This window comes from Phyllostomus discolor, chromosome 7 (genome assembly GCF_004126475.2).
Source record: "Phyllostomus discolor isolate MPI-MPIP mPhyDis1 chromosome 7, mPhyDis1.pri.v3, whole genome shotgun sequence".
In the NCBI taxonomy this organism is placed as follows: Eukaryota; Metazoa; Chordata; class Mammalia; order Chiroptera; family Phyllostomidae; genus Phyllostomus; species Phyllostomus discolor.
The window spans coordinates 83,059,592-83,203,770 of NC_040909.2; the positions used below are offsets into that span (position 1 = coordinate 83,059,592).

The 144,179-nt window shown below is 34.8% G+C and overlaps 1 non-coding gene across 1 annotated transcript; it reads left to right on the forward strand.

The window, feature by feature from the left end:
* The first annotated feature begins 50,329 nt into the window (after positions 1–50,329).
* Positions 50,330–50,541, forward strand: LOC114502235. Its single transcript, XR_003685070.1, has one exon. It is a non-coding gene; the product is annotated as a small nucleolar RNA U3 (small nucleolar RNA).
* The last annotated feature ends 93,638 nt before the right edge of the window (positions 50,542–144,179 follow it).

Sequence of the window (144,179 nt, forward strand, 5' to 3'; positions counted from 1 at the left end):
AAGAGAAACATAAGGGATTGCGAGATAAAAATAATAAGAATTGAAAAATAAAATGTCACATAAAACACAAGATAAAATCAATCAACCAACAACAGCCACAAAAACAAAACAAAACCAAACAAAACCGAACAAAATTTAAAAAATGGTAAAAAATAAAAAACCTCTTTTTGGTTTCTAACTGGCCAGACCAGTTTTTCTGATCTTGGTGGCCTCAGCTGGCTGAGGGACTTTTGAAATGCTTCTCTCTTTCCCAGCCAGATCTCAGCAAGTCTGTCAGGTACCCTGGGTGCTCCCGAACACACTGGCTCTCTGGATCTCACTTCCACGTTCTTCCGGACTCTGGGGTCCTGCAGGGTTCTAGCTCTATGATCTCAGGAGGCACCCGAGACATTTTGGGATTCACTGCGCCCTCCCTGGGAATCATAAAAGGGCATGCCCCTCCCCCAAGCTTTTGAGATTGGGGTCTAGGATCGCCCTAAGTGCCTGGCTGTGACCCTTCTGGGTTCAGAGCGCTCGAGAGTCAGTCTTCCCGATGGTGCGTGAGCTGAGCCCTTTCCAGCTCTGTGTTCCCCACCGAACTAAACTCCTACCAGGTGTGGGTGCCTTTCCCAGCTCCCCTGGTAGGGCTGGCTGGAAATTTCTGAGCCACTACTGTAGGAACGCACCAAGTGCCACATCCCTCCTGGGATGGCAGTGCAAGATTCAGGCTTCCCTATGGGGCCAGAGCCGAGCACAGCCTGGCTCTGTGCTCTCCACTGATCTGCACTTCCACCGGGCTAGGGGTGCAGGTGCTCTTCCAAGCTGCCCCTGGTCCTGTGGGCTAGAGGCCCTCACTTCTCCCAGGTCTCTGGGCAGGTGTTCATAGTCCCTGGGTGATTTTTCCCAGTCCAACTGGTCAATTTGTTCGTTCTAGCAACACATTCTCCCCTGGAGTTGCTCACCCCCCCCGTATTCGGGGGAGGGAGCAGAGACTCTCCTCTCCTGGGAGCCCTGAGGCAGACCCGGGAGCACCAGGCCTGGGGTCTGCACACCCCTAGACCCCGCACTGATCCCTGGGCCCCTTTTGTTCTGAAGCAGTCTCCTTACTGCCTGGTTTTTCAGTGAGTGCAATAATTTCTGATGCCCTGTTTTCAAAAGTGATTCAGTAACCTAGTCCACTTGCTCTGTTTCTCCACCAATTTGTGAGTTTCCCCCCTCTTCACAGAAGCCGAGAAAAATGCTGCCTAGAGTAAAGCCGCCATCTTCTGTCCCGCTAGTACCATTTGTAATTTTAAAAATTAATAGACTACTTCTTAGAGTAGTCTTATGTTACAGAAAAATAAAAAAGAAAATACAGAGGGTTTCCATATGCTACATCTCCTCACCAACCCACTATTACCCATAATTAAAATTTTGTATTGATGTGGTGCATTTGTTACAACTGATGATGTTTACACATTGTTTTTAAGTAAAGAGTTTATATTAGGGTACACTCAATGATGTTCAGGTCTATAGATGCTGACAAATGCATAATGTCATATATCCATTATTAGAGTATCACATACAATAGCTTTGTGCCCGAACAGTAACCTGTGACCCACCTAGACTCCCCCAACTCCCTGCTTAGTCCCAAACTCTGGAAAATCCTAATCTTTTTGATAGCTCCATAGTTTTGTCTTATACAGAATGTCATATATTTGGAATCAAACAGAATGTAGCATTTTTAGATTGCTTTCTTTCATTTAGCAATATGCATATGTTTCCTCCATGTCTTTTTGTAGTGTGATAACTAATTTATTTTTAGTACTGAATAATATTCCACTGTATGGATGTATGATAGTTTATATATATATCATCTATTCTAGTACATCTTAGTTGCTTCCAAGTTTGGCAACTATGAATAAGCTGCTATGAACATTCTTGTCTAAGTTTATTGTTTATGTGTGTGAAATATGTGTTTTCAACTGATTTGGGTAAATACTTAGGAACACATTGCTGGGTCACTTGATAAGTCTATGTTTACTTGTATAAAAAGCTGCCAAACTATCACAAAACCAGCATTAAATCATATAGTAATAAAAATATTTGTTTAAAATATATTAATTCCATAATCAATTTAAACTGAATCTATAAATTTATTTGAACATGAGGCCATAAGAAGTCACTATGCTGGGAAAAAATTAGATATATGGGAACATAAAATGTGTTTTGAGACACATTTTACTTTTGATAAGTTGCATTCTGTTTAGATAAATAATATGTAAATAAATACACTCCTGTTTAAGTAATACATTGGTTAATATCTGTAAATTAAAAATATCTGTAAAAATAAAAGATATATAAGGTATCAAGGCAAAAACTGTCACATAAACCATAAAGAAAGTAATATTTTGGCTTTCAAACAAGGAAAAGATTGAGAACATTGAAATACATATCACTGACATCAATGAGCTTTAAAATAACAGACTGAGTTATTTTATTCCCTCATGTCTAAATATTTGCATTTCTTTTTTCCCCATTAAATAAATTAATATAATCTATAATTTGCACTGATGATTATTCATGATGTGACTTTAAGTCTACCTTTTAATCACCATCTTCCACTATAGTCATCCTATTTCCTGCCTCTTCTACAAATTACCCAAACAACTGAATTTTAATCTGAAAATGTTATATTGCTTCACATTCCAGTAGCTGCTGTGAGGCTGACATAAACTCAAGCTGCCAACAATCATATTTAACAATTTGCTTGAGAATAAAGTCAACCACCATCCTCACCAAAAATAGAATCAAATTAATTAAAAGGTGGAGCTAGAAATGGAGAGAGAAAATTTTATTAATATCATTTATTTATTAATTTATTTATTTTTTAAATTTTATTCACTTTCCTCACTTCCCCTCAGCCCCACCCTCTCCTATCCCCAAGCCAATCCCCATATCGTTGTTGGTATCCGATGATTGTGCATAAATGCTCTTTGGTAAATCCCTTCACCATCTTTCACCTCATCCCAACCCTCTTTTCTAGCAGCTATCAGTCTGTTTTATGTATCCAAACTTCTGCTACTATTTCATTCATTGGTTTACTGTGCTTATTAGATTCCACATATAGGTGAGATCATGTGGTATTTTTCTTTCACTGATTAGTTTAGTTCACTTAGCATAATTTTCTCCAGGTCCATCCATGCTATTGTGAAATGTAAAAGTTTCTTTTTTACTGTTGCATAGCATTCCATTGTGTAAATGTACCCCAGCTTTTTTATCCATTCATCTAATGGGTACTTAGGCTGTTCCCTAAAATAGGCTGTTTGACTATTGTAAATAGTACTGCTATAAACATAGAGATGCATATATCTTTTTATATTGGTATTTTGAGGTTCTTGGGGTATAATCCCAGAAGTGGAATCACTGGGTCAAAAGGGAGTTCCATTTTTTAATTTATTTTTATTTTTTAAAGATTTTGTTTATTTATTTTTAGAGAGGGGATGGGAGGGAGAAAGAGAGAGAGAGAAACATCAATGTGTGGTTGCCTCTCATGTGGCCCCCAATGGGGATGTGGCCCGCAACCCAGGCATGTGCCCCGACTGGGAATCAAACCTACGATGCTTTGGTTTGCAGCCCGTGCTCAGTACACTGAGCTACATGCCAGCCAGGGCTTGGGAGTTCTGTTTTTTTTTAAAGATTTTATTTATTTATTTTTAGAGAGAGGGGAAGGGAGGGAGAAATAGTGGGAGAGAAACATCAATGTATGGTTGCCTCTCACATGGCCCACCACTGGGAGACCTGGACTGCAACCTAGATATGTACCCTGACTGGGAATTGAACCAGCAACCCTTTGGTTCACAATCCATGCTCAATCCACTGAGCTACACCAGCCAGGGTCCGTTTTGAATTTTTAAAGGATACTCCATATTGTTTTCCATAGTGGCTGCACCAGTGGTTATATTCCCACCAAGAGTACATTAGGGTTCTCCTTTTTCTGCAAACTCACCAACACTTGTTGTTGACTTATTGATAGTAGCCATTCTGACAGGTATAAGATGATATCTCATTGAGGTTTTAGTTTGCATTTCCCTGATGATTAGCAATTTCTGTCTGATCTCTCAGCTGTGACAGGAGCCACACACAGGGTATTTACCCTGCCACTTATAAAACCCCATCATTGGATGGTACCAAGCAGCTTCTGTACTCCTTTGCTTCAGAACTTCATATCACCTAATATTCCATTGATCAAATCGGTTGTCAGAAGTGCAGCTGAAAATCCGGGTTAGGGGCAGGAGCAACTGGACTCAGCTTCCATCTACTTGGCCACCATCCTCAGTCCAAAAATCATTTAAACAATCGAATTTAGTAGTGCCTAAATCCATCACTTAATCTATTTAGATTTCCATTTTTTTAAAGAAAATTTTAAAAGAGGCAAATATTTACTTAGTTCACCTCTTAAAATCAAGAGCCTGCTATTCAAAATCCATCTTCTCATCTGAATTACTTTTGTCCAAATCATTCTAAATACTTGAAAGACTAAAAGGTGTTAGAACATTCATATTTGCAAATTATTATACTTCTTTTACATTTTAATTCAATTTTTAAATATTTACCAATTAAATTTTAATTCATTTTTACATATGCTATTTTTTGTGCTTTTAGATAGGAGAATAAGCACAACAATATTTTGTGTTTAGATAAGAAGCTCATGGTGTTCATATTCATCAATTTCCATAGTATTTCTATAGAAATCTTGAAAAGGCTAAAAGTGAGTACTGTATATTATGTGAAGATCTAATCAAATGATGAAACCCCAAACTTTCAGCTCATTAGTCAGTCTTCTCAACTATATAGCAAAATGTACCCCTTGGATAAAACGTAAGGCACACAGAAAGATAAGGTTCTCCTTTTTGTCCCTGCCCACTTCATTTCTGATGCCTAGCTATTGCACAAGCATCTGGTGCGTGAAGGTAGAGTTCCCGTTTCAAAACCATGAACAGAGATGTCCATGTATTCAAGACAGTAGCAGCACATATAACAAGATTCTGGGTCTTTGATTACACCACTGAGTCATTAAACCAACCCTGGAACACCCTGTTGTAGACCTTTTATTTATTGAGATAATAAATGGTGTTTGTCTTGCAGCCAAACCCACCTTAACTAATACAATGCCCATTAATATCTGACCTCTCCATCCTAACATTACACTTTCCTACTATATTCTCCCATACAGATACTAACCAGGTCCAACCTTGCTTAGCTTCCGAGATGAGACAAGATCAGGAGCATTCAGGGTAGTATGGACATAGACTGCACTCTCAAACTATATTCTAACCACACTCTCCCTATCACCCAAATTATCCTTTACCACAACAGAATTCCACTTCCAGCTGAGGACCTAGTTTAAATGTCACTTTTTTTTTGAAGCCTTCCCAAATATGGAGTTAAATGCTCTCTCTCTTGAGTTTCCATACAACTTTAAGAATATTATAGCCCTGTCTTGGTTGGTATGGCTTAGTGGATTGAGTGTCAGCCTGTGAACCAAAAGGTTACCGGTTTGATTCCCAGTCCAGGCACATACTGGGTCACAGGCCAGGTCCTCGGTTGGGGGCATGTGGGAGGCGACCAATTGGTGTATTATTCACATATCAATATTTCTCTCCCTCTCTTTCTCTCTCCTTTCCCCCTTTCTAAAAATAAGAAATCTTTCCTGGATGGTGTGGTTCAGTGGATTGAGTGCTAGACTGAGAATCAAAGTGTTGCTGGTTTGATTCCCAGACATGGCACATGCCTGGGTTGCACACCAGGTCCCCAGTAGGGGGCATGCAAGAGGCAATGGCACATTGAAGTTTCCCTTTCTTTCTCCTTCCCTTCCCCTCTCTCTAAAAATAAATAAATGAGATATTTAAAAATAAAAATAAATGTAATCTTTTTAAAAAAGAATATTATAGCCCTTATCAAAATAAATCGCAAACGTCATTACAGATTAGTGACAACATAATGGCTATATCTCCGAGTTATTGATTTTTGTATTTTCTCCAAGCCTTACTAACAGAATTGAGAATATAATGAATATTTAATAAATGCATATTGGCTAAATTAAGTTTAAGTAGATAAAAATTATAGTAATTTAAAAGTCTGAGTTTCCTTGAAATTTATGCTTTAAAAAGGAAGGAAAAACACCTATCAAAATAGTTTTTAATAGCATTTTAACAATTAAAAGTACCTGTGTTGAATTGGAACCTGTGATCCAATTAACTTTCTCAGGGGAAGGTGAGGATGAATATTATAATTAGAATTAATCAAATACAGGACATCATCCCAACTTTGAGGTAATACAGTGTAGACATTTTGTAAGTAGAACTTATACAAATACCAAAAAGTTTCAATTAAAGAGTCAGTGATGAGTGTGCTTTCATTTTTTCTTAGATTAATGCTGAAAAATCTTTAAAATGTATAAGTTTTGTGGATATACAGTACCCAAGATGAAATGTGTGTTGAGGGAAGAGAGCATGAGTTGGCAAGCATCCTGGAAGAACTTGAATTTAGGCATCATTCAGAAGAATGAATATTTTCTCCACAATGTAGGAAAAGGAGTGTGAAGGTCTCTTTAATACACTTACAAAGAGAGCTTATTTTGCAAACATAGTAAAAATCATGTTTTACTGCCCTGTAGAACATTTGGTGGGTTGGTGGGAGGTGTCCTGTCTTTCAGAAAAATTCAGCAAAGCTACATCTACATTTACATTTGAACTGTTTAAATAAAGTGTACACAAAGCAAATTAATAGTGTAAATGAAAACAAGAAAAGGGAGATTTTCCAACCTAGATAAAAATCAATTGGCTAACATACAGAGGGCCCATAGGCATATGAAAGGATTCTCAACATCACTAGGCATCAGAGAGATGCAAATTAAAACCATAGTGGGATACCACTTCACACCCGTCAGAATGGCCAACATTAACAAATCAACAAACAACAAGTACTGATGAGGATGTGAAGAAAAGGAAACCCTAGTACACTTTTGGTGGGAATGCAGAGTGGTGCAGCCACTGTGGAAAACAGTATGAATGGAATTTCCTCAAAAAACTATAAATGGAACTACCTTTTCATCCAGCGATTCCACTGCTGGGATTATATCCTAAGAATCCAGCAACATTACTAATTCAAAAGAACCTATGCATCTGGATATTCATAGCAGCATTATTTACAATAGCCAAGTGGTGGAAACAGCCTAAGTGCCCATCAGGAAATGAGTGGATTAAAAACCTGTGGTACATTTACACAAAGGAATACTTTGCAGCAGAAAGAAAGAAGGAACTCTTACACTTTACTACACTATGGACTGAACTGGAGAGTATTATGCTAAGTGAAATAAGCCAGGTGGTGATGGAGAAATTCCTATGATCTCACCTATAAGTGGAACCTAATGAACAAAATGAACAAATGAGCAAAATAGAACCAGAGGCTTGTAAACAAGCAACAGACTGATAGGAACTAGAGGGGAGATGGGGGGTGGATAAGAAGAAAAGAAGGGGAAGGGGAAGGGCCTAGTTAAAGAACAAGTGACCCATGAACACGGACAACAGGGTGGGGATTTACTGTGAGGAGGGGGTGGATGGGACAGAGGAGAACAACAGGGAAGAATTGGGACAATTGTAATAGAACAACAATGAAAAAATCAATTGTTTATTTATACATGACCTATCTGTGTACTGCAGGAGACAATGTATTTAGATAAAATTACCTTACCTGCTATGAATTTTCATATGCATGTTAGTCATCAAGTGACTTTAAAACTTTTGTAAAATAGACTTTCATTAACTGACAAATTAATTCAAAATAAGGTATTGTTATGAAATGTTGCAATGAAGAGGACTGTACAAGTAAACTCTATGGTATTCTTTTAGAAGAGAAACCAAAGATGGAAAATAAGACACAAAAACAATAAAAAAGAAACTAAATATGCCAGTTGTACTAATGAGCACCTGGTTTACACAGCATATTTTAATTATGAGAAAATGTGGTATAAAAATAGATCCCAGCTACTAATCTGTTTGTCATATATTTGTTGCAAAATTCTCCCATGAAATGTTAGCAAATGAAAAAGTAATGGCAAATGGCTATAAATGATGCAATTATATGATATTTTTATTACTACCATATTTTTATAAAATATCCACTAAAGAGTTTCTATCTAGTTTTGAAATGAATTAATATTCTCATACAAATTTTGAGGGAGTTGTAATATATGTAAGAATAAATTCAATTATAATTAAGAACAATTATGAAGCTGATAAAGAAGCTGTTAGAGACCAGTTTTGAAAATTGTACAGATATGTGCTATGTGGAGCTCTCAAAAGAATGATTTTTTCTCTTTCTTTTCTTTCTTTCTTTCTTTCTTTCTTTCTTTCTTTCTTTCTTTCTTTCTTTCTTTCTTTTTTTTCTTTTTTTATTGTTGTTTAATTACAGTTGTCCCACATTTTTCCCATTGCTCTTCCTTGCCCTTCCCCCCATCACTCATCTCCCAGAGTCAATCCCCACCCTGCTGCTATAACCATGGGTCCTCTAAACATGTTCCTTGACCTGCCCCTTCCCTTTCTTTGAATCATTATTCCTCTCCCTCCTCCACTGTGGTCACTGTCAGTTTGTTATTTATTTCCATGTCTCTGGTTCTATATTCCTCACTTGTTTGTTTTTTTGAATAGGTTCTACTTATAGGTGAGATTATATGGTATTTGTCTTTCACCACTTGGCTTATTTCATTTAGCATAATACCCTCCAGTTCCATCTCTGCAGATGTGAAGGGTAGGAGTTTCTTCTTTCATTCTACTGCATAGTATTCCATCCTGTAGATATACCACAGGTTTTTGATCCACTCATTTACTAATAGGCACTTAGGCTGTTTCCACCACTTAACTATTGTAAATTGTGCTGCTATGAACATTGGGGTGTGTGGGTTCTTTTGAATTGATGTCTCAGGATTGTTATAAAAATCCATAAATTGTCATTTATGGATTTATGAATTTTTGAAATATTTGTTCTATGTCTGTGAAATGTCATTGGTATTTTGATAGAGATTACATTGAATGCATAGATTGCTTTGGGTAGAATGGACATTTTAATAATATTAGTTAATTCTTTCACTCCATTAACATAGTATATGCTTCCATTTATTTCTGTCTTCCTTAACTTCAGTATTCAGTCTTCTGCAGTTCTCCAAGTACAGGTATTTTACTTCCTTGGTTAAGTTTATTTCTTGGTATTTTATTTTTCTTTTTGCTATTGTAAACGGGAAATTTTGCCTAATTTATTTTTCTTATATTGTTAGTGTACAAAAATCTTTCAATTTATGAATATTGACTTTGTATCCCTCTATTTTGTCAAATTCACTTCTTAGATCAAATAGGCTTTTTTGGTGGAATTTATGCAGTTCTCAACACTATCATGTCATCTGCAAACAAGGACAGTTTTGCTTACTCCTTTCCCATTTGGATGTCATTTATTTCTTTTCCTTGTCTGACCGCTACGACTTGAAAGTCCTATATTACATTGAATGGAAGCTGTGAAACCAGACACCCTTGTCTTGCTCTTGATCTTAGGGGAAAAGTTTTAATTTTTCTCAGTTTAGAATGATGTGTACTGTAGGTTTCTCATAAGTAGCCTTTATTTTGTTGAGATAGGCTCTCTCTACTCCCACTTTACTGAATTTTTTTACCATAAATGAGTGCTGTACCTTATCAAATGTTTTTTTCTGCATCTATTGATATGATCATCTGGTTTATTGTCTTTCACATTGTTTATGTGATAGATTATATTTATTGACTTGTGAATATTGTACCATCCTTGCATCCCTGGGATGAATCCCACTTGATCATGGTATATGTTCTTTTTAATGTATTACTGGATCTAATTTGCAATATTGTGTTGAGATTTTAGCAGCTAAGCTCATCAGTGATATTGGACTATAGTTTTCTTTCTTTGTTGTATCTTCATCTGGTTTTGGAATTAGAATAATGCTGGTTTCATAAAAACAATTTGAGAGAGTCTCCTCTTATTAGATTTGTTGGAATAGTGTGAGAAGGATCAGGGTTAGCTGTTCCCCTAAGTTTGGTATACTTCTCCTCTGAAGCCATCCAGTCCAAGGCCTTTGTGTGCTGGGAGATTTTTTATTAATACTTCAATTTCCCTAGCTTTTATGGGTTTATTCAGACTTTCTTCTTGTTGACTCATTTTTTGAGGATTATCTGTCTCTAGGAACTTATCCATTTCATCCAGGTTGTCAAATGTTTTGGCATGTAGTTGTTCATAGTAATTTCTTACATATATTTTATATTTCTGTGGTATCAGTTGTAACGTCTGCTCTTTCATTTCTTATTTTAATTATATGGGTCTTCTCTCTTTTTTTCTGGGTGAGTCTGGTTAAAGGCTTCTTGATTTTGTTTATCTTTTCAAAGAACCAGCTCCTGGATATATTGTTCTTTTGAATTGTTCTTTTAGTTTCTATGTCATTTAATTCTCTCTGACCTTGATTATTTCCTTTCTTCTATTTGCTCTGGGATTTGTTTTTATTTTTCCTCTAGTTCTTGTATATGTAGGGTGAAGTTGTTTATTTGAAATGTTCCTATCTTTTTTAGGTAGGACTGTATCACTATGAACTTCCTCTCAGAACTGTCTTCCCTGTGTACCATAGGTTTTAGGCTGTTGTCTGTTCATTTTCATTTGTTTTCAGAAACTTTTCAATTTCTTCCTTACTTTCATTGTTTAATAACATGTTATTCAGTCTCTATGGATTAGTTTGTTTCCTTGAGGTTGCTTTCTAGTTTCTAAGCATTGTACTCCAAGAAAATTTTTTGAAATCATTTCAATTTCCTTGACTTTGTTGAGGCTGTGCTTTATCATGTAGTCTGTCATTGAAAATGTTCCATGTGAATTTGAAAAGAATGCATAGTTTGCTTCTTTTGTATGAAAGTTTCTGTTTTTATCAGTTAGGTCCATTTGATCTAGAGTGCTGCTCAGTGCCACAATATCTGTGTTGATTTTTTTTGAAAATTTGTCCATTGTTGACAGAGAGTTGTTAAAATCCCCTACTACAAGTATCTTGCTCTCTATATCTTACTTGAAGTCTTCCAAGATTTTTCTTATGCATTTGGGTGCTCCTAGATTGGGTGAGTATAGGTTGACAATGTTCATATCTTCTTGATGGATTCTATCCTTAAGTATTTTGAAGCGACCTCCTCTGTCTCTTTTTATGGACTTTGTTTGAAATCTATTCGTCTGACGTAAGTATTGCTGCCCTGGCTATTTTTGTCCTGCTCATTTGCTTGTATTATTTTTTCCAATGCTTCACTTTCAGTCTGTCTAGGCCTTTTGTTCTGAGGTGGATCTATTGTAGACAGCATATATGTGGGTCATGTTTTCTTATCCATTGTCTACCCTATGTCATCTACCCTATGTCTTGTGATTGAGGCCTCTAATCCATTTACATTTATGGTTATTATTGATAAATACTTATTCATTGCCATTTTCCCTTTGTAGCTGTGTTCTTCTCTCACTCTTTTCCTTCATGTTCTTAAAGCAATCATTTTAGCATGTGTTAGAATGCTGGTTTTGTGGAGCTGTACTCTTTCAGCCTTCTTTTGTCTGAGAGTTTCTTTATTTCACCCTCCATTTTAAATAAGAGTCTGGATGGGTAGAGTAGTCTTAGTGCAGGCCTTGGTTTTTCATTACTTGGAATATTTTTTGCCATTCCCTTCTGGCTTGTAGTGTTTCTATTGAGAAATCAACTGCTAGTCTTGTCATAGCTCCCTTCTATGTTACTACCTGCTTCTTCCTTGCTGCATTTAACATTCTCTGTCTGTTTTCAACACCTGGCACTTTAATTATGATGTGTCTTGGAGTAGACCTCTTTGGGTTCATTTTGTTTAGGAACCTCTGTACTTTCTGAACTTTCATAACTTTTCCCCTTGCCAAGTTAGGCAATTTTTCTGTTAGTATTTTTAAATAGCTTTTCTATCACTTGCTTCTATTCTTCTCCTTATGGTATTCCTATGATGCAAATAGTGTTATGTTTTATGTTGCCTTGAAGTTCCCTTAAACTAATCTTATGCTTTTTTAGTCTTTTATTTTTTTTCATTTTGTTGCTTTGTCTGGATATTTCTTTATACCTTGTCTCACAGCTTGCTGATCCAATCCTGTGCTTTCTCCAGCCTGCTTGGAATTCCTTCTAGTATATATATATATATATATATATATATATATATATATACACACATATTTCAGATATTGTATTTTTTCATTTTTTCCTGGCTGTTGTTTATAGTTTCTAATTTATTTTTCATGCTGTTGTAGTTCCCCTCATTTCCTTGTATCTGTCACTGATTTCCTTGAGCATCCTTACAAGCACTTTTTTAAAAATTCTATGTCTGATAGATTACTTGCCTCAGTTTCATTTAGCTCTTTTTTTTTCTGGATATTCCTCCATTCCTTTCAATTTGGAAGCTCTTTCTTTGTCTCCCCACTTTAGATGACTCTTTTTCTGTGTTTCTGCATCACAGGATGCTCTGCTTTGTCTACCTGTCTTCATGGGGTGAACTGCTCTGGTAGCAGTTCTGTGTGACTCAGTGGTGCAGTCTCTTTGATCTCCTCATCTGTATACCTTAGGGTTGCCCTTTCTTTCACTTGTGTGGGCTCTCTTGTTTTACTTGGGTTTGCTTGTTGGTTGTTCATTCATTAATGGGTTCTTCCCTCCAACTGGTTTACTAATAGTCACTACTCCTACTATGTCTTGTATGCTGTTTTACAGGTACTGGTTAACGAACCAACATTATGGGAAATCCAAACACATGCCAGAAAAAAAAATCTACCACTTCAGCAATATCACCAGCCATTGAGCAAAGATTAATAAAGGTAGTGAGAGACAGAAAATATCATAAGATAGGAAAAAGGAAATATGAAATTACTAAAAGAGGAGAAAATGAGTTTGAGTGGAAAGAAGGAGAAGAAATAATAAGAGTAGGGGATGGAAATGAGGCAAAGAAAGTGAAAGAATAAAACTTAAATTGTATGTAAAACTCGATAGGGCAACAATGGAGTAAGAAAAGAGAAGAGTATACTTTGAAGTTTGAAGTATAATTAAAAAGTTTTTGAACAAACAGGAACAAAATTGCAACAACAACAACAAAAAAAAACCCAACCACACAGCAGAACAATAGCAATGACAGCTTAGTGAAGATTGATAAAGGTGGAAAGGGAATAAGAATATTGTGCAAAAAAGAAAAATGAACGAGTTGTCTACAGTAAAGAAAATTGGTTTTGAGAGAATGGGTGAGGAAAACTAATAAGTGTAAGGAGTAGAGCCCAGGCTAAAAAGGGGGAAAAAGAAAAAATAAAATAAAATTCCTAACTCAACTGATCAAGGGTGGGGAAAGGCAAAATAGAGTGAGACAGAGGGAGAGTATCTTATGAGATTTAAAGTACAAATAAATAGTGAACAAATAGGAGTTCCATTGGAGAAGAACAGCAATAACCATGATATCCCCTCTCAAATAGCCACACTTTAATAGAGGTGGAAAGGAACTAAGACTATTATAAGAGGGGAAAAAGAATGTGAGCTGATTTAAGGAAGGAAGATTGCTTTTGTGAAGATAGATGGAGGAGAAATAGTAAGAATAAGGAATAGGAACATGGGGTATTGTGGGAGAAAATGAAATTTACAACAACTATGAGAAAGGTCAGGAAGATGGTTAAATGAAATAAGTCCAGGGAAGGGTGCTATGTGGGATTTGAAATAACAGCAATATGAAACAATATATAATCTGAGTAAAAAGAATAAAAAATAAAAGACCAAAGGTAGTGAGTTAGTTGGGATATGGTTGAAGTGACGGTAGAAATATTAAAATGATATATGAAAACAAAAACAATACAAAATTAAAAACAAGGCAAGTTCTGAGTAAGAGTGAGGTGAAATTCATCTCAGCTGTTGGTTTTCGCCTTCTGACTTCTCTCTGTATCATCTCTGTTTTTTTTTTTTTTAATCAGCTCAAGGTCCAAGGTCATTCAGCTTTTGGCAACACCACCAGTAACTCCTTCTCCTGGCTCTAGAGGGAGCTTCTATCACAATTGAGAGGGTGAAGCCTCTGTGTCTCCCTTGGGAGGCACAGTTCAGTCTTGTGGGAAAATTGTGGGTGTGTTCTCCTTTCCCCTATACCTCCCATCTTAGTTTCTCCAAGTGTATTTCCAATAATGTATAGTTTCTGATTAAATAGCTGTCAATTTCATGAGGTGGGGGGACAATTTGTGTAAGAATGTCAGCTCTCTCCTCCTTGGTATAGACTGAAACCCTGTGTGTGAGCCAAGGCTGGGTGGCACTCTGAATACCCCTTGCTACACACATTCTGAGCTTCCTGCCCTGATAGACTCAGTTCAATAGAGCTTTAGGACTCAGTGTACTTTGTCTTCCTGTGAGGAGTTCAAAATGGGTCCCTTTAGGCATTCATCTTGTTGTCTTAGTCTTTTGGAAATGCCCCCTGCAAACTGTTAAGCCTGTCCAGCCAGTTTTGCAGATCTTCCCCACTCCTGCAGTAGATGGGCTCAATCTTCCTTTCCTGGAGGTTCTGCCAAGGAAGGGGGCCCAGTCTGGCCTCAACTAATCTCAGCTGCACAGTTCCCAGACTACTGGCCTAATGGCACACTGAAGCCCACACTCTCCACTCTGCACCGCTGTACCAGACGTGGGCTGGGAACTACCTCATTTTGAACCACTTTGTTCAGTCTGCTCAGGTGTACTGAGTGGGAACAAACCATGCCCATAATTCTCCTGCCTTGTTGGCAGGGCAGCAGCACATGTGGAGTCCCTGCCTAGCATGCCTCAGCTCCACTTTTTAAAAAGTATCTCTGGGTGCTCCCACTACAGTGCTTGGTTTTCCACACACTCTGCCTCTCCAATTAGCCAGAGTCTACCTCAGCCATGACCAGTCATGGTCCTCTTCCCCAAGGTCCAGGTGCAGGTACTCTCCTCGTCAGCATCCACAGTTGCTGCTAAGGTGTGTGTAGCCTGCTTCTCCCCTGTAGAATTTTTGTATCTCAATCGCTCCCTGCCAGGTCTGGGGATACCCATCCCTGGGAGGTGATGGACTGCTAGGTTGCTACCTGTGACAGGACTCTACACAGATACTGGTGTGCAGCAGCCATGGCTGCTGCCACCATGCCTGGGGACTTTCCTGTCTACCTATAAAACTTCCTTACAACCTGTTTTGAAGTGTCCTCTGTACTCTTTGGTTTCCAAACCTCATATCAGCTAAAATTCTGTTGACCATTCACTTTGTTTTCCAGAAGAGCAGTTAAGTGTCCGAGTTGGGTGCAAGATCAAGTGAGCTCAGCCCCCACCTACTTGACTGCCATCTTCTAAACCTGAATTTTCTAAACTGAAAATAACTTTAAAGTAACTATTACAAATATAAAAATCACTTTCTGTTTTCTCACAAAGCCCCAATAATATTGGTTTGTTTGTACAATTTCCATCATACTATATTAAGAATTAAATAATGTAAAATATTGAACAAGATAAAAGATATTTGAAAGAAGCATGTCAGAAGAGGCACTACATTTGCTTACATTAAGGTGACTGGCATGTCTAATAATAAGGAAGAAATTAAGAAAAAAATGAGACAATTTAGACTAGCAGATAACATTTTAAAAAGTCTGTAAGTTCCATAATGCATGTAGAAATGCAACCTGTCTTGATAAAATAGAAAAGCCTGTCAGCAACTACAAAAAAAAAATAGTAGGCAACTTTTGGTGGGTTAGAGGAAAGCTATTTGAATAAATAGATGTAGAGAAGTAAAGAGCTTGTCCTAGAAAGGTCCAAATTGTAATACAGAAAACAATTTGAGCATAGAAGGTTTAGCAGCAATATGTAATGAAGACCATGATTTCTATGACAATAACAGATAATTGAGTGAAGGAACACGAAAAGTGATCTGATGTCCAGATGAGTATGTTGAGGGGTGGGATGGGAGGTCACATGGGGAGACCTGTGATGTATGCAGATGTAAATACAAGGGAAAGGGAGCTTTGACTTTATTTTTGCCAGTCTCCCAGTGACTAGTCACTGATTTGTGTTCACTTTTAATTCCATATCCCTTGGTTTCCTCACATTGCATTGTCATTCCTCACTATATCTTTGAAAAAATGTTCCTTTTATGAAAACACTAATTGTTAGCCAGCTCTTGAATCTGCTGTAGATGGAATACTTTAGGAAAATAAACACAGAAGAAATACATTATTTAAATCTTATGAAATACAATTAAATTTAAGTAGGGAAAAGAAAAAAAATATTGAGATGAATTAAAAATTTCATTTGAAAGCCTTACTTTGCATTAGCATACAGAATGGTTTATTGTTATTAATATTTGCTTAATAAAGCTGATATATTTTTAGTGTCATTAAACATTTGAGTTTCCTTTTCCACAGAAAACACAGAATTTTATAATTGGAAAAGAATATTCAGCACACTACAGCAGCACAAGAGTACCTGATCTCATGGTAGCTGGTGCTCTGATTTCTCTGGGTAGATTTTTTGTGTGATTTTCCTTGCAATTAGGCTGCCTGTGATATTTAGAATTCTAGTGCAATTCAGTTCCTTTCTTTCACCCAGACTAGGAAAGACCATTTAACTCATAGTTTTGATGAGTGTAGCTTTAATTGAAGTTTAAGTAACATCGGTGGCTCTGGTTGTTTTTTACTCTCAGGGATTCCAATTCATTTTCAAGATCATATCTTGGGTTCTGAGACACAACTTGGGTTAACAAGGATGGTTTCACTATTTGAAAGAAGGAATTTCAAGTGTCATTTCTGCCAGTTTTATTTTCACTGCATGTGTCTGTGCTGTTTATTTGTGTATGATTTGCAGCATTTTTTAAATTCATTATTTTGTTTCATTTACCTCTCCTGATTTCCTAAAGGATGGGTTGAAGACTAATTTTTATGTCTTAATGCCTAAACATTTTATCTCAAATTAAAAAATTACATTTGTTTATAAGTTTTTGTGTGTGCATATGTTTTCATTTTTCCCGGGTATGTACATGGAAGTGAAATTTCTGGGTCATATGGTAAGTCTATTTAAAACAATTTCCAAAGCAGCAGCACCATTTTACATTGCTACAAGCAATGTATGAGGATTCCATTGTTTTAGCACTCTCCACCACAGATGTGTTTTAAACTTATGTGATCTGCTGACAGACACCAGAGAAAAGGGTGGAAACATCTGAGCAAGGGAACAGTTATAAGAGGATGAGATAAACTGAGATTACAAAGGAAAAGATCAAAGGTAGGACTCATCCTTGAACAGGAGTAAGAACAGGACTAAAACTAAGAAATAAGTTTGCTATGTAAAATGAATTTAGGAATATGACACTGGAAACATCATTCAGAATTGGGATAGACTTGTGTATTGGAGGTTATATTAGGGAAATATTTTGCAATCTGGCAGACTGATAGACTAAATATAGCATGGTTCTTAAGGCTGAAGTACAGAGCAAGGAAATGGGTTGGGCTGTGACAATGAAGAAGCCCTAAAAAATTCCAGGGATGTCATATTGTTAGACAAACAAATCAAACTACAATCAATTAGGAATTAAGAGCAAAATTATAAATATGACTCTGGAAACAGAGAACCATACTCAAGAACACAAATTCAAGGCAAGAGCAAGAACTCCTACCATACACTGTAAATAACACACACATATATTTGAAGTCTGTCCAGAAAGTATCCAATCATGTAATACAAAAAATAGAGACATTTGTTGCAGAAGATATAACAAACATCATACATAGGACAATGATGCATCTCCTTCAAAGTATGCACTGTGGGAACTCACAGAGTTCTAGTCGCCAAGAACTGCCTCATCATATTTTCCTGAATCTCACTGATCGTCAGAAATCTCTTCCTTTAAAATGTGATTTTAGGTTGGGAAAAGCCAGAAGTTGGAGGTCACCAGATCTGGGCTACAGTGGGGCAGAGGAACCTGGGTAATTTGCTGTTTTGCCAAAAAAACTCTGCATATTTTGTGAGTGGGCTCATAGTTGTGATGAGGTTGCCAATCACCAGTTCCCATAGCTGTGGGATTCTGAATCATCTGAATAGTTTCATGAAGGAATGTTCAAACTTAACATAAAATTTGATGCAGATTCATTGTCATACTTGCTCAGTCATTTTGAATGTGAGGGCTACACAGTACACATACTCAGCAGTGTCTACCACTCACTAGAGCAATGAAGTCATAATTGTTCATGCATGCACATTCCATTCCATTCCATTCTCCTTGGTTGCCAGGTTACATCAATACTGCTAGACTTTTTCTGGACAGACGATATATATATATATACACACACATATACACACGTATATATACATACCTATATATATATATATATAAATTACACAAACAAATATATGTATATAATACATAAACATATATAATGTAAATATATAAATGTATAATATACTTTATGCACTCATATTTTTTCCTTTTATTTGAGAACTATGGAAGATCTTTCTTTTTGTTTTTGGTCTTTATTTATTTTCTATTGTTGTTCAAGTACAGTTTTTTTCACTTTTTCACCTCACCACCACCATTCTGGACCACACATCACTGCCTTCCACCCTTGATCTTACCCACTTTGGCTTTATCCATGTGTCCCTTGTATATGTTAGTTGATGACCCTTCCCTTATTTTCTCCCATTATCTGCCCCCCTCCCCTCATGTTGCTGTCATATTGTCCTTTATTTCAAGTCTCTGGTTATTTTTTACTTGGTGTTTGTCTTGTAGATTAGGCTCCACTTATAGGTGGGATCATATGGTATTTATCTTTCACCTCCTGGCTTATTTCACTTAGCATAATGCTCTCCAGTTCCATCCATGTTGTCATGAAGGGTAGGAGTTCCTTCTTTCTTTCTGCTGCATAGTATTCCATTGTGTAAATGTACCATGGTTTCTTGATCTGCTCACTACCTGATTGGTTGCTTCCAACACTTGGCTATTGTAAATTGTGCTGCTATGAACATTGGGGTGCATAGGTTCCATTGAATTGTTTTTTTTAGGATTCTTAGGGTATAATCCCAACAATGGTATTGATGGGTCAAAAGGCAGTTCCATTTTTAGATTTCTCAGGAAATTCCATACTGTTTTCCACAGTGGTTGCACCAGTTTGCATTCCCACCAACAGTGCACTACAGTACCCTTTCATCCACAACCTCTCCAGCACTTTTCTTTGTTGATGTATTTATGATGGCTATTCTCACTGGTGTGAAGTGCTATTTTTTGTGGTTTTAATTTGCATTTCTCTGATGACTAGAAATGCTGAGCATCTTTTCATATGTTTCTGGACACTCTGTATGTCCTCCTTGGAGAAGTGTCTGTTCAGGTCTTTTGCCCATTTTTTAATTGGATTGTTTGTCTTCCTAAAATGGAGTCTTGTGAGTTCTTTATATATTTTGTAGATCAAACCCTTATCCAAAGTATCATTGGCAAATATATTTTCCCATGTGGTTGGTGCCCTTTTCATTCCACTTATGTTTTCTTTAGCTGTGTAGAAGCATTTTATTTTGATGAATTTCTATTTGTTTATTTTTTCATTTATGTCTCTTGCTCTAGGGAATATATTGGTGAATTTCTTTTCATTTATGTCTCTTGCTCTAGGGAATATATTCTAGGGAATATATTGGTATGGAGTGTCTGAGATTTTCCGGTCTATGTTCTCTAGGACTTTTATGGTATCAAACTTATATTTAAATCTTTTATCCACTTTGCATTTATTTTTGTGTATGGTGGAATTTGGTGGTTGAGTTTCATTTTTGTGCATGTAGCTGTCCAGCTCTCCCAACACCATTTGTTGAAGCCGCTATTTTTACTCCATTTCATGCTTCTGCCCCCTTTATTGAATATTAATTGACCATAGAGACTTAGGTTTATTTCTGGGCTCTCTAATCTGTTCCATCAGTCTATCTGTTCCTACACCAGTATCGGTATGATCTGATTACAGTGGCCTGATACAGTATGATATCAGGTATTTGGATCCCTTCTACTTTGTTCTTCTTTCTCAAAATTTCTTCAGCTACTCAGCGTTATTTATTATTCCATATATATTTTTGAAATGTTTGTTTTATGTCTGCGGAATATGTCATTGGTACTTAATAGTGATTGCATTGAATCTATATATTGCTTTGGTTAGTCTGGACATTTTGATGATGCTGATTCTTCCAATCCATAAACACGGTATATACTTCCATTTATTTTATGTGTGTCTTCCTTAATTTCTTTCTTCAGAATAGTTTAATTTTCTGAGTACAGGTCTTTTACCTCCTTGGTTAGGTTTATTCTAGATATTCTATTTTTTGTTGTTGCTATACCAGATGGGATCTTTTTCCTGATTTCTGTTTCTGATATTTCATTGTTGATGTACAAAAATGTCTTTGATTTCTGGATAGTGAATTTGTATCCCACTGTCTTTCCATATTCACTTATTAAGTCCATCATAAACAAATAAAAAAAACAAGTGTTAGACAGGATGTAGAGGAAAGGGAACCCTAGTGCACTGTTGGTTGGAATACAGACTGGTGCAGCCACTATGGAAAACAGTATGGAATTCCCCCAGAAAACTAAAACTGGAACTCCTTTTTGATCCAGCAATTCCACTGCTGGGATTATGCCCTAACAACCCTGAAACACTAATTCAAAAGACACTATGCACTCCAATGTTTATAGCAGCAATGTTCTTGGCAATTTACAATAGCCAAGTGCTGGAAGTGCCATCAGTAAATGAATGGATCAAAAAACTATGGTACATTTACATGATGAAATACTATACAGCAGAAGGAAAGTAGTAGCTCCTACCCTTTGCTACAGCATGGATGCATCTGGAGAGCATTATCCTAAGTGAAATAAAGCAGGTAGTGAAAGACAAATACCATATGATCTTACTTATTAGTGGAAACTAATCAACACAACAAACAAGCAAACAAAATATAACCAGAGACATTGACATCAATGACATTGAGACTAATCAGAGGGGAGTGATAATAGGGGGAAAAGGGAGAAGGTTTTCCATGAATATGTACAAAAGACACATGGACAAAACCAAAGAGGTGTAGGATCAAGGGCAGGGAGTGGGGATGGCTGGGGTGGGGGGAAATAGTGGGGGTAAAATGGAGACAAGTGTACTTGTCTAACAATTAAATAAAAAAAAGAAAAATTTTAAAGATGGAACCCCACTTCTTCTGAACTAATGCTGGAATAAGTAATAAATGCTATTCTCTATTCCTACTTATACCAATTTTCACAACATTTTCTTAGAATTTTCCCTGACACAGAAACACAGATGAACCATAAAACCTTAGATATTCTCTTTTTCAGTCTTCCAGCAAGTCCATTTGTCTTTATGTATTTGTGTATATGTTATTCATGTATGCATTAATGTAGTGGTTCAGTTATTTATTTGTACTTCCACCCTATTCTAGAATGGATGAATGGTGATTTGTGAGAATACAGATAATATGTTAAAATTATAGAAGTTAGTAATAGCAGTGAAAGATTAAATAAAAACATATGAAACATAAAAATTCCTTTGATTTCTGAATATTGACTTTGAACCTTGCTATTTTGTCAAATTCGCTTATTAGGTCAAGTAGGTTTTTGTGGAGCCTATAGGGTTTTCTATGTACACTGTCATATCATCTGCAAACGATGACATTTTTATTTCTTCCTTTCCAATTTGGTTCCTTTTATGTCTCTTTCTTGTCTGACTGATGTGGCTAGGACTTCTAATACTATGTTTCATAGAAATGGTGAAATTGGATATCATTGTCTTGTTCCTAATCTTAGTGGGAAAGCTTTTAGTTTTTGCCCATTGAGTATGATGTTGGCTGTGGGTCTCACATATGGCCTTTATTATGTTGAAGAATGCTTACTCTATTCCCACTTTGCTGAGTGATTTTATCATAAATGGGTGCTGTACCTTATCAAATGCTTTTTCCACATCTATTGATATTATCATGTGATTTTTATCTTTCATTTTGTTTATGTGATTTATTACATTTATTGATTTGAGAATATTGTACCATTCTTGCACCCTTGGGATGAATCCCAGTTGATCCTGGTGTATGATCATTTTAATGTCTTGCTGGGTGCAGTTTGCCAATATTTTTGTTGAGGATTTTAGCATTTATGTTCATCAGCAATATTGGTATGAAGTTTTCTTTCTTGGGAGTCTTCTGTATTCTCAGATTTTTTGTAATAATCAGAGAAAATAGCAGCTCTCTCTTCCTTAAGAGTTTTGTAAAATTCCCCTGTGAAACCATCCAATACAGGGCTTCAGTGTGCCAGGAGTTTTTTAATTACTGCTTTGATTTCATCAGCTGTTATTGGTCTGTTCAGATTCTCTACTTCTATTCCATTTTTGGGAGTTTATATTTTTCTAGAAATTTGTCCATTTCACCCTGGTTTTCAAATTTCTTTGCATATAGTTTTTTTTGTGACAATTTCTTAAAATATTTTTTGTCTCTGTGGTATTAATTGTAATTTCTCCTCCAAATGGCAAGTGTCTCTTGATAAGCCAAATGTTTCATGGCTGCTAGCCAATAACAAATATGCATTTTTCTTTAAGTAAAATATGTGAGTATCAAGTTGATTGTCATTTTAAGGTGAGTGTTGACAATAATAAAGGTATAGAAGAAACCTTGTTGAAATTCTACAGAAAACAATTCATCATATCCGATCATTTTTGCATGTAGTGGTATTTTTTTTAAATTGAGTCAATGTCACAAATGAATAGAAATGAATATTTTTTTAAGAAAATATATGTCTGTTTATATTTTTTCTTGTTTGGAAATGACTTGTCTAATTTAGCAGAAAAAAATAGTGTCATATTTTCTCCTGACTTTAATAATTTTTTTAATAAGTACAAGCTATTACTATAAATAAATTCCATTGATGTAAGATTTAGGGGTTTTGTCCTGAGAAAAAAAAGAGACTGGAAAATGGTCACAGGCACATTGCAAAATGATTTGGCTTTCTGCAACATTGCCTTGAAGGTGTGCCCACTTGGTTCAGCAATTTTACTCCTATTTAAAACACACCCAAAATATTGCTGTACATACATGCAAGCAAACATGGTCAAAAATACTCATAACAGCGTTACTTTTAATATCAAGAGACTAGAATGGGCTTAAAACTTCAACAATCAAATGGATGAGTAATTTTATATTTAGAATACAGAATACTGAAAAGCTGGTTTAAAATGGTGAATTACAGTTGCAGGAATGAATCTCAAAAACATAATGTCACATGATTATAGTAAGCTGAAGAGCTTACAAGCTATAATTCTTGTCATTCATTCATTCACCATGTACATTCCCATAACTTATTTATTTGACAACTAGAAATTTGTACTTTTTGACCCCTTCACCCATTTTTCCCACTTCCTGCTCCTTGTTCTTGGCAACACCAATTTGTTCTTTACATCTATAAATTCATTTCTCCCACATATAAGTGAGGTCATATGGCATTTTTCTTTCTCTGTCTGACATTCCACTTAATATAATACCCTCTAGGTCCATCCATGTTGTCACAAATGGTAATTTTCTCTGTTTTTAAATTTCTGAATATTATGATTTTATTTTAGAAATGATTTCACAAAATCAGAAGCAGGCAAAATAAAATGATATACACAATTTAATGTAATGTGTGTGTATGTGTGTGTATGTGGTAAATGATAAAGACAGGGGAATGATTAATCAAAATTCCAGGATAGTGTTTTGTTTAGGGGAAGGTTATAAGTTAAAAGAGATTGATTGTAGAAAGGCACAGAAGAAACTTCAAAGTATTAAAAATTATTGAAATATTTTAAAGTTGTGATATAGGCATAGTGATGTTTATTATATTTATAATAATACATGTGTATTTTTAGTAATATAGTAAAATTAATCTTGATACATGCTAAGTTTATTTGAAATAGTTTTCAGAAAGGAATAAATATGTGGCCTTTTATGCTGTTTAGGTAATATATTCATCTTGAGGTCAAAATAAACATTTTATGCAACAGGTTTTAAGGAATGCTGATTTCTTCTGTGCACAATGTAAATACAAAATTATCGACTGTAATTGGTCTTTGTAATTCAACACTTTCTAACATATATTTTAACAATACCTAGAAGATTTCCTGCAAGTGAGACCTTTTGCATTATTCAAGAGTTTTTCATTGCAAATGACAGAAAATCTGTTGAATTTAAGCAAAAATGAAAAAAATATATAGGCTAACATAATTTTGCTAAAAGAAGAATAGAAATGCCAAACATGCTTTAAAATTTACAATACATTGAAACTCTGCATTTCTGCCTCCTTACTAACTGGCTTCTGAAATGAGTAGGCTGGACCATTATTGTGGTTTAGGGCTCATGATTCCCCAGCTTTAGCACACCTCAGCCTGCAATAGACCTTCCTAATACCTTCCACATTTCAGTCATTTAATTTCTTTGTGAAACAAATAATGCATTCTGAATGCTAAACATGCATGAAACATTTGGAAAACATTATAAAACTTTCTAGGAAGTTTACTAAAAGGAGAAATAAAATGTGTACATTGATACCTATGAAATAAAGAAAGTGTTTGTGTATGAGTAGTAGTGACATCATACAGCATAGAAATATGCACCTTACATAGTCTGGATCAGATACTTAGGTTAATGATAAAGGGTATAAAACAAACAAGCAAACAGAAAACAAATAATCCATTATTGTGCATACAAAATAGTAAAGTAGCCATTAAACATTTCTTAAAAAGCTTCCTTCAAGCAGAACTACAATTAAAACAATGGTAATACAGTCTAAAAACTTATACATTTACACATTCTTATAACTAATTTATACTACAGCTCTATAAATCAGTTGTTAACAAATGACTCATGAGTTAAACTCGTCACTTTGCTTTTACATATGATATTTAATATTAGAATAGTCCCATCCAAATTAAAATAATACCTACTCTATTCATTCTATTTCATTTTTTAAATTTTTATTTTTTCTTTATTTTTATTGTTGACACTATTACAGAAGTCCCCATTTCCCCCCCATTTGCCAACCTCTACCCAACATCTGCTCTTCCTTCCTTCTGTCCATCACCACTGTTGTCTGTGTCTATGACTTATGCACATATATCTTTTGGTTAATCCCTTCACCTTCTTTCCTTAGCTCTCACCTCCTCCCTTCTCTCTGACCACAGTCAGTTGGTTCCATATGTTCATGCATCTGCCTCTATTTTGTTCATCAGTTTACTTTGTTCATTAGATTCCACATATAAGTGGGATCATAAGGTATTTGTCTTTCACTGAATGGCTTATTTCACTTAGCATAATAATCTTCACTTCCATACATGCTATCATGAAGGGTAGGAGCTCCTTCTTTTTTTTTTATGGCCAGTGTGTTTCACAGGCCAGTATTTCATTGTGTAAATGCACCACAGTTTTTTTTTTTATCCATTCATCTACCTATAGGCACTTGAGCTGTTTCTAGATCTTGTCTGTTGTAAACAATGTGGCCACAAACATAAGGGCACATACATTCTTTTGAACTGATGTTTCAGTATTCTTAGAATATATTCCCAGGTGTGAGATTGCTGGGGTAAAAGGCAGTTACATTTTTAATTTTTTGAGGAAACTCCATACTATTTTCCACTGTGGCTGCACCAGTCACATTCCCAACAGCAATGCACTAGGGTTACATTTTCTCCACATCCTTGCCAGAATTCATTGGTTGTTGATTAATTCATGTTAGTCATTCTGGCAAGTGTGAGGTAATACGTCGTTGTGGTTTTAATTTGCATTTATGTGATGATTAGTGATGTTGAACTTTTTTTCATATGTCCACATCTTTATGATCAATTAATATTTGACAAAAGAGGAAAAAGCATACCATGGAGTAAAGATAGTTTTTTCACTAGTTGGTGTTGAAAAATCGGGCAGTTACATGCAAAACAAAAAGAAACTATAACACCAATTTATACCATATACAAGAATAACTCAAAATGGATAAAATACAAATGTAAGCCACAAAACTATAAAAATCCTGAAAGAAAACATAGACAGTAAAATCTTAGACATCGCTTGTAACAAAACTTTTTACTGATATGTCTCCTAGGACAAGGAAAATAAATAAACAAACTTAAACAAATGGGACTACATCAAACTAAAAAGCTTCTGAACATCAAAAGAAACCATCAACAAAGTGAAAAGGCAACCCACTGTCTGGGAGAACATATTTGCCAATGATCCATCAGGTAAGGGGTTAATTTCCAAAATACATACAATGCTTATACAATGCCGCAGCAAGAAGACAAATAATCCAATTTAAAAATAAGTGAAGGACCTGAATAAACACTTCTCCAGAGATGGCATATGGTTGGCTAATAGACAGATTTCATGTGTTTTTAAAAATATCTTTAAAAAATGTATGTACCATCCTTCCCAATTCCTCATCCCAATAGTTTTAATCTTTGCCCTGATATTCTTCTACGTATCTGGAGTGGTAAATGATATCTCAGGTAACATCCATTTTAGACACAGCTTCTGTTGATCTTTTAGGAAAAGCTGAAACTCACACAGTTCATCATTTCAACCCAACACTTATCTGTTGATTACCACTATATTTATACTGTATAATAATTTTAAGTCTTTATCCCACATATTTACATAGAAAATATCCAGCTTTTATTCTTACCCTTTTATCTCCATTTCTCTTGCCCCCAGCTTTCAAATCTCTTTAATTCATCCACTGTAGTTGTCTACTTTTTCTGTACTCATTCAAGGCTGAAATAATCCCACCTATACCAACACCATTTTTAACTCTGCCCCAACCCTCAGCTTTTTGTCCATCCAGCTTGTTCCTTAGTTTATGTTTCCAGTAGATATTTTATTTTATTCCTTGTGTCAGTGTTATGTCACAAAAGTATGTGCTTCATCAGAGAAACAGCTTCTCTTAGAAATTACCCACTTTATCAGGCCAGAGATTATTTAGAGTTAAGTATTATTTGGGTTATTTTCAGTCTAAATGGTATTTCTCAACCTGTGAAATACAAAAAAAAAAAATCCTTGATGTCAATCAGGATCAGGTCTGTATTCCTTGCAGAGCATCCCCTTTGTACACTCAGGTACTATGGATGTAGGACCCAAAGGCATGATAGTACAACAGACATACTGTTACTGTTGGTAATAAGTTAATTATTGAGAAAAGGAAAGAGAGCAAAGGCAGTTAGATATTGAGGTTGATAAAATCGGAAGCACAAGCCTGTTTACTTCACCAAGAAGACAGAGCTATTCACACTCCAAGGGATTATAGCATTGCTCTGACAAGAGGATTAACACTCTTCCCTTCCTCCTCCAGTATTTCCAGTATTGGGGCAGGGACTGGTGCTTCACAGAAGGTGCTGGACCTTAAAGGCCTTTCAGTCTAACTAGGGGGTGTAAACTCATCCAAAACCCACAAGCCTGGGAAGTTCCTTTCTCGCCTGATGACCCATACTTCCACAGTTAACTCTACTGTTCTTTCCATGGCCACGTGGTTGATGGCCCATGGCTGTATAGTCTCCACATGCAGGCTCCAGGGGGTAGTATGAATATCATACAACCTCCTGGTAGTGTGAGAAGGAATGGATTGCAGGTGGAAACACATGCTAAGCCAGTCAAATGTTAGACTGGACTATAATATGCATCAGAAACTGGGAACATTGGCTTTTGTCCCTACAGAAGACAATATTGGATTTTTCCCATGGCAACACAAATGGATATGGGATATTGGGAAGTCAGGAAGGGAACTCCTTAATTTTATATCATCAATAAACCATACCACAGAACCTCATCTTCCAGTATGAGTCTCAGGAAATTCTTTTCTTCTAGACCAGGCGTGTCAGATGTATTTTCATCAGGAGCCACATCAGCCTTGTGGTTGCCTTCAAAGGGCTGAATGTAATTTTAGGACTGTATAAATGTAACTACTCCTTAACTAAGGGAAAGAAAGTTCATTGCTGCTGCTGGGTAGAAACAAGGTGCCAGGCCACATAAAACAAGGTGGAGGGCTAGATTTAGCCTGTGGGCCTTGTGTTTGCCATCTGTGTTCTAAACATTGCAAAAACTTGTTTTCCACCAACAATAATACTTTGTAAATGGCAATGCTCCTGAATGTCAGTAGTATCTACATTTCATTATCTGACCAGAAATGCAGAACCCCTAGAGTCCTTACCACTGGGAAAGTCACCAAATCATGTTAGGTGTTTGCAGCAAGTTCAAAACAGAAAAAGGGAGAGAAGACAGTGTGTTCTCCTGATGTGGCTGAGTCACTGTGTTAGTTTAATTGGGTCTTGATGGCAGAGACAAGGATATAGTTTAAAAAGCAAGATATTGCTGCATAATACTCCTTGTTGATGCTGACTTTTTCCTAGGAAGTTCTTGTAGAGGATGTCCTGACTGAACCCACTAGGTTTACTCCAGAATCAAGTACTGACATATTAAAACCTTAATTTACTAATGTGCTTGAGACTAATCATATTCTTTTTAAAATATATTTTATTGATTATGCTATTACAATTGTCCCATTTCCCCCTTCATTCTCCTCCACCCTGCACACTCCCTCTTACCCACATTCTCCCCGCTTTAGTTCATGTCTATGCATCATAAGTTCTTTAGCTTCTATATGTCCCATACTATTCGTGCTGTCCCTCTGTCTATATTCTATTAAAATTTTTTCAAATACATTTAAAATACTTGTTTTCTTTGTCCATTATTCATGGCTAAGATGAGAAATTTGCTTTGGGAGAGAAAGAAGTCAGCAGGCAAGTAATGTCCAACAGATAGGGGACTCAAGACTTGGAAAATTTTAGCTTAAGGTAAAAAGCTGTAAGTCTAGCAAGTAATGTGTATGTTAAGCTTTTGTTTCAGAAACTACAGATAAGGCCCATGCTGGCTCCCGAGAAAAGCAGCCAACCTCCTGGGGCACTGGCTAGAGATTACCACCTTGGGACTTGTTGGAGGCACCCGGGCCTTTTGTGTGACCACCCCTGCCCCTTGGGAAGAGCTAACTGCCAAGAACAGAAAGGCTGCAGCTTCACTCACTTAATCCTCCCTGAATTTCAAAGCCCTCACCACACCTTGCTTGTCCTCCCCCACCCCCTTTATAAAAGAGCTGGCCAGGAAAGAGAAGGCAAGATGGTTTGTTAGGGTATGAACCCTCCATCTTCTCAGATCACTGGCCATCTGAATAAAGAGCCCGTAAAAGATTCAATTGCTGTCATTGCTTATTGGATTTGGTAGTGACAGGCAGCCTGAACGCTGGTGTCTTTTCTGGTTACACAACCAAACAGATTCTGAGAATGTTAGGATATAAGAGAGGAAGTTTTACCAAGTGGACAGAAGTTCTTTAATTTTGTACTAGAAACATTAATGTTATTGGTAAAAAGCAGAGCATTCCTAATTATAACCTAACATTTCATAGACCTAGGACAACACTTACCATCAAGGAGCTCACAGAGAACTTTAAAATTGTCCTTGAAAAACTATATACCTTACAAATACATTCAAAGTCATATATTAACATGGAACCTGTTAAAATGAAAATATAGTTCCATATGATACTAGCAACTAAAGAGAAAATTCTCTGTGAGCTGGAGGAAAATCAGGCACTATGCGAGAAAACAGTATTTTCATATTAAATTTTTGAGTATTTTTTATGATCACTTTCCTGTCATTGATATTATCATAAAAATTATATGAATGAAATATTTACTTATACTGATATAAATTGACATTTTCTTTATCCATTATTTTTCACAAACAATCAGTAACAAAGGTATATTTCTTCTTCTATGATTTAATGGCCTCTTTTGGAGTAAACATTTCCTTCCACTGCTTTATTTATCTACATCTTGTTACTCTTTCAATACTAAAGAAAGCAAAAATGTAGAATATAATTAAATGATGCAGGAGATAAATGATCAATGAAAAATAAATTATGAATTACAAATAAAATGAATTATAAAGTAATAAGTGCTTAAAAACAAGTTAATCACACATTAAAACAGATTTTGAAAAAGATTTTATGTATTCATTTTTAGATAGAAGGGAAGAGAAGGAGGAAGAGAGGGAGAGAAATATAAGTGTGTGGTTGCCTCTCTAGTGCTCTATACTAGGGACCACAACCCAGGCATGTGCCCTGACTGGGAATCAAACTAGTGACCCTTTGGTTCACAGTCTGTACTCAATCCACTGAGCTACACCAACCAGTGCTAAAACAGATTTTTTAAAAGTCACAAAATGAATCAGCAAATACTTAAGTCATTTAAAAAATAATTATTTCATTTATCACAAGTCAATTATTCATAATGAACTTACACTAAATATAAGCTAATAGAATAGTTGCTAAACTACAACTCCACAGTCAACATCACACTTCATTTCTTAAAGAGAAAGAAACATATTTAATATTTTTATCACAATAAATCCAGTGCCCAAGAATAGTTCTATATTTATAGAAGAATAACGTTTGAGTTACAGAAATAATGACTTTAAGGCCAGAAAATTTACAAAAATAATAATGTTGGGAGGAAAGTGAACAGATGCGGTTACCTAGGTTAAGTTCTCATAAACTGTTGCAAATACTCTTTACACAATATGCAAGCTGATAAATCAAAAATCAAAATATTATTTGAAGCCACATGGAAGTAAAATCAATTGTTAAAAATTAAAAATTGTGTGAGGACAGAATTTGGGTAGAGCAAGATGGCAGAAGGAAAACACTACCAATTTTAAATCAATTTTATTATTTTGATCCTATGCATGTCCTTGTTAAGATACAATTTAAAATAAGTTAAACAGCAACAAAATATTGACACATGTTCTGTTATACTCATAAATAGATTTAAAGGCAATGCTAACATTCTAGTAGAGTTTTGCTCTTTGGAAGATAAGGCATCACAGTTTACTACATGTGAACATTTTCAAGCTACCAAAGATGACTAGGATCTTCTGTAAACGATATTATGGCCAAGTAGAAAGGACATCCACTGGCCAGTTTAACAATAATAATAATAATAAACACATGTAAATCAATAAATACATAAGAGGTAATGCAACAACGTATTAGTCACTTTCGTGTGATGATGTTGGACCACCTCATTATCTTAAAAATTGGTAAATATACAAAAATAATCAAGCATTTATCCTGTATTTAATAGCTTATTATAATATAGTGAACATGTTCACTGGGAAAAGCTCTTACTGATAGACAATTAGAAGCTAATAAAGAAATTTTCAAGATTTTATATCTCATGGCACACAAAGTAATTACTAAAGTTCTGTGGCACACTAAAAATATATTATATTTTTTGCCAATCTGACAAAAATAGGTATAATTTTGATTCATTTTCACACTGAATAGCTGTTGCTGTGTTTACTGTTGTCATTTTTTCATTGGACAATCTAAGGGAAGGGGGTCAGTGCCCCTGCTTATAGAGTCAGGTATTTCATGTTTTAAATTCTTTTTCCACACGTGATAAAATAGTATATCTTACCCTTGTAGCCTTTATTTGAACAGTTAGATCTAAGCAATCTAGAATCATTAGGTAAAAATCCAAAGAAAATTTTGCAATGAGAGGATAAAAATATCATTCTTATCCTCTCATTGCACATACTATTCTAAACATACTACTCTAAACCTATTATTCTAGAAATTGTGTATCTTGGTGGAATGCTATGGTAATTACCAAATTCTACATATAAAGTGTACTAGTTAAAAAATAGAACTCAAATACTCATCTAGGTTCTAAAAGTAACTACTGGTTCTCAGGAGCTATGAGGGCTAAACAGCACTAGGGACCAAATTAGCAAATTCTAAACACTGGGAAATTCTGTAGGATACTGAACTTAGTTATTCAACACAAGCTATGAGTAAAGACTAGAAGAGGAATGACCTATAAAAATAAAAGATGATTAAAGAGCATAGAAACCAAATGCAATGATTTGAACATTGTATGTATGTTTATGAGTTAGAGAATGAAACATGATTTTTAATATTAAGGAGTTTTTATTAATAGTACCATGAATATTGTCAATATATTAAAATAAAAATACTTCTATTTTAAAATAATAAAATATTCACAGAATAATGATATTGGGGTTCACTCCAAGATAATCCATTGGTTTGAATGATTATCACTCCAAGATAATCATCCATAATTCTTTTATTTCAAACATTCAACTTTATTTTTATTAATTCATAATGAAATTATAACCTTGTTAAATATTATAACCTGATTTTTTAAATTAAGGAGTATCACAAACATTTTCTAAGCGATTTCAATTTATAAAAAGCATAATTGTTTTTAAAAAGTGAGTCATAAAGTGAACCTAATAAAGATACACTAGATAAGTACCAGAGATATAAAAGAGTTCTAAATTAAACTACATAAAAATAATTCAATATAAATTTTAAAATAATTTAGAATTTTAATTGTCACAGAAAAATCATTATATCCAATTTAAAGAGCTCATATAAAGCAAAACTGACTTTTCAGGACTTTATAATTTCCTTATATTTGGTGGTACCAATTGTATTTGGTTTCTTTATCTTTATACAACAATGAGAGTGAATTCCTTCATTTATTAAAGAATATTCTTTTGAAATTAAGGAATGGAACTTTTGATGTTTTATTAGCAATTATCATATAAATAACAAAAATAGAAGAAAAATCAAGACTCTAATATTATTACATGCTGAGCACACATTATAGTTAAAAGAAGATTTTCTTTAAAATTTCTGGAAAATTGTAATTGCCATTCCTTAGACTTAATGTTTTCTTTCTTAAAGTTGAATATGAATAGAAAATGCTGATTATATTTTGTACAAATTTCAAACTATGACTCCAGTGATTCAAGCCAGCACATTAGAAGAACAAACTGTAAGACAAATGATAGGCCAACAATAAATACATATTGCTACTGGAAATTGTAGCAATTCCTGATAGAAGGAGGTGCTGTTTCTATTGATTTTTTTTAATGCAGAAGTAATTAAAATTCAAATAGACAAACCCAGACAGGTTATCTGCTTTTGCCAGGCTTTACTCACTCTCAGCAATAACAATGCACTGTGATCAATGTCTGTTCTATGATCTTTTCTTTTCTCTTTAGTTCATCCAAGAGAAACTATTCTTGTGAGTTTAAAAACCTGGTCTGCTTTGTGTCAATTATAGAAATGTAGCTCAAGATGGAAACTTATGATTAATTAAGAAATGATCATTAGGTTTCCAAAGAATGGTAGCACTGTGAAAATTAACTAGCAAGAAAATTTATTGAGCTCCATAGAAATACAATTATTCCAGTGAGTTTCAATTGGTTAACAAGAGTAATGATTTTTTTTGAAATAGACAATTTCTAAGAAGTGACACTGAAAGGTTCTGTATAGATTTTTTAAAATAACTTAATTCCCACGACATGCCTCCTTTATGAAATATTATAGATTTAGAAAGTTATTTCTAATTTTTCTCTATGAATGGGAAAAATGGCATTTATGGAGAGTGTGAGGGTTTGTGAGTGCAAGACACCTGAAAAGGAATTTTGACTTTGTCCCTTTATAAACTGCCATCTTATGGCAAACCTCTTAGAACCTTGGAGTCTCCACTATCAAATGTTTTTGTTTGTTTGCTTGCTTGCTTGCTTATTTGTCATGTACTATTTTTTTTCTAATCCTTTTCGGTGGTTCTTTCCTTGGTGTGGGGTACTTTCATTATAGGCACAAGCTGACTAGGACTCTGCTAAATATTTCAGGGGCAGCCACTGCCTAGCTCATGATTTCGGTGTGCATTTTCCTCCTCTCCAGGAATCTGTCCTGTGGACTCAGTCCTTGTTTTCTGTTTGATTTTTTAATAATAACTATCCTAATGGATATGATGTGCTATATATCATTGTGGATTTGATTTGGATTTCCCTAATGATTACGGATATTGAGCATCTTTTTTTGTGTTTGTTAGTTATTTGTATATCTTTGGAGAAAAGTCTATTCTAATCTTTTAGCCAGTTTAAAATCTGTTCATTTTATATTTTTTGTTATTGAGTTTAGAATATCTACATATAGCCCTGGCTGGCATAGCTCAGTGGATTGAGCACGGGCTGGGAACCAAAGTGTCCCAGGTTCGATTCTCAGCCAGGGTACATGCCTGGGTTGCAGGCCATAACCCCCAGAAACCACACATTGATCTCTCTCTCTCTCTCTCTCTCTCTTTCTCCCTCTCCTTCCCTTCCCTCTCTAAAAATAAATAAATAAAATCTTAAAAGAATATCTACATATATTCTGGAGAATAACCCTTTATAATTTGCAAATTATCTTATAATTTGAGAAAATGTTTACAAATTATTTTCTCCCATTCCATAGGCTGCCTGTTCACTCTGTTGATTTTGTCCTTTGAGGCACAGAAGTTTATATTTTTATGAAATTCCACTTATTCTTTTTAAAATTTATTTATTTTTTATTTTTTCAATTTAGTCTTTATTTTATTTTTTCTATTACCATTATGTCCTTTATACTGCCCCTTCAATCACTACACTATTGTCCATGTCCATGAGTTCTTTTTACTTTTTGTTCAATGCCTCTACCCCTAACCTCCCCAACCCCTTAACTGTCATCCTGTTCTCTATCTATGAATCTGTCCCCATTTTCTTTTTTATTTCATTCTGTTCATCAGACTCCACATATGAATGAAGTCATATAGTATTTTTCTTTTTCTGGATGGTTTATTTCACTTAGGTCAGGATAATGTTCTCCAGGTCCATCTATAGTATACTGTCTCAAAGGGTAAAATTTTCTTTTTTTAATGGTTGATTATTTGTTTTTGTTGCCTTTTTTTTTAGTTATATATAAGAAATCATTGTCAAATTGAGTGTCATGAGGCTTTAAACATGTTTTCTTCAGATGGTTTTCTCATTTTAATTCTTATATTTCCAAGTTAATTTATGATGATATGAGTTTTGTAGATTGTATAAGGTAAGAATCTGACTTTATGTTTTTATATGTGGAATAGGAGTTGTTTGAAGAGAGTGCATAGATATAAAACATTGTCAATATGTCTCAGTTGTCTTCTGATATTTATTATTGCCAAACAATAACAATCAATAAACAATTATTATTATTTGTGGAAGACATGTTTTTAGAATTTTCTAAATTTACCTTTGACTGAGTTCTTATGGGACAAAGAGGGGTCTTTTCTTCCCCTTACTAAGGTAATAAAGGTATCCAGATCAGAAAAAAAAGTAGTCGTCCTGGCTGGTTGGCTCAGTAGATTAAACTCCTGCCTGTGAACCAAACGACTGGCGGTTCAGTTCCTGGCCAGGTGATGTTTCTCTCCCTCTCTTTCTCCTTCTCTTTGCCTCACCTCTAAAAATGAGTAAATAAAATATTTTTTAAAAGAAGAAATACAAGTATTTCCATCTGAAGGTGACATTATCTTGTATATAGGGAAATCTATGAATTCACAAAAATAGAAAAAGTAGATATTCTTATGGATAGAAACTATATTAGTGCTTTCCAGGGACTGAAGTGAGCAGGATATTGGGAGTGTATGTTAACTGATATGGAGTTTCTTTGGGGAATGATGAAAATGTTCTGGAATTAAATGGTGTTGATGGTTACACAACTCTATGAATATATTAAAGCCCACTGAATTTTATACTGTGCAAAGATGACTTTTATATGTTGATTATGTCTCAGCAAAGCCATTAAAAATATACAAGGTCATTGTTAGTTAAAAAAAATAGTTGTGATTATGACCTAAATCTAAAATCATGTTATTCTTGTCACAGAGGATTGGTTATAAGGAAGGTGCTATGCTCAACAATGAGATACACTGAGCCTGAGATTTAGAATGATTAAAAAATATGAGCACATTTAAAGAGAAGAGCCAGAAGATGGGTGAAGAATGAGATCTGCCCGCCCTCATAAAAGTTGTCAAACCTCCTTAAGTACCTTATACAGAACAAAATAATAAGAGAATAGAATCTGTGTTTGTATCAGGCAATATGTTTTTACACACAGCTCTCAGTGTTTCTGAATTTATTATAACAAGCAATACTGGAAAAGTTTTATTCTCAGGACTTTCAATCATCAGTGCCAATTCTCTGACAAAATTAAATTTGATTCAGTTTCCTATTATTCTGCATTTCATAGAAATGTTCTACTTAATTTTTATTTATATTATTCATCCACTCTACATTTGCTCATGGATACATACCCTGTGCCAGATGTTATTCTTGGCCTTAGGTAAAATGAAATATTTTACTTTTACTTTCTTTTTTCTAAAAATGTTTTTAGAAGATAGTTCCTACTTATAAGTTTTTCTTATAATTAATGGTATTAGAGTTGTCTTCCTGTTGTTGGAAATATTTACACATTCTTGAAGTGTTTTGTACATCCATGAACACATTGAGGAAGCATATAGCAACACACACACAAAAAGATAGACCTATCAAAGACATTTCATTGTTATTTTGAATGTTTTAACTATAAATGAGCAAAATAAGTATATATGCCTACATTTGTGTAAACACACACAAACACACAAGTGCACACATGTGGGTATAACCAAGCTAAAGTCAATTATAAAATATTTATGTCATCCCACTTAGTTATCAAATCTAGCACTAGTCTTTAGCTGATTAATTATTCAGGATGGAAGCCATACTCTTCTGTATTCTTCATTACTCAATATTAATTCAGCTTCATTTCCTTTTAAGGTTCACTGCAATTAATGATGCAGTACACTTAGTATAGCAAAAGAATTCTAATTCTCTGTAAATTCAAGTTTGTTACCTGTGAATTAGCTCTCTTTTGGTAACTAGTCAGGCTTTAAACATGCTTGGTTTTGTTGGATGATATGAAGGTCGAAAGGAGAGGTCACACTTTTTAAATGAATTAGAAATATATTTTCTAGATAGTTTAATCTCATCATTAGACTTTCAAGTGCTTTAAGAGAAGCCTTTAAATATGTATGTCAGTTCTCAATTATCTACATTAGTGGAGAGAAGCAGCAGTGTGTATAATGCAAAATGAATGAAAATATACACATATTTGACTTAGAGGACAACTGTGTCATATGCTCAGAGAATAAATAAAACTCAAAATAAGCAATGAGATTGAGTTGGGTTCTTCCCAAAGAGCTGTTTTTGCCATTGCATCATCCTTGATTCTGCTAAATGTCTCACCATGTTCTCTTTTCAATCACAATGCTAAAAATTATCATCCTTCTAATTTCAATAATGGTGGGAGAACAACCAAAAAGTACATAGCCTATGTACAAAAGTGTATAGCTTTAATGTTTTTTTTTTTTATCTAATGGCTTCTGCCTCTTTGAGTAGTTAAGAGAGAGTATAATACTGTATTCTAAAAAGACTTTTATTACATTTGCAGAATACAAGGAGTAAAGACCCTCAAATGCTCAAAATAGATAAAGGTGCAGGAATTTAAAAATGTGTCATTTTACTTGTCATAATGGTCTCTAACAATTAATTAGTTCCAAAACACCAATTCAGACACCCACTATGTACAAGATAATGTGTTAGAGACTGGGATTCTATAGTGAGTTTAATGTGAACCAAGAAATACCCAGTATAAAAATAATCAAGAATTTTGTAATATATTACTCCTTTTTAACAGGGAAATGTTGAGAGTTATGGAAAAAGTCAAAAGTGCTTATGTAGTATAAATAGAAGAGAGACCACTGAGGATTAAAACTATCTTTTCGCTGCAAAAAAAAAAATGTTTTATTTATAATGTAAAGTTCTGAATAGGTTCCAGAATCTTGTGAATTACAGAGTGTTAGAGAAATTGATTAAAAGTGATCGCTGGGCTCTAAAACAGTGGTACTGAAAAAAACTTCCATAGGAGAAACAGGAAACTTTAGTCAAGCAATTCTGATGTCTTATTTATTTGGTTTCACTTGAGGGGAAAAAATCAAATAGTTTAGTTTTAAATGTAATTTTTTTCTCCCAATATCTCTTTAAATGTTTTTCTTTTGTCTTTTATTAAAACATTTATTTTATTGTTAAATTTGCCAGTAAGAAAAAACATAAAGAATCAACAGAAAAATAGGAAATTGACCTTAAAAGTTTATGAAGACAGTGCAAAAATGAGACTAGGAATGTGGGCTCCAGAGCTAAGGTGTCTGACCTCAAATCTCTATTCAAGGAGGTAACCTTGTGTAATTCACTTATGTCAGTTTCCCAGTAAGTGAATTGCCTATGATAGTGCTGACTACCTCACAGCATTGTTATGAGAATTGAGATCAGTTATGCAAAATTTATAGCTTCTAACAAATAGCAAGAACCCCCAAAAGGTATGCTGCACCTTTATTATTAGGCAAACAATTGGAACAGGAACAGAACCAGAGAAATAGAAATCATACGGAGACTTTCAGTGGGAAGGGGGAGGGGGATCATAGGGGAGGAGATAGAGGGTATAAGAAGCATAATTGGTAGGCATAAAATAGATGGAAAGAGGTTAAGAATGGAATAGGAAACAGAAAAGTTAAAGAATTTATATGTACAAACCATGAACATGAGCTAAGGGAGGGGAATGCTGGAGGGTTGGAAGGTGCAGGGTAGATGTGGGATAACGGGGATAAAAAAATTGGGAAAACTGTAATAGTATAATCAATAAAATATACTTAAAAACTAAATTTATATCAATAAGGATGCTTAGCAATTTTTAAAATAAAAGATAAGCATTCAAAGAAAAAAAAAAGAAATTCACAGAAAATAGAATATTAACCCTGTTTCAGTTTTAGTGATCAAAAAATGTAAGTTAAAACATTGAAATTATTTTTTAAAATTTTTCTCATATTTGGAAAAAAATAATTTTAGCCAGTATTGTTTGGGAAACTTGTTCATACACAGTTTGTAGTAGCGTAAGTAGATGGGCAACTTTATAGTGACTCTCAAATTTAAAATTTCAAATTTATATTAAATTTAAAATCTTTAATCCGAGCAACAATACATTTTAAAAATAGTAATTTAAGGGCCAAGAATGAATGTACAAAGGTGGGTAGTGGGGTAACATTTTTTGAAGAAAAATATAGAGATAATTTAAATAGCTTCAAATCTAATACTCATAAATAACTGTGCTAAGTCCAAATTGTACCATTGTGGCTTAAAAAAATATTTAACTTATTCTGAATATTCATAAAGATGCATGCTTATACACACTTTTATATGGAGTAGGTGCAACATAAAATCAAATTGATTTTATTCTATAAGTAAAAATTTTGGTAATCATTTAGTACTCATTGAGGGGAAAGAAGCAAAGAAATACTATTTCCATATGTAAACTTTAGATTTACAGAATAAGACCTTGTTACAAAGGTCTTATATATAATACACTACATAACATACTACAATTACATTATAGTTATGAAAGGGTTAAACGATGATGAGTTCCTAAAGTGAAAACAAAAAAAATATTTATAATATTTTTCTTCAATTTGTCATCAATATTCAATTTTCTGTAGTAGAATGCTCAACTTGTCAAAATTTGAGTATTTTTCATAATATAACTAGTTTTGCTTAGGGGAAAATATACCTACCTATTCAGGGCACTGAGGCATTGATGTCTGTGCTACTTTATTCACTCATTTAACAAATTAGGGCCTATGCTGTGCCAGACACTGTTATCAGCAAAATCAAAACTTGCAATAATTTTTCCCTATGGATTATATTCATTATTGTTGAGGGAAAGAGGTAGAATTAAACAAAATGCATTAATTATACATTTAGTGGGTGGGGAGAAACAGATACAAAGGACACACTTGGGCTCTTCTTAAAACAAAGCCTGAACCCTGACTGGTGTGGCTGAGTGGATTAAGTGCTGGCCTACAAACTGAAGGGTTTCCAGTTCTATTATCTGTCAGGGTTGTGGGCCTGGTCCTCAGTGGGAGGCACTTGAGAGGCAACCACACACTGATGTTTCTCTCCTTCTCTTTCTCTTTCCCTTCCCTTCTCTCTAAAAATAAATAAATAAAATAAAAACAAAACAACAAAACAAAGCCTGAGACAAAGATTTGCAACATGGTTGACTCTGAAGGTGAGGTGAGGAATAAAGAGAATGAAGTAGAGAGTTATGGAACAGTACAAGAAAAAGCCAGTGAAGTGTAGGTTACTGAGGTTGCTCATATAAACAAAAACAAAACAAAACAAAACAAAAAACCCCCAAAATTTGAATCCACAGATTCTTCCAGAAAATGGACAGTTTCCCAGAAAGTCCATCCAAAGCAGTGATTGTGACATGTCTCTATTGTTTCCGTCATGCCTTGGGCCTCACCTGGGAGCTCCTCACCTTGAACCTTCATATGTGAGCTGAGGAAAGGCATTAGCAGAGCACAAACAGCCACCTCTGGTGTGTGGGACTCATTCATTCCCCAGCTCAGTGGAGGGCCAACCTTGTTAAGAAGTGGCTCAGCCTAGGTCAGCTCAGTGGAGAATAAGACTGATGACCTCTTCCTTCCATACTGAAGCCATTGCTGAACTGCAAAGACAGGTGGGAAGTCAGGAGGGCTGTTCTGACAGAGTGGCCAAGTGAAAGACATTAACAACTCTTTTGTGGAGAAATTCTATGAAGGAAACAGAAAAAATCAGCAACAAGAGAGTTTATTTTGTGATTTTTTAAAGACTGCAGCAATTAACTTCACACTTATGTGCTGAGGAGACTATCCTTTTAAGGAGGGTGGACACTGGATCATACAGACACCAGACAGAATTTCTGAGGTGATGTCCTGAGAAGGCCACATGATCCTAAAACTGCTGACACTTATTCATTGCTGAATTTGGTTATGAAGTGTTAAGACTTGCCACATTGATGTCACTATCTTGCAAGGAGGGGAGGCTTAGAGGTGCACATTGCATTGATTGGTGCACATTGCACTGATTGGCACACACTGTGTTTGCTTAATTTTCATGGTGGCTGGTGGAGAGTAGAGCGCAGAATTCCCCAACAGCTACACTTGGCAATTCCACTGAGTAGAAGCTTAGCTAAGGATCTTGCTTTTCTTCAAACAATAGAAAAATTAATATTCAAATTTTACCAGTCAGTAACAACTAAGGACTAAATTGAATTACTTCTCTGGATGTATGCAAACTTATGGCTTTCTACCTTATAATACTTTATGCTGTTTAATAAAATACACAGACACGAAGAGTTACTATCTCAATACAAGGATAATGCTTCTGGGCCTTTTAAGTAGGTAGATAATTAGCATATTTTAAAAATAACCTGATTAAATCAAATACAAGAAAATTACCTTAGGAAAAAGATATTTGAGATGAATTCTTTGTCATTTTTTTCTAGTTATCTTTCCTTCATTCTCTTTCACATTCATAGACAAATAATGATGAATGTTTTAAAGGTCATATTTATTTTAAACCACAACAAGGACTTGTGGGAATATTCTTAGCACTTGATGGCTCATTTTAGGTCACCAGAGTTATTGAAACTATGAACTTGTTTATTGACATTAGACAAATCCACTTATTTATTTCATGAGAATTATTTCTTTAGAGTCACCACATAACAGATATCATGTTTAGTCCTAAAGTCCCATGTCCCTCTCTTATTTCTTAATGAACTTTAAATCTAAGTGTATGTTGAGGAGTTGATAGGAATAAAGGATTTAAACAGTTGGAAACATCTAAATTGAAGGTGAAGAATCTAGCAAAAAGAAGTAGAATGCAACTATATATCCAGTGACCTCTGATCTGTTCGAGTTTATTTATATTTTAGATGGAGTTTTGATATCTACTTCATGCACCTGTCTCATTTCTCCAGATTCAAATAATAAAACAATGGAAAGAAAACCAAGGAATAGTTTGTATAAACCAGATAGTACGGATAAATCATGTAACTTGCAGAATTAATATAATCATGATTGTCACAGACTCCAATATTTTATTTTTTCTTTAAAAACAAACTCATTTATTACTGTGTAACTTTCTAACAATGCATATTTTAGGTATCAACAAATGAGAATGTACTATTTGCACTTATAAAATGACACAGATAACTAGATATATTCCAGAATCATAAAATTTATTGCTATTTATAAGCACCCATATGAAAGAACATCAAAATTTATTTTCACAAGCTCACTATAAATAATTTATTCAATAAAGTAATGTACCACTCTCTAAAAAATCATATAAAATGAGGTTGAGGTGTAGTTTTAATAAAGAACAGAATATTTTGCTCTTGATTTTAATTTAATGATCAATTTTTATCATGTTTTACAATTATATTCATTTGCACATTATTTTAGAATTTTTAAGTCATTATTTCCATTGTTGCCTAGTTAACTTTGCTTAATTTCTTTGTAATGAGTTCAAGAATAAACATTTCTCTTTCCTGATAAATACAATTGGCTAAAAAATAATGAATATAGCCAGGACTTAATAATAAAATAATTAAAAAAAAATTAATTTAAGATGGCAAGATCTAAGCGAATACATTTAGGGAAAGGATATTATACAGGAAATATTGTGAAGAAAATCATTGTTTTAGGAGACATGCTTAATTTGACCAACAATGTTTTAAAATTTGAAAGAGAGAGAAAAAGCATTAAAATTGGACACCATTTTTTTTCCTGAGTCTTAGAGGAAACACAATGAAATATGGAGAGCACAGCAATTCTGAGGATCAAATTATAGTGATAACGCCTAAGATATTTATAATTTGAAAATTAGTGTTTGTTTTTCTTATATTCCAGTTTAGGACCATTAAGGAGTTCTGCTAACCCAAGCTGCTCTTCTTCTATACTCGCATCCTTCATGTGAGTTTAGTGGGAGATAAGTCACAAATAGCTGACTCTTCTGCACCCAAAAAGCTGTGTATGGGGCACATCTTTACAAAATTACCCAAAGCTTTAAGTAGATACCTTTTAGGGAGCATAGAGTTTCCACCTCAGCCCTTGCCCTTAAGTGGAGTTCAAAGAACACTCACCTAGATATGTGCCTGATCTGGTTGCTCAGTTTATATCTCAACCACTCAGGTTCATTCACTGCTCTGGGTTGGACATGGGATCAAGTACTCTTTTTAAGTTACTCCCAAGTTACTTCATTTCTCTGGGGCCCATCTAAGCTAATGGTGCTTAGTTTCTTAAGCAAAAGTAAAATCTATCTAAACCAAAAATGACACAAATGCATGTGAAAGAGTCACACCCATGGAGATACACAAAACACATGGAGGCAGGATTGATTATTTTCTAGAACCTTTTGTTTGCTTCCCTCAGAGCTCTGGCTCCAGGTAGGACACTGAAATATTATGTACAACTTTCCCTGGGAAGAGAGTTGGAAAGAAGAGACCTCACAAACTACCAACTAAAAGTTAGATTAAACTCTCCATCTAAGTAGGCAAGCATCAATAAATTCAGTAAAAGAAGGTGGTCACATAGAGGAGGAACAAACACAACATACTTCTGTACCAGTATTCTGCATTCTCTGGAGCACTTCATGTGAGTGTGCCCCTGCTGATATGCAATTTGTTTTGCATGGAGCTTAGACTTTCACTCTATCTCATCCAAAGTTATTCTCAGATGGCATTCCACAGTGACAGAAGCTAGATGACATCTCTTGACAGCAGCCAGGTAGATATATATAATCATCATAAGAGAGGAAGAGTGGAAATTATAGCTATGTAGGGTAAATGCTAATAGGTCATGGTGCCACTAAGGACAAGATAGTTAAGTCAATTAGAATATTGATCAATTTACATAATAATAATTTAATTTAATAGCAGCAGCTTACTGCTGTCCCTTACCCATTTTTGAGATGCAAGTAGTAAGTAAGTTCTGGAACCCAGACCCTATGTTTAGATTGTCTTTCTCTTGAAGAAAAATCCTACAATTTCACTGCAAGTACACAGTAAATAATCATTTCCATTTTTCATAAGGAAATCTAAAATAATTTACTAAAACAACTGCATTGAGGGAGGAAAAATACATTATTTATATCTCAAGTAAAAGTTCTGAATGGATAATAAAGAGTTAGAGGGCCATTATAGTCTTTGAGTTAAGTAGAAGCTTACAGAGACCAGGAGATAAATAGAAAACTAATCCCCCGTTAGCTTACAACTAACCCATTAAGTCAACATTTCTCCAGTTTACAAATATATAAAACAAGCATACACACACACACACACACACACACATATATATATATATACTTGTATATCTGTCTATATAGAGAGAAGATAGATGATAGATGATAGATACATACATACATACATGCATACATATATACATACATAGATGTATTACCACAGATGGTAATCCCCACCTGTGGAATGGGATTAGTTCTCTGATCTAGGAATTAATGGCCATTATGATAGAAGGGATGAAATGGAAACTCCTACAACTTTCTTTTATATAAGTCAAGATAGTAAACTAAAGAAATATGGTATTCCATGAAACATTGCAGATATGGACTCCATCAACAAAAAGTTGAAGAATGCAATAGGTAGGCTCCATTATATCAACTCCCCTCTGTGATATTTATAAAAGTCAGATTGATTATGGCAAATTACTACAAAGTATTGTTATGTCTAGCCAGGTTACAGCTTCACCACAGCTAATGTGATCAGCTCTTGCAACAAATAAACGTTTGGTACTTTATATATTTCTCTTGATTTGGCAAATGCTTTTTCTTGATTCCATAGAAAGACAGAATCAAAAGCAGTTAAACTTTAAGAAGAGCAGCACTTTTTTATAAGAGTGTATTACGGCTCTGTTACTTGGCATTAGTCATAGTAGAGTCATAGCCATCTTAATTATCTTAATATTTGTTTTCACAGTAGAGTCGTGGACATCTTCATCATCTTAGTATTTTCACCAAACATCACAGCAGTCCATTATATTAATTATATCAGGTAACTGAATTCCATGGGTAGAAAGTATAAAATATTTTAAATGCTCTATTAGAAAATAATGTCCACCATCATAATTACCACCTGTGATAGATGGTAATTAAGCTTCAAGGACCTGCTACATTTGTGTTTCAGGAATTTCTCACTGGAATCAAGAACCACTTCAACAAGGGTTTCTTTGGATTTTGTAAGCAGCATGCATACTATCTGGGAATTTTTCTCTGAGTTAATTAACAGGCAAGGCTGCCTGTTCAATTGTGATTCAGGGCAAGAGAGTTATACAACAGGTCTAAACTACAGTTTTATCTTCAGCCTGTGTGAAGGTACAGAAAGTATCTGGGGTAGATAAGATTATTATTTGGAGTCTCTGGAAAACACCAAAAGATGAGTTGCAAAGTGTACCTTTAAGGTTCTGCAGGAGTGCTTTCTTCAATTTGGAAAAGAACTCTAATTATGTTACTCTGTCCCAGGATATATCAATTGTTAATCTTAGGGACTAGTGGAGATGCTCAACATTTTTTAGGATTGCATATGTATATAAAAACCCACTGTATGTTGAAAAGGTATATTAAAAATAAGGCTCAAGCAGATCTAGAAGGCATAAATAAACACACTGAGAGAAGCATAGATTCTTTTTTCACCTCTCTATTTACACTGATGACTTCCAGGTTCACCCTTATGATATAACGTTGGGTTTCTTTTGAGTAAATGATGAAGAAGAAAGAGACTTGAGCCTAGTTCACAGACAAGGCATTATAGCACATTGGTAATATCCAGAAATAGTCTGCTAACCCCTTACACCTTCCAGACCTAACCCTAATGTTAACTCTTTAAATACAGAACACATACAAGTGGAAATACCTCCCAATCCTCATTAGGAAATGCCACAAGCAATTACCACTGTCGTCCAGACAATGAGTTCAAACCAATAATGAAAAAAAAGAAGAGAGGCTTCTCATAGCTCAAGAAACCCTTTATCATGTAATTTATATGCAAAATCAATGACTATCTACTGAGATCTTATGAGATGTCAAGCAATCAATCCAAATTATTATAAAGGATAATTTGAAATAAAGTTTTATGTCTTCTATTCAAAATGCTGAAACTTGCCTAAAACTATGAAATAATGATAATATAAAGATGTCACCATGGACAAGATATTTTTATAAGTAAACAAGCAAAATATAGAGATAAAATCTATAGTTTCAAACATATATAAAGCCATTTGATTGCATTGTTTTTTACCTTATAAAACTACTTAAATATTTTTGCTGCTTCTGAGTGTTTTTAGAAAGTTAAAATAGAATGAACACTTGTAGTTTTATGGAATTTGATGATGCTTTTTCAATATGGAAACAAGTGAGCTACTTTGTTCCTATTCTCGTAAAGGGAAGATGTACTTGGGAAAGTGTATGGTCAGGCGAAAACATTTTTTGATGAAAACTAGATACTGTAAAAAAAAAACAAAATGTTAAATCACTAATAGTATAACTGCTTCAGCTGGAATTTGGAAAAAGCAAGAATATAGAACAAATAAACAAGGAGTTCCTACCCTTTGTGACAGCATGGATGGAACTGGAGAGCATTATGCTAAGTGAAATGAGCCAGGCAGTGAGGGACAAATACCATATGATCTCACCTTTAACTGGAAACTAATCAACAAAACAAACAAGCAAGCAAACTATAGCCAGATACATTGAAATTAAGAATAATCTGACAGTAACCAGGGGGGAGGTGGGAGGTGATAATAGGGGGAAAGGTTTTTCAGGGACAGCTATAAAGGACACATGGATGAAACCAAGAACAGGTGGAAGCTAGGGAGGAAGGTGGGGATGGCTGGGGTATGGGGAAAGTGGTGGAGAGTTAAATGCAGACAACTGTAATTGAATGACAATAAAATAATTTTGAAAACACAAATAAATAATAAAGGATTTTATCTTAAAGTTTCAGAGCTAGAAGCACCAGTGAAATGTATTTACCACATCACTCAGAGGCAAGATATTGCAGAATCTCACATACACACACGCATATTTTGTATAACTATTGGAGGGTAAAACAAGTATCATATTTGTCAAATTTGTTTCTGTTGATTTTATATTTGTGAGCTATCTTTATATTATTGTAGATGTTAATATCAAATATTAGAATATATTCCATATAGATCCAACATTTTAAAATAAAGCATTTAATATTATTTTTATAACTAATAAATATTAATATTATTTTTATGAAGATAAGTTTTCCCATTAATAGAGAAACCAAGGTAATTTGTATTTGATTTCATACTTTAAATTTGTTTTGTATGTTTTATTTTATAAATATTAAATCATTGAAATATATACATATATAACATTTACATATAAATATACACATATGAGAGTGCAGAAGGAAAGTGTGATTACAGAAATTGGAGGGTTCTTATTTTTTTCAGTTTAGGTTAACTTTTATTTATACTGCTTAATAGAGCTAAAAATGACCTCCTCTCTAATACAGGGAATCTGCATAGTATCAAAAAATAAAGAAAGAGAAATACATGTATTAGATTATTTTTGTAATACACTTTAAATATGCATAGCCATCATTTCTTTCCAACTTCATAATATTTGGCATTATGAATATTAGTCTTAAGAATAATGAGGTAGCACATTAAGTATTCACAAACTCAATAGTTCAGCTATATGTATTGTCAGGTCCAAGTGTTTAGTCATTATCTTTATTCAGTTTTCTTTAGAAAGACATCCTGGCAATTTACAAATTTCACACATCCCTGCTTATGAATGAGATTGTGAAGTGTAGAAATAAGAGAGAGAAAGCATATACTATTATAAGTAGACAAAGACCATCAATGCTCTAGAAATTCAAAGCCAGTGGGGAGATCATTAACTAATGAAGTCAGTTCTGAGGAACATGCCACCTTAGCTAAACTTATTTCTTATATCTGTCATGTTTACCTATTGCTAGCTGAGTTTTCCTAACCAGATTCCAAATCTTTGGGGTCATTAATCTTAGTGTCCCTTAGCTATTTGGGATCCCCTCTGGGGTATTCTGCCTGTACCCCATTGCCAAGTCACAAATCAGAGTTGTCTTAGCCAGGCCTGTGATCTACTGTGGGATTGTGCTATCTCTTAGTGAGCTCAGGTTTCACTGGGTGTGTTCTGTGCTGCACAGGCATCTCTAGTCTTAGGCAGGTACCACCTGGACAACATCAAGACACAGCAAACATAGAGTCTCCAGTAGTCTCTGCTGCTGTTTACTCTTTCCTTTGATTGAATTCACCTGGGTAGTGTTTCAGGTATGTGGAGTCCATGACTTTGAATTTGAGGATATACAACTATTACCTGAGAACTCTGACACCAATGTCTAGGGTGGAAGGCTTGGCTCTGTTTATGCTTAGAATTACTACTTTCCATGAGCTGCACAGACTTCATATGTAGTGTCCCACACTTAGTCAATGCAGCATTCCTAGACCAGAGGTTTGGGAATGGGTTCTAAGTACATCCCCATTGATTTCAGTTTATTTAAATATTCTCTTCATATCCTCATTATAGATCACTATCCCGTTCAAAAAGGAAAATAAGTCTGATCACATATTAGTGAATTTGAGCTCCTCAGAAGAAATAGCCCACATAAATTGAAGGTATTGTTATGATCATTATAAGCACAATATAAATGCATAGATTTAAGAAGTAAAGTCCTGAAAATTCTCTGCATTTAGCTTAGACTGGGCAACAGATAATCAATAATTACATGCAAATGAGTCTTTTATTCAGTATAACCAACCCGTATAACATTTTCCATGTAAATCAGCAAGAACTATAGAATTAAAAACCCTTGGGCAGTTAGTGGCCAGGACAGTTCTCATATGCATGTTATCTCCAGAAAGTACATTTGGTCTGGTTACATCACTGTTGTTTTTTTGTACAAATTGCCAAGAAAAGTCAACTCAATAACACTCCACTTAGTTTCACTTAATTTAAATCTCAGTGTACTTGCATGGACAAGTTTCTTTTAAACACTGATTTATTCTCTAAATAGAGAGGCTTGGTTGTGATTTAAGATTTAATGTTCCCCTCTGGTCACATTTGGGAGACTTTCCAACACCAGGAGCCATTGTATTTAAGATATAACATGCCTCCCTGGTCATATTTGGAAGCTGTTTCTGGCTGTTTTGGGACTCTTGGCTGCCTGGCAAATAATGTGCCAGTGCCAGAAAAACTGCATAAATTCCTTGATGTTTATGAGGATTCTCTCAGAGTTAAGTTAAGCTCTTGTTTTCTCCTTAGATTAATTAAAATGTTGATTGAAGGGGGTAACATTGTTTTTAAATTTATTGTTGTTCAGTTACAGTTGTCCTGCCTTTTCCCCACTGCTCACTCCAACGCCATCCTCACCCCACTCCCACAGTCAGTCCTCCCTTGTCCATGCCCATGAGTCCTCTACTCGTGTTCCTTTGCTTGCCCCTTCCCATTCTTTCCCCTCATTATCCCCTCCCACTCCCCTCTGGTCCCTATCAGTTCTTTATTTTCAAATGTCTGGTTCTGTTTTGCTCATTCATTTGTTTTGTTGATTAGATTCCACTTATAGGTGAGATCATATGGTATCTGTGTTTCACCACCTGGCTTATTTCACTTAGCATAATGTTCTCCAGTTCTACCCAGGCTGTCAAAAAGAGTAGGAGCTCCTTCTTTCTTTCTGCTCTGTAGTATTCCATCGTGTAAATGTACCACAGCTTTTTGATCCACTTGTTTACTAATGGGCACTTAGACTGTTACTAGCACTTGACTATTACAAATAACACTGCTATCAACATTGGGGTGCATAGGTTCTTTTGAATTGGTGTTTCATGATTCTTTGGGTATATACCAAAATGTGTATTTTTCCATTTTGGTGCAACAAGTCTACTACAGCTATTTATTTTGGGTATATTTGAAAATTTAATACAATCCTGAATAACAAAAATCAAGCTAATTTCTGGCACAAAATAACAGGGTAAAGTGATACTTGAAACCTGGATTTGACGTATGAAGTAAAATTGATAGGCACAGTCTCCTGAGCATAGTGTAACTTTCCAGTCTCTGGAAGTGAATGATGTTCATATGGACAAGTGCATAGCACTGATGTCTTTGTACTTTATGTTTAAATAAAGTCACCATTTTGCTGTTAAGAATCCAGGAAAATTATCATTTTTATCTATCTTCTGAGAGCTGTGAAATTATACCTTGAGTTTTAGTATAATTAGTATAAAAGTACAGAAGATGTTTATTAGATTTTTTAACTGGTTGATAATTTGTACACAATAAAAAGCACATATCTTAGTTATTTAATTTGATGAGCTTTGATGATATTATAAATCCATGTAACTACCACGCAATAAAAGATACACTTCAAAGACTGTACTTTCAGGGATCACTTCTATAATTTGTTACTAGAGAAGTTTCTCTGAACATGTAGAGCACCTGAAACTATGAGGAGATGAAATGTTCCCTCCTGAGTGTGAAGTTGGCTCTTAGTGATGCTTCAGTAACTGCCATATGCCATTGATGATTGTTCTTCTCTTTCTTTTGAGAGAGTAAGAGGTAGAGAACACCATCTGAGTGGTAGAAAAAAAAGATGCATTTCATTTCCATCATCTGGAGGTGTCCCTTGAAACATATGGTGGTAGATTCTTACCCACCTTTAACACAAGGGATAACCATTTTATGAATTTTGCCATAATGATTAATCTTGTTGTCACTCTTATTCTTAGAATTCAAAAGTGGAATTGTATAGAATGCATTATATTCTGTCTGATTTTTTTACTCAACTTAGTAATTTTGAAATTAATACATGTTGTTGCCCTATATCACTAGTTTATTCTCATATGAATATACAAAAATATATTTATCCAATATCCTATTATATTTTTTTGTGCTTTGTGAATAGCCATTTTTAAGCATTCTTGTAAGCTTGTGTTTCATTTCTCATGGAGAAATATTTAAAGTAAAATTACTGAATCATTAGTCAGATATGTTTAACTTTTTAGAGGAAGTGGGGAAGTATAATAGGGGATAACAGGGGAAGGGCCATCAAGGAACATGTATAATGGACCTATGGACAAAGCCAAAGGGGGTAGGTTTAAGGGTGGAAGGCAGGGATGGGTGGGGTTGGGGGGCATGGTGGGGTGAAAACTGAAACAACTATACTTGGACAATAACAACAAAAAAATGAATTCAGTAGTGTAATAATTTTTTTTAAATTACCAAAAAAAGTTCTTTTAGATGGTTTATAATTTTATGTTTCTACCAGCATTATACAGTCACATGACTTTAAATCCTTGCTTTGTTGTATTAATTATTTTAGGGTTTATGAAATGGTATTGCACTGTACTTTCAGTTTTTATTTCACTGATTACCATTATTACTGAATGCATTTCTATGTGTTTCTTGGTCATTTCTGTATATACCTTCATGAATGTGTAAGATTTTTTATCCTTTTGGAAAATACATTTAATGAGAAAAATAATTTCAATATAAAAAAAGACTTTTAATCAAATGTACATGAACAGCCCTGGCAGGTGTGGCTTATTGAATTGAGCATCAGCCTGAGAACCATGGGTCAACGATTTCATTTCCAGTCTGGGGCACATGGCTGGGTTGCAGGCCAGGTCCCCAGTAGGGGGTGAGTGAGACCCCTCCCTTATCTAAAAAATAGATAAATAAATAATTTAAAAAAAATTTTAAATGTGCATGCACCTATTTTAAGAGAATGGACAAACTGACAATTCCATATTATCTAGTGATATTTAAAATTGCATAAATAGGCACAATTGAAAAGGTAGAATTTTACTATAAACTATTTAGGGTCTTAAAATAGAAAAATACTGAAATTTGATTAAAAATCTAGTACTAATGATAAGCCAGAAATGTTTTTGACCAATTTCCTTTATTATTAGTTTTATAATGATCATTATTATTATTTTTGCTTCATGCATCAAAAGTTCCATTTGAATCTTTCTAGGCTGTAAGGACATACTGATATCATGAAAATGATTTAATTTATCTAAATAATGTATTTTCAGAGTAAGAAGCAAAACAGTTTAAAAATGCAGAAAAATCAGGCCATATAAACTGTACTGTTGAATGCAAATTAATCAGACGAAGGCTTTGGGGAAAATTAACCATTTATAGTAAAAACTACTTTCCTAAATGTAAGAGTTTAATCCTGGGGGAATCAAACCTAGATAAACGATGGCTCTAAAACTCTCAATTGAAATTTCTCACTTAGCTTCCTAAAAGAATAATCTTTACTCTGCGATGAGAAGTCAACAGAGTAAGAATTCAACAATTACAATGGGAATCCTAGGGTCAACCTGTGTGAAACAAAGCCTACTTTGCTTAGTGCATGTTCTGCTTCAATGGCCATCAGGTGCATACGGTGAAATGTGGAATGCCATCTGCTACTTGTCCTTCAAGCACATACTTATTTTAGGTGTCTGGACAGAGTTCTTTCATTGGTGCCTAGTTTCTACCCATAAGGTATATTATAAGTTCAGCTGTTACTGGGTATTTGTTCTATGATCTTTCAGAATACCATTATGACATAGTGCTGTGAAACCTTCCCATTGTATAGGTGCTTTAAGGGCATAGTACAGGTGCATAGTGCAGGTGTTGGGACATTAGGTTGCAGATTACAGAAGTCTCAACCTTCTCATTTCCAAGAAAACTAGAAAGGAGTCTCCACCCTCCTGCTTTCTGTAAGTAAATACAATCACAAGGTCACTTTATTTATGATTCTAACTCACCTCTAATCAGTGGACTTCTACTTTCATAAAATCAAATTTTTAAACATTTTTCATTTTGTAAGACTTTTTTGGAGTTCAGGCCAAGCTGGAGGCATAGGTACAAACATTTTACTTCCTCACACAACCAAAAGGATAACAACCAATTTAAAAACAACAAACAGCCAAAAGTGCCAGAAAATCAAACTTCATGGAACTCAAACAATCAAAGATTTAAAGGAACATTCATCCAGAGCAGCAGGATGGGCAGAGAGGGGAAGCCAAGCTCAGAGGACATGCTACAATGTGGCAACTGTGCAGGTGAGGCAGAGGTGACTTAATGGAAAACTAAAGACTCAAAACCTCTAGCTGTAAATACTGAGAAGGTTGCCAAAGTGGGAGAAACTCCCAGTCTCATAAGAGAGTTGATTGTAAAGTGGGACTACAGCAAAGAGAACAAGCAGCATTGTTTCCTCTTTGATCCCTTCCCAACAGACAGTGCTAAAATGCAGCAGAGAGGGTTGCCCCATACAGACAAATACTTAAGGCTCCACCCCTTACCATGTAAGAGGTGCGCTGAGACAAAGATATATGGCCTAAACTAAAAAAAAAATCAAATACCCCAAAGAAAGAGTTAAGTGATGAGCAGGTAGAAAATCTATCTGATGCAGAGTTCAAAACACTGGTAATTAGGATGCTCACAGAATTGACTGAGCTCATTCACAAAGTGACGGAAGAAATGAAGGCTATGCAAAGTAAAATAAAGCAAAATATACAGGGAATCAACAATGAAGGGAAAGAAACCTGGACTCAAGTCAATGATTTGGAACAAAAGGAACAAATAAACATTCAACTGGAACAGAATGAAGAAAAAATAATTCAAAGAATAAAGAAAGGCTTAGGAACTTTTGGGCAAACTTGAAGCACTCCAACAACAAAATCACAGCAGTTCCAATAAGAGAATAACAAAAGCAAGAAATGGAAAACTTATGTAAACAAATAATGAAGGAAAACTTCCCCAATCTGGTGAAGGAAATAAACTTCCAGGAAGTCCAAGAAGCCCATAGAGTTCCAAATAAATTGGACCCAAGGAGAAACACTCCAAGAACATTATAATTAAATTAGGCAAGATTAAAGATAAGAAGAGAATCTTAAAAGCAGCAAGAAAAAAAGAGACAGTTATCTACAAAGGAGTTTCCGTAGACTATCAGCTAATTTCTCAAAAGAAACCTTGCTGGCAAGAAGGTCCTTAACAAAATATTAAAAGTAATGAAAGGCAAGGACTTACATCCAAGTTTACTCTATTCTGCAAAACTATCATTTAGAATGAAAGGACAGATACAATGCTTCCAGTAAGGTAAAGTTAAAGGAGTTCATCATCACCAAGCCCTTATAATATTAAATGTTAAAGGGTCTTACCTAAGAAATAGAAAATCAAAAACTATGAACAGTAAAATGACAACAAACTCATAACTCTCTACAACTGAACCTAAAAATCAAAAACAAAGTGTAAGCAAACAACTAGAAAAGGAACACAACCAGAGAAATGGAGATCACATGGAGGGTTGTCAGTGGTGAGGAGGAGGGGATAATGGGGGAGAAGATAGAGGGGATAAGAAGCATAATTGGTAGGCCAAAAGTAGACAGGAGGAGGTTAAGAATAGTACAAGAAACAGAGAAGTCAAAGAACTTATGTGTATGACCCACGAGCATGAGCTAAGGTGGGAGATGTTAGACAACAGGGGGTTGCAAGGCAGAGAGGGGAAAATGGGGAGAGAAGACGTGGGGCAACTGTAATAGCATAATAAATAAAATATACTTAAAAAGAATTTATTATCTGTAATTCATGTATAATTTGTAACTCTGATCTATGTTTGGGGCCCATTTATACCACAGAAGAGTCACAATGAACCTTTTTTTAAAAATATTTTATTTATTTATTTTTAGAGATGGGAAGGGAAGGAGAAAGAAAGAGAGAAACATCAAGGTGTGGTTGCCTCTCATGTGGCCTCCACTGGGGACCTGGCCTGCAACCCAGGCATGTGCCCTGACTGGGAATTGAACCTGCGATGCTTTGGTTTGCAGCCTGCACTCAATCCACTGAGCTATGGCAGCCAGGGCTCACAATAAACCATTTTTATAAAGACAAGAGAAGATGTTTACTCTGCTATTAGATTTTTTTTGAAACCAAGTGGTAATTTTTATACAATTAAATGCACATATCTTAGGTGTTCTACTTGGTGAGATTTAATTATGCTAGAAATACATGTAACTACCACTCAATAAAATATACATATCATTTCCATCAACTGGAAGTGTCCCTTGCTATACATAAGCCCAACATATGGAACTATCTCCAGGGAGTTGGTTGTCAATCCATTTCAGATTTAAGCACCCCTTGGTATTCTTTTGGATAAAGAAGCTCCATTCCTCCTGATGAACATCTAACTCCACCTCAGAAGGGAAGACAGAGAATCTGAGTTTGCATCTTTCTCTTCACATGGTGACAAAAAGAGAGAAGAAGGTCTCGGCATCCAGCAGCCAAATCACCACTGGGAATATTCTGGAGTGAGAGAACTGATCTAAGTACCTGTTCCTAATTTTCTCCTGGTAAACTAAAAGACCCACAGAGGAATGTGAGAATATGCAAAACTGTGAGTGATGACTTCATAAAGTTCCAGAACACCTTCTATTAATAAACAGTTCAAAAACATGGAAGATTTTCATGCAATCTGTTTCTCACAAGTTCTGGGCAATTAATCAGATTAGTTCACAGTGGTGGCTACACTCTGGAAAGAGTACTAGGCATGAAGGAGCTTCACTTGGAAGTGTCCTATGTCATCCATGAACACATGGAAAAGTGCTGAATGGGAAGTGGTGTAGACATACCATTCTACTTCACAAGACTTGGAGCTCATGGCCAGCTACACCTAAATTCCACTGCCCCGAGTGTGTTGGTCACAGCACTTAGAGAAATTGAGGGTGTCTCATCCAGCCCAACTTAGAGCAACTGCTGGCCACCAGTCACCCAACAGTTCTGTTAGCCTGTATCAGAGTCCCCCGGTGGCCACCCCCAACTTGTTGGCCCATACTCAGGAGACCCATGACACTAGCCTGAGCTCTGTGGGCACCAGAGGAGGGGCAGGTGAGGCAAAGTGTTTTCTTGCCTTTTTTCTTTGTTTTTTATTACTGACATGCAGTACTTCTGTATGTATTCATGATCCGAATCTTTAAATTTAATATGCATGCAAACATTTTATCTCATTCATCAACTAGTCTATTCATTTGCCAAAGTGACATTAGCAGATATTTTAGTTTTGATGCTTGACAGATTTTTTCTTCTTTAATTGTTAGTACTTTCATGAGACTAAGAAATCTTTCCCAAGGTCACAAACATGTTTGCTTATGCTACCTTTAAAAGCTCTATGATGTTAGCTTTATTTAGGTTTATGGTTCAAGATGAATTATTTTTTGTCTCTTGCATTATTTTTTATACAACTAAATGCACATATCTTAAGTGTTCTACTTCATGAGATTTAATTATGCTAGACATACATGTAACTACCACTCAATAAAATATACATATCATTTCCATCAACTGGAAGTGTCCCTTGCTATACATAAGCCCAACATATGGAACTATCTCCAGGGAGTTGGTTGTCAATCCATTTCAGATTTAAGCACCCCTTGGTATTCTTTTGGATAAAGAAGCTCCATTCCTCCTGAGTATGCAAGAACTAGCCCTCCCATAGAGCACCTGGGGGCTGATGGCTCAGGCTTTCTAGAACATCTGGGAGCTGATGGGCTGGGTTTTCTAGGCAGACCACCACTGCTGCCCTGCCACTGCTAGCTGCACAGAGCCAGGGCAGCTATAGATCAGCTCAGGACCAGTGAGCTACCAGGGCAGCAAGAGAAGGTCTGGGAGGTAAGTGCTCTGGAAACAGCATGGCATGAGCAGGTATTCCTGAAGCTAAAGATCTCTGGAGGGAGCAATGTCAGTATGCCACCCCCACCTTGTGTTAGAATGTAGCTATGGGGTCATTCCCAACACCACCTGGGCAAGATTCAGGGAGAAACTTTACCTAAAACTGTTGGAGACTCTGAAAAGAGGTGGCTAACATTGTGAGAAAGTGTGTGTTTTTTGTTAGAGAGGGAACATGTGGAGAACAGGACCCCCAGAGACCAGTGCTACAACATAGGGGCCACACAGAAACTCTTTTAAAAAAGGAGCTTGACAAGGACCTGGGCTCACACACCTGCGTGCACAGGGAGGAAGCCGAGGCTTTGAACCAAAAACCTCAGAGGCAAAGAATACACTGAAGGAAGGGTAAGACCAGACCCAGCACGGCTCATGAGTAAAGGGCAGATCAGAGTAGAGAATTTGGGATGAACCTCCTATAAGAGAATGACAGACTTGAGTCTGGAAGGCAGGAGTCAAATGCTTGAACTATGTTTCAGTCAGCCAGAGTAATTTAGACAGGGGAATCCAACCCCATTTGTGGGATTATAGGCTCAGTGGATTAGCAAGACCAGGTTCAGGAGTTTCCTGAGTCATACATTTCCTCAGGGTAAAGAAGAAAAAGTGCCAATATGACCCTTCATCAGAGACTGTGTGCTGCACAGTTTCTCAGGCACCAGTTTACTAAACACAGCAGAGCAGAAAAAATGGAGACAGGCACAAGAAGGCACTATCTTTTGTCCTGCATAGCTGTTTAACATTCATTTCATATACTTCAAGTTTGGGCATAATATGACACCAGGTTTTATAATACAGTTTATTTCAAATCTCATATATTGCCGTTTCTTTCTCTTACTCCATGCTATGTCTTACCTCCCTCTTTGTATTTTTGTTTTAAATTCTTTTTTCTTTCTTGCTACAATGTGTTTCTATTCCACACTCTTACTATTGCTTCTCCCTCCAACTTCTCAAAACATTTGTGATTGTCATTAGTCATCTCACATTCCTTCACCAGTTCTTAAAATACCTTTATTCTCACTCCACCTTTATTAATCTTTGCTGATAGTTTGTGGATAAGGTGGTCCTTGTTACTGTTCTTCAATCTTATTTCTTGATGGTGACTATCTTTGTATTTCAAATTTTCCATTTCACTGATCCCTTCTACACCATTTTGCCTTCCTCCAGCCCATTCCTTTGTTCATTTTAACATTAATTTTTCCCTCTCTTGGCCAGATTTTTATCCTACACTCTTAGTATTAATTTTCCTTCTATCTTCTCAAAATAACTTCCCTTTTATCTAGACATCTCTTAAGCTCTTCTGTATTTCCTTTTGCCTTCTTAATCTGACCTCTTCTATATACATCTTAGCTCATTGGATGTTGGTATTTCTGTGACAGAGTTTTTTCTGCAATTTAGTTCATATTTTATAGATATATGATTTGCTTGTTGTGGTTGTATGTTCTCTCTCTCTCTATATATATGTATATTATTTAATTTCTTTAATATATAATCTTTTTAGATTTTTAGATTTAGATTTTATAGATTCTTTAATAAAGAATCTTTCATATATATTTTTATATATATTCTTTAAATTTAGGTTTTAAATTATATATATTTTTACACACACACACACACACACACACACACATATATATATATATATATATATATATATATATATATATATAATTACAGCTACATGCAATTAAATGAAACTCCAGCACCAACTTACACCATAACCAAAAATAAATTTAGGGTGGATAAAAGATTTAAATATGAGTTGTGGCACCATTAAAGTCCTAGAGGAGAACATAGGTGTGAAAATTTCCTATATTCCATGCAGCAATATTTTCACTGATATGTGAAATGGGATCTCATTAAAATTAAAAAAAAAAAATCTGCATAGCTAAAGGAAACAGCATTAAAATTAAAGGAGAACCCATTATATGGGAAAATGTATTTGCTTATGATACTTCAGACAAGGGTTTGATCTCCAAAATATATAAAGAACTCATAGGACTCCACTCTAAGAAGACAAGCAACCCAATAAAAAAATGAGCAAAGGACTTGAACAGACAGTTCTCCAAGGAGGACATACAGAGGGTCCAGAGACATATGAAAAAATTGCTCAGTATTGCTAGCTACCAGAGAGATGGAAATTAAAACACAATGAGATACCACCTCACACCATTGAGAATGGCCTTCATAAACAAAGCAAAAACAACAAATGTTGGAGAGGTTGTATAGAAATGAGAACTGTAGTACACTGTTGGTGGGAATGCAGACTGGTGCAACCATTATGAAAAACAGAATGGAATTTCCTCAAAAAACTAAAAATGGAATTACCTTTTAACCAGAAATTCCAGTGCTAGGATTGTATCCTAAGAACCCTCAAACACCAGTCCAAAAAAGCTATGCACTCCAATGTTCATAGCAGCACAATTTACAATAGCCAAGTACTGGAAGCAAACTAATAGCCATCAGTGAATGAATGGGTCAAAAAAGTATGGGTCATTTATACAATGGAATTCTATGCAGCAGAAAAAAAGAAGGACCTCCTATACTTTGCAACAGCATGGATGGAAATTGAGAGCATTAGACTAAGTGAAATAAACCATGCGGTGAAAGACAAATAGCATATGATCTCACCTTTAACAGGAACCTAATCAACAAAATGAACACACAAATAAAATATAGCTAAAGACCTTGAAATTGAGAACAGGCTGACAGTGACCAGAGGGGACAGGGGAAGGAAGTATAGGGGAAAAGGATGAAGGCTTTGCAGAAAGAATTATAAAAGACACATGGACAATAACAAGGAGGGGCTGGAAACAGGAGAGGGAGGTTGGGAGGGCTGGGGTGGTGGGAAAGGTAAGGATAAAAGGCAGAAAACTGTACTTGAACAGCAATTTAGAAATGTTTAGAAAATTATAAAAAATAAAAAAAAGAAAAAGAAAAAAGAAAAAACCCAAAACTGGTATAAAATCTCAAAAAGGACAAGGAGAAGTAATTGCATTCTCCCACTTCAAATTGCACCAGCATTCCTGTATGCATTTTTTTTTATTGGGTAACATATGGTAAAGTTGAAGAAAGTTTGAGTTTTTTTTTCCTACACTATGTCACATGTATTAAGATTAAAGGAAGGGTAAAAATGTTAGTTCATAGCAAAAAAAGTACTGTAAGTTGATTTATGAGATTTTTCCATCTTTTCCACATGCCAAAAATATTATAATAGATAAGTTAAAAGGCATGGAACTCTACTTAAAACTGGATAAATAACTCTAATGGGTCAGAGGCAGAATATTACGTGAGATTGAATTAATAGACTATTGGGCTCGGAGCCTGGAATCTAGCAAAAGTATGCAAGGAATTGCATTCTGTTGGACAATAGGAACTAAATGTTTAAGAAATGGACAAAGAACCAAGAAAGCTTTATGATATTGAGTTTCCACATCCATAAAAATGAGAATGAAGAAAACACTGTCATTGACCTGTGTCTTGAAGCTCTGAAGTGAGAAGGCCAGGGAAAGTAGGTACATTCTTCCAATAAAAATACCAGAAATGTTCCACCATCATTTGGTTCCTTCCTTCCTTCCTTCCTTCCTTCCTTCCTTCCTTCCTTCCTTCCTTCCTTCCTTCCTTCCTTCCTTCCTTCCTTCCTTCTCCTAAATCACATAAATTAGCAAAGTACAGAAAGTATAATACACCCACATAACACATGTTTTGGGACTCTGTTTTTATGAATGATAGAAGTTAAGTCAATAAAGTGTCCTGTATATGTCAGAGAAAAATTAAAAAGGTAAAGAGAAAGAAAAGGTATGAGGAAGGAGAGAAGGGTGTGTGTGTGTGTGTGTGTGTGTGTAAGGGAGGGGGAGAGAGAGAGAGAGAGAGAGAGAGAGAGAGAGGTTCCTAGACCAGGGAGGTAGAGTGTCCACTCCATATTCCCCAACCCAGAACAGGTCTCCTGTTCTCTTGGTTCTCAGGTGACCTGTCTGTTTCTAAAGCTGAATCCTACCATCAGGTAGAATTGAGAAGCAGGGCTCAGTTCTGGTCAGCCCAAACTCATGGAATCAAGACTCTATCTTGAGCATTTCATCACTGTGAATATGTTGTTATCCTCATGACACAGTAAAATACTCTTTACCTACAAGATCAAAAATATTCACTTAAAATGATTTACTCTTCTCCTCTTCAGGGAGCATAAACATTACTGTGGTATAAAAGAAAGCTTTTTACTTTAAATCAAAACTTTACTTATATAACTTAATAAATCTAAAATATTTAAAAAGAAATTATTATAATGAAAGTTTGTAAAATAATATAACAATGTTAGATTAAAAATTAACTTTGGCGACCTGGCTGGCGTAGCTCAGTGGATTGAGCGCGGGCTGGGAACCAAAGTGTCCCAGGTTCGATTCCCAGCCAGGGTACATTCCTGGGTTGCAGGCCAGAACCCCCAGCAACCGCACATTGATGTTTCTATTTCCCTCCCTTCCCTCTCTAAAAATAAATAAATAAAATCTTAAAAAAAAAAATTAACTTTGGGAAATCTGTGCTTAATGATAATATTTCTCATTATTGAATATCCCATACCACTAAAATTAAAGTCATTGTAAAATTTTATAAAATCTGACTTTAATATTGTGAAGCTGGATTACAGAGCCAGATTGAATTGGCAGCTGAAGTCATTACATGTTAAAATTTGAATTGTCTGCAATCAAGTTTGCTGAAAGTCTTTTTTTATTTAGTGTTCCATACAGGATCCTTATTAAGAGTGTTCTAATCTCTGCACTTTTAGTCATCAGTCTATTAGGAAACACTTATAAAATTAAGCTATCTCTTTACTCCCCAAATATACAGAGTTGTTATAATGGCATCAGTGAGAATATTTATACTACTATGAGCCACATGATTTATCAACAAAGATACAAGTGTTTTAGCATTAAAAGTGAGGACTATATTTTATAAGAAATAGTCATATTTTCTGTATCATATTATTTGTAACATAAATCACTTCATGTCTGGGTATTTTTTATGAGAATCAGGGTTTGGCAGTAATTGATAACCTTTCAGTGGAATTTCTATGGTTAATAACAATAAAAATTAATCAGTATAACTTTGGTTAATAGTTAACATTTCATTCTTCATATGTGCCAGAGAAGCTTTGTTATTTAACAGTTATATCAGACATTATAAATTCTGGAAAACCTCTACAGCCAATTGTTAAAGCACAAGCAGATAAATGATTGTTTATTTATTCTTTTATTTATTAAACATTCAAACTGATCTGGTCACTGTGATAAGTAAAATAATTAAAGAAGTTTCTTACTCAAATACTATATTGAGAATAACACTAGTTTATTTTTTAGCCAGTATATAAAATATACTGAGACAAAGTTATGTTGATTTTATATATTGTTTTAATAAAAAAAATCCTAGTGTATTTGCAGGAAATACAAGTATAATTTGATTCTTATGTTCTTGGAGTAATAGTAGAAATATCTACAACTAAAGAGCAGTGAAAATTCCTCTAAGAATACCCAGAACACTGCTAAGTTGTTGCCAAAAACTTAGTCCACATATTCAGGTATTTTTTTGGAAATATATGTGACAAGCTTGAGAGAATACATATCCTTCTACACAATCTGGAAAGTGGACAAGATTCACAATAAAAGGGAAAACAACTGGAGAATTAGATCATAGGATCAAAGCAAAAATTACACCAAATAAAGTTAAACAACAACAAAGACTTTATTCAAGGCTATTACAATAAGGGGAGAAAGACCAGAATGAAGTCTCAACTCACTCTGCTTAAAAGACAAAGGACAGGAGGATTTTAAAGTCTGAAATGGGGAGATTAATTAACTTTACATTAAGGAAAAGGAAACCTTCACCCATTTTAATGAAAAAAGGTAGTTTTACAAATTGGAACAAGGCCCAGGTTGCAGCTAGGCTACCTAACCTCCCTGAAAGAAAGGATAATAGGGAAGCTGTCTCATGAGATTATGACCTTTCAAAAAGATGGCTCCCAGGTCCTAGAAAGACATCTCAGGTTTTTATTTCTTCAAATAGGTTTTCGGTCCCTTGCTCACTCTCTTCTCCTTCTGGTATTTCCATAATGCAGATGTTGTTATATTTCATGTTGTCCCAAAGATTTCTTCAGTTGTTCTCATTTTTTAAATTCTTTTTTCTTCTTGCTGCTTTGCTTGGATGTTTTTTCTGCCTTGTCTTTCACATTGCTTATTCAACTTTCTGCTTTATCTAACGTACTGTTTATTCCTTCCAGTGTATTATTTATTTCAGATACTGCATTCTTTATTTCTGACTGATCCCTTTTTATGGTTCCTATGTCTTTTTTCATGCTGTTGAGTATCCTTATAATCACTATTCTAAACCCTATATTTGATAAATTGCTCACCTACATTTCATTTAGTTATTTTGTGGAGAATTCTCTTGTTCTTTCATTTGGATCCTGTTTTTTTTTTTTTTTTTTGTGGTCTTCTCAGTCTGGTTTCTTGTTGTCTTTGTTTCCATGCATTAGGTAGATTTCCACAAATTCTGGTGCAGCATGTATTAAACACTGCCTGTGACTGGCCCAGAGCAATATATTGGAGCTATCAGTGATACACAGCTCATGTTTCCCTCTGCTTAGCCTGTTTGTGTGCAGAAAGAACATTCACTGCAAACTGAAGCTGGCTTTTACCAGCCTGAGGCAAGGAGAAGAGTCAGCTAAAGTTTCATAGATCTGCCTTTGCCTGAAGTCTTTTTTTTAGGCTTTGTCTCTGAGATAGCCTCTAGCTTTACACCTTAGCTACCAGGCTTAAACCTTACTGGGTACATGCAAGAGGGATTACAGTGGGTGAAGCTATTGCTTGCCCTCAGGTTGGTGCCACTTGGAGGGGAGAACTCTGCCTAAGAAAGAAGGCCTCTATAATATGGGAATGACTCAGTACAGGGATCCTAGTGGAGGATCCTTCAACTCTCTCCCCAAAGACACTGACCTTAGAATTTTCTCACATGGCTCTTGTCTTCTCTGCTCTCCTTCTGCAAGAACATTGACCATTTAAGAGGCCCTCTGTGTCTCTACCTGTCTGCTCCTGGTGTACAAAAACTCTTCTGCTTTTCACAGCTGTATTTTATTAGAGTTCCTTTTCTGGATCTGTCACTATAGGCTGGGGAACCCAGCTTAGGGTTTGGACCCCACACTTCTCAGTGGGAACCTCCCTGGCCACTGAAGTATACCTCCAGAACTTCAGCTGCCACCCAGCCAGCTCTCTTGCACCTCCACCACACTCTCTACCACTCTCATCGTGGTGAAATGGTTTCTTCTCTCTGTCCATGGTTATAAGGCTTCTCTACAGCTAGTGTTCAGTTGGTTATTCAGGATGATTTCTCTACAATTAGTTGTTATTCAAGATTGGTCCTGAGAGGGGATTAGTGTAGCTTCCACTTACTCCTCCACCATCCTTAATCCTCTGAGGATTTTATTTTAGAAGCAATTGTGTTAAATGTGGAAGAGGGAAAAAGAGAATTGTAAAGATGTTGAGAACAGCACATTTCACTTTTGCTTATGTAGAAATTCAAGTATAAAATGAGACATCTGTTGTAGGGAGAGGTTTCACAAAACTGAATATATAAATGATGAGAAAATATATGGATAAAAATGACAATGTAGAAGTTAAGTATTCAAGATATAATAGGAACAACAGAAAATAGTTTTCCACAGAAGTGTCACTGAATTGATTGAATGGAGAAGGAGCATGTGGAGACCATTTGAAATGACAAGTTTGAAGTGACAGAAGGAAATACTGAAACTAGAACTGAACTACAAAATGTTTTAAAAAACAAATAACAGACATCTCAGGTCAGAGAGTCATTGTCTGTACAAGGAAGTATATGGAGTGGACCCCATTGTCTCTGAATAGAAATAAGATAATTTTCTGGGTCAGTGAATAAATTATAAGAAAGAAGACAGTAGGTGATCTATAGCTTAAAAATTAGTTTCTAGTATCTATCAAAGGAGAAAGGGAAAAAGCAACACAATCTTAAGGGTGATATTTTTTTCAAGGAAGTTAGAACTATTTCAGAATTTACATTAAAAAGACCAAAAAAACTTTACAGAAGAAAATAAATTTTATAAAAGATATTAATGAAAGTATTGAATTGAAAACAATAGCACTGGAGACACCTGGGTCTATTAGAATAACTTATGGGGGAAGAAAATCAATAACAAAAAAGTGTTTCATTACAAATAGATGAGGATAAATAAATAATTTGAAATGGAAATGCTTTTAAAGTTATAAAACCCTATTCAAATGCAGGAATTTTTTATTATTTCCATGAATGGATTCCTTTAAGTTACAGTGACAGCATGAGAGATACCAATATTTTGAGGAATGAAAATAAATAATAAAACAAAATGAAAAAGCTTGAGAAAAATATAATATCCAGACAAGTTTTGCAAGACATTAGTTGGCATGTAACATGCCAGAAATAACTGAAATACTGAAATACCCAATACATTGCATAAAAAAATACTGCAATGCAATCCTATGTATTTATTTCTGGAAATGTGCAAATGACATTAACTTTTGTATTTTATAAGCCCCACAAAAATGAAAATAAATTCAGATTTTCAACTTGCAAAAGTGTTTACTCTTTTTTGATGCTGTACTAATTTTGCCAATAAATGAGAAATACTTTTCTTTTACATTCCTCAACTCTAATATTGCTATGGTATACACGTCTGTGTGTGTGCTATCTCTCACATCTGTATTTCACAAAAACTAAACTGCCTTAAATCCTTGCAGTCACATTAAAAACAAATTTCTGGTGTGTTGACTTCATCAAATGCAGAAAAAATATTTTAGCAATATTATTTTATGCCATAATAGTTCATTTTGGCCTTTTGAATTTACATTTATGACAAATTGTAATTATGAGTTATTAACTTAAGGTTTTGAAGTTATGTAATATAGAATAAGGGCTTTTACCCCATGTTTAAGATTCCTCATTAGTTTTTCTTTCTTCACACTAAAATTGTGTCACCCTTTGGTTTCTGTGATATTCAGCTACACATTTAATAATTTCTGAGCAAGATACAATACTTAAAAATGAACTTGACATCGAGATACATCAATATACCAACCCAGCAAAATGACTTTGAGTGATGCGTATATTTTCCCTGTATAGAATGGGAAGCACCCTTATTCAGAAGTCACCTGTCTTTGATACACTTGCAGAAGATTAATTTGTTTAATTCTTCATGGTGCTATCATTTATGGAAATTAGACTATATTCCTTTAACACAATGAACATATTACATATTTTACCTCATTTGATTTTAAGCTTAAAATAACAAAGCCCAGATATAAATTTTGTCTCAACTTTAAAAACGAAAGAACTAGAACTGAATTATTTTAGTTCAGATCAGTGATCCTCAATCTGGTTTTGTATAGTGGTGTGTTGACGATTGGCTAATTGTTACAGGGTGCAGCCAACAGGGGAGACCCCAAATGGGCATTTAAAATGGGGTCCAGAACTCAAGGTGTCCAGGAGATTTTAGGATGTTCTATCCCTCTCCACCCCCGTGTGGGTTGGGGGAAGGGACAAATGGAGCAGGGCCATTGAGAGCTGTTTTGCATAGCAACAGCCTTGCAGCTAACCTCTGGTGTGGTCATTTAACATATCTATAGCCTTTGGCTGGTCGCTTAGATTTGTTAAATAGCTGTGGCCACTGAGCCAGGGGAATAGAAGTAACTACCCCACCAAGAGGAGACTCACTTGGGGGAAGGTCCCCTGAGTTAACAGCACCTGAGTGGGAGCTTGGAGAAGACTGGCTCCAGGACTTGGGGCCATACCTGCCCAGACTCACAATGGCAGTCCAGTAAAGCTGGAAGGGTATGAGTTCTGGCATGTGAAGCCGAGTGTGGGAGGAGTCCGAAATGGGGCTGCAGAGGAAGATGGGCACAGGGATTTAAACTGAGATGCAGCAGCCCTAGGAGAGAAAAACCACGCAGCTTTAGCAAAGTGAGGACTCCCGCAGCCCTGCCAGAGAGAATCACCATGCGGCTTTAGCAGAGAACCGCCACTCGGCTTTGGCAGAGTGGCAACCCCCACCCCTTGCAGCCATTGTGCAGGGAGAGAACCATGCAGTTTTGGTGGAGTGGGGACTCCCGTGGCCCTGGGAGAGAGGACCACTTGCCTTTGCCAGAGTGGGGACCCCTGCAGCTTTAGAAGGGGGAACCACCACCTCATTTTAGCAGAGACCTTGGCGACTCAGCTGAGGGTGCCAGGAACCCAGGGAGGTCTCCCAGTCGAGATGGAGCACTAACTGGGAATAACCAGAGGACTGCCTGAGCCATGGACTTCTACTTCCTTTCCTGAGATACGGTACTCTGGACTGGGCAAAGAGGGAAGGAAGGAAGGACTGTGTCTGTTTGTGGGTGTTTTAAGGGACTTTGGGATTTTTGATAAAGACATTAGGTCACCACTTTAAGTCTGTATAGCATTAAATAAACATTTCCTTTCCTTTTCACAAATCTCTGGCATTGAGAGACGTCTTTCCTCTGGCAGCGGACATGATGGACCTGGGGACTTTTTTTTTCAATAATAGTATATCGTCCCAGGCCCCCCTTGTTTGTTCTGTAACATAATGAGAAGGGAACAAAAAATAAGGAGCATCCCAGATACCCATAGAGCAAAACACTGAGCTCTTTACTATCAGATGCATATTAAGGTAATTACTGCATCTCTGAGTACTGGCTATCCTTGTTTAGCTTCAAGATTCACTCTCCACCTTTCAGCCCTCTTTATTACATCCTTTGAGTTCAACCTATTTGGATTGCATGGGTGGACTTCTTTGTCCTCTGGCTCTTCAAAGAGTTCAACCTACAATAGCAAGAGGAGAAACCAGGTGAAGTGTGCAGTATTCCTCCAACTCTTGCAGGCAGGCAAGTTCAGCATGGCCTGGATCAGTCTCTTCAGGATGGGGAAGCTCTGGCCAGGGAGCCATATCCACCCAGACAGCTCTGATTGTGTGTTAGTCACTGCTCTCTCTCTTCACCCTGGCCTGGAACCCAGTGAGTTAACAACATCCCATTTGTAATTCTTACAGGTCCTAAAATTGTCCAAACCTGTGTACATGGTAAATATTAAACTGTCCTCAAAATAACCACTATTAGCATATATCAGGCAGGATTCTGAGTGATACACATTAGAAGAAAGATGAAAAAATTTTTCTAGGCCCTTTGATAATCTATAAGCTCCTTAAGGACAGAAAGCATGCATTTTATTTTGTCTTTGAGGTTTAGCCTATGTCTAGTAAACAAAAAATCAATATATTTTCTGGCTGCTCAAGGTCCCACCCATAATCATGATCTGATTTTGGTTTTAGTTGGGAAGCTTAAATTTTAAAAGAATAGAGAGTAAACCTGTTAAACCTAGTCCATTAAGACCATGATATCATTACAATAATTATGTAAATAATACAAAATGGACATTTTACACATATACATATCAAAATTCCAAATAACACACTTAAGCATTTTATCAACATTATAGTTGAATCATAGAATATCATCTGATTATAGTTGGATACATTGTAAGGTTAATAATTTTTAAATAAGTACCATGGAATATTTTATAGGAGGTCTTTTGCACCTTTTAATCTACCTACAGTTTCTGGAGAGGATTTGGCATAAGAATTACAATGTTTATCCAAACAATGTTTTATCTTATTAATACTCTAGAGCAACAATAAAATTTCAGGTGTATTTTGAAACATATTTGTAATTGGTATGCATTAGATTAGGGTAAGTATAAAGTACAAAGTTTCACATCTTCCAAGTTAAATTTACACTAGTTAACAATATTTTTAAAAATCTTTTTAATATTCACCTATTCTTAAATAAAGTTCAAATATTTCTGATGTAGTATATGAACTTGCATTTTTCCCATTTTTGTTTTGAAAAACTGTTTAGTTTCAAATCACCAAGAACAACCCCCTCTTTCTGTTAGTGGTGCACATTAATAGAAGAGAAATACTTCCTGAAACTCACAAATAAATATTTCTAACTTTTTTGATGGGAATATTTATCATGAATTTGACATGAGTTTCTAGAAATGTTGAATGGGAAATTGCAAACCTCTTATGATCTAATTTTGTTGTAAATGTGTAGCAATGATAATGCATCATGACCAAGTATAGCTGAAAAAATGAACAAAAATTATAGTAACCTAACTTCATTGACAAATAGTCATGTCCTTGGAAGTTTATTTTGCTTTAAATTTGATCGTTTAAAAATTAATTCAAGTAAAAAGTGTATTCATTGTCATCCAAATCCAGCAATCTGCTGGGTTAAGATATTGTGGGAGAAATCTCATCATAGACATATAGATATGCTGAGTAAAATAGGACCAACATTATTTTGAACAAAAATTATTTTAAAAACAAAAATTATTATATTTTAGCTGAACATAGCACATATAAGACAAAGCTTCATGTATCAGACAGATTTGATAACCAGACAAACAGGTACTTTGAACCTGTAGCTGAACCGATGATATAGTTTTGAGGAAAAGGAAACTTTATCCAAACCCACTGTATAAGGCACATTTTAAAAAAAATATTGTTGTTCAGTTACAGTTATTCCTCATTTTCCCCACATTCTTCTCCCCTGTTATGCCCACCTCCCCCCACATTTAATCCTCTCCTCTGCTGTCCTTTTTCATGGGCCCTTTCACAACCATGCCTGTAAGGGAGAGACAGATTTTATATTTTCTAAAATTTTGAGATAATTTTAAATTCACATGCACTATAGTACAATGTCACCAATGGGATATTGCATTGATCCAGTTAAGATACAGGACATTTCTATTACTATAAGGATGATGCCCTTATAGGGTAGTAATTACTATTACTACCATATGATGCCCTTCTATAAACATATCCCCATCCTGTTCTACCCCCTCTTTAAACCCTGACAACCACTAAATTCTCATCAATTTCTATAATTTTATAATTTCAAAAAATCTTACATAAATGGAGCCATATAGTATATAAGCCTTTGGGGTTATCTTTTTTTCACTTAATTCTATGCATATTTATCATGTATCAACAGTCCATTCATTTCTACACTTGAGTAGTATTCTGTGGTTTGACATATTAGTTTGTTTAATCATTATCCTGTTAACAGAGAGCTGTTTTGTTTCTAGTACTTGTTATGATGAATGAAGTGGCTATAACCATTCATGTACAGATGTTGTTGTGATCTCAAGTCTTTAACTGTCTGAGATAAATACCTAAGGGTGTAATTGCTGGACGGTATAATAATTGTATGTATAGTACAAAAAACAATCAAAACAAAACCCATACAGGGAACAGTAGATATTGTGGATTTAAAAACTTGTCAAAGGAGTAGATCTTGTGTTAAATGTTTTTTTTTAACTCTGGTGGATTTTACTTTATCCTGAATGCTAACTCATGACACCATGACAATACATGTTTTCCATGTCAAATGTTCTTCATACACGCACACAAAGTGATGACAGGAAACTCTTGGCTGTGATATATTTATTACCTGGATTGTGGTGAAGTTGACAAGAGTGTATACATATGTCTAAATTCAATAATTGTTTACATTAATTATGAGTACCTTTCTGTAAAATAATATGCCTCATTAGAGCTGGGGAAAAAAGAAAGGAAGGAAAGAAAAAGGGAAGGAAGAAAGAGGAAAAGAGGGAGGAAAGAAGGAAGGGGGAAAGAAACTGTCAAACTGTTTTCTCCACAGTGGCTGTATCATGCTACAAACACACCAATAATGCATTAATGAACTAATTTCTTCACATCTTTGCTCTCATTTGCTCTTATCACTTTTTTTTCAAATTCTAGCCATCTTGTTACTTTCAAGTAGTGAAACTTAATTGTAGTTTTAATTTGCACTTCCCTTATTGCTAATGATGTTGGACCTCATTTCATGTGCTTTATTTTCCATTTGTATATCTCTTTACTGAAGTATCATTTTGTATTTGTCTATATTTATAGGGATTTTTTCTTTTCTCTCTTTTTTTTACTATTGAGTTTTGAGAGATTTAAAATGTTCTTAATACCAGTCCTTTGTCAGATGTGTTTTACAAATGTCTGTTTCTTTTAGTCTGTAACTTCTCTTTTTCATCCCCTTAATTTGGTCTTTCACATAAAAAGTTTTTAATGTATGTATGTATGTATTTATTTTTCTTTTGGTGTCAAATGAATTTTAAACTTTATTTATTTTTCTTTTGGTGTCAAATGGTAGGACTCTTTCCTTAGCCCTAGATTCCAAAGGTTTTCTCTTTTTTTTTTTCTTACTAAAAGATTATAGTTTTATGCTTTATATTTAAGTCCCATGATCTACTTTGAGTTAGAACATTTTTAGCGATTGCTCTAGGTATCAGTGGTTGCCTGGGAGTGGGGTGGGGTGGAGAATGGAAGTACATATTTCCTATTCTACCTCAGTTCACAAGGAGGGTAGACTTCTAGTTACTGCTGGTTCCCTATATCTCTTCCAGTGATATGGGACACAAACACAAATATGCACAGTGTGTGCATATTTATAGTAATTTAAAACATAAATGAATGAATTGAAACTATAGGAATGGGAAAATTTTATTTTTATAAACTGCTGTATTTTTCAAGGAGCCAAAGAAACTATGTAGAAAAAAAATCAACAGCACCAAAATTTAAAATGCATCCATGGATGTTGTAAACTCAAATTTAAAATGTACTAAAGAGAGACTCTATATTCTAAATGATAGACTGGAGAAACATATCTATAATTGAACATAGGGAAATAAGATGAGAAATAATAAAATCAAGGTTAAGAGAGTATATGATAAAATTAAGAGATTAATTATGATTAATGATGTTTCAAAGAAAGGCAAAAATAGAAATATAATAATTGACAATCTTCAAAAAAACCAACATATTTGGTGTTGATTAAAGTCATGAATAAGATGTGTGAAGCACAAATCTTGAGAAACAGAAAAAAAATAGATCAAATCATTTTCAGACTAAATTAGTAACAATGAGTAAAAAATGACCAAGCAAGATTTTTTCTGTGACTCTTTGCTTGTTTTTCTTTTCTTTTTAAGTAAGGATAAGGTGCCTGATTTAAAATAAAAAGATAAAAGGCTATTTTTAATTGTTAAAATATTAAAAACTTTTTAAAAAGATTTTATTTATTTATTTTTAGAGAGGGAAGGGAGGGAGACAGAGAGAGAGAGAGAGAAACATCAATGTGCAGTTGCTGGGGGCCATGGCTTGCAACCCAGGCATGTGCCCTGACTGGAAATCGAACCTGCGACACTTTGGTTCACAGCCCATGCTCAATCCACTGAACTATGCCAGCCAAGAATATTAAAAACTTTTAACAAAAATTTTATTAAAATAAATAAAAATTTATTCAAATAAACCAGAAGGGAGGTGGAAGGGAATAATGTGGGTGAAAGGGGAAGGTTTTTCAGGAACATTTACAAAGGACACATGGATACATGTTATCCAGTCTCCAGAGGCAGGGAAGTGGGAGAGAACAAGTGCCGTGGCAGCCACCTTGAAGCCATGGGTGGGAAGTGCAGTCTTTACCCCTGAAACCCTGGCCAGCCCCTGGGGAGTCAGGGCACTTGCAAGAGTTTTGCAGGCTGGCCTCTGCCTGGTGAGAAGGGCGCAGAGCTCCCAGAGAATCTGGAAGTTGGGCCCATGAGAAAGGAGGCCATGAGTTACATCACTGCAGAGTAGGTGGGAGCTGTGAACACCAGGATACCTGCTTAAAGAGGAAACCCACCAACAAAGGAACCACCAACAGATAACAACAGAAGAAGATGAAGGAAGTAGTGGAAGCCACAATAACAACCAAGGAATGATCTGGAAATACAACTAAATGGTGGAGAATTACCTAGTACAAACAACTGAACAAGAGTGAGAGGGAAGACTCAAAACCTTGTACACATGGAAGAATCAACTTCAGCACAACCTGTCCACACCTGCACAACAGAATACAAGACATGGTGGATGGAGCAACTCTCAGTGTACCAGCTGGAAGGAAGGACCCACTGAAGAAAAACCCAACAACAATAAAACCCCAAAGACATACAGAAGGCTAACATAAATGACAGCCCAAGACTGGCAAGCTCAGGCGATCAAGGAGACTGCAACACTGAATTTCACAGGTCTCCTACCATAGAAGGTAGGTTTTACACCATAAACCCAGGGAGTCAGAACAGATCAATTTAAAAAGCAGAGGCTAACAAAAAGAGTCTCACAAACAATGGGCAAAGAAACAATCCCCAAATGAAAAGAAAGGAGGAATCCTCAGAATGAATGCTAACTGAAATAGAGGCAAGTCAAGTATCAGATGTTGAGTTCAAAGCAATGGTTATCAGGAAGCTCAATGAGCTCACAGAGAATTACCAAAAACTACAGTGAACTACAGTGAACTCACTGCAAATGATATCAACATGAAAAAGGAAACTATCAACAAAGGCCAAGAAAAATACAATTTTTGAGCAGAAGAACACAGTAGAAGGAATTAAAAACAGGCTAGATGAAGCAGAGGATTGAATCAGTGAGCTTGAGGACAAACTAGAAAAAAAGCAGAAAGAGAAAGAAAAGTAAAAGAAAGAACACAGAAAGAACACAGAAAGAGCACAGAAAGAACAAAAAGGGGTTAGGGAAAATCAGGACAACATGAAATGTAATAATATCTGTATACTAGGGAGACCAGAGGGAGAAGAAGAAGAGCAAGGGATAGAAAACCTATTTGAAAAAGTAATGATGGCAAACTTAACTAATTCAATGAGGGAAAAAGTCACACAAATCCAGGAAACACAGAGAATACCAATAAAGAGGAACCGAAAGAGAGCTGCTTCAATTCATATCATAATAAAAATGGCAAAATTCCAAGACAAAGAGAAAATCTTAAGGGAAGCAATGGAGAAGCAGGAAGTAATATACAAGGGAGGCCTGATAAGATTAGAAGCTGACTTCTCAATGGAAATGTTCCAAGCCAGAAAGAAATGGCAAGAAATATTCCAAGTAATGAGAACCAGAAGCCTGCAACAAAGGCTACTTTACCAAGCAAAGCTCTCAATTAAAATGGAAGGCCAAATAAGGAGCTTCCTGGATAACAGAAGCCTCAAAGATTACACTTCCTCCAAGCCAGCTCTGTAAGAGATGCTAAATGTTTTGCTTTAAAAACACAAAGAAAAACAGTGAAAGACAGAGGAACACGGGCAAGAAAAAGGGGCAATGAATAAGTACCCATCAACAATAACCTTAAATGCAAATGGATTAAATGCCCCAATCAAAAGTCATAGAATAGCTGAATGGATAAGAAAGCATGACCCACACACATGCTGCCTACAGGAGACCCAAGTTAGAACAAAAGACCTACACAGACTGAAAGTGAAAGGGTGGAAACAAATTTTCCAAGCAAACAGACAGGGAAAAAAAAAGCTGGGGGAATCCATACTCATGTCAAACAAAATAGACTTCAAAAAAAGGTCCAAAAAAAGAGACCCAGGAGTACACTTTATAATACTCAAGGGAAGAATACATCAAGAAGACATAAACATTGTGAATACAAATGCACCCAACATAGGAGCACCCAAATACATAATGAAAATCTTAGAGGACTTCAAGAAAGATTGACAGCAACACAATTTAGTATGGGATTTCAACACCCCACTGTCAAAAATGGACAGATCTTCCAAAGAAAATATCAACACAGATATTGTGGCATTGAACAGTGACCTAGATCAAATGAATTTAACTGATATATGTAGAGCCTTTCACGTCAAAGAAGCAAAATATACATTCTTTTCAAATGCAAATGAAACATTTTCAAAGATTGACCATGTGATAGGACACAAAACAAGCCTCAACAAATTCAAGAAAATTGAAATCATATCAAGTATTTCTTCCTGTTACATGGGACTGAAAGTAGAAACAAACCTCAAGGAAAAAAACCCAATACACACAAACTCATGGAGATTTAATAGCATGCTATTAAACAATGAATGGGTCAAGACTGAGATTAGGAAAGCAATCAAAAAGTTTCTGGAAACAAATGAAAATAACCTCACAACAATCCAAAACTAATGGGACACAGGGAAGGCAGTCCTGACAGGGAAATTCATAGCAATACAGGCTTACCAAAGAAATATAGAAACATTTCAAACAAACAACCTAACCCTACACATATAAGAACTCAAGGAACAATAGCAAAGAGACCTCAGAGCAAGTAGTACAAAGGAAATAACCAAGATCAGAGCAGAATTAAATGACATAGAAGCTAAAAGCACAATTCTAAGGATCAATAAATCCTGGAGTTCATTTTTTAAAATAAAAACAAAATCAACAGGCCTTTAAGCAGGCTCATTTAGAGAAAAAAAAGAGGACTCAAATAAACACAATCAGAAATGAAAGAGGAGAGATTGCAACTGATACCACAGAAATACCAAGGATTGTAAAAAATTACTACAAAGAAGTGTATGCCAAGAAATTTGAAAACCTAGGTGAAATAGACAAATTTCTAGAAAAATATAATTTTCCCAAACTGAATGTAGAAGAAGCAGAAAGTCTGAACAGACAAATAACAGCTGATGAACTTGAAGCAGTAATCAAAAAGCTTCCAACACACAAAACACCTGGATCAGAAGGTTTCACAAGACAATTTTATAAAACATTTAAGGGAGAGCTAACCCCCATCCTTCACAGATTATTCTAAAAATTTCAAGAGGGGGAAAAACTCCCAAACTCTTTTTATGAAGCCAGCATCATCCTAATGCCAAAACCAGGTAAAGACATAACAAAGCCAGAAAACTTTAGGCCAATATCGCTGATGAACATAGATGCTAAAATTCTCAACAAAATATTGGCAAACCACATCCAGTAATATGTTAAAAAGGTCACACACCATGATCAAGTGGGATTTGTCCCAAGGATGCAAGGATGGCATGATATTTGCAAAACAAAAAACATAATACACCACATAAACAAAACAAAAGATAAAAATCACATGATCATATCAATACATGCAAAAAAAGCATTTGGTAAGGTACAAGATCTATTTATGATGAAAACACTCAGCAAAGTGGGAATAAAGGGGGAATTCCTCAACCTAATAAAGTCCATGTGAGAAACCTACAGTTAACATCATACTCAATGGGCAAAAACTTAGAGCTTTCACATCAAAATCAGGAACAAGACAAGAATGCCTGATTTCACCATTCCTATTCAACATAGTACTGGGAGTCCTAGCCTAAAGATCAGACAAGAAAAAGAAATAAAGGCATCCAAATTGGAAAGGAGGAAACAAAACTGTCATTGTTTGCAGATGACATGATAGTGTACATATTTCTATAGAATTCAACAAAAACTTGCTGGACCTAATAAATGAATTTGGCAAAACAGCAGGATACAAAGTCAATACTCAGAAATAAAAGACATTTTTGTACCCAACAATTAAATATCAGAAACCCGATATAAAACCGAAATCAGGAAAAAAAATCCCATTTGCTATAGCAACAAGAAAAATAAAGTACCTAGGAATAAACCTAACCAAGGAGGTAAAAGACCTGTACCCAGAAAACTATACAACACTGAAAGAAATTAAGGAAAACTCAATCAAATGGAAGCATGTACCATGCTCATGGATGGGAAGAATTAACATCATCAAAATGGCCATACTACCTAAAGTGATTTATACATTCAATACAATCCTTATTAAAGTACCAATAACATATATCACAGATATAGAACAAACACTTCTAAAATGTATACGGAACCATAAATGACCCTGAATAGCTACAGCAATTTTGAGCAAGAAGAAAAAAGCAGGGGGGATCACAATACCTGATATGAAACAGGATTACAAGCCCACTGCAATCAAAACAGCCTCATACTGTCATGAGAGTAGACACATAAACCAATGGAACAGAATAAGGAGCCCAGAAATAAACCCAACTCTCTACAGTTAATTAATATTTGACAAAGGGGGAAGAAGCATGATAGGCAGTAAAAATAGCCTTTTCAACAAATGGAGTTGAGAGACCTGGACAGCTACATGAAAAAAAAATGAAACTCACCACCAACTTACACCATACACAAACATAAACTCCAGGTGGGTCAAAGATTAATACATAAGTTGTGACACCATGAAAGTCCTAGAGGAGAACATAGGCCAGAAAATCTCATATTTTCCATGCATCAATATTTTCACCAATATGTCCCCTAGAGAAAGGGACATACAGGAAAGAATAATCAAATGAGACCTCATGACATTAAAAAGCTTCTGCATGGCCAAAGAAAACAGCATTAAAATGAAAAGAGAACCAACTATATGGAAAACATATTTAGCAATGATACCTAGGATGAGGGTTTGATCTCCAAAATATATAAAGAACTCACATTACTCCACTCCAGAAAGACAAAACAAACAAACAAACAAACAAGAACAATTAAAAAATGGGCAAAAGTCTTGAACAGACACTTCTCCAAAGAGGACATACAGAGGACCCAGAGATTTATGAAAAGATGCTCAGCATCACTAGCCATCAGAGAGATGCAAATTAAAACCACAATGAGATACCACTTCACAGCAGTCAGAATGGCCATTATAAACAAATCAACAAATAAATGTTGGAGAGATTGTGGAGAAAAGGGAACCTTAGTGCACTGTTGGTGGAAATGCAGACTGGTACATCCATTGTGGAAAACAGTATTTCAGAAAACTAAAAATGGAACTGCCTTTTGTTCGGGCAATTCCACTGCTGGGATTATAAGAGCCCTGAAACACCAATCCAAAAGAACCTATGCACCCCAATGTTCATAGCAGCACAATTTACAATAGCCAAGTGCTGGAAGCAACCTAAGTGCCTATCAGTAAATGAGTGGATCAAAGAACTATGGTACATTTATACAGTGGAATTCTAAGCAGCAGAGAGAAAGAAAGACCTACCCTTTGCAACAACTTGGATGGAACTAGAGAGAATTATGGTAAGTGAAATAAACCAGATGGTGAGGGACAAACACTGTATGATCTCGCCTTTAACTGGAACATAATCAGGAAAAGAAAAGAAGCAGACAAAATATAACCAGAAGCATTGAAATTATGAACAATCTAACAGTAGCAAGAAGGGAAGGGGAAGGGGACAGTGGGGGGAAGGTTTTTCAAGAACTACTATAAAGGACATATGGAGAAAATCAAGGGGGAGGGTGGAAGCAAGGGAGGTGGAATTGGCTGTGGTGGGTGGGAGTGGTGGGGGGTAATACAGACTACTGTAATTTAGCTACAATAAAGTAATTTTTTAAAAAAAAGGACACATGGACAAAACCAAAGGAGCAAGGATCAAGACTGGGAAATGTGGATGGCTGGGTTCAGAGTGGGGAGTGGTAAGAGGGAAATGGAGACAACTGTACTTGAACAACAATAAAAGTTGTGAAAATAGAAATTTTTATTAAAATTTTATTTAAAATAAAATAGTGCTCCAAGAAAGTTGAGTAATTTTGCATTACTAAAATTAAAAACAATTTAGAAAAAGATAACCACTGGCACAGTTATAATTCTGTTTCTTTTATAAACAGAATGCTTAACACAAGGATAATGTAGTGTTATTTTAGATGAATCCTTCACTTTCAATTACAATGAGAGAATTATCAAGAAATCAAATGACATGAAATATAGTAAAACGTGTCACACAGGCAGTTGAGATTCATTATTAAGAGGAAAAGAAGCTTGAAAGGGAGATTCTGTTTCTTATTAATTCAAAATCTACAAAAAATGTTTGAATAGGAAGGGGTCTATATATTTTCACCAATAAAAAAGTATTTTTAAAACAATTTGTAAGATGTATTGAATGCTTTGAAAAACAACAAAAATAATTATTTTAGTGATATTATGGACAACCTCTTTCAATTTAGAGTCATCTTAACTTTCTTACCTAATCTAGTGGTTATTCTATTTCAAGAAAGTGGAAGATTTCCAAACTCTTTTCATGAAACCAGCATCATCTTAATCCCAAAACCAGGTAAAGACATAACAAAGAAAGAAAACTTCAGGCATATACACACATATACATACCTATGTACATTACATATGATCTTAAAAACTTGAGACAGGCTAAGTCAAGCACAAGCAAACAGGACTAAAAATCCAGTCAAACCCGCAGATTTGGCCTAAAATCATGAATCTAAAAAATAAATCATTGAAGTGAACTGAGATAATATGTTATGATGAAGGAAAAACAAGACTCCATGGAAGACTGAGGACAGGCATCAAACCTCAAAAGAAACAAACAAAACTGCTGAGCAAAGCAAAAGCAAGTTCTGGAGATGGGCAGGATTAGCTATATGAACAGAGGACAAGCGTGCCATTTCAATACAGCACAGGGAAAGCTTTGGGCCAGAAAAGTAGGGACTGTAGGCAAAGAGACCTTCGGGCTTTAAGTATTTAACACACAGAGTAGAACTTATCGTTGAGCAAACACAAAGATCCCCAGATAAAATACTCTTCTGGTGGCAAACACTATAGATTTATTTTATGTGTTGTTACAATTCAAACAGTGGAATCACAAGTCACAAACCCTTCTGGATGTGTCTTTTTGCTCAGCATTACTTTGGGAGTTTTCCATGTTATTGGAAGTAGTGGGTGGTTAGTTTGCATTGCTATGTAGGGTGCATTGAGTTAACATATTAGTTTATTTATCTGATGTACTGTTGGTGGATAGTTGGGTTATTATCAGATTTGAGATATTATAAATAATAAAAATATAAACCTTCTTGTACGTTTATAATGAGAATGTGTTAGAATTCTTCTTAAAGCAGAAGTACATTGTCAGGTATAAGATAAATAATGAAAGAGCCTAATACTAGCTTTGATATTTTGTTACGACCCTGGTGAGTCATACCTAACTTTTGGATCTACTAACTATAAGGAATCTTTTTCTCAACTAGTGATTATTGAGGCTTCAAAAATGGCAAGTATTTTATTTCATACCATTCAATATGGAAGGTCAAATCTAATACAACATGAATTAGAAATCAAACTTGGAAGAATTTCAGAAGAAGAGGACAGATAAAAATAGGAGTAAAATCAGAAAGATATTTCTTCCCTATATGAAGGGTTTAGGCTGTATCCTCACCATTTGTGGTAGACCTTAGGACAGTGCAATAAAGAAATATACCTTTTAAAACTATCATTCTACTGATGTGGAGATGAGATGTAGGGTATTTGGAAAGGAGCAGTAGGAGGCCTTTCACTAATTCTAGATAGAACTGAATAAAGACAACCAAGGAAAAATAAATAAATAAATGCTGTCAGTATTTCAAAAAAAAAAGTGTGGATCTCTGAAAATTTGAAAATTGGAAGACACTATCAACTTTCATCCATAGAAACTCATAGCTCTACACTTTCAAATTTTACATGCAGTCCAGGGGATCACAGATCCTATGTGAGATTCACCAACTAAGTCCATATTCAGATGCTCTGGATAGCATCAGCATCAAATAATATTAATAGAACATGTAGGTGAGTTGGGGAGAGGGAGGTATCCATATGTTGTTTGGCATTAAGAAACAATTATTCACACCTTTCTTTCTCTTCTCTCCCTTTAAATCTAATAGATAAATGAAACATAAAAAGCATAAATGAAATTCAAATGTTAAGTATTTGCAAATAAAGCTGTTTGCAAATGATGCCTGGGTAAATAAAGACCACATGTGGCCTTCTGGATACATCATTCAATTAAATTTAAATTCTTGGTCACAGGAAAAACATAGACTTTTTAAAGACAAAAGGTGTCATGTGCCCCATTTTACACATAAGGTTTCTGTGTTTTACTGACAATTGCCTCTGGAAAAAAGAAATCCTAGAAAGAACTCAGTTGAAAAGTACTTAGTTCTTCCTTTCAAACTCAGAAAACAGAGGTTTTGTTAGGGTTTGGAGAGCTATTCTCCTGTAACTTTTTTTTTTTTTACATTTTACAGATATATTTCTACTATATTATGCTTTCCTGAAAAAAAATAGAAATTTTGGCACTTGTTTATAAAATTTATCTTATTTTGTTTGTCCAATTCATTAATCAGAGTCTTGACTTTACTATAGATATTAGATAATTCAAACCATAATAAAATTAGTCAATCTAGTTTTGTTTTTTTTCCTCCCCTTTATTCCCCTCTGCCATGCACCCCTCCCTCCCACCAGCATTCCTGCCTGCCCCCTTAGTTCATGTCCATGGGTTGTACAAATAAGTTCATTGGTTTTTCCATTTTCTATGCTATTCCTAACCTTCCCCAGTCTATTTTGTAGCTACTAATTATGCCCCTCATTCCTTATGCCTTTTCCTCCATTCTTCCCTCCCACACTGATAACCCTCCATGTAATCTCCATTTCTGTGTTCCTGTTCTGGTTGTTTACTTAGTATTTATTTATTTATTTTTTAGGTTCAGTTACTGATAGTTGTGAGTTTGTTGTCATTATAATGTTTGTTGTAATTCTTTTTTTTTAGATAAGTCCCTTTAACATTCCATATATGACGGGCTTGGTGATGATGAACACCTTTAAACTTACCTTATCTGGGAAGCACTTTGTCTGCCCTACTATTCTCTTGTGCTCTTAATTCATGTGCAAAGGTAGAAAAGCTATTAGGGGGAAAAATGTCTCTCTGAGAAGACCCCATCACTCCTCTTAAAGGGGATGTTGGGTTAGGGCATCCAGAAAGATTTCTTCTGGGAAGAAAATTTAGGCAATGGGGTTGGGGGCTAGTGTTAATTTTTTTTTAAAAATTGTAGTTGCTAGATTTAGCACATAAAATGCATGATACCTACTTAAATTTGAAGTTCAAGGATTACTAAATTACTTAATTCAAGTATACCTTATACACTATTTGGGGCATGTTTATTTTAAAAATGTAATTTTTAAAATCACTCCCTTTTTTTACTATAAACCTTCTTCACTGCCTTCCTTTATATGTGCCTGGTTTATTTAATACATTGTGGTTAGGTGAGTATCGAAACCTCTCCTTTTCCTACAAATTCTGCTCTTTACATTAAAAGGCACTTTTGAACAGACTCACCAGTCATTTGCTCCCCAAATTCATATACTGATATATCTTCAATATCTACAGGCAAAATGTTCTGTTTGGGGGTCAAATCTCTCCAGCTTTTGGCTGTCACCACCCTCTACTCTACTGCTTCAATTTCAACCCTCTTCAAAGCTCCCCAGTGCCATTCTTTATAGGTAGTCTAATTCAAGTAATTCTAGTTTGGAGTGATTGTTTTTTTTCCTTTAGAAATCTTATAATAATATGGCAGATACATTTTTGAGGTAATCAGAGACTACAATACAACCATTATTGGAAAATTTATTTCAGAGTAATGTTCTTCATGCTATTAAAAGAACCATTGTGTGGGTATAATGTGTTCAGATGATTTCACACAAATGTTTGTACAACTGATGTATTTTTGAGAGGTAATCAAAAGTGATTACAAAACTTTTTGATTTTTTGCTTTACTTCAAACACTTGAGATAGGAATGAGGACATCTTGTGACTCCCCCTCCTCTGGTCCCCTTTTTGTGGATCTCCTGCTCAAAAGACTATACCAGCATTCACTTCCTCAATTCTCTTTGTCCTTCTGATGCCTCAGAGCTGTTTCTTTGTGTCTTTGCACTTAGTATCCTTTTCTTTTAAAATACTCTCCTCATGCCCATTACCTTTTGCTCATTTATGTGTCAATTCAGACATCAGCCCTGAGAAAAATTCCCTGATCATTTCTAGCTACAATAGCTCTTCTATCTCTTTTATTGCTTGGTTTTAGCCTCTTCGTAAAAATTAACTTCCTTTCTTCCTTCCCTTCCCTCTTCTCTCTCACTCCCTGTTTATTTTTATTTTTTCCCTTTCCTTCTCTTTTGCTTTATATCCATGGATGGAAGCTAATGGAGGAAAGGGACTATACCCCATACACCATTTTGCTCTCAGCATCACAACAGTGCCTAGTGTATGATAATGTTTTTAAAATATCTGCTGCATAGCTGATGGATTGAGCAACTAACTGAATGATCCTGAGAGGCAAATAAGACATAGATGAGCAAGACCCATTTCTGATAAAACATCTTTGGTGTTAGGATGCTCACAGGCTGTGAAAGAATTCACAAACAGAGGAAAATGTGCAGAGCAAAGTTTTTATTTTAATTTCTGAAGAGAGGGAAGAAAGGGCTAGGTGTGGAGGTATGCCCCAGTACTGAGGGGTGGGGATTTTGAGCTTTTATTGGCTTATAATTGGATTATAAAAGGGCTGGGCTGGTATGGGTGTTGCAACACAGGAGGTTTTGAGTGGTTTTGTATAAACTGCAGTTTGCTCCAATGTTATCTGTTGCCTGTGGTCGTGAAGGGCAGTTAGTCATGTTTTGCTCTTGGTTTTCCAGTCCTGGCGACATAAGCTCAGAAGAGTAAAATGGAAGTCACATTTCATAAGACCATGAGCCTGCTCAGCAAATGCTGCCACTATAGTGCTGGCTTTGTCCTTTCATTTGGGAAGGATGTGCTAGTGAGGTATAGATGTTTCTTTACAGAATTTGTGAGGGAACAGGGTGGAGTCCAGAAGCCCAACAGTAGGGCTGTGTCAGGAATGTCAGGGCACAGAAACACAATGAACATGTTACCTGTAGAGGTGATACTTCAGAACTGAACTCCTTTGACTTGTCCAATAGCATCAAGTAACGGTTGCCAAGAACCACCATTTATAGCAAAATGTGGACAGAGTATGTATTTGCTATTAGCAATGTGTAAACTATTTTATGGGTAAATAAAACTTATTCTGACAGTGTTGTGTATGTGTTTACAATCTTTTAAAACTGTCAAAATCACTTTTGGCTTGGGTGCAAGCCAGATTTGGCCCAAAGACCATTCTTTGTCTACCTCTGATCTAGCTCATTCTTCAGTTCTTGAAAAGAGATTACTGTCTTATTACCTCACGTCTTGAATTTGTAACCTCTCTAGTACTCCAGGACTTCTAGGATTACTCATTGCTTCATTCTTTTTTATTCTAGAATTCCTTGTTTCTGTCATCCAAAAACCGACCTTAGTCTTTTCTTGCCTTCTCATTCTCTGTCCTCCATCAAATAAATAGCAGAAGTTAAATAGCTGAACAATGTTTCTCAAGATGCATTGCTGATACTGTAGACAACATTTTGCAGGACTCTGCTACTTATGGAATTCCAATCAGCAGATTTTAATCAGGACTGAGGACACATTAGTCATTCATGGTAGGGCTGTCATAGCTGATGGCTGTATTACACTGCTTCTTTATGTACTGCTTTGCTACCACATTCTGGCTTTCAAACTTGGCTTCTTTCAAAAACATGTAGACAAATTTGTCACTTCATTTCTTCCTTTCACATTGTTTGTGGGTTTAGTCCCAAATAATTTTTCCCTTCTGTCTTACCATCCCATTTCATTCCAGTGTCTTACCAAATGTATGATCTTTACCTCACCACTTTTAACATTGATCCAATCTGGATATCATGGGACTGTGTTTCTTCCCTAATTATACACTAATTTTCTTGTGTTTTTATTCTTGTCGTGATGATTAACTCTTTCATTTCTATTTAAATATACATTGATGTCTCCTTTATCAAAAATAATTAAGCACACAATATTTCTTCCCTTTACAAAGCCATGCACTCCTTTTGATCAATATCTTTCAATTACAGTTAATGTTCTCACAAATATCAATAGGGATTGATAAGTTCAAACTAGTTAATTTACTTTCATCTTTCGATGCTACCCACTGATTCATTAATTGTGTGAATACAAAAACCACAATCTCATGCTCATCCTGCCCTGTTCCCCAAATAACTTAAATAATCATCTGTTCCTCTTACTTTCCAAATCATTGGATACTTGTTATTTAGGTAGATCCATTAAAATCTTTAATGTTTTACTTACTTATATCTTCTTCAATTTATTTCTTCAGTGTCTTATAATTTTTTCAAACACAGGCCTTTTATATCCTTCATTCGGTTTATTCCTAGGTATCTTTAATGTAATTTTAATGGAATTATTTACTCAGTTGCCATTTCTGATTTTATTAGTTACATTATATAATAATACAACCATTTTTAATATTTATGTTATATATTTCTACTTTACTGAATTAATTTGTAAGTTCTAGCAGTTTTTTTAGTGGAATTTTTAGGGTATCTGGAGACTATTAAGTGAAGTAGGCCAGTCAGAGAAAGACAAGTACCATATGATTTCACTTATATATGGAATCTAATGAACAAAATAAACTGACAAACAATATAGGAACAGACTCGTAGATACAGAACACAGTCTGAAAGCTGTCAGAGGGGATGGGTGTTGGGGGATTGAGTGAAAAGGTGAAGGTATTAGGCAAAGAAAAAAATTTCATAGACACAGACAACAGTATGGTGATTAACAGAGAAAAAGACAGTGGAGTGAGGTAGAAGAGGGTAAATAAGAGATAAATGGTGATGGAAGGAGACTTAATTTGGGATGGTGAACAGAATGCAAAGTACAGATGATGTAGTATAGAATTGTACACCTGAAACCTATATAATTTTATTAAACAATATCACCCCAATAAATTCAATAAAAATTAAAAAGCTTTTAATGTTTCAGAAATTATATTTTAAAATACTTATGTTAAATATTCAAACACAAGCTAAATTATATTAACTGAATTGTTTGCAATACAGAATATAATTTTTATTTCAATTTATTAAAATGTGTATATTAAAAATGTCTACCAAGAAGACTCTAGGTAAGTAGTCTCTAAATTTTTTCTTTAAATCTCATGCAACCTGCAGCTTTACTTAGTTAATGAATATTAAACCCATGCCTACCATGTTATAATAGCACATTATATATCAGCACTCCAAAAACTGTCATGAGCTGAATTCAAACATCTATACAAAAGCTAATGAACATATTGAGTTATTACATGGTGATAATGTTGTGCAGGGCATATTTTCATTGATTTCACTTATCTTTGGATATCCAATAGTTTTTATAAAATATATGCATGCTACATTGATTTTTCACTTTATTATTTTATGATTATGAGTAAAAAATGCAAGACCATAAACTGAATAGATCTCATTTTATTAGAAGAATTAAGATTGTTGTGGTTAATCATCAAGTGTACTACAAAGCAATAATATTTTAGCCCTAAGCAGATGATCATTTGGCCTTTGCAAGATTTCCTTGTGTTCTATTTTTAGGTAAATAAAAATATTTAGCACCATGTCCATAATTCTGTAAATATATTAGTGAATATTTAATCTGGAAATGAAGCATAAAAATGAGTGCTACAAACAGTGTATTTCTGTGAATGTATCTCCCTTGTAACTGGTCACCTGTTGTAAGAAAACATGTTTTCACTTTCATTATAACCATAATAAATAACTTACTGTATATGAGAGTGGGGTTTCCTTGAACCTAAATTTAGAGTTATTTTCACTCATTTAATTAATAAGCTTTATACAAGTTAAAATAAAATTGTTTCAGTGCACATTCTTTTAGAATAATGTTGGCAATAGGATATTATGTGGAAGCATTGATATAATCAACAACATTTTAAACATAATGATTGCTCTTCAACTACCATTCTACTCATGATGAAATAGAAATTGATTTCATTTCATTCCTCAAGAATTAATACACAGAATTTTAGCCTAATCAGCAACTACTTTCTTTTGATTCTTAACAGCTTCAAAATAGTTCGTTGTACTAATACTAAAAATTTGTCATCAGAAGATGTAAGAAATAATTGATCCATCTTCAATTTATTTTTTAATATGTTTTATTGATTATGCTATTACAGTTGTCCCATTTTCCCCCTTCACTCCCCTCCACCCTGTACACCCTCTCCCACCCATACCCCCCCTTTAGTTCATGTCCATGTGTCATACTTATGAGTTCTTTAGCTTCTACATTACCCATACTATTCTTACCCTCCCCCTATTTTCAACCTACATTCCATGCTACTTATTCTCTGTACCTTTTCCTCCTCTCTCCTCCTCCCACTCCCCTGTTGATAACTCTCCATGTGATCTCCATTTCTGTGGTTCTGTTCCTGTTCTAGTTGTTTGCTTAGTTTCTTTTGGTTTTGCTTTAGGTGTGGTTGTTCATAATTGTGAGTTTGCTGTCCTTTTACTATATATGTCTTTTCTTTATCTTCTTTTCTTAGATAAATCCCTTTAACATTTCATAAAATAAGGGCTTGGTGTTGATGAACTCCTTTAACTTGATCTTATCTTAGAAGCACTTTATCTGTCCTTCCATTCTAAATGAGAGCTTTGCTGGATAGAGTAATCTGGGATGTAGGTCCTTGTCTTTCATGACTTGGAAAATTTCTTTCCAGCCCCTTCTTGCCTGTAAGGTCTCTTTTGAGAAATCAGCTGAAAGTCTGATGGGAATTCCTTTGTAGGTTACTGTCCCCTTATCTCTTGCTGCTTCTAGGATTCTCTCCTTCATTTTTACCTTGGCTAATGTAATGATGATGTGCCTTGGTGTGTTTCTTCTTGGGTCCAACCTCTTTGGAGCTCTCTGAGCTTCCTGGATTTCTTTGGAGTCTATTCCCTTTGCAAGATTGGGGAAGTTCTCCTTTATTATTTGTTCAAATAACTCTTCCACTTGTTGCTCTTCCTCTTCTTCTGGTACCCCTATAATTCGGATGTTGGAACATTTAAAGATGTCCTGGAGGCTCCTAAGCTTCTTGTTTTTTGTTTTTTGTTTTTTAATTCTTATTTCATCATGTTTTCCTGCTTGGTTGTTTTTTGTTTTCTTCTGGTCCACTCTATTGTTTTCAGACCTAGTTTCCTTCCCATCACTATTGGCTTTCCGTGCATCTTCCTTCATCTCTTTTATGGTAACCTGCATTTTTTATCTAATTTGTGCCTAAAATCAACCAATTCTGTGAGCTTCCTGATAACCAGTGTTTTGAACTGTGCATCTGATATTTCTTAAGATTATATTTTGGATTACCTCAAAATTTAATGTAAAGTAAATCAGGATGTTAGGAGCTTTTTATTACTAAATTTGTTTTTAAATTTTTAATTAGAGTTTACATTATTATTCTGTATTAGTTTCAGATGCACAGTTTAGTGGTTAGAGTATCATTTACTTTACAGAGTGATCCCCTGATATTTCCAGTACCCACATGGCAGCATTCACAGTTATTGCAATATTATTGACCATATTCCTTATGCTGTACTTTACACCACCATGAGTGTTCTGTAACTACCAATCTGTATTTAATCTCTTCACCTTTTTCACCTAGCTCTTCACCACTCCCTTTCCTTCTGGCAACTCAAGAGACGTATACCTACGTACCTATATAGACCTTTCAAAACTCCCTTTTGTTTGTAGTAAGGTTAGTTTCATAAGTAATGATGCAACTTCAATTTTGTTAGCTTACCATAGATTTTGAAGAATGATAAGATAGAATTGTCCAATATTACATTTTGATTACATATGTGCAGGAATGAAATTTACTCACAAATGAACCAAAACTACCAAAATGTGATTCTATATTCACAGGTTTTTTGAAAAGTATAAATGCAGTAATGCTCAAGAATTTGCTAGATAAACTAAACATTGATGCAAAAACAAAAGGAAAAAAACACTACTCCTAATCTCTGGGAACAAATACATATAACTGAATTGCTAGAATAATTTTGAAAGCTTTGTGATTGAAAATTGCATTAAAGACATACAGCTATTATTGGTTTGTCTTGTAAGATTTTAACATCTTTTAGAAATTAGAAGCTGTACATCTAAAGGATTTTACATTTCTCCAAAGAATAGTAGAACACTGTATGTATGTAACTGCATATGCACAACCCTGGAAAATATACATTATGAGTTGTTTTGCAGAAAATTATTTAGAAAGAAAAATAAACTCTAAGTCATAGAACTTTAATTTTTAAATCAATTTAAAGGTATATAACAATCATTTGCCAGTGTAAATTCTACTTGGATTCATCAAAGGTATATATAAAATACCTTTTGTTCACAATTAAATGAAGTCTTGGTAAATTTAGCTATTTATACCTTCATGATTAAGGTTGAATATCCAATTATACTAACAAACACCTCACTATACTAGCCAAATAAGGCATAAATAACTATATAATAGAGTTTGATCATATTTTTATACATTTATGATAAAATAGAGCTACCATAGTTATTAATAAACAGCAAAGCATTGAGTATAAATTGGGATTTAATTTAAATACTTCTCTAAAAATATATATGTTCACTTATTATTTGGGATTTATAAAATGTTCTCTTAGATCTTTGGCTATTTACCATATTTTATCAAACAGGCATACATTTCAAAGCTTAATTCCTAAAAAGAAATATATATGAAAGCAAACAGTTGTAACATATGTTTCCTAACATCTGAATTACCTTTGAGTTCCTTAATCCCATACTTTCTTAGAAAACATTTTTACGTAGACACAAACACATGTATGAGATGGACATTTACAGAACAATTATACCGTTCTGTTAAAAAATATTTTGAAAAAAATTAAATTAAAAAATATTTTGGTGACATTTTTTTTTGCTCATTAACCATACCAAAATATTATCTACTTAATTCCATTTTGTTTCTGATAACAAATGCACAGCATTTGATATACTGATCTTTAAAAATCTCTAGTTATAGAGGATATTTTGGTAAAATCTAAACAAGTTACATATGCATTAATTCTTTAACCCAATAATCTCATTTTGAGTAATTTACCTTGAAAGTATCAGCTCCACAGATGTGAAATCACAAGAGACAGGTTATTTATAAAATATTATTGAAATAGCAAAATATGAAAATCACTTGTGATTATTCATAAGGCTCTGATAAACAAAACATTTAAAAGTACAGAACATATGATTTATGCACTAGTGATAGTGCAGGTTGTTTCCTATGTTTGCCAGGATGGTATGAAACTTGTGGACTCTGGCAGGCGGTGACGGACGGAAGGAAGTCAGGACGAGGACTGAATTCGCACGGAGTGAGGGGTTCTGGGAAGATTGCCTCTTTTTCTCTTTATTTTCCTTCCTCCTTCCTTCCTTCCTTCCTTCCTTCCTCCTTAATTCTTCCTTTCTTTCTTGCTTTCTTTCTTTCTTTCTTTCTTTCTTTCTTCTCTTCTTTCTTTCTTTCTTACTTTCTTTATCTTTCTGTCTTCTTTCTTTCTTCTTTCTTTCCTCTCTCTCTTTATTTTTGGTATTGCAAAATGTATAACACTTATTCATATGCAGACAAAAAAGCACAAATTCTACTAAATGGTTCAACAAAAAATACAGCTGTCCTCACCTAGTTTTATAAATACTTTAAAAAAGTGGTGGAAATAAATACAGGTTTGGGCCATGTAATATACATAAAGTAGTCATCTCTACATATACTTTGTTAGTTTCTGATTTTTAATTCTTCATGCACTTTTTTTCAATTTTAGCTGAATGGACACCAAGCTAGGCATATTGTGAAAAATTTTCTGTACAAGGTAACAAATGTAATGACAAGTTTGTGCATTTCAAAATTATTAAGATTTGTATGCAATGCATATAACCCTTCATTGAGATTTGTGTTTATAAACTAACAAATGACATTCCAGGCAACTTTACAAAACTTTAACCAGCCTACATTGATATAAACATTGATCATAATCAAAGATATTTCTTGCTCTACACATTTCTTAACGTGATACAAAGAAGTTAATGAGTATGCAACAATACCCAAAAAGGGGGGGAGGAGGCAATTCTTTGCTTGAGAAAGTTTGCATAATAAATCTAAAAGCAATCACAAAACTAAAAAAATCACTGTTTTAGATGTGTCAAAGTATTACCACTTTCAGCAAGGCTAGCCAATGGATTCTAAAATTGTTGAGTGAAAATGTGTTCGGGAAAAAAATATTCCCATCCTCATAAGCATGGGAGAAATCACATGATTTCTCACATCTTAATTACAAGGGGGAAATGAAGTCATTCTAGTGGAGATGATGCAACCTTATCAAAATTAGAAAATTTAGGATCACAAATTATGGAGCAAACTAATATTATGAACCTATGAATGAGATTAAATAGGAAGTACCTAAGTCACCTGTACTATAGCCTTAAAAAAATGTAACCTGATTCTTACTATAAGCGAGAAACCAGGGAAATACAGATTTGACAGATTCTACAAAAGAACTGATTTGGGTCCTTCAAAAATATCAATGTGATATAAAAAAATTGGGAGATTCTTCTAGAGGATTTTATAGATAAATGACAAGCAAGTGTTACTGGTGATATCTGATTGATACCTCATTCAAACATACAGCAAAGAATACCTTCACAGATATTTAAGTAAGTTAAAATTAAGAACTTTAAAACAGATTATATTGCTGGGCTATTGTATGTAATAATGTTAAATTTATGGGTTGCAATAATAATGTTGTAGTAAGAGAAAGCAAATGAAACACACTATTAACCATAAGTGAATCCAAGCAAAGGGCATCATACCAAAGGTATGGCTAGACCTTGTACTATGTTAGCTGTAAAGTTTTCAAAATCAAACACAGGAACTTTAGTTAAGGACTAAAGTCATCATATTTTTAGTTAAGGATTTTTGTCATCATATTTTTATAATTTTTCAATTATTAAATTAGGTAGTTTGATCTATTCATATATATATTGCAAATAAAGCCTAACCTGCATAAAAATAAAATATATATAAAAATAAGCAGCCAATTAACCTTAATCATAAAAGTTTATCCAAAATCTAAATCCAGCATAAAGCTTACTTTGTACCTTTGGAATTTATTAAAACTAAGGGTAGGGCATTGCCAAAAACAAGAGTTAGAGAATAATCACCTTCCCTTCTGTGTCCATAATATTAAAACACCCATTAGACTTCACATGTACTCTCACTGGACTGAGCCTCAATTTTCCCCAGAGGACACCAGCTCATCATTGCACTCTGATGTCCTTTCTCCCCACTGTTCTGGCTCTTTGTTTCCCTACCTCCTCTGGTGATTCCTGGGACCAGCTTCCTGATAAATCACCAACACTTGCTCTTTACCTCAAGCTTTGCTTCCAGGAAACTTCAAACCAAGACTACCTGAGAAAATGCTAGGAATTTGTCATAATTTATGCTAGAAATAATGCTGTTATTTTAATTTATCAGTATGGAAATTATGTTAAAAATGAAACGCAGAAGTGCTAAGTGTATTCAACCCAAGTCATATGGTCTGAAGGTGAAAGTTCTTGCAGTGTTCCTCCTGTTACTCCACCACGGTGTTTCAGCCATTCTCCTTAACCAGGGCTCAGTGGTCACAACTTATCTCCTGTCAGCACCTACAAAAAGTGGTGATTGATAATACCCTTAAAATAACAATTTCTGTGTAAACATTGATTCCCTTTAGTAACAGTTTTATTTGATTTGATTTGATCAAATATATCAATCCTACATATCCTCCAGCACCAAGACATGTATAATTTTTCTAAGCAAGTTTTAAAAATCAAAAGAGATCTTTATTGGGGAAGAATAGCTGCTTATGGCCCTAGCTGGCATAGCTCAGTGGATTGAGCATGGGCTGCAAACCAAAGCATCGCAGGTTCGATTCCCAGTCAGGGCATGTGCCTGGGTTGCAGGCCACAGCCCCCAGCAACTGCACATTGATGTTTCTCTCTCTCTCTCTTTCTCCCTCCCTTCCTTCTCTAAAAATAAATAAATAAATAAATTCTTTTAAAAAAATAGCTGCTTATATTTTCAAACCAATTATTTCTCACTGTAATAGGATTCTTGCTGACTTTTTCTAATTTTTTAAAAACAACTCTCAGTGTTTCCAGGTATTTTACTTTCATCAGTATATACATGAAAAAGCAGTGATAATTGGAACTAAAGGTGGTGGACAAATTTTAATCAAATGGAAAGAAAAAATACAATAAATACAATAGCAGTTTGACGCAGTATGAAAAATTTGCACAGTGTTTAATATGACCCTAATACATGAATATGAAAGGGAAATATTAATGTGAAGTATTTAATATTTAATATTTAAAGTAAAATATTAAATATTAAATATTAGTATAAATATTCAATAAATATAAATATATATTCTATATTTTATAAACAAATATTTAAACATATTTATATGTATAAATATATTTTGTATATGTTTTTATTTATAAAAATACATATTTTATCAATATATTAAATATGAATATTTAATATTAAATATTTCACTTTAAAGGAAATATTAAAGTTAAAGTAAATCAAGCATTGACATAAAAATATTTGTTATAATGTAATTTTAAAGTTATTATTATTTCTTTGCTACCAAAATGATAGATGGCCAAATGTTTAAATTTACTATACTTAGTCAGTGGTAACAAATGTAAGTGGAGATGGGACATAGAAAATGTTTCCTTCAGCAGAAACCAATGTGTTTAAAATTGGTGAGAACCTTTAGACATTAAACAATTCTTTCAAGAGAAAAACTTACTATCAGTAATAAAGCTTTCTATCAGTAATAAACTATCAGTAATAAAGCTTTCTACCAAGCCAGCAAAAACTCGGTAATGGACAATAAAAGTTAGTTTTGGCTATCAAGGGGAAAAAAAAAATTGACAGAGCTATACTCAAAATTTCCTCATCCACTATGGACAGAAAATATTAACATTCTGTCTTTTATCTTTTTATTCTTTCCTTACAGAAAACTAGGAGAAATGAAGAGTGTGAGAATATTAACACTTGATATATCTCTTGATTCATATAAACAACCTATTGTATAAAATATTGTAGCTTTGATTTACATGATCTTCTGCTCATTTTCTCTAATACACTTTAAAGTTGTCAGTGAAATTCTGATTAGTATTGTGCAATCTTATAGATTCACTATGGCCAGCTGTATTTATATAGAGAAGATGGAAAATATGTTTTTGAGAACTGTATCTTACATCTTACTGAGACTGTTTTGTTGTTCCAAGCATTCATTTCTTAAGTAGTTAGGACATTTTAAAATCTCCTGACTAAGAATTTGAGTGACTAAGATTTTGGAATATCACTGAAAGACAAATACTCTAGTGAAATAATTTAAACTATTTAGAAATGCTGTCAAAATTTGTATTGCATATTTTCTCCCAAATATAAAAACGGAAAGCCATCAATAGTTAAGGAAGAGAGACAAAGAAGTATGAGCTGGAGACCAGTGGAATGGGACAGAATTTCAAAAAATGATTTTCATTCTCAGTGCAGCCCGGATCCCATTTACTGCTTGCTCTTCTGATTCAAAAGGATGGAAAGGAGCCTGGGCTTCAGCCACTGGTAAGTTTGGAGTATACACTTAGCCATGACTGAGGACTGATGTCATTGTGACAAAGAGTAAATAAAAGTGAAATAAAAATGGAATTTGTCAGAAAGGACACTAAAACATACTGGGATACTAAATCAAAAAGTCATTTATCAGATCTGAAGCCACAAAAATACTACTAACCAAGCAAAATAAAAAATATAAATTTTTAATAGTATGATTAATTAGAAGTCAAATAGAATCTGGTCTTTTTATAACTTTCATTGGTATTTTTTCTCATCTTTTAAAATAATTTCTGGTTTAAAAATGATGTCTTTATAATACTTTTAAATTTTCTTATAATGGTATTAAATATTTTACATTAAAAACAAAGGACATTTTGCAATGTATACCCAATTGCAATACTTGCTAATAAAATTTTCAACTGCATTGAATTTAAAATTTTACAAAGCATATTAATAAATGCATTTATTTATTCCTCATGATCTTTTTAAGGCAATTACCTTACATTTATAAATCTTGCATTTATTTAATCACAATATATTTATGATGTGTCTATTCCATACTATGCTTGGTGATAGGCTTTTCCAGTATAGTTTTCACATGCAAGGAGAGTTACACTCCAGCTTCAAAAATCAGCAGTTACACAGTAAAAAAAAACTGCCCAGAGGAAAACAGCCCTTCCTCATCTCAGTGTGATTTCTATCAGATAATCAAATTTCTTTCCTCTTTCCACTCCTCCTCCTCCTCTTCTTCTTTATCTTTCTTGTCTTTCTTTTTCTATTTCTCTTTTCCTTTAGGATACAAGCTTGATAAAATCAGGGACCAAGTGTTTATTTTTTTTCTGTTATTAGAAATAACTTTTGAGCAGTTATATATACCCAGGTATTAATTTATTTCTTTTTTTACAGGTATTTATTTATAAAACATAGAAAGCATGCTAATTAATTGTCATTTTTACAACTTTATAAGTTGTATCCCATCTGATAATAATCATATAAAACAAAGTAATATAATCTTTACATCTAGATAGTAAAGTACCTTAAGCATAAAGAAATATGAAGTGAAATCACATTATGTCCTCATCTGTATGGAATTAATAAAAACTATAATCTGTCTACATATGTTGCTGCACTTTAAATTCTGGAAGAAAAGCATGCTCTGTGTGACTCATCATGAAGATAGAGAGCACAAGGAAGCCTTCACATGGGTTTCACTAGACTTACCCCATGTTTTCAACTTATATTTAGAGTTTTGTTGAAACTTTGATTGGTTACTTTAGTTTAAATTTTATTATATATTTGTAAATTGTGCAGTATACCTTATTTTCTAATTTCAGTGGAACCTGAATAAAGCTTAATTAAAATATGCTACTTAATAATTGGTAATACGAAGATTTAAAAAGTCCTTTCATATATAATTAACCAATCACTATTATAGCAAAAATTAGCTGTATAACAATAGTAAGTTATATTGGTGGGGAATAAAGTTGCATTCAAAACAAAATCAAATTAAAACTAACATAAAATGTTTATTTCTTTTACATAAAATGTAAAACCCCAAAAGTAAAAGACACTGAAAGACTACTGCATTGAAAACTATTACATTACAAAGTCACCACAAGCCATTGAACTCATGACCATCCATTTTCTATGAGATGCCAGATGAACTTCAGCAATCATACTCTCAGGGTATATCAGCCTCTGTTTCTATTGTAATCAAATCCCTTGTCGGATCTTTTCCTTCCTCACTGCCCTCATTAGTCTAAATAATGGAGACCACACCTGCATTCTGCATACCTTAAAATGGATCCATTAATCCATTGCCCACTTCTAAAATGAAAATATAATTTCATACTTTACTCAAAGAGCACCTAATTTTAACTTTGAAGCTTATCAAATGTTCTTATCAATGTAGGGAGACAATTTATTTATTCTGGATACTAACTGTTGGAGATAGAAGAAAACAGTAAACTTCCAAACATAAAACATAATGGCCTTTCAGTATAAATAAGATCTTCCTGGAATGACATTGCACTTGCCACTTTAAAAAATATATATTTTAGTGACTGAAAAATACAAAATAAAATCTGGCAAAGCCATGAGTAGAGGAGCTTCTCACTAGTTATTTACTTAAATAAGAAATTGGAAAGAGGTGAAATAAATGAAAGAAATTTGTTTTATTTATTTTTAATAAAAACATTATAGTGAGAGAATTATTCTGGGTGATCATCTCTGGCAATCATTCTAAAATATGGGGATTGTATAGCTCCTAGCTCCTTAAAGACAAACACTCTTTTTATCACCTTTATGTGACATATATTTGTAGTCCACTATCCCAACAGTGCATTCTTAACACTCATTCTATAGATATTATTACTAAAAGGCAAATAAACATAAGCATTTCTATGGATAATATGACAAAGGTGAATTATAAAGTACTTACAAGGAGAAATTTCATGTTATCACTTCTGCAATTTCTTGTTAAAGTAAGTTAATTTAAACATAACAATGATGGGTGCACAAATCTGAATTAATTTATTCATTAAATATATATATATATGATGTATGATAATCTTAACCAAATATGTTTTTTTTCCTACAAGTTAGATTTCACTTAGACTCTACCATTTATACAAGGCCATATAATATTCATATGTGTATTGTAAGATACATCTATTTAAAATTTTTTCTTACCCACATTTCATCATCACTTTGAAATGCTTAAATATATACTTTTAATTGTTATCAAAATTTATGTGTTAATAATCTGTCTGAAATACCTGAAATGTAATATTTTGAAGGTACCATATTTTGCCATGTATCATATGCTCCCGTGTGCAATACACATCCACATGTTTGGCCCAGACTTTCAGGAAAAAATTTTTTTTTGTTTTAACTTCTTAATTGAATTATTTATTTACTTATATTTAGACACAAAACTAATATCTTATTCCTGGCTATTATTTTTCATCCAGATATCATCATTGCCTTCTAGAGTTATACTTTTCATGCATAAGCATAAATAAATTAAAAACATTTATATAAATATGGAATTAATACTACCCATGTATAATACACATCCTCATTTTTCCCTCAAAAATTTGGGCAAAAAAGTATGCATTATACATGGCAAAATATGGTAATTTAGAAATGGCATATAGGACAATTCATTTGAATAATTAATCAGGTAATTTTTCCAGAAACATATGTATGTTATATAATATTTCTGTATAGAGTATCACATGGTTAAGAATTTAATATATTGTCTGACAAATCTTACAAAATACTATGGCCAACTTAATTTGGATTATGACAATACAATAGATTGCACATCTGCTATTTACGTCAAATAGTTTTTGAAGTGTCATTTCATAAATGCAGCTGTTTTGAGAGCTTTCAATAGACCTTCAGAGGTAGAAAAGAAAACACTGAAGTTTATAGAGTCAGAATCCAAAGATTCATTGCTTTTCCATTGTCATTATATGTTTGGGATATTTTTTGCAAGGCAAAAGAGGTGAGTTATGGATTTATTTTATTGATTGGTTCCATTGAAAATGATGATGACATTTTGAATTTTATATAGGTCAATCCAACAAAGGTGATTTTAAGGACTGAGTGGTTTAATATAAATTTTCAGCTTATGGATGCATTCTCTGCATTGTATTACTGCAGCTGAGAAATAAATTTGGTAGAATAAAGGGAGCAGGATACTAGAGTAGTTCATGGATATTTCTCTGAGACCTAAAGAATCTATGCATCATTGCATAATGACCCAAAGTGGTAGTTTTCCCAGCAGATTATTATTTTTGATGGATTAAAATTTAAATAAGGAAATATAGGAATAAAAAATTGCCAAATCTATCCCTGGCTGGCATAGCTCAGTGGACTGAGCATGGGCTGTGAACCAAAGTGTTGCATGTTCAATTCCCAGTCAGGGCATATGCCTGGGTTGCAGGCCATGACCCCCAGCAACCGCACATTGATGTCTCTCTCTCTCTCTCTCTTTCTCCCTCTCTTCCCTCTCTAAAAATAAATAAATAAAATCTTTAAAAAAATAGTCAGATTAAATTGTAACAATGTTATATTAAAAAATTGCCAAATCTGTAGCTAAATAACATATATTAAATATTTCAAGTAAAACAAGATTGTGTTACATCAGCTCTTTAAACTGTTCTCTTGTACATGTTAATACAGAATATAGTCATTTGGTCACTGTGATATCAGTCACCTAAAATAGAAATGATCTCCAATTATCATTTTTGGTTCTTTAACCCAGAAAATTATTGTTGAGATACCACATGCAGCACACTCTGTGTTTTGCTAAGCTTGAGTTGACACTGTAGATAACCTATTGTGTAGCCTGAGAAGGCTTTTTGTTTGTTTTTTAGTTTGATTGTTTGTTAGACATATTTAAGACTTAATGTTGGCATTTGTCAGTTGGTTTTATATCATAAAATTCTCTGTACTTCTGTTAAGTTGTAATTAAAATAACATAAATATTATTAATCACTTCCGGCAAGGGAGGGAGGAGGGTATGACTGGGGCGGGAGGGAGTGATGGGGGAAAATACGGACAACTGTAATTGAACAACAATAAAGTAATTTAAAAAAAGAAAAAATATTAATCACTTCCCCATTGAATTCTTTGTTATACACTGTTTTTCAGTTTTCAGTTTTGGGTAAATGTTAATATTTTTATTTTTAAATATATATTTAATTAAAGTTCATTTTGTAATTCAAGGCTTCTCTATTCTTGAGAGATTTTTGTTTGTTTTGCTTTGTGTTAATTTTTCCCAAATAAAACTATAGAAAATTAACAATAAAGAGTCAACAAATAGACAAAGCTTACCTTTTTTTTCCAAACAATATTTCCACTGACACCAATCACTGTCTCATCCTGGTTAGCTCAGTCTTGGGTACTCAAGGCAGCAGCTAAAGAGAGGTTCTGACCAAGAAAAAATAGCCAGGGAACATTTGAGGAAGATATAATTTCTTTTTTTTAATACTTTTTAATGTTTTTTAAAAGATTGTATTTATTTATTTTTAGAGAAGGAAGGGAAGGAGAAAGAGAGAGAGAGAGAAAGAGAGAAACACCAATGTGCAGTTGCTGGGGGCCATGGCCTGCAACCCAGGCATGTGCCCTGACTGGGAATCGAAACTGCGATGCTTTGGTTCGCAGCCCACGCTCAATCCACTGAGCTATGTTAGCCAGGGCAGATATAATTTCTTTATTTAGGTAACTATCAGAAATAATTAATGAAATATTTACATGGCATATTTCTGTAGTTAGAAGAACTGGCTAATATGGGATAAGATATTCTCAAATTAATTATTTTACAGTAAAATGTCCCAAGTGTTTTGGGTTAAAAAAAGAAAAAAGAAAAAGAATCTAATAGCATGAAAGTTCTGTTACAAATTGGCCTGCAATTTTTATTTTATTTTTCTTTTGAACTTTTTTAATTTAAATTATTTTATTGTTCAATTACAGTTGTCCGTATTTTCTCCCCACCCTTCCCCCTCACCTTCTCCAAACCTACTTCCCTCCTTTGCTTCCACCCTCCTCCTTGGTTTGGTCCATGTGTCCTTTATAGTAGTTCCTGCAAACCCTTCTCCCCACCGTCCCCTCCCCACACCCTTCTGGCTATTAGATTGTTTTTAATTTCAATGACTCTGGTTATATTTTATTTGCTTTTTCTTTTGTTGATTATGTTCCATTAAAGGTGTGATCATGTGGTATTTGTCCCTCATCCCTGGCCTGCAATTTTAGAAAAAGCCTAAAGTAACTCCTTCCCTGGTTGGTGTTTGCCTTATATGTTAATTCTTCCCCAGCCACTTTACTGTTGGTACCATTTGGTGGTGTTGAATGATCAAATGTGAAAAACTAAGTCTGTGTCACTATACAAATCCTGAATTATATAGTTTTTGTCGTTTGGTCATTTGTTTTCCAGAGAGCAGTATAGCTGTATAGTTGAGCTAATTTATCTGGTATAAAGACAAAAATTGAATTTTTGTTTTTATTTTATATTTGACAGTCTATTTGAATAAAAATTGTTGTGAAATGGTTATAATTAATAAACTTCTGAAATTCTACTTCAAAACTTTTCCTATTTGCTTTTCTTATTGTTCAAGTACAGTTTCTGGCTTTCACCCCACCCTTCCCCACCACCTTGGCCTCTCCACCTCACTCCCCCATTCTCACCCCCTTGCTATTTTCCTTATGTCCTTTATAAACCCTCCACACTTTTCCCCCATTACCCCATTCCCTCTCCCCTCTGGTCACTGTCAGCCTGTTCTCAATTTTAATGTCTTTGGCTATACTTTGCTTGCTTGTTTGTTTTGTTGACTAGGTTCCTGTTAATGGTGAAATCATATGGTATTTGTCCTTCACCGCCTGGCTTATTTCACTTAGCATAATGCTCTCCAGTCCCATCCATATTTGTTTTTATTTTGGTTTTTCTCTGTTTTCCAAGATGATTTCTGTGATAGGAAAGGAAGGGAAATGCAGACACACTTTACATTGGTGCAGACAGTTTACTTTAGTTGATGATTTGTAATGCAGGTAAAATCCCTGGGGAAGTTTGGAACATTAAAGACAAGAGTGTTTAACATCTGAACAAAGGAGGTGGCCTCAGTCAGAGGACATAGGATAATTTGTGGAGTCAGAGAATATTTGGAAAGGTAGAAAGAAAAGCAGGAAAAACTAATGTTGCAGATCCAAGAGACTTCTTTCAAAAAGAACAAAGGCTCATGGTGTAAAATGCTACATAAAGATGACCTCACAGTAACAATGAAACATAAAGACTATCATTGAACTCTAAAAGAAATTTAAACAGAAAGTTTGAAATGAAAGCCAAGTTTTTTGGTGGTGAACTAGAAAAGAGAAAGGCATAGTTGTGATTGGAATGAAGACTTCTAAAACATGAACTAGGTGTGGGAACAGGTTAAAAAATATTTTCCTTTTCTTTTCTTTATTCTTAGCAGGATAAAGTATTAAATATGTTTAAAGATAAGAGGTACATAAAAATAAGGTTTCCTGTGGTTGAATATATAAGATTGAGCAATTAATAGACCAAATTTCATGGTAGATAAAGATAAATTCAGACCTTATGTAAGAATCTGTTGATATACCCAAGGAGGACTGATATGTCACTGAAAAAAAATATATAATAAACATAGATATAAGATGGGATTTCCAAAGGGTTTTAACTCTAGTCTGATGATATATCTCAATATTTTATTCCAAAAATATAGTTTTATAGACACAGTTCAATGGTGTGAAAATTCTCCAAAAAAACCCATATTTTAAAGTACACTATTTCATGTAGTAAACACATTTAAAAGATAAGTTGTGAAGTCAGGTAGATCTGAATTTGAATAGAGGTCCTGCGATATGGTGTTTCTGTCAGTTAGAATGCAGTAATCCCTGGAAAATGAGAGTGGGTAGAAAAAGGCACTGAAGGTTTACTTTCATTTTATTTAATGCAAGTTGAATGTTTATTACAGGCCAGGTAGACCAGAACTTGAATAGGGGCTCAACAACATAGTACTTCTGTTTTTCTTTTTCCTCTGTTTTAAGTCCCTTTAGAGCAGGGGTGTCAACCTCATTTTAACCGGGGGGCCACATCAGCCTCGCGGCTGCCTTCAAAGGGCCAAATATAAATTTAGGATTGTATATATATATAACTACTCCTTAACTGGGGACAAGGAACTCAGCACTCCCATTGGGTAGAAACAAGGTGCTGGGCTGGATAAAACAAAATGGAGGGCTGGATTCAACCCGTAGGCCTTGTGTTTGCCACCTGTGCTTTAGAGGCAAATAGGTTCCTTTTCTTTTGTTGACAGACTTGATACCTAGAGTGTTCCCTATGTTCACCGTCATGCCTGGCATGTAATAAACATCCAACTTGCATGAAAAAGCCTCCTTTCTTTCTGCTGCATAGCATTCCATTGTGTAAATGTACCACAGTTTTTGATATACGCATCCATACATTTACAGATGGGCACTTAGGCTGTTTCCAGACCTTGACTATTGTAAATTGTGTTTCTATGAACATTGTGGTGAATAGATTTTTTGAATTTGTGTTGCAGAATTCTTAGGGTATAATCCCAGTAGTGGAATCACTGGATCAAAAGGCAGTTCCATTTTTAATTTTTTGAGGAAATTCCATACTGTTTGATGCAGTAGCTGCACCAGTCTACATTCCCACCAACAGTGCACTAGTGTTCCCTTTTCTCCACAACCTCCCATCCCTTGTTGTTTCTTGATTTGTTTATGGTGGCCATTCTGACCAGTGTGAAGTGGTATGTCATTGTGGTTTTAATTTTCATTTCTCTGATGGCTAGTGATGCTGAGCATCCTTTCAAATGTCTCTGGGCCCTTTGTATGTCCTTCTTGGAAAAGTGTCTGTTCAGGCCCTTTGCTCATTTTTTAATTGGATTGTTTGCCTTCCTAGTGGGGAGTTATGTGAATTTTTTAATATATTTTGGAGATCAAACCTTTGTCCAAGGTATCCTTGACAAATATGTTTTCCCATACAGTTGGTTCCTTTCCCATTTTGTTTATGTTTTCTTTAGCCATGCAGCTTTTTTAATTTGATATAGTCTTATTTGTTTATTCTTTTCTTTATCCTTCACCCTAGAGTATATATGTGTGACAACATTGCTGTGTGAGATATCTGAAATTTTCCTACCTATATTCCCCTCTGGGACTTTTATGATGTCATGACTTATATTTAAGTATTTTATCCATTTTGAGTTTATTTTGGTGCATAGTGTTATTTGGTGCTCTAGTTTCACTTTTTTTGCATGTAGCTGTTCAGATATCCAAGCACCATTTATTGAAGAGGCTCTGGACTAGAGACATGGGAATAAAGAACAAATTGACAATGACCAGAGGGGAAAAGGGAGAGGGGTAATGGGGGAAAGAAGAGGAAAGAACAACTGAAGGGACATGTATAAAGGATCCATGGGCATGGACAATGGGTTGGGGATTAACTGTGGGAGCAGGAGTGTAGGAAGGGCAGGGAAGGGCAATGGGGTAAATAGTGGGGCAACTGTAATTGAAAAATCAAAAAAAAACATTGGTAAATAATAAAATAAAATAACAAAATAAAATAAAGTCTCAGTGCTTTCTTCTATTTGCTCTCATTTTCTCAGAGATTACTGCACTCTGACTGACTGAAACACTGCTTCTGGCGTCATCACCAGTATTGATAGTCCATTGTTTATATTGGTTGAATGTGTCATTCCCAGGCTTATGTAACTACCTTCCTGAGGCACAAACTTTTACTTTCTTGTGGTTTCAGAATCTAATAGTTGAAATTCTGAAAACAGAGAGAAAAAAAAAAGCCTCTTGGCATATGAAAAGGTCTTGAACAATGATCTACCTATTGCAATTTAGAAATATAACTTTTTTTTTTTAGAATTTTTATTTATTTATTTATTTTCAGAGAGGGAAGGGAGGGAGGAAGAGGGGGGAGAGAGAGAGAGACAGAGAGACAGAGAGAGAGAGACAGAGACATCAATGTGCGGTTGCTGGGGGTCATGGCCTGCAACCCAGGCATGTACCCTGACTGGGAATCGAACCTGCGACACTTTGATTCACAGCCCGCGCTCAATCCACTGAGCTACACCAGCCAGGGCGAAATATAACTTTTGTGATTAGAAGCATTAGATGCAGCTTTAGCAAAGCTTCTGCTATAAACAATCATTAAAATTATTAAACAGGTTTAAAAGTTAGCAACAAAAACCTGAACAAAAAGCTAAACTCAGTGTTCCATTTTCACCACATGTTTGGAGGCCACTCAATTCTAGACTGGGAAAGAAAAAAGTGGACTGTTATTGCACATGATAAAAACTAGGTAGAGCTATGCTAAGTGTGAAGATCAGCGATTTTCTACTGGTGTGCCACAAGAATTTTTAAAACATGCACATAAACATACACACATATGCATATGTACATGTAGGCATACATATGTGTGTACATATACAAATATATGCAAAATATATATATTTGTGTGCACATACATATATGTGGGTACACATGCATATAAACATATATACCATATATACATATGCACATCACTATATATTTATAATATACATGCTATATGCTTTACACCTATAAAATGATATGTGTATTGTATATATAAATAATGTATACCAAATGAAAACATTGGCACAATAAACTTATATACACTATAAACAAGTATGGCAAATACACCATATGGCATATATAGTATACTACATGTAGTATATAAATTTGAATAGGTAATTATATTCACATATTTTTAGACTCTGACTTTTGACAAATCTATATCTGTTCTCTCTTCTTAACTAGTTAACGTTGAATAATATTGAATAATATTGAATAATATGTTCATTTTTCCTTGAATTCAAGAACCAAACCATGACGTGTTGCTAGTGACCTGTACTAAGCATCTGGTATCCAGAATGTTCTGTGCTAGGGACCCTGCACACAGAAATGTAATGAATCCTCAAAACAAAATGCAATACAGCCATTATTATTATTTAAATGTTTTAGATTAAACAAATTGGCATTTCAAAATCTCAGACATTTAGCAACCATATCCAAATAAGAACTGCTAGAGCTAAGATTCAACTCTGGGTCTTTCTGGTCACAAAGAATATCTTTGAATTACACCATGTTATACTAAATCTCAGAAAGCAGAGATAATGAAAAACTTGTCAAGATTTATGATTTCAGTAAATTAGATATTCTTGGTGCAGGCATTTAATATTTGTTTTTCTCCCTACAACCTCAATTTCTTCATATGTAATGGAAGTATTAATTTACTTTATATAGTACTTGCATAATAATTACTAAAAGTGACAGAAGGGACATTTAATACTGTAAATTTTCAAGAAATATTACAGTATTTCACATTATGACTATGCTCATGTAAATATTTGCTTAAATAATTATATGGTGAATAATTATTCACACAGTGAAAACAACTATGGGTGAAAATGACATTAATGAATGAAGAGAAAATTTTTCAAACTGTGCTTTCCATGTAAATTGTGAAGACAACAGCCAAATATCTGCATTGTTGACTTCACTGAAATTCTCTTTCCCTGCTTTATCACTATTTTCTGGAACAGGGTAGACATAAATTCAAAAGGAAGTTGACACAGTAATATAATCTTTGGTATTTTAAGTAACATTCCAAATAAATTATGCTGTATGCCCCAAATTCCCATTTCCTTCTGCAGTAATTTCATATTAGCTTATTTTTATTTTTGACATCATACAACTTTCAAGGCAGGTATCAGAATAATAGTAAAAATTATTCAACCTCTGTCAGTCATGTTATTTGTTTTCGTACCAGAGCATTGAAGTAGGTTGCATTACTTAGGACTTATATCTTTCAGTCTATTTTAATCGTCACATAGCAAAGAAATAACAACCAATGGCTAGTATGTAAAGATAATCATTTTATCTAAATTAATATAATGTTTTAGCTATGTTGAATTTTTTATTGTTCTATGATGTTATTCAATTTAAATATATTTATATTATTTCGTTATATAGTTTATGCTTGGATATTTATATCTACCTTTTGCATTGACTTTGAAAAGAAAGACATTTTCATAGACAAAAGAAATAGAAAACTATCTGGAGAATTTTTTCTCATTGGTGAAATACAAACTTTTATTAAATAGGCAATTAGGACACTTACAATGGAAGTGCTGGTTGTCATAGCATTGATAGTCAGTTCACCCTCTTCCAAGTCTTGCTTCCTGCATATTATTGTATTTCAGATGCACTCCCCAATAAACAGTTGGCTTGCACCTGTCTCTTCAAAGACCTGTTATAAGGAATTCATTCTAAAACAAAAACAATATGCTTGAAAAATTTTGTCACATTATCTGCCTACTGATTTAAAAATGACTGACAACAGTCATTTTTAAAAACCAAATAAATCACTACTTTCTCTAATCCACACCTTGATATCCCAAACCCATTCTTAAATTTATATATAGTCATATACATGTCTACATATCTTCCAGTGCCCCTTCTGAACTTGCAATGTGCTCTTTTGTTTGTAAAGGTGTCTTTTTTTATTAGAACCATTAGTTCCTTAAAATTAAGAAAAAATTCTCTTAGAAATTATCTAATATCTACCACAATTTTTACAAGTAAGTTAAAAATGTTTTTAATGAATGAAGAATTAACTAAAATATATTTTTATTGGAAATGGACAGTAGTTCTAATGAGCTCCTTCTTAAAACATTCAGGTAGAAAACATGAAAGAATTAGGATGGTTCACTTTAGCATTATTTATTACTTAGTATTGAAAATATATCACTTTGAAGTTAAGGGAGAGAAAAGGAAAAACTATATAACTGAGAGATTCTATATATATAATTATAATATATATTATCATAACACTATATTACTATAGATCATATGTTATACTATATAGTATATATGCTATATACTATATGCACACCATATGCACTATATATACTACATAATATAGTACATACATAGCAGTATAGATCCTATATACTCTACTATAGTACATATAGTGGTATGTGTATAGTAGTATGTATGCATGTATTATACTAGCAGTGTACATATAGTATAGTACACAGTATATATATACTATATATAATATATATAGTACTACAAATTATATATTACTATATACTCTACTATACAGTAACATGCAATATATAGTAATATATATTACTATATATTATATATTCTATTATGTATATGCTATGTATATACTATAATGTATAGTATATATATTCTATATATGTATAATCAAACTTCTTTGGAGTAAATTGTCAAGGTGTTTTACAATATTTTGGTGAATTGTGAATTTCTAGTGCTTAGATCTTTCATAGTCTTTTGTAAGTACAAAAATGTATAGCATTGCCTAAGTGATAAATTATTTTAAATTAACCATGGAGTCCATTAGCATAAGTAATTAAGTCTTCACTAAATTTATAATGAGAAATATGAATGGCATGAGTCCAAATACATAGTAGAATCCATGTCCCTTTTCTTTATTAATTATTAAAAAGTCTTCTCTTGTACTAACAGCAGCTTGTCAGTTAACTCTACCTTTTATTGATCAGAATGTCAATATCATTTACCAGTCAATTCTCTCAGTCTTTCATTCATTTATTCAACATTCAATTACCTATTATAATTTAAGAAATATTATAGATTTGGGGACTACAAATTAAAAAAAATAGTATCTTACTTTTAAAAACTGGAAGTGATCAGAATTGTTAGAAAATTTTGAAGAAAATATGGTGATAAGATATTTCATATAAAATATAGAAGCAAAATCACTTACAACCTTTTTTATCAAGTTATTAGTATAGATCTACCTGGCTATAAAGTTACAAAGAAGAGGAATGATGCTATTAGAAAGATGACTTCATTTTCTTCTGTGATGTTGTGTTTGAAAAAATAATTTTAATGTGGATATTATATAAGGAATTAATATTTAAGTTATTAATATTTCCCAAGTGGGTTTAGGTTCATGGGCAATAGGGTCCTTCATCTCCTGGCAATGAAAGTTGGTAAGAATTCCATATTTATTAACTGTCTTCCAATACGGACTATAAGATATCCTGAAATAATTATCTATCATACAATAGATTTCATAAAGATGGTCCATAGACTTATGGAAAGATGTTCAACATCACTAGCCATCAGAGAGATGCAAATTAAAAACACATTGATATATCACCTCACACCTGTCAGAGTAGCCATCATTAATAAATCAACAAACAAGTGCTGGCAAGGATGTGGAGTAAAGGGAATCCTAGTGCACTGTTGGTGGGAATACAGACTAGTGGAGACACTGTGGAAAACAGTGTGGAATATCATAAAAAATAAAAATGTAACTTCCTTTGACCCAGCAATTCAACTGCTGGTAATATACCTTAAGAAACCTGAGTCACCAGATCAAAAGAATTTATGCACCTCTATGTTCACAGCAGCTCTATTTACAATAGTCAAGTGGTTGAAACAGCCCAAGTGTTCATCAGTAAATGAGTGGGTCAAAAAACTGTGGTCATTTACAGAATGGAATGCTATGCAACAGAGAGAAAGAAGGAACTCCTAACTTTGCAACAACATGCATGGAACTGGAGAATATTATGCTAAGTTAAATAAGCCAGCTGGTGAAAAAAAATCATATGATCTCACCTATAAAAGGAATATAATGAAGAACATAAATTAATGAATAAAATCAAACCATGGGCATGGAAACATGGAACAGACTGAAAGTGACCAGAGGGGTGGAGGAAATGGGATAATTGTGAAAATAAGGGGAAGGAACTAGACAGAAAATATGCATGAATGACCCATAGACTTGGACCACAGTGTGGGAATTGATTGTGGGTGCTGGGGGTGGGTTAAGCAGAGGAGGGAAAAGAGGGAAAAACTGAGACAACTGTAATAAAATAACAATAAAATGATAAAAAATAATTTAAAATATTTTAATCATTACATGAATAATAAAGTCCATGTTTAGAAAGAACAAAAATAATACTCCAGATGAAATGCATCCATGAATCTTCCTGACTCTGTTACAGTCAAGGAATATTTATTTTGTACTTATTATATGGGATATAATAAAATTATGATATAATCATAAATAAAATATGCTTTCACAAAGTATATTAATTATAAAAGCTATTATTTTCCAAAATTTAATGTTCCTCTTAAATAATTTTGATTGTCTCCCCTAAATGGGAACAATATTCCCTTTCAGATTGTGATAAAGTAATATAAGACATGCACTACTGAAGATACATTTTCTTATGAAAATGAACTATTACGAGGACAAAAAGAAAAGCTTGTCAACTTTCTAGAGTTATATATATTTCAATTTACATATTTTCCAATGTTTTAATGACATTAGAATTAAATGCTAACAATAAAAACAAATGAGAGTGAACATCACTAAATTATTTCTAAATCTAAAATTATTTTTACGTATATCTCATATCACTTCAAAATGGTTAACATTTTCAGGAACAACTATAAAGGACACATGCAAAAACCAAGGGGGGTGGAATCAGGGGAAGGAGGTAGGGATGTCTAGGGTGGGGGGAGTGGTGGGGAGAAAAGGCAGACAACTGCACTAGGACAACATTTAAAAAAATCAAAGAATTGAGACAAAATGAAAAAATAAAAATCCATTAAGCCAGAAAAAAAACGCCACTCAAGTAAATTAGAAAAAGGAAAAAATCCAAGAGAACAAAAAATTAATATACATTTAAAAGAGTTTATAGTATGAAAAAAGGAAGAAATTCAGAAAAAGAAATTTGATGCACTACACAATGCCATTTATGTAAATTAAGTTAAATGATATATATAAAAATATTCTGTCATTTCTAAAGATTTTTGTGATGGTGTTTTGTGATGAGGGCTAGGAACAAGAGTATGGAATAGTGTCAAAATGAGTATAAAATAAAATAAAATGATAAAGATATTGACTGGACTGATAATAATATTGTTTTATTATCTGAGATATATGATTATTTAGGTTAACTCACCTGTACCTAAAAACTATTTAAAAAAAGAAACAGGAAAAAAATGTGAGCAAGTAATTTACTCAGCAAAACCAAGTTCTAGAAATTTGTACAAATATTATTTATTTATGTAAAAATAGTAAGCTTGTTATTTGTTTATACTGTTGAAAATTTCAGTTAGTACTGGTAAGTGCATGGTTGGTTAAATGAGCAATTACATAAGGTTAAAGGAACTTAATTGTAATCCTTCTAAGGTGAAATTTCCCAAATAGATCAAGAAACAATAAACTTCACTACCAATAGTTCTTATTCCAAATATTTGATCTAGGAAAACATAATTCCTGACAAAAATAAATATAAATATTTTTACCTAAAATTAATAATATTAACCTCAAAATATTATATTTGATTATATAAAATTATGTATACTTATTTTGTATATATGCTTATATATGTGGGATGAATGACTGCAATGATACAAGGAATAGGAGACAGGAACTAAGATATTTTGTTATTATATGGTACTCATACCACTTGTGAAATGGTATAGTGTTATTTGAAAATGGACTTGGATTAACTGTAAATGTATATTGCCAACTCAAGGATGATCACACATACAATAAGTTCAGGAAAAAGTATAATCAATATGCTAAGAAAAGAAAAAAATCACATAAAACATTTTATTAAAACCACAAAAGGCATAAAAAGAGTGGAAGATGAAAATAGAAACAAAGGTCAATGGCAGTAAAGAGAAAACAGTCACAAATGTGGGAGAAATTATTCGACTATATCAATAATCACTTTGAACATCATTAGTCTAAGTGCACTAATAATATGATGAAAATTTTCAGAGTGGATCAAAAGACAAGACCTAACTAACTATATGTTTTCTATAAGAATTTTTTTTAGATATAAGACACATGTGAATTAGAAGCAAATGGAAAGAGAAACATAGTCCAGAATACAATGTGCAGCAAGAGTAGCTTTATTAACTTCATACAGAAAAAACTTCAAAGTAAGAAAAATTATCAGGGATAAACAAAGGCATTATGTAATGAAAAAAAGGGTCATTCTTCAACAAGGTCTAACAATCTTTCACATGTATGTGCCTGCCAACAGAACATCAAATTATGCAAGACAAAACTGATAGAACTGAACAACAGACAAATAGAAGAATCCACAATCATAGTTGGAAACTTCAACACCCCTATCTCAGAAATGAGGATCTCCAGGAGAGAGAAGATTAATAAGGACATATCTGAACTCAACAACTCTATCAATCTATGAATGTAAAGGACATCTATAGACTATTTCACCCAAGAGCAGAAAACAGATGCTTCTCAAGTTCACATGAAACATTCACCAAAATAGACCACATTTTCAGCCATAAAACACACCTTAATCAATTTAAAATTATAGGAATCATACAACGATTTCTCAGATCACAATGGAATTAAAGTAGAAATCAGACAGAAAGATAACTGGGAAATTCTCAAATATCTAGACATTAAACAACTTCTAAATAAAAAGAAATTTCAAGAGTAATTAAAAACCCCAGTAGGCAAATAAAAATGAAATATTAATTGTAACAAATGTACCTGTCTAATCAGAGGAGATATTGATAATGAGGGAGGCTATGCATGTGTGGGGACAGGGGGTAAACAGGAAATCTCTTTACATTCCTTCTATTTTGCTGTGACCCATATGCTGCTTAAAAAATAAAATATCTTCACTTTCCTTATTTGACCTCACCTCATTCCTTGCTGCCCAACTGGATACAAATGGGGAAGGAAATGTTAGGGGAAAGGAGATTAAAGTTGTTTTGTTTTTATGCTTTCAGAAAGGTTGTTCACAGCATTTCCAGATTCTGATCTCCAAGGTATCACTCAAATTAAGAAGATTGGACTTTGTCCCTACCTGGTCCTTTGTCCACGCACCAGTGGAAAGGAGGGAGGAGTCTGCTGAGAGAAGAGGGAGGAGGGTGAAAGTGAGGGAAGTAAGATGAGAAAGGGGTGTCGAAAGAAGAGGTAAAGGCAAGAAGAGAGGAGCCTTATGGGTGGTGGCTAGCCCTGGTGTCTGTTCACCTGTCTATCCTTCTGTGTTTGGGACTTGTCCAGGGGCAGCGCTCTGGGTCCTGCAGTGTGCAACAGCTCTGTGCTTGAGACCACTGAGATGTGCCACTCTCCACCTGGTCTCCATTGGTGCTCCACAGCCTCTATTAGTGCCTTATCCCAGAATCTGGGGTCAATCTTCCCTGCTTCAAACCACTGCAGAGTAGCACTGTTAGAGAGGAAGAGGAAGGGAGAAAGACATCAATGCAAGAGAGAAGCACTCATCTATTGTTTCCAATAAGTACCCAGAACAAAGATGCCACATGCCTGGGCTGGGGATTGTGTGCACCAGGTTGGAGGACTGAGCCCACAGCCTAGGATCACTGTTGCCATGTGGAGACTTTTGTGGTTCCATATAATTTTTTTGAAATATTTAGAACCTGAAGATGGTGGTGAGGTAGGTGAGAGTGGACCCCAGTTCTCCCTGTGCCCAGATGGAACACCTAGCTGATCTTCTGAGAAAGAGAGTGAATAGCCAACAGAATCCCAGCTTATATGTAGTTTGGAGGCCAAAATTTGTAGAGTATATTGAAAAATGGTTGGTGAGGGGATTGCTCTGGGACCTAGGATGCTGCAGGCCCTGTAGGATATAGGGAGGAGAGTTAGATCACCAGCTCCCTCCCCTACAAAAGCAGAGAGGGCAGCCTGGCACCAAGAGGGGCCTGGATGCTGGAAGTCCATGGGGGAAATAGAGATGAAGTGAGAAACACACAGAGGAGGTACATCATCCACTGAGACTGTGGACACCAGCACCAGAGAAACTGGGGTGTTGGGCAATACTTAAAGAAGGGAGGAGTTGGGGCATGTCAGGCCCTGACTAGGAGAGTCTCCAGACTGGTTGGAAAGTTGGGCTGTGTGAAAAGCCATGTGCTTATTAAAGAATGGTGAACAGCTGCTTTGTAAGGAACTCTCCGTCAGTGGCTGACTTGCCCTGAGGGTGATTTAAGCTGCAAGCACCCAGAAACTGAGTGGTTGACTGGTGCTGCCCACTTGAGACTGAGTGGCTGATTTGAACCTGGTATCTCATAAAGAACCTGGGCTAGAGGCTGGGCAGCTGTGAATATTGCAGCCGAGACCTGGTCCCCATCCTCTCAAAACAATAGGAAGGGAGAAAAGTGAAGCCCAGCCCCGACCCCCCCCCCACTTCCTATGCCATCCAGGAAAATCAGCGGAATTCCCTCAATGGGCTTACAGTCAGCTGGAGGCTTATTCTTTTCTTTCCTCTTTCTTTGTTTTTTTTTCCTCCCAAGTGAGACAATAAGATGTGGAGTTACAAAAGGTCTAGAGACAGAGCAGAAGGCTAACCCCCAAAATTGAGAACCTAACACAAATGTCACTTTGCTATTCCATAGAGCTGGCATTTTATTCTTTGTGTGGATTATTATTATTTTTCATTATTTCTACTACTTTTATTTTATTAGAATTTTTTAAAAATTTCTTCTCTATATTTAATTTTATTTCTCTACTTAATTGCACTGTTTGACTGGTTTTCCTTATTCTCTCCTTATTGTATTTTAATTTTTCTTCTTTCGCTTCACTTGTGTTCTAATAACACATTACTCTTGATGATGTACTTTCTTTTCTGGTTATCCAAATCATGTACTTCTTGTCATATTATTGTTCTTCCAATACTATTGTAAATAATTTTTGTTCCATACAATTGTACATACTACATAGCAACCCTCCCTCATCTTAGCCCACTTCACTTTATTCCTGAGCATTATTATTCTTGTGGTTAAGTCTATTCTCTCTCACACTATGCATATTTTTTATCCTTAACTCTCATTATATCTCATCATCTAATCTTGCACAAGTGCTCTGTTTTCTGGATTAACCTCACAATAATCATCCCCTCTAACAAGAGTCTTATCTCTCTTTCACCTTTTATAAAAAGTGGCTAGTTGGGTGAAATATCACAGTGAACACTATACTTATCCAAAGAATCTCCTATCTCTTCTCTACTTGTTGATACTTTAAATCCCATAAAACATTCTTCCATTATCTTTATCCCTTTTGCCTATCCCCTGCCACTGATCACATATAAGAATAGGTGGGAGCTGTGAGCATCATTATATTTTCCAGAGGAGAAAAAACATCAGCAAAGGAGCAAACCAAAAGTAAAAACCCAAGTACAATGAGAGAGCTCACACAAATAGAAGAAGGGTCAAACACAGAAAGTCCAGACAAGGAGATCAAAAAGACCATACCACTGAACCTTACAGAACTCCTACCGTAGAAGTCTACCCTAAAAAGACAGCTAGCAAGGCAAAAAATCAGGAAGTGCAGAAACAAACAAAATGAGTCATTTAAAATGGGAAGACAAAAAAAGAACATGCAATCAAAAGGCATGGAAGACTCCTTGCTAAACAAGCAAAATGAAATGGTGGTAAACAAAAGAACAGATGTAGAATTCAAAATAATGGTTATAAAGATGCCTAAGACAACTACTCGTGGAAAACTACAAGGAACTGAGAACTACAACAGTATGAAAAAGGACATAGAAATTATAAATGATAAACAGGAAGGAATGAACAATAAATCTCAGAAATGAAAAACACACAAGAAGAAATTACAAGCAGCCTGGATGAAAAAGAGGATTGAATCAGTGAGCTGAGGAACAAGGTAGGAAAAAACACCCAGAAAGAGCAAGAAAAGAAAACTATTCTCAAAAAGAATGAAGAGGGGTTAAGGGAAATGAAGGAAAACATGAAACATAATAATATCCTTATAACAGGGATACCAGAAGGAGGAGAAGAAGAAGAAGAGCAAGGGATAGAAAAACTGTTTGAAAGAGTAATGATGGAAAACTTCCCTAATTTGATGAGAGAAAAAGTCATACAAATCCAGGAAACACAGAGAGTTCCAATTAAAAGGAATACAAAGAGGCCCACTTCAAAGCACATCATAATTAAAATGGCAAAATTCCAGGACAAAGAGAGAATCTTAAAGGCAGCAATGGAGAAATAGGAAGTAACATACAAGGAGGTCTCAATAAGACTAATAGTTGACCTTGAAATGGAAACACTCCAAGCCAGAAGAGAATGGCAAGAAATAATTCAAGTAATTAAAACAAAGATCTGCAACCAAAGCTACTCTATCCAATAAGGCTCTCAAGTAAAGTGGAAGGTCAAATAAGAAGTTTACAAAAACAAAAAAAATTAAAGAAGCCTTATAGTATATATCTCCTCCAAACCAGCTTTGCAAGATATACTAAAAATTCTGCTTTAAGAAAAAAAAAGAAAAAATATGAATAAATAAGTATCTATCAGTAATAACCTTAAATATAAATGGATTAAATGTGGTAATAAAAATATATAGAATAGCTGAATGTATAAGAAACCATGACCCACACATAGGCTGCCTACAAGAAGCCCAATTCAGAACAAAACAACCTACAAAGACTGAAAGTGAAGGGCTAGAAACAAATATTCCAAGCAAATGGACAGGAAATAAAAGCCAGAGTAGCAACACTCATATCAGACAAATAGACTTCAAAAAAGGGGACATAAAAAGAGATCCCAAAGGTCACTTCATAATTGTCAAGGGAAGAATCCATCAGGAAGACATAAACATTGTAAAGATATATGTACCCAACATAGGACCACCCAAATACATAAATAAAATCTTGGAGGACTTCAAGAAAGATATTGACAGAAGCACAATTATAGTAGGGTATGTCAACACCCCACTGTCAAAAATGGATAGATGTTTCAAAACAAAATATCAACAAAAGTATTGTGGCATTGAATAATGCCATAGGTCAAATGGACTTAACTGATGATATTTATAGAGTCTTTCATTCCAAAGAAACAAAATTCACATTCTCTTCAAATGCACATGGAACATTTTCAAAAACTGACCATGTGATAGGACACAAAACAAGGCTCAACAAATTCAAGAAAATTGAAATCATTATCAAGAATTTTCTTTGGTCACAAGGCACTGAAACTAGAAACAAATCTCAAGGAAAAAATCCCCAAACACTCAAAATCAGGGAGATCGAATAGCATACTATTAAACGATGAATGGGTTAAGAATGAGACTAAGGAAGAAATCAAATAGTTTCTGAAAACAAATGAAAAGGAACTCACAACAACCTAAAACTTATGGGACACAGTAAAGGCAGTCCTTAGAGAGAAGTTCTTAGCAATACAGGCCTATCTAAAAAAGATGGAAACATTTGAAGTAAACAACCTAACCCTACACCTACAAGAACTCAAGGAACAACAACAAAGACACCCCAGAGCAAGTAGAAGGAAGGAAATAAACAAGATCAGAGCAGAATTAAATGGCATGGAGACTAAAAGCAAAATTCTAAGGATCTATGAACCCAGGAGCTGGTGCTATGAAAAGATTACAAAAATCGACAGGTCTTTAAGCAGGCTCATCAAGAAGGAAAAAGAGAGGACCCCACTAAACACAATAAAAAATGAAAGAGGAGAGATTACAACTGATATCACAGAAATACAAAAGATTGTAAGAAATTGCTATGAAGAACTTTATGACATAAATATGAAAACCTAGGTGAAGTAGACAAATTTCTAGAAAAATATAATCTTCCCAAACTGAATGAAGAAGAAGCAGAAAGCCTGAACAAACCAATAATAGCTGACAAAATTGAGGCAGAAATAAAAAAACCTCCAACATGCAAAAATCCTGGACTGGGTGGTTTCACAGCAGAATTCTACAAGCATTTAAGGTAGAGCTAACCCCCTCCTTCACAAACTATTCCAAAAAAATTGAAGAAGATGGCAGACTCCAAAACTCTTTTTATGAAGCCAGCATCATTCTAATCCCAAAGCCAGATAAAGACACAATAAAGAAAGACAAATTCAGGCCAATATCACTGGTAAACATAGACACTAAAATCCTCAATAAAATATTGGGAAACCTAATTCCAGAAATACATTTAAAAGATCATACACAATGACCAAGTGAAATTCATCCTAGGGATGCAAGGATGGTACAATTTCACAAATAAAAAAACATAATACATCACATAAACAACAGCAAAACCAAAATCACATGAGTATATTAATAGATGCAGAAAACGTATCTGATACAGTACAGCACGTATTTATGATAAAAACACTCAGTAAAGTGGGAATAGAGGGAGCATTTCTAAACCTACAGTCAACATCATACTCAATGGGTAAAAACTAAAAATTTCCTGCTAAGATCAGGAACAAGACAAGGTTGTACACTTTTGCCACTTCTATTCAACATAGTATTGGAAGTGCTAGCCATAACAATCAAAGAAAAATAAATGAAAGGCATCCAAATTGGAAAGGAGGAAGCAAAACTATCATTGTTTGAAGATGACATGATAGTGAACATAGAAAATGCTATAGTCTCCACTAAAAAAATACTCAACCTAATAAGTGAATTTGGCAAAACAGAGGGATAGAAAGTCAATATTCAGAAATCAAAGGCATTTTTGTATACCAATAATGAAATATCAGAAACAGAATTCAGAAAAAAATCCCACTTGATATAGAAATAAGAAAAATAAAATACCTAGCAATAAACTTCATCAAGGAGGTAAAAGACCTGTATTCTACCTGAAAATCACATAATGCTTAAGACATAAATCAAGGAAGACACAAACAAATGGAAGTAAATGCAGTGTTCATTGATTGGAAGAATTTACATCATTAAAATGTCCATACTACCCAAGGCAATTCATAGATTCAGCACAATCCCTCTTAAAGTACCAATGATGTATTTCACAAATATAGAACACATATTACAAAAATTTACATGGAACTATAAAGGACCCTGAATAGCTGCAGCAATTTTGAGAAAGAAAAACAAAGTAGGAGGGATCAAAACCTGACATCAAACTGCATTAAAGGGACACTATAATCTAAACAGCTTGGTACCAACATAAGAATAGACACATGGAATGATGGAATAGAATATACAGGCCAAAAATAAACCTAAATCTCTGTGGTCAATTAATATTTAACAAAGGGGGGAGAATCATAAAATGGAGTAAAAATAGCCCTTTCCTCAAATGGCGTTGGGACATATGGATAGCTACCATGCAAAAAAAAATGAAACTCGACCACCAACTTACACCATACACAAAAGTAAATATAAGGTGGATAAAAGACTTAAATATAAGTCATGACACCATAAAAGTCCTACAGGAAAACATCTGCAGGAAAATCTCAGACATATTATGCAGCAACACCTTCACCTATACGTCCCCTAAAGCAAGGGGCATACAGGAAAGAATAAGCAGGTGGGACTTCATAAAATTAAAGAGCTTCTGCAAGGCTAAAGAATACAGCATTAAAATGAAAAGAGAACCAACTATATGGGGAAACATATTTACCAATAATACCTAGGGCAAGGGTTTGATCTCCGAAATATATAAAGAACTCACATGACTCCAATCTAGGAAGACAAAAAACCCAATTAAAAAATGGGCAAAGGACATGGATAGACACTTCTCCAAGGAGGATGTACAGTGGGTCTAGAAACATATGAAAAGATGCTCAGCATCACTAGCTATGAAATATGCAAGTTAAAACCACAGTTACTCCCAGTTTAAACTGGTGAGAATGATCAACATAAACAACACAATAAGCAACAAGTCTCTGAAGGTTTTGGAGAAATAGGAACCCTAGTGCACTGTTGGTGGGATTGCAGACTGGTGCAGCCACAATGGATAACTGTGTGGAATTGTGTCAGAAAAACTAAAAATGGATCTACCTTTTGACCCAGCAATTCCACTGCTAGGATTATATCCTAAGAACCCTGAAACACCAATCCAAAAGAACCTCTGCACACCAATGTTCATAGCAGCACAATTTACAATAGCTAAGTGCTGGAAGAAACCTAATTGCCCATCAGTAAATTAATGGATCAAAAAACTGTGGTACATTTATCCAGTGGAATTTTATTCAGCAAAAATAAAGAAGGCACTCCTACCCTTCATGACAGCAAGGATAGAAATGGAGAGCATTATACAAAGTTTAATAAGCCAGTCAGTGAAAGACAAATATCATGTGATCTCACCTTTAACAAGAACCTAAACAACAAAACAAACAAGCAAGCAAAGTATAGCCAAAGACATTGAAATTGAGAACAGGCTGACAGTGACCAGAGGGGAGAGGATAATGGGGGAAAAAGGTGAAGGGTTTACAGGAATAACTATGAAGGACACATAGAGAAAAACAAGGGTAAGTGGAAACAGGAAAGGGAGGTGGCAATGGCTGTGGTGGTGGGGGGGCAGAGACAGGTGGGGAAAAAGGCAGAAAACTGTGAAATTCAAAAGTATTTAATAACAATTTTTTGAAAAAGAAATTGAATCTTAATAAAAATAATTGGAATGTTTTAGAAGGACAAACGAATCAAATGAAGTTCTGAAAAAAAGAAATATTGTTTATAAAACCTATTTACTGAAAAAGAAAAAATATAGGAACAACTGTCCTGGCAATATATGAGAGAACAGTTTGGCCATGGATTAGCAAATAAATTAAAGATTTATTTTAGTACTAAATCAAGCTCCATTCAACCTGAATGGTATTGCATAGTGAAATTACATGGAGGTAATGAATCATCTTAACTACTCTTTTTCTGTGTTGTAAGACTCTGAGAGTATAAATCATGGTGAGAGATCCTCAAGTTCCTCACTGTAAATTTAGGGCAGGTATATGTGAGGGTGGAAGCTGATGACACACACAGGGAGAGAGCATTGACCTAGGGGCAGGCTTTCCAAAAAAAGAATTTTTTTTCTGTGGTTCTCTCCCTTAATAGTTTGGTCAGTATATTAGTAGGACTTTTCAAACACTGATTTTAGGACTATGTTTTGATGTTGAGCAGGTTAAGCCTGGCTTGGATGTCTAGTCACCTTTCATTTCACAGTTTGCTAGAAAATAACATGGCAAAAGGAATTTAAACATTCGTGTTCTTAATATAAATTATGAAGAAATTATTCATATATAACTTAGTTATAAATTTAGATATACTTTAAAATATATTTCACACTTGGAAAAAAGTATTAGTATTCTTTTCACATAAGTACAGTCTATCTTGCTTTGGGCAGTTCCTTAGAAAAATCCAATTGCTAAATCAGTTATAGAAATAGATTGCCAACACATAAAAGGTTTCTTTTGACTTTAATTGCTGCATGACTTTTGAGTTTACAGATAACATATACCTTTAATCTGAATAGCACAGCCTTTACCATGCTAAAGTTAAATGCTTAAACAAACAAACAAATGTGAATAACCTTACATTTACCAAAATCTAAACTGGGAAGAAAATCTCAGTGCTGAAGCATTCATCTTGAAAATAGCCAAGAAGTCCATTGAATTTCTTTTCCAAAGAAGAATTGAGTCACACAGAGCTATTTTCAGTAAATGTTATGTTTGTTCACTCAACCTAAGTGCTCAAAGAGAATTATTTACATATTGTAAACACTCAGCCAAAATACATTTAGTTGAGAATACCAGAATTCCTCAATATCTTTTAATGTGGCCTGGTGATCTTTAAGGAAAACATTTGTATTCTTAAGAAGTTTCTAGCAATGATGACATGTTCACATACCTCATATAGAAGCTCTTCTTGTTTTGTTCTGTTTATACATTTAGAGCCAATTCATGTTTACAGTTTACCATGTTTTCTTCAGTCCTGTCTTCTATATTTGAAGATACATTTTTAAATAAGCGATATGATGTTTTTATTGAGATTCATTCAGGCAAAGTGTCCTTTGAAATGAGAAATAGTATCAAATGCAGGGATTCCTAAAAGAAGCCATGCTAAAAATTGTAACAATGAAACAGATCTAAGTCTCCAAGAGGCAGAGTGTCTACTTCCATTGGTCCCAGATGTGAAGTTTAAATTACTGAACAATTCTGTAGATATGCCTTTGGTTCTGCCTAACAGATTGTAAAAGCAAGACACAAAGGGATAAAACTGTTGCTAAGTATCTTAACTGTCTTCCATAAAAGCAATATAAAATTAAAATTATCTGTCATCCAAAGATACCAAGAATGCATAGTGGCAGCAATACATGACTTTATTGAGAATTAAAATAAATCAATTAAAACTGACATTCTGCTTTCTCCTTTTATCACTAAATGGTACATGAGGTCTGCTCAGAAAGTATCCAGGCAGGTAATATGAAAAATAGAGACATTTATTGAAGAAGATGCAAGATCTAAGAAACAATGTACATAGGATAATGATGCCTCAGTCCCTTTCAAAGTGGGCACCTTGGGATCACATGATTCTCCCAATCAACATCACCTACTCCTGGATCTCATTGACATTCTGAAATCTCTTCCCTTTCAAAGGTGATTTTAGTTTTGAGAAAAAAACAGAAGTCACAGGGCTTCAAATCTAGGTTGTAGATGGGCTGAGTCACCTGGGCGATTTGATGTTTTGTCAAAAACCTCTGCAGGAGACATGATGCATGAATGGGTACATTGTTATGATGAAGCTGCCAGTCACCAGTTGCCGATAGCTGTGGCCTTAGGAATCATCTGAATAGCTTCTGTGGAGAAATATTCAAGCTCAATGTGAAATTTGATGCAGATTTTGCTGGTCTACAAGCTCAGTCATTTTGAATGTGATGGCCACACAGTATACATGTGCACTCAATGGCGTCTACCACCAAACTGACTAGTACAGTGAAATCATCATTATTCACCCATGCACATTCCAGGCCACTTTCTTTGACTGCCAGTTCAAACACGTGGATGTCACACAAACCATACCTGTTATATTAATAATGGCTGGACTTTTTCTGGACAAGCCTTGTATTTTAATTATTTATTTCTGTTGCTATCATATGTCAATTCTATTGCTTCTAAATTGTGCATAATACTTCTGACTGCTCATCCACCACATTATATCTACTGTTCTAGGTGGTAGAAGACAGCTTGTGAAGTCACCACTACCACACTCAAGCCTGCATTTAACATTATTGCTTGTAGCTCCTTCTTCGATGTGAAGGATCCTCCCTTGCTTCTTAACCTTTGTCACATGGAAATTATTCCACATGTGTATTTCTTCAATTCATTCATCTTACACAATTTATACCATTCTCTCAGGAGCTATTATTCACCCAGCGTCTTCAATCTCTCCATTTAAAATTATTGTCTGGAACCCCTGATTATAACAGACTGAGAAGTTTTCACTGCAAATAGATTTTAAGTTATTATATGCTAAATCTAATTTTCTCCAGTAATTTTATCAAAGTCAAAAGAACAACATGAGTCCAAAATTGACACAATGTAAATTAATTTGAAAAGGTTCATTTAGAAAGAAGCTAGTAAATTCAATCAAAATATTACCAGAATAATAAAGTGTAATGTTAAAGTGGTTAACTAATCTCTAGGGAAACAGATATATGAAAAATTATAGTTATGAGGAGTATTTTTATCTTTGTGTTCAGCAGTTAAACTCAGATTTGTGTTATACTTATATTTTTAATATCTTTCATGATGAAATATATAAATAAAGTATTCCCAATAACCAGAAAAGCTATGATATTTTCCTCATTTTATAAATGCTTCTTACAATTATGGAAATTGCCTTCAAAATTCATTTAATATTCATAATGCAATAAAGCATCTGTTGTGGCAGATGGGGCACATGACATCAAGTTCAGCTGTTTCAATAACCCTTAAGGGTTGATGTGTAGTTTACAAAAATAATTTGTAATACATTTTGGATTAATTAGCTTGAATTTACAGTGTTCCATAAAGGTGTGTTGTAGCTGCTACAGTACTGAATTGACTAAGTTCAACTGTTTATTCCTCTTAAAAAGTGATTTTGGCAGAGAGAAGCCAAATGTTTCCTATTAGTCATTCTGTTTGTTTACCAATGAACACAGACTTCTAAAAAATCTGAAAAGATAGCACACAGGAATGTGACCACTTATGTCCATAATCATCTAGAAATTTAAATTTCTATAATGTTAAATTCTGTTCAAGTACAACTTACATAAATACAGATACAAGTAAGTTTATTCATATATATACACACACACACACACACACACACACACATATATATATATATATATATATATACACACATATATATGGATACATTATTTTTGCTTGTTTTTCCATTGACCTCTTCCATCTTTATGTGGACTGGATGTGGAGAAAAAAATGTGCATTTTGTACTCACAATAAAAGGATCCAAGGCAATTAAACTTTAATTTTTGGATAAGCTTTAAGAGAAATGATAGCTGTCATTTAGCTTAAGATTTATAAGATACAAATGCAGTCCAATGTATGGGAATTGACTGTGGGAGTGAGAAGTGTGATGGGCAGAGGAGGGCAGAAGGGAAAAGATTGGGAATGCTCTAATGGATAACAACAAATATGATAAAAAATAAAAAGAAGCAACTCTGTTCTTGTGAGACTTCATTAACTATTAAAGTCACTTTTTCAATTATACCAGCATAGGATAAACTATTCAGAAAATTCACTGGAGAATGTTCCCATATTTGAAAAAGACTTCTAGTGAATAAAATAAATTATTTGACTTTTGAATGAATGTTTGTAATATTTATCAATTGGATTCTGCAATGATTTTTTTTTTAATTTTATTACATGTTTGTGGAAGCTTTTCTCACCTTAATTTCTTTCTCCTTCCATCCTGCATTTCTATCTAAAATAGAGAAGTGTGGTTTCAATCAATTCCTGCACTACTCACAAGCAAATTGGGCCCTTGTAGTGCTGATATCCAGGTTGGAGCTATGAACACCAGTATACTTGCTCGAAGAGGAAACCCACCAATGAAGGAACCACCAACAGATAACAATGAGAAGAAGGTGAAGGAGGGAGTAGAAGCCACACTAACCTCAATGTAGGACCGTTCTGGAAATACAACTAAATGTTGAAGAAATAACCTAGAACAAACAACTGAACAAGATGAGAGAGAAGCCTCAAAACCTTGTACACACAAAAGAATCAGATTCAACACAACCTGTCCACACCTGTACAACAGAATACAATATGTGGTGGATGGAGTGACCCTCAGTGAACCAGCTGGAGGGATGGAACCAACAAAGAAAGACCCAACAACAATAAAAACCCAAAGACATACAGAGAGCCAGCGTAAATGACAGCCCAAGACCAGCAAATTCAGGAAATCAAGGAGACTGCACTACTGAATCTCACAGGTCTTCTATCATAGAAGGTCACACCATAAATCCAAGGAGTCAGAACAGATCAATTTAAAATGCAGAGGCTAACAAGAAGAGTCTCACAAACAATGGGAAGACAAAGAAACAATCTAAAAAGGAAAGGAAAGGAAGAAATCCCAGAAAGAGTGCTAAATGAAATAGAGGAAAGTCAACTATCAGATATGGAGTTCAAAGCAATAGTTATCAGGAAGCTCAATGAGCTTGCAGAGAATTACCAAAAACTACCAGGAAGCTGCAATGAACTAACTGGAAACTGTATCAACATAAAAAAGGAAATAGAAGCTCTCATCAAGGGCCAAGATGAAATTAAATACTGAATTGAACACAGTAAAAGGAATCAAAAGCCTGCTAGATGAAGCAGAGGATCAGATCAGCAAGGTGGAGGACAAGGTAGAAAAAACACCCAAAAAGAGCAAGAAAAGGAAAAGATTCTAAAAAAGAATGAAAAGGGGTTAAAAAAATGAAGGACAACATGAGACATAATGATATCCATATAATAGGAATGCCAGAAGGAGAAGAAGAAGAGCGAGGGATAGAAAACCTATTTGAAAAAGTAATGATGGATAACTTCCCTAATATGATGAGAGAAAAAGTCACACAAATCCAGAAAACACACAGAGTCCCTATCAAGAGGAACCCAAAGAGGCCCAATTCAAGGCACATCATAATTAAAATGGCAAAATTCCAGAACAAAGAGAGAATATTAAAGGCAGCATAGAGAAGCAGGAAGTAACATACAAGGGAGTCCTGATAAAACTAGTGCTGGCTTCTCATTGGAAACACTCCAAGCTAGAAGAGAAAGGCAACAAATATTCCAAGTAATGAAAACCAGAGGACTGCAAACAAGGTGATTTTACCCAGGAAGGCTCTCAATTAAGATGGAAGGCCACATAAGGAACTGCCTGGACAAAAGGAACCTCAAAGAATATACCTCTTCCAAATGAGCTCTGCAAGAAATGCTAAAGGGTCTGGTTTTAGAAAAGGAAGAAAACGTGTGAGAGAGAGAGGAACACAGGTACAAAAAATGTCAATAATAAGTAAATATAAATAATAACCTTAAAGATAAACAAATTTAATGCTCTAATCAAAAGACACAGGAAGGCTGAATGGATAAGAAATCATGACCCACATGTATGCTACCTATAAGAAACACACCTCAGAAAAAAAGACTTACACAGACTGAAAGTGAAGCGCTAGAAACAAATATTCCAAGCAAATGGACAGGGAAAAAAAGCCAGGGTAGCAATACTCATATCAGACAAATAGACTTCAAAAAAGGGGGACATAAAAAGAGACCCCAAAGGTCACTTCATAATTGTCAAGGGAAGAATCCATCAGGAAGACATAAACATTGTAAAGATATATGTATCCAACATACCACCCAAATACATAAATAAAATCTTGGAGGACTTCAAGAAAGATATTGACAGAAGCACAATTATAGTAGGGTATGTCAACACCCCACTGTCAAAAATGGATAGATGTTTCCAAACAAAATATCAACAAAGGTATTGTGGCATTGAATAATGCCATAGGTCAAATGGACTTAACTGATGATATTTATAGAGTCTTTCATTCCAAAGAAACAAAATTCACATTCTCTTCAAATGCACATGGAACATTTTCAAAAACTGACCATGTGATAGGACACAAAACAAGGCTCAACAAATTCAAGAAAATTGAAATCATATCAAGAATTTTCTTTGGCCACAAGGCACTGAAACTAGAAACAAACCTCAAGGAAAAAATCCCCAAACACTCAAAATCAGGGAGATCGAATAGCATACTATTAAATGATGAATGGGTTAAGAATGAGACTAAGGAAGAAATCAAATAGTTTCTGAAAACAAACAAAAAGGAACTCACAACAACTCAAAACTTATGGGACACAGCAAAGGCAGTCCTGAGAGGGAAGTTCTTAGCAATACAGGCCTATCTACAAAAGATTTCAAATAAACAACCTATCCCTACACCTACAAGAACTCCAGGAACAACAATGAGGACACCCCAGAGAATGTAGAAGGAAGGAAATAAACAAGATCAGAGCAGAATTAAATGGCATGGAGACTAAAATTAAAATTCTAAGAATCAATGAATCCAAGAGCTGGTTCTTTGAAAAGATGAATAAAATCAACAAACATTTAAGAAGGCTCATCCAGAAAAAAAGAGAGAGAACCCCAATGAACACAATCAAAAATTAAAGAGGAGAGATTGCAACTGATACCACAGAAATACAAAGGATTGTAAGAAATTACTATGAAGAACTACGTGCTAAGAAATTTGAAAACCTATGTGAAATGGACAAATTTTCAGAATAATATAATTTTCCCAAACTGAATGAAGAAGAAGCAGAAAGCCTGAAAAGACAAATAACAGCTGATGAAATTGAAACAATAATCAAAAAGCTTCCCACACAGGAAAGCCCTGGACATAACAGTTTCACAGGATAATTCTACAAAGCATTTAAGGAAGAGCTAACCCCCATCCTTCACAGATTATTCCAAACAATTCAAGAAGATGGAAGACTTCCAACCTCTTTCTATGAAGCCAGCGTCATTCTAACCCCCAAACCAGATAGATACATAACAAAAAAAGGAACTTCAGGCCACTATAGCTGATGAACATAGACACTAAAATCTGTAACAAAATATTGGCAAACTGCATCCAGCAATACCTAAAAAAGATGATACACCATGATCAAGTGGGGTTCATCCCAGGGATGGAAGGATAATACAATTTCACAAATCAAAAATCATTATAATCACATAAACAAAACAAAACTCACATGATTATATCAATAGATACAGAAAAAAAAACATTTGATAAGGTACAGCACCCATTTATGATAAAAACACTCAACAAAGTGGGAATAGAGGGAGCATTCCTCAACCTAATAAAGTCCATGTATGAGAGACCTACAGTTAACATCATACTCAATGGGCAAAAACTTAGAGCTTTCACATTAAGATCAGGAACAAGACAAGAATGCCGGCTTTCACCATTCCTATTCAACGTAGTATTGGAAGTCCTAGCCTAGCAATCAGACAAGAAAAAGAAATAAAAGGCATCCAAATTGGAAAGGAGGAAACAAAACTTTCATTGTTTGCAGATGACATGATAGTGTACATAGAAAATCCTATAGACTCTAACAAAAACCTGCTGGACCTAATAAATGAATTTGGCAAAACAGAGGAAGTCAATATTCAGAAATCATAGGCTTTTTTTGTACATGAGGAATGAAATATCAGAAACAGAAATCGGAAAAAATCCCACTTATATATAGCAACAAGAAAAAGTACCTAGGAAATACCTAACCAAGGAGGTAAAAGACCTGTACCCAGAAAACTACACAACATTGAGGAAAGAAGGTAAGGAAGACACAAACAAATGGAAGCATTTAGCATGCTCTTGGATTGGAAGAATTATCATCATCAAAATCTCCATACTACCTAAAGTGATTTATAGGTTCAAAGCAATATAGACTCAGAAAACCTTATAAATTGCCAATGACTTATTTAACAGATATAGAATGAACATTTTCATGATTTTTATGGAACCTTAAATGACCCCAAAAAGCAGTAGCAATTTTGAGAAAGAATAAAAAAGTAGGAGGGATCACAATACCTGATGTCAAACTGTATTACAAGGCCACTGTAATCAAAACAGCCTCCTACTGGCATAAGAACAGGCACATAAACCAATGGAACAGAACAGGAAGCCCAGAAATAAACCCAAGTCTCTACAGTCAATTAATATTTGACAAAGGGGGCAGAAGCATAAAATGGTGTAAAAACCGCCTCTTCAACAAATGGTGTTGGGAGACCTGGACAGCTACATACAAAAAAAAAAAAAGAAAGAAAGAAAGAAAGAAACTCTACCACCAACTTACACCATAGACAAACATAAACTCCAGGTGCATAAAAGACTAATACATAAGTTGTGAAACCATGAAATTCCTAGAGGAGAACATAGGCCAGAAAATCTCAGGTTTTCCATGCAGCAATATTTTCACCAATATGACCCTAGAGCAAGGGACATACAGGAAAGAATAAACAAGTGGGATCTCATCAAAATGAAAAGCTTCTGCATAGGTAAAGAAAATGACAGCAAAATGAAAAAGGTACCGACCATGTGCGAAAATATATTTGCCAGTGATACCTCAGACCAGGACTTGATCTCCAAAATATATAAAGAACACACATGACTCCACTCCAGGAAGACAAACAAATTAAAAAATGAGCAAAGGATGTGAACAGACACTTCTCCAAGTAGGAAATCCAGAGGGCCCAGAGACATATGAAAGGATGCTCAGCATCACTAGTCATCAGAGAGGTAGAATTAAAACCACAATGAGATACCACTTCACATCACTCAGAATGGCCATCATAAACAAATGAAGAAACAAGTTCTGGCCAGGTTGTGGAGAAAAGGGAGCCCTAATACACTGTTGGTGGGAATGAAAACTGGTGCAGCCACTGTGGAAAGCCATATAGAATTTCATCAGAAAACTAAAAATGGATCTGCCTTTTGACCTGGCAATTCCACTGTTGGTATTATACCATAATTATCCTGAAACACCAATGCAAAAAATCTGTACACCCAAATATTTATAGAAGTATTATTTACAACACTCAAGTGCTAGAAGCAACCTAAGTGCCCATCAGTAAATGAGTGGATCAAGAAACTGTGGTACCTTTACACAATGGAATTTTAAGCAGCAGAAAAAAAGAATTAGCTTCTAGTCTTCAGGACAGCATGGATGGATCTGGAAAGCATTATGCTAAATGAAATAATTCAGATGGTGAGGGTGGGTGGGATGGGGGAAGTGGTGGAGGGAAAATGGAGACAACTGTACTTTAACAACAATAAAAAATACAGTATAAATAAAAAGATGCTTAAGAAAATGACTCCCAGTTCCTGAGAGCCAAGTGTACTTCAGCATTTAGACATGTTTTCTTTCCTTCCTTTCTTTTCTTTCTTTCTTTCTTTCTTTCTTTCTTTCTTTCTTTCTTTCTTTCTTTCTTTCTTTCTTTCTTTCTTTCTTTCTTTCTTTCTTTCTTCTTTCTTTCTTTCTTTCTTTGTCTCTTTCTTTCTTTTCTTTCTTTTCTTTCTTTCTTCTTTCTTTTCAGTCTGGGTCCTTTTATTTGATGATAAAAAACCAGTAGTATTAGTACTAAATCAGCAATCAATCTCCACATCCTCTGATTTGTTCTATGAAGATTGTCTTAAAAGACGTTGATTTATATTGAAGAGATGCAGATTCTTGCTGTGGCTCCATTGTAAGTACCTGCTGCCAGTCTTCCAATGATTGATTTATTGTTGATTTATACATTATTGATTAGTTTTAATGTTGCAAAATTCTCTTGTGCCCATACATTCAGTCCTTTCTATTTATTCTCCACCTAGATTTGTGTGTAGGGTCCTCAGACGTAACACAATTGTGGTGGTATGTATTCAGATCTTAAATACTGTCTGAAAAAGGTACGTTGTTCCTCAACATTTCTTTTATCACTCCTTATAGAAATTTTCTAACTTTTCACTATTTTCCAAGAGTTTTAACACCAATAATTCTTTCAAAAACCATCCTTCATCCTACTTAGTAATTATAAATGTATTTATACAAATATGTATAAATATATGTAAAATGCAGCTGTAAACTTTATCTAGAGAACATACTATTTACCTTTAAACATAATACAGAAACACACAGGAAATTTGTCATATTTCAGTTCACAAAGAAAATCTTATGTAAGTCCAAACTCTAGTCAACATATGTACAGAATTCATTTACAAGAATTCAATCAAACATCTAAATTCATAAGACAAAATGACCAAAGATATGGGCAGACAATTTAAAAACAAGGAACTACAAATACCTAATGAGCAGTTAGATATGTTTACAACTATCATAGTCATGTGAAAAGGTAGATCTTATTGAAATATTTTCACCCATCATATTAGTAGGAATGTGGTGAACACACAATGCAATATACAGATAATATATTATAGAATTTGACATTTGAAATTTACATGTTACTCACCAACATTACCTTAATACAGTTAATTAAAAAATAAATGTCATATCCTCCATATACTTCAACTAGTCCTTTTCATACCATCTTAATAAGTATATGCACATTTAAAATAGAGCTCCACTTAGTTATATATTATCAGGAATTAACATAACAAACTATTCATTTATAATATATAGCTTAAGTTGGGATTTATATAGTTTATTTTTTCTAATGATTGTGAGGAAATAGATATAACCAAAATCTATGAATAATAGGATGAAATTTTGAACATTTTTATTGATTTCATTATGTCAAAAATTTGAAAAATTGTATTAAAAATCTTAAAATCCCTACTCTGCAGTTAATTCATTAGTTTTCATAAAATATTGTTCCATTTGGTTTACTTACTTTCTATGTATTTTTCATCACAAAACTCCAATTTTTAATGTCTATATATCTTAATCTTCTAATTGCTTATCAAAAAACTCTAGCCCTTAACTTAATAAACTAAAATTTGATTATTATGGAAAAGCTGAATCTGATGGGCATTCTGTTCTTATATGTGTATTCAGTTATTATAAAGTAAGTGGATGAAAAAAATATCATTTCATAGATATTACTTTTTTTTCATTTTGGGAGAGGGATTTACTTTGTAGGTATAACCTGACTTTGACAAATTATCAGTTCAGTAAACTGTGGGAAGTAAACTCTGAGAGCTTTCTTTTATCTGTAAATTGTCTCTCATGGTTTCTTAGTAGTTCTTAAGTTTCTTTCACATTTCTGCCATCAATAATCTCTTAACATGCTGACTAGATAAGCTATCAAGAAGTACGATTACTTATCCTTATGCGATTTTATTTATTATATGTTATGATACAGCTGCAGTAATATGCTTATGTATCATCTCAACACTAATGAATGGAAAAAAAGACCCAAAATCTGCAGATGTATATTTATATTCTATTTAACTGCATAGTGAGGAGAGTAATGTGAAAGTCCTACATTGCTTAAGATACTGATGTGTTGAAAATAATTTCACCCCAATATGCTCTTCACATGAGAAATGGTCCTGTTTCTTTTAACACATTTGAATGATACTTCACAAACCAGATTTTTTTTATTTTAGTCATTGTTCAAGTAAAATTTCCTCCCTTTTACTCCCAATCCAACCCACCCACCCAAATCTCCCCACTTCCCTCACATTACCACCCTCCCCCTAGTTTTTGTCCATGTGTCCTTTAAATTTGTTCATGTAAACCTTTCCCATTCTCCCCTGAAATTCCCTCTTCTCTCCCCTCTGGTCACTGTCAGCCTGTCCTCTTTTTCAGAGTCTTTGGTTATATTTTGCTTGTTTCTTTGTTTTGTTGTATAGGTTCCTGTTAAAGGTGAGATTATATGGTATTTGTCTTTCACTGCCTGGATTATTTTGCTTATCATAATGCTTTCCAGCTCCATCCTAGCTATTGCAAAGGGTAAGAGCTCCTTATTTCTTTCTGCTGCATAGAATTCCATTATGTAAATGTACCATAGTTTTTTGATCCATTCATTTACTGATGGGCATCTAGGTTGCTTCCAGCACCTAGCTATTGTAAATTGTGCTGCTATGAACATTGGGGTGCATAGGTTCTTGTGGATTGGTGTTTTAGTGTTCTTAAGATAAAGTCCCAGCAGTGGAATTGCTGGGTCAAAAGGCAGATCCATTTTTAGTTTTCTGAGGAAGTTCCATACTGCTTTCCATAGTGGTTGTACCAGTCTGCAGTCCCACCAACAGTGCCCTAGGGTCCCCTTTTCTCCACAACCTCTCCAACACTTGTTGTTTGTTGTTGTGTTTATGATGGCCATTCTGACTGGTGTGAAGTGGTATTTCATTGTGGTTTTAATATGCATCTCCCTGATAGCTAGAGATATTGAACATCGTTTCATGTGTCTTTGGATTTTCTGTATGTCCTCCTTGGAGAAGTGTCTGGTCAAGTCCTTGTCCATTTTTTAATTGGGTTGCTAGTTTTCTTAGAGTGGAGTCATGTAAGTTCTTTATATATTTTCGAGATTAAATCCTTGTCTGAGGTATCATTGGCAAATATGTTTTTCCATACAGTTGGTTCTCTTTTAATTTTGATACTGTTTTCTTTAGCTGTGCAGAAGCCTTTTATTTTGATGAGGTCCCATTTGTTTATTCTTTCCTTTATGTCCCTTGCTTTAGGGGACATGTCAGAAAAAAGTTTCTGCGTGAAATATCTGAGATTTTCCTACCTACGTTCTCCTCTAGGACTTTAATGGTGTCACGGTTTATATTTAAGTCTTTTAGCCACCTTGAATTTATTTTTGTATAAGGTGTAAGTTGATGCTCGAGTTTCATTTTTTTTTGCATGTAGCTGTCCAGTTTTCCCAACACCATTTGTTGAAGAGGCTATTTTTACTCCATTTTATGTTGCTGCCTCCTTTGTCAAATATTAATTGACCATAGAGACCTGGGTTTATTTCTGGGCTTTGTGTTCTGTTCCATTGGTCCATGTGCCTGTTTTTATGCCAGTACCAGGCTGTTTTGATTACAGTGGCCTTGTAGTATAGTTTAGTGTCAGGTATTGTGATCTCTCCTACTTTACTCTTCTTTCTCAAAATTGCAGCAGCTATTGGGGGTCATGTATGATTCTATATAAATTTTTGAAGTGTTTGTTCTATGTCTGTGAAATAAGCCATTGGTACTTTAATAGGAATTGCATTGAATGTGTAAATTGCTTTGGTTGGTATGGACATTTTGATGATATTAATTCTTCCAGTCCATGAACACGGTGTATTTTTCCATTTGCTTGTGTCTTCCTTGATTTCTTTCCTGATTGTTATGTAGTTTTCTAAATACAGGTCTTTTACCTCTTTGGTTAGGTTTATTCCTAGATATTTTATTTTTCTTTTTGCTATTTCAAATGAGATTTTTTTTCTTGATCTCTGCTTCTGTTGTTTCATTGGTGGTGTACAGAAATGCCTTTGATTTCTGGATATTGAGTTTGTATCCTGCTGTTTTGCCAAATTCATTTATTGGGTCAAGCAGTTTTTTGATGGAGTCTATAGGATTTTCTATGTACACTATCATGTCATCTGCAAACAGTGACAGTTTTGTTTCCTTCTTTCCGATATTGATGCTTTTTATTTTTATTTCTTGTCTGATTGCTATGGCTAAAACTTCCAGTACTATTTTGAATAGAAGTGGTGAAAGTGGACAGCCTTGTCTTGTTCCTGATCTTAGTGGAAAAGATATTAATTTTTGCCCATTGAGTATGATGTTGGCTGTAGGTCTCTCATATATGGCCTTTAGTATGCTGAAGAATGTTCCCTCTATTCCCACTTTGCTGAGTGTTTTTATCATAAATGGTTGCTGTACCTTATCAAATGTTTTTTCTGCATCAATTGATATGATCATTTGGTTTTTGTCTTTGCTTTTGTTTATGTAATGTATTACATTTACTGACTTGTGGATATTGTACCATGCTTGCATTCCTGGGATGAATCCCACTTGGTCATGGTGTATGATCTTTTTAATGTATTGTTGGATGAGGTTTGCCAGTATTTTGTTGAGGATTTTAGTGTCAATGTTCATCAGCGATATTGGCCTGAAGTTTTCTTTATTGTGTCTTTATCTGGTTTTGGAATTAGGATGATGTTGGCCTCATAAAAAGAATTTGGGAGTCTCAAATCTTTTTGGATATTTTGGAATAGTCTATGAAGGATAGGGGTTAGCTCTTCTTTAAATGCTTTGCACAATTCTCTTGTGAAACCATCTGGTCCAGGGATTTCATGTGTTGGGCGTTTTTTGATTAATGCTTCAATTTCTTTTGTTGTTATTTGGTTTGTTCAGGCTTTCTGCTTCTTTTTCATTGAGTTTTGGAAGATTATATTTTTCTAGAAATTTGTCCATTTCACATAGGTTTTCAAATTTCTTGGCATACAGATCTTCATAGTAATTTCTTACAATCCTTTGTCTTTCTATGGTATCAGTTGTAATCTCTCCTCTTTCATTTCTGATTGTGTTTATTTGGGTCTTCTCTCTTTTTTTTCTTGATGAGTCTGCTTAAAAGCTTGTTGATTTTGTTTATCTTTTCAAAGAACCAGCTCTTGGATTCATTGATCCTTAGAATTGTGCATTTAGTCTCTATGTCATTCAATTCTGCTCTAATGTTGGTTATTTCCTTCCTTCTGCTTGCTCTGGGTTGTCTTTGTTGTTGTTTCTGAAGTTCTTGTAGACGTAGGGTTAGGTTGTTTGTTTCAAATGTTTCTAACTTTTTTAGGTGGGCCTGTATTGCTATGAAGTTCCCCTCTGAGGATTGCCTTGGCTGTGTCCCATAAGTTTTGGGTTGTCATGAGTTCATTTTCATTTGTTTCCAGAAACCTTTTGATTTCTTCCCTAATTTCATTCTTGACCCATTCATTGTTTAATAGCATGCTATTTAATCTCCATGATTTTGAGTGTTTTGGGTTTTTTTCCTTGGGGTTGGTTTATAGCTTCAGTCCCTTGTGATCTGAGAAAATGCTTGGTATGATTTCAATTTTCTTGAAATTGTTGAGGCTTGCTTTGTGTCTTATCATTTGGTCTATCTTTGAAAATATTCCATGTACATTAGAAAAGAATGTGCATTTAAGCTTCTTTGGGATGGAGGGCTCTGTATATATCAGTAAAGTCTATTCCATCAAGGGTATTGTTCAATGCCACAATATCTTTGTTGATATTTTGTTTGGAAGATCTGTCCATTTTTGACAGTGGGGTGTTAAAATACCCCACTATAATTGTGTTGCTGTCCATATCTTTCTTGAAGTCCTCTAAGATTTTCTTTATGTATTTGGGTGCTCTTATTTTGAGTGCATATATATTTACAATATTTATGTCTTCTTGGTGGATTCTTCCCTTGAATATTATGAAGTGACCTTCTGGATCTCTCTTTATGGACCTTTTTTGGAAGTTTATTTTGTCTGATATGAGTATTGCTACCCCGGCTTTTTTTTTCCTGTCCATTTGCTTGGAAGATTTGTTTCTAGCCCTTCACTTTCAGCCTGTGCAGGTCTTTTATCCTGAGGTAGTTCTCTTGTAGGCAGCATATGTGTTGGTCATTTTTTCTTATCCATTCAGCTATTCTATGACTTTTGATTGGGGCGTTTAATCCATTTACGTTTCAGGTCATTATTGATAGGTACTTATTCATTGTCTTTTATGTACGTGTGTTCCTCTCTCTCTCTCTCTTTTACTTCCTTTCCTAAAAGCAGTCCCTTAGAATCTCTTGCAGAGCTGGTTTGGTGGAGGTGTATTCTTTTAGCCTTCTTTTCTCTAGGAAGCTTCTTATTTATCCTTCTATCTTGATTGAGTGCCTTGCTGGGTAAAGTAGCCTTGGTTGCAGACCTCTGGTTCTCATTACTTGGAATATTTCTTGCCCTTGTCTCCTGGCTTGCAGTATTCCCATTGAGAAGTCAGCTGTTAGCCTTCTTGGGGGTCCCTGGTATGTTACTTCCTGTTTTTCCCTTGCTGCCTTTAATATTCTCTCTTTGTCTTGAAACTTTGCATTTTAATTATGATGTGTTTCTAGGTGGGTCTCTTTGGGTTCCTCTTGATTGGGACTCTCTGTGTTTCCTAGATTTGTGTGACTTTTTCCCTCATCAAATTAGGGAAGTGTTCCATCATTACTTTTTCAAATAGGTTTTCTATCCCTTGCTGTTTTTCTTCTCCTTCTGGTATCCCTATTATATGGATATTATTACATTTCATATTGTCTTGCATTTCTCTTAATCCTTCTTCAGTCTTTCTGAGCCTCTTTTCCTTTTCTTGCTTTTTCTGGGTGTTCTTTTCTACTTTGTCCTCTAGCTCGCTAATCTGATCTTCTGTTTCATTGATCCTGCTTTTCATTCCTCCTACTGTGTTCCTCATTTCAGAAATGGCATTCTTCATTTCCTCTTGGCCCTTGTTGAGAGTTTCTATTTCCTTTTTAGTGTTTATATAGTTTGCAGTGAGATCATTGTAGCTTTCCTCTAGTTTCTTGTAGCTCATTTTCAGTTCATTGAGCTTCCTGATAATCATTGTTTTGAACTCAATATCTGATAGTTGAGTTGCCTCTATTTCATTTAGAATTATTTCTGAGGCTTCCTCCTTTCCCTGCATTTGGGGATTGTTTCTTTGTTTTCTCATTGTTTGTGAGATTCTTCTTGTTAGCGTCTGTTTCTTAAATTGATCTGTTCTCGTTCCCTGTAATTATGGTGTGAACTTCTGTGGTAGAATACCTGTGAGATTCAGTTTTGCAGTCTCCTTTAGGTATCCTGGTGTTCACACCTTTCCCCTACTCTTTTTTGTGATCAGTTGGAGGAGTAAGGCAAAATGGTTTAAGACAGCTAGACCATATTCTATGATATTAACATTAGCAGCCAGTAGAGAAGAGATGGGATATCCTTTGGTTACTTATAGTGTTAACCGTGATCCTCTACCCCACTAGCCACGTTTTAGAAAGGGTGGAAAGATGGTGAGACTCTTATTGGGGATGAAAGGTTTGTTAGTTGGATCTAGAAAGCTGTGAAGCTGTGGTAGGTCATATTCTGATGTAGGGTTGGAATAAAGATTAGTAAATAGGAGTAGTGTGTAAAAGAATAGAAACAACCCCCACAATAATATAGTTCAGGAAATTGTGAAGTGGGCTGAGATCAGGTAGGGGTGTTGAGTAATATTTACAATTGTATGAACTAGGTCTTATTTACAGTAATAATGAAGTAACAATCATGTGGCAGAATCTATGAGGCCTAGATAACAGGAATAAGGAATATAGAACCTTGAGAGGTGTACTAATGGAACACAAATGAAGGATAGTAAATTATCAACACACTGTGACTGAGATAACAGGGGGAACCTATCAAATGACACTATAACCAGTCAAGCAAAGAAGATTATACAGAAAGAAAAAGAATACCAAAACTAGTATTAAGAGAAAAAAATGTCAGAAAAGGTAGAAAAAGATCATACAAATTTGCAATAACTTGCAAGCTCAAAAAAAAAAAAAAAGGGCAAAAGCACAGAAGATGGAGTGCAGCAGAGATACATTTGGAGTGGAAGGAATAATACTAGGATGAATGGAAGGGAAACATAAGGGATTGAGAGATATAAAAATAGTAAGAATTGAAAAATAAAAAGTCACTTAAAACACAAGATAAAATCAATCAACCAACAACAGCCAACAAACAAACAAAAAACCTCTTGTTGGTTTCTAACTGGCCAGACCAGTTTCTCTGGTCTTGCTGGCTTCAGCAGTGTGAGGGGCATTTGAAATGCTTATCACTCTTCCCAATCAAAACTCAGTAAGTCTCTCAGGTACTGTATCCAGAGCCAGCAAAGCGCTCTCCCCAGAGCCAATCTGACTTTCCCCTACAGGACCCTGGGCTCTCCCAAGCATGCTCTCTGGAGCTCACTGCCGTGGTCTCCTGGCTCCCGGTCCCCACAGAGCTCCTGCATCTTTTCCCGGTTCATGATGCCAGCTCCAGGGATTACAAGGAGATGCGCCCTTCCCCCATATTTCACTGCGGTGGGCACTATGTTCTCGGGAAGCACCCGCATCTTTTCTGGATTTAGGGTGCAAGCTATGCTGATCGTAAAGGGACACACACATCCACCAGTTTTTCAGTTTCGGGCTCTAGGAACCCTCTAAGCACTGTGTCCCTTCCAGGTTCACAGTGCGAGAGTCAGGATTCCCGAAGGGGTGTACGCTTCCACAGTTCACCACCGCAGGCTCCACAAACTCGAGAACGCCATGCCCTTTCCTTGTTCAGGGCTGTGAGGTCTGGGTTTTCCACTGATCCACACTCCCACTGGGCTGGGGGTGTGGGCGCTAGTCCAGGCCACCCCTGGTCATGCTGGCTGGAGGCACTCACTTCTGCCAGGGCTATGGGTGGGTGCTCACAGCCCCAGCGCAATTGTCTCTCAGTCCAACTCCCCTCTGTGTGCCTTCAAGCAACAAGGTCTCCCCTGGTGTTGCTCAAACCCCATTGTCCAGGGAGGGAGCAGTGACTCTGCTCTCCCAGGTGCCCTGAGGCAGACCCTGTTGCACCTGGCCTGCGGGCTGCAACTCCCCTGGTCCCCGCGCTGATCCCCGGGTCCCTATTGTCCTGAAGCAGTCTCCTTATGGTCTGTTTTTTCAATGTCCACTTTAATTTTTGATGTCATGTTTTCAAAAATGTTTAGGTAACCTAGGCCACTTGCTCTGTTCCTCCACCGATCCAAGAGTTTCTGTCCCCTGCACAGAAGCAGAGAATCATACTCCCTCAAGCAAAGCCACCATCTTCCTTCCTCCACAAACCAGATTTTAATAAATATTTAAGAAGAAATTTCCAGACTCATATAAATAGAATTTAATGACATTATAAGGCAAGATGTTGTAATTATGAACTTTTGTCTTACAAATGCTCATTATTATAATATTCTAGTAAGTAATACATAAGTTAGTGCTGAGGATTATTAGCTAAAGCTTTGAAGGCTGTCACAAGAACATGGACTATGAAGTAGAAATGTTTATTAATGTGTTTATAACCCATTAAATTTTTATTGAGTATTCGTTTATTAGAAAATTCCATATATAGCTTCTGATTATGTGAACTAAACTCTTCTTTGTATTATGCATGTTTAATTTAAAATTCAATATATTCTGCAAAAGTTGACAAGTGAAAATGTAGAATTAGGCAGAGGATGTTGAGATAGTCAAAATGTTTTTTTAAATAATATATCAAAACCCTAAAATATTGCCGTAAAGGTATGTATCATTAAAATTACATATCTACTCTAGGGACTTCCGGTCAAGATGTAGGTGTAGGCAGATATACTTTGCTTCCTGGCACAATCAAAAGAAGGGCAACAACAAATTACAAACAAAACAAAACAAAAAACAGAACTTCCAGAAATTTGACCTGTATGGAAGTCTGACAACCAAGGAATTAAAGAAAAAAAACATTCATCCAGACCAGCAGGAATAGTGGAGATAGGCAGCCAGAGTGGAGAACAACTGTGGAAAACAAGGCAGCAGCTTGAGGAGTGGGTTGGTCCCATATTTGTGTGTGGATAAACCAGGAGGAACAACTGGGGAGCAAGCCAGATAGCACAACCCAAGTTTCCAGCACAGGACAGTAAAGCCTCAAAACCTCTGACTGAAAAAACTTGTGGGGATTATGGCAGCAGAAGAAATCCCTAGCCCCACTAGAGAGTTCATTAGAGAGACCCACATGGTCCTAGAATGTACACAACTCCCCACCAGATTCAGCACCAGAAGAGCCCAATTTGCTTGTGGGAAGTGGAGGAAGGGACTGAAAGCCAGATAAGAGCTAAGCAAGCAGCATTATTCCCCCTTGGGCCCTTCCCTGACATACAATACCACAACACAGCAAAGTAGGTTGACCCACCTTGATGAATATCTAAGGCTCCACCCCTTATTACATAACAGGTACTCCAAGACAAAAAATATGTCCCAAATAAAAGAACAGATCAAAGCTCCAGAAAAAATACAACTACCAATGAAGAGATAGCCAGCCTATCAGATGGAAATCAGCCTGGTAATCACACTGGTAATCACACTGGTAATCAGCCTGGCTGGAGTAGCTCAGTGAATTGAGCGAGGGCTGCAGACCCAAGTGTCGCAGGTTTGATTTACAGCCAGGGCACATTCCAGGGTTGCAGGCCACAGCCCCCAGCAGCCACACATTCATGTTTCTCTCTTTCTCCCTCCTTTCCCTCTCTAAAAATAAATAAATAAATCTTTTAAAAATAGAGTCAATTCTCTCTTGTGATGTCATAATAAAAAACCCACTGGTAATTGGGATGCTCACAGAAATGGTTGAGTATGGTCATAAAACACGGGAAAAAGGAAAGAGTATGAAAACTGAAATAAAGGGAAATGTACAGGGAACCAACAGTGAAGGGAGGGAAATTAGGACCCAAATCAAGGGTTCAGAGCAGAAGAAAGAAACAAACACTCAACTGGAACAGAATGAAAAAACAAGAATTTAAAAACACAAGGAGAGGCTTGGAACCTACAGGACAACTTTAAATATTCCAACATCTGAATCATAGGGGTACCAGAAGGAGAAGAGGGAGAGCAAGTAATTTAACGCTCATTTTAAAACGTAATGAAGGAGACTTCCCAAATCTGGCAAAAGAAATAGACTTCCAGGAAGTCCAGGAAGTTCTGAGAATCCCCCAAAAAATGGACTAAAGGAAGCACACATCAAGGCACATAATAATTATATTACCCAAAATTAAAAATAAGGAGTGACTCTAAAAAAGTAGAAAGAGAAAAGGAGAGAGTTACCTACAAAGGACTTCCATAAAACTACCAGCTGATTTTTCAAAAGAAATCTTACAGGCAAGAAGGGATTGGAAAGAAGTATTTGAAGTCATGAAAGGCAAGGACCTACATCCAAGGTTACTCTACCCAGCAAAGCTATTATTTAGAATGGAAGGGCAGATAAAGTGCTTCTCAGAGAAAGTAAAGTTAAAGGAGTTTATTATAACCAAGTCCTTATTATATGAAATGTTAAAGGAACTTATCTAAGGAAAAAATATCGAAACTATGAACTAAAAATGACAACAAAGTCACAACTATCAACAACCAAACCTAGAAAGAAAAATAAAAAGCTAGCTAATCAAATAACTAGAACAGGAACATATTCATAGCAATAGAGATCACATGGAGGGTTTTAATCAGGGAGCAGGGAATGAGAGAAAAGGTACAGGGCATAAGAAGCATAAGTGGTAGGTACAAAATAGACAGGGAGAGGTTAAAAATAGTATGGGAAATGTAGAAGCTAAAGAACTTATATGTGTGACCCATGGGCATGAAGTAAGTTGGGAGAATGATGGTGTGAAGGGGGTACAGGGCTTAGGGGAAAATGGGAGCAAAAAAAGGGACAAATGTAACAACATAATCAATAAAATATATTTAAAAATATTATATATTTACGCTGGCTTTCAATGGACTTACTCCCTAAAAAAAAAAGGAAAAAGTTAGCACAAATATGCACATTGTTTTGCATGTGACTTGTTCTCATTTAAACTGTGACCAAGTCCATGATTGGTGCACTTAATTCAGGAAAACTGAATGGATGCTTTCTGAACCAAAGGAAACAGCATAAGGACCCAAGAGACTAATATGGTAGATCAATTTTGTCTTCAAACTCCCACTTTTTCTATTTCTACTGCAAAGCTCATTTTTAGGTCACTACACAGCTGACACTACAATTTCTTCTATTTAGATAAATTCAACTATTTCTTCCTTCTTATTTTCCTACTGATTTTTCTCTACCTTTTTTATTATTTCTTTTACTTCAGCTCTTCCTTCAAAGAACAAAAAGAATGGACCTAGATGGAACAGCCTATAGCACATTGAGGCTTTATGATGTAGCCTGCTGCTCTAGGGTTACAAGCCTATACAGCCCATTACTCTACAAAACATTACAAGATTAATGAAGCATAAGATAAAATGATGCCATCTAGATAGAAGATAACATGAGATGTGTGAGACAGTGTCTGTCCTAACAGGGCACAACGCTTTACAGAAAATTTTATTTTTCTAAGTGGAAAGAGTATACTCTAAAATAACAATAGAAATACAGTACAGTAGATATACAAACCAGTAACATGTTCATTTGTTACCAATACCAAATGTTATATACTGTACATAATTGCATGTGCTGTACCTTTAAATGACTGGCAGCACAGTAGGTTTGTTTACACCAACATTACCACAAACATTTAGGTGACTCATTGTATTACAACATTATGACAATGGCAATAATGCCACAAGATGATAGGAATTTTGAAAATCCATTATAATATTAAGGAAACAGCTGTTTTTTTTGGTACAAGGTCTGTCCAGAAGGTATATAGCAATGTAATATGAAGCACTTTTTGAAGAAGATACAAGATACAAGAAATATTGTGCATAGGGCAATGACACTTCAGTTTCTTTCAAAGTAGGCATCTTGGGACCTCACACAGTTCTCTCAACTGCCATCAGCTGTCCCATTGTGTTTTCCTGAATCTCATCTACAGTCTAAAATCTCTTCCTTTTCAAACATGATTTTAACTTTGGGAAAAAACAGAACTTTCAGTGTGCCAAATATGTACTGTAGGGGGGATGAGTCACCTGAGTGATTTAATGTTTTACAAAAAACTGCATGAGAAATGATACATGAGAGGTCACATTGTTATGATGAGGCTGCCAATCACCTGTTGCCTACAGCTGTGGACTTCAGAATCATCTGGATAGTTTCCACATACAGGAACATTCAAGCTTAATGAAAAATTTGATGCAGATTCATTGCTCTACACACTCAGTCATTTTGAATGTGGTAGCCACAAAGTACATACGCTCACTCAGTGGCATCTACTACCCCTACTGACTAGTATAGTGAAGTCATCATTGTTCATGCATGTGTAGTCTAGTCTCTTTTTCTCCACTGCCAGTTTACATCAATGTTGCACAAACCATTCTTGTTATGTTAACAATGTTGGGCTTTTTCCAGATAGACCTCATATCATATATGTGGTCTGTCATTGAACAAAATGTGGTTATACAGTGCATAACTATACTTGAAACTTGAAAACTCCATTCCTGAGTCACTCCCTAAGTTATCCTTTATCAAAGAATAAGAAAGGAACATCGGATTCTGAAATTTGAAAATTTCCCAGATGATTATAAGATTTTTAAATCTGAAAGACAGTGCCATAAGGCCAAAGGGATGCACACTATCACTGGATTCACCTTATTTGCCTTCCTAGAGTAGCTCTTCTCCCAAAGGTTCCAATCCCCTGGGTAAAGGTACAACCCATAGAGCATGCACATAGTACCAGAGCTGGTTTTTGAATGTGGAAACTGGTTCTAGAATCCTATGTTCTACTTTTCTCTGCCTCTTCTCTGAACCTCAGGTTTCTCATCTGTAGCCAGAAATTTAATAAATATCCAGGGTCCTCTATACCAGAAAATATACCTATTAAAATCTATTGATGCATCACCCTTTTCAGAAGAAATATATCCTACAAAATAAAAAAATATATATATAATATACTTTTTTAAGTAACAAAGACTCAGTGATAAAAATGAGAATAAAATCAATGACACAGTATTAAAGTAAAATGGTAGCCCAGAATCAAATTATTTCAATAAAATATATTGTTGATTAATTGTGATTAATTATAAGATTTAAATGCAAATAACCTAACCATACCAAATAAAATAGAAAAATACCAGACTACCCTAAAACAAATCAACTGTGGGCTATACACAATAAACTATTTTAAATATAAAGATAGGTTCAAATTACAAGCAAAATAAGATACATCATGAAAACACTACCCAAAAGAAAACTGATGTGGCTACGTTAGTCTTAGACAAAATTTTCTTCCAAAAAAACAAAAAAGATTTCAGTCCTAGCCAATGTGCTTTGACTGGTTGGAGAATCATCCTATAAACCAAAAAGTTGTGGATTGGATTTCTACTCAGGGCATATGACTAGGTTGTGGGTTCAGTCTCTACTCTAGATTGAGATGCATGCAGAAGGCAACTAATCAAAGTTTCTCTTACATTGAGATCTCTCTCTGTCTTTAACACTTCTCTCTCTCTTTTTAAGAGTTTATTTTTTTATTATTATTCAAGTACAGGTGTCTCCATTTTCCTCCCACAACTCCCCCCACCCTGGCCATCCTCACCTCCCACCCTTGATCCAACCTCCCTTTGGTTTTGCCCATGGGTCCTTTATAGATGTTCCTCTAAATGCTTCTCCCTTCCCTGCCTCATTATCCCCTGCCACCCCACTCTGGTTACTGTCAGTTTGTTCTTAATTTCAATGTTTCTTATTATATTGTGATCCCTTGTTTGTTTTGTTAATTAGGTTCCACTTATAGGTGAGATCATATGGTATTTATCTTTCAATACCTGGCTTATTCCACTTAGCATAATGCTCTCCAGTTCCATCCACACTGTCACAAAGGATAGGGGCTCCTTATTTCTTTCTGCTGTGAAATATTCCATCGTGTAAATGTAGCATAGTTTTTTGATCCATTCATTTTCCGATGGGCAGTTAGGTTGCTTCCAGCACTTGACTATTATAAATTGTGCTGCTATCAACATTGGGATGCATACGTTCTTTTGAATTGGTGTTTCAGGGTTCTTGTGGTATAATACCAACAGTGGAATTGCCAGATCAAAAAGCAGTTCCAGTTTTTAGTTTTTTGAGGAAATTCCATACTGTTTTCCACAGTGGATGCACCAGTCTGCATTCCCAGAAATAGTGCACTAGGGTTCCCTTTTCTCCACATTCTCTCCAACACTTTTTGTTTGTTG